At 39.7% G+C, this 131,944-nt stretch overlaps 3 protein-coding genes across 4 annotated transcripts in view; 1 reads left to right on the top strand and 2 right to left on the bottom strand.

Annotated features, from left to right (window-relative positions):
• LOC127414002 (solute carrier family 66 member 3-like) overlaps positions 1 to 3,043 on the bottom strand; it is a 4,570-nt gene extending 1,527 nt beyond the window's left edge. The window contains exons 1-6 of the mRNA XM_051651642.1: positions 2,760 to 3,043; positions 946 to 1,028; positions 780 to 849; positions 413 to 470; positions 156 to 276; positions 7 to 48 (exon numbers count right to left, since the gene is read on the bottom strand). Of these exons, the coding sequence (XP_051507602.1) occupies positions 7 to 48; positions 156 to 276; positions 413 to 470; positions 780 to 849; positions 946 to 1,028; positions 2,760 to 2,905 (520 nt within the window). The 5' untranslated portion in view covers positions 2,906 to 3,043. The remainder of the gene's footprint in view (positions 1 to 6; positions 49 to 155; positions 277 to 412; positions 471 to 779; positions 850 to 945; positions 1,029 to 2,759) is intronic.
• Positions 3,044 to 18,682: 15,639 nt separating this feature from the next.
• Positions 18,683 to 75,587, bottom strand: LOC127413979 (sine oculis-binding protein homolog A-like). The gene is made up of 8 exons (XM_051651588.1): positions 75,487 to 75,587; positions 62,521 to 62,592; positions 60,563 to 60,698; positions 59,800 to 59,997; positions 52,631 to 52,782; positions 51,968 to 51,991; positions 28,915 to 28,998; positions 18,683 to 20,747 (listed from the first exon to the last, which is right to left on the bottom strand). The coding sequence occupies exons 1-8, from the start codon at positions 75,580 to 75,582 to the stop codon at positions 18,684 to 18,686; spliced, it is 2,826 nt and encodes a 941-aa protein (XP_051507548.1). The 5' UTR covers positions 75,583 to 75,587; the 3' UTR covers position 18,683.
• A 49,737-nt stretch (positions 75,588 to 125,324) lies between these two features.
• LOC127413980 (BEN domain-containing protein 3-like) overlaps positions 125,325 to 131,944 on the top strand; it is a 24,661-nt gene continuing 18,041 nt past the window's right edge. For both annotated transcript variants that reach the window (XM_051651592.1, XM_051651589.1), the window contains exon 1: positions 125,325 to 125,427. The gene's annotated coding sequence lies outside the window, so the exon portion shown is untranslated. The remainder of the gene's footprint in view (positions 125,428 to 131,944) is intronic.

Below are 131,944 nucleotides of genomic sequence, written 5' to 3'. Positions count from 1 at the left end.
ACTGACCTTGTGTGTCTCCTGTGGTGATCATGGTAGTGAAGATCCTCGCTGACAAAAAGAACACAATTTCAGGTGTAAGAATTCCGAGTCCAAATGCTTGTTATTTAAGTCATTTATTTTTTATTTTTTACTTCATGTGTCTGTGTGTCACTTACTCAGGCATGTATATGTGGCCAGACCCCAGGTGAGAGTGCTGACCTGTCCAGAATCTTTCGAACGCCATAGACACTGAAGCTGTGCCAGCTTACTTCCTGCACTAATTAATGTACACAGACTCTGAGAGAAAACATCAAAAACAGAAACTTTTAGGTTTCTTTCCAAACACATTTCATTTGAATCAATCAACATGCAATAACATTTTTATGACACTAAACTAAGCCTAAATAGAAGCCGTAGTGGAGTGTTCTCTCACCATGGCCAGATCAATCACCCATTTTTGTACTGTCAGCAGCTGCCATCCACCAACAAACCTGACTCTTGTAGTTAAGGATAAAGACAATGATCATAAAGGCTACATATTTGTGTAGGTTAAATCGGACAGGTTTTGCTATCCTTGTGGCGACAAAATTCCTGACCATGTGTCCAGAATAGAATACATGACCACAAAGACTCCACAAAAAAGGACTCTTAAAGGGATTACATTTACGTAGATCCAAAATACAAATGTTGTCTTTGTCCATTATCATTAGCTTATATTAAGAACATTAGAATGGAAATCAACACAAAGTTATTTATATTGGCTGTTGTGTGTGTGAGAGGAGGAAGGAGTGGAAGGATACACTGCGGCATATATGAGGCTGTGCTTCATGTTCCTGTTGTAATGTAGAATCAAAAGAAGCAGGACGACATCTGTAGGAACAGGGATTAACACTCAAACCCAACTCTCGCTATGTGGAAAAAACGCCCTGTTGCTTCCTCAGAACCTCCTCTGTAAACCATACTCACCTTGTGCTATGAGGATCGGATACTCCAGGTATGTAAGGGGTGGATAATCATAGTACATCTGATAGGACATGAACACTATAAACCTGCACATACACAGAGGGAGAAGACTAGGTACAGAACTTGAAACAAAAGGACAAGATTTGCACAGGTTTTCCAAACTGTTTGCCCATCCACAGAACACATACATTTCATAAATAACACAAAAGTGAAAGCTTTCTCTGCATACATTATAAAGTACCACTCAAATCCACATCCTTAACTCTGATAATAATGCTGCATGCTATACTGTTATGCATTTGACAAATAAACTTGTATTTTATTTAATGCACTGTGAAAATTAAACTAGAGTATACTGTACTATAAGACATTTGTTTATATGCACGGCAGAACATGTCAACCACGTATACACATCCACATACAGTACATTGTGCACATCATTTTGCACCGGCAGATTAGGTGGATATCTGTGACAGACTGATGTAACCGAGTTTAGATATTAAAGACTAAAAAGCTATCAAGACTTGAAATATTTGTGAGTTTTATATTTTAGCTTTATATAAATTCTCTCATCGTTTACTCACCACAACCCAGACGTGCATATCTTTCTTCTGCTGAACACAAAGATATTTAGAAGAATATCTGAGCTCTGTAGGTCCATACAATGCAAGTGAATGGTGACCAAAATTGTGAAGCTCTAATAAGCACATTAAGGCAGCATAAAAGTAATCCATACAACTCTCGTGGTTAAATATACGTCTTCAGAAGTGATATGATAGGTGTGGGTGAGAAAAATATCAATATTCAAGTCCTTTTTACTATAAATTCTCCAACCTGCCCAGTACATGGTGATACGCACGAAGAATGAAAATCACCAAAAACAAAAGAATGCGAAAGTGACAGTGGAGATTTACAGTAAAAAATTACTTAAATATTGATCTGTTTCTGACTCACACCTGTCATATCACTTCTGAAGACATGGATTTAACCATCAGAGTCGTGTGGATTTCTTTTATGCTTCCTTTAAGTGCTTTTGGTACGTATTCACTTGCATTGTAAGGACCTACAGATCTGAGATATTCTTCTAAAAATCGTTGTTTGTGTTCAGCAGAAGATAGAAAGTCATACACATCTGGGATGTGAGTAAATGATGGGAGAATTTTCATTTTGGGGTGAACTATTCCTTTAAAAGTAAAATACAGGGGTTCCACACTTTTTGACCAATTCAATTCCATATTTCCACTGCAACAAGCCGAAAAAGATTATTTTCACTCAATCTATTTAAGAGATGTCTGATTCGCGAATGATTTGTTCTTTTGATCCAATTCTTTTAAATGACTCGATTGAACCAATTCGCAAAGCTTTGGTAGATTGTCCTGTAATGGATGACTTTGTCTAGGAGTAAAACTAAAATTAGATTATCATCATTATTATTACCATTATTACTATTAATAATAATTAATTTATTAACATTATACATATTAGCAAAACATTGTATAGTGATGTAACAATATTGTTAATAATGATGTTAGAAGAATAAACACAATTTGAAGCATGTAAGCTAATAGTGAAATATTGTGATAAACATTTAAGCAAAATTTAAACGTAAAATGTCGCGAAGTGACTTCTGAGAACACCTTGTGAATTGTTCATCATGACACGAACTGATTCACCAAAATGAATCGCACTTTCCAAAACTGTAGACAGCTTGGTCGATTAGGCACGTCGCATCGCTCGCAGTGTAATCGACGGATGTAGATATTGTGGTCTGCTGAGCTGCAGTGATGTACACACTGTCAAAGCTGTTAAGTTCTTACCCGACCAGCTCCAGCAGCAGACTGTTCAAACTGACTCCAGTGGTCGCTTTGGCCCGCATCAGTACAATTATCTGCGGGAACTTCAGCACCATGCATACGAACAGAGTGCTGAAGTTGGCGAAATGCAGCGTTAAATTACCGTCCATCTCTGGCAGCACTTCCCTGTAAACGCCTGGTCCTTTAATACCGGTGTATGATCCGATGTTGAGCTCTTGGCACGAAGCGTCTCCAGCTGTTAGGGTCTCGGATTATGCGGTACTTCCGCACACATCAGCGCAGCTAGATTTGACCCTCCACAGAGCCCGTAGCTGCACAGGTTTACAGAAGCATTTGGCTGCAATCTAGACTCACTCATTGTGGTTTTGAGTGATGCCTGATGGCATTTTTATAATGCATCTTAACTTTAGCGCCAACAGATCATCAGAGCATAGGATTATATTTCAATGTTCATTACAGCATTTATATTAATTTCAAATGCAACACTCCGAATGAACTCAATAAGCAATGAGTCTAGAATAGAAAAGAATAGGAAATTAGCCTCAGTAATTAGTTAGAAATAAATACCACTGTTAAAGGGATAGTTCACCCAAAAATGTAAATTCTCTCATGATTTCCTCACCCGCATGCCATCCCAGATGTGTATGACTTTCTTTCTTCTGCAGAACACAAATTAAGATATTTAGAAAAATATTTCAGCTCAGTCGGACCATACAATACAAGTGAATGGATGCCAAAATTTTGAAACTCCAAAATCCACATAAAGGGAGCATAAAACTAATCCATATGACTCCAGTGGTTAAATTCATGTGTTCAGACATGATATGATAGGTGTGGGTGAGAAACGGAGCAATATTTAAGTCATTTTTGTCATAAATTCTCCTCCATGCCCAGTAGGGGGCGATATGCAAGAGGGATGTGAATCACCACAAACACAAGAAGAAGAATGTGAAACTGAAAGTAAAGTGGAAAATGACTGAGCAGGAAGAAGAATTTATGGTAAAAAAGGGCTGACACATTGATCTTTTTCTCACCCACACCTATCAAAGCACTTCAGAATATATGGATTTAACAACCAGAGTCGTCCGAAGTACTTTTATTTTGCCCTTATGTGGATTTTGGAGCTTCAAAATTTTGGCATCCATTTACTTTCATTGTATGGACCTACAGAGCTGAGATATTCTTCTAAAAATCTTTGACTGTGTTCAGCAGAAGAAAGAAAGTCATACACATCCGGGATGGCATGAGGGATAAGAGAATTTTCATTTTTTTGGTGAACTAACCCTTTAAAGAAATGAGAATTGCACTGCATTTGATGCAGTTCATGAAACTGAATGAATGAAACAACCAATTAGAGTAGAATAGGAGATTAACCTCAGTACTAATTCATTAGAAATGAAAATAACTCTTTAAGACATGAGAATAGAATATGATTGAATATAATAGAATTTTGTCTCATAATTCATTACTAATGAATAATGATATCATTTGAAATCAAAATCATTCTTGAAGAAAAGAGAATTGTGTTGAATGTAAAATACAAGGTTTCCACACTTTTTGACCAATTGAATTCCATGTTTCCATGACTTTTCCATGACATATTTTTCCAATCATTCAAATTATTGGACAAGGATTTAAAAAAATCATTTTACAGAGATTGCACTCACAAAGGACTATTCGTTATTAACTGAAAAATGACTTCCATGACTTTGAATGATTTAACTAATTTCCATGACTTTTCCAGTCCTGAAAACCCCTATTTTAAAATTCCCTAATATTTCAAAGTTCTGAAAATAGAACAGAAAATATTAGCGATTATAAACTAAGCAACTTGCATTATTAAAAAAATGAAAACGACTCTTGGAGAAGTGAGAATTGGAGAGTGCCTCTATTTATTTGTTTTTACTAAGCAATTCACTGGGTTAAACAAATAGTGTTACAACACAAAATTATACATTTTAAAGCAACAAGTTTTAGAATTAATTCATAATCAAAAGACAAGTTTATATTTTCTCTTTTTCTCTTGCTGTTTCCTTTCTTAATTTAGAAAATAAAAAAACAAAATCAAACAGACATACATTTCATTGGGCAGCTTTGCTGCCTCTTGTTACCCTGTTCAAAGAACCATCGTTCTTTTATTATTTGCAAATGCAAAGGCTTGCCAGTAATAAATAATACTATAAAATGTTTTGCAAGTACACAAAAAAAAAAAAATAATAAAAAATAAAAATGGAGAAACAACAACAAGGGCAAATATACAAGGTTTTGGTGTGAAAGGGTGGGGCGAGTGAGAGGTGGACAAATATAGCAAAATCTCAGATTCATAAAGAACACAGAAAAAGCATCTATACATCCATACTAGCCAAATAACAAAGTTGATTTGTGTGTTTTTTACAAAGTGGGATTTTAAAACAAGCAGGCATTGTTAATTACAGAGCACATAAAGAATTAAGGCAGTTCTAAAAGTTTTAACATTAGAACTTTGAAAACTGCAGTTTGATTCTTTTGTTTGTTTGTTTGTTTGTAGACATAGTGCCTCTCACACAGAGTGCAGAAATAAGAATTTGTTGTTGCATAATTCTGGCTGCTGACAAAGCCATCCTTTACACTGACCACAGGAATGGTAGGAAAACATGTTTCTTACATAGCTACTACTTGACACCTTTGAAGCACGCTTTGAATCACCCCTTTGAAAATTCACGTTAAACTCGCCTCTGTTTTCCTGTTCCATTGATTTTACAGCATTACAGCAGAAGTGAGATGCAAGTGCTTTGATCTGATTATGCCTTTTTATTTCAATCTGTATAGCATTGCTTGGTGAAGGATGGTTTGAATGGTTTTGCTGGTATTTGGGTATATGGGTTTCTGTACCTCCATGCTGTTTCTGTGTGTGGCTTTGCCAAAGCAGTGCTCATGTTCCCCTCTCTGATTAAACAGAATCTCTCCAACATTTCAGACTAATTTTGGGGAATAAAAAACCTGAATGCTCTGTGTACCAAGCCTCAGGGCTGAACGACAATTTAGCCACTAAAACAGGCGCCTCTCTTCTAGATCCTTTGAAACACTCTTGGATTACAGTATTGCACTCAAGCAAACCCTCTTTGATGGTTTGTTATTTCAGTTCACTTAACTCCATGGGGCTCTTGGTTGTCCTGATTTGAGCTTGTTAACAAGATGGATTCACTCCCCTCTAGTGGGCACACTGTATGCCGCTAACTCAGTATGTCAGTATGGCAAATAAAGCGACAACTAGTGGCTACTTGGACTGCTGCTGAAAAACATCTTAAACCAGCCTACACTAGTTTGCTGGTCATAGCTGGTCTCCCAGGCTGGACAAGCTGGTCCTCAAGCTGGTTTAGCTTGCAGAATGACCAGCTGAAAAGTCCTCTAAAACCAGCCAATAAAGACACCAGACCAGCTGTAAGAGGGACAGCTAAAGAAAATGGTTGATTTTTCTCAAATTTGTCAGAAATGCTAATGGCATTGGAAACTTATGAGGGAAAATATACCTTTTTGGATATTATGCAGAACAAGAATTTGTGTCTGTTTGTAATAGTTAACAGTTTTACAGTGTTTACCATAAGTGCAATGATTATCTCTCCCCCGTAACATATACACATATATACTGTACACACACACACACACACACACACACACACTCACACACTGTCTCTCTGTGTTGTCAAGGACAGCATCAACTGCTATGTCCTCCCCGACACACACATTTTTGCTGGTGTCATTGTCTTGTCTGTGTGGGACCGCAGACACTACAACAGTGTTGAGTTTCAGGGCTATATCTGCCCCAGTCCAGTCTGTAGTGCTCTATTACAACAGCAAGGTCACACACCATGCATACACACAGACGGAAGTGTAAAAAAAAAATCATATTTCATGTCTGGCTCTTTGGTGTGACATGAGCAGCAATGGGGTGTTTGGGTGGCACGTGCAGCTTTATTAACGGTGATTTCAGTAAGTCCAATGTGAAATACACCATTTTAGTTACGTTTAAAAGCACAGTTCAACCAAATATTAATATTCTGTCATTTACTCACTGTTGTTGTTCCAAACCCGATTATTCTGTTCTTCCGTGTTACACAAGATAAAAAAAAAAAAAATTTGACATTGTTAATTTTTCCATATAATGAAAGTCAATGGTGACTGAGGCTGTCAGTACCTAACAGTCTGTCTCACATCTCCTTTTGTGTCTCACGGAAGAAAGAAAGTAAATAATGGCAGAATTTTCATTTTTGGGTGAACTATCCCTTTAAGTAATCAGTTTCTTAAGCATTACATTTCTAACATACACAGCTGCTTCTTCCAAGAGCATGTCATTATAGAGTAAGTCCATTCGTTTGAGCCAGTTGAAGATGGGAATTCAATGTTAGAAATCTGATTGAATAATTTACTATCTGTCTTGGTGAACAGATGGTTTGTTTCCCCTAGGATGTAAACTTTCATCATGTACTCTGAATGCATTTAAACTTTTCAGACTTTAATTAAACTGAAAGTTTGAACACGAGTGCGTGCCCATGAGTGTGTGTGAGTTTGTTTAGATGACAACTTAATCATATCACAGGTTTATAAATGCATCATCACATGAATGCATCATATGTTTCCTTAGCAATGTCTTCAGTAGTCACTGTGACAGATGCGGTTGCTGAGCAGAGCTAAGGCTGGGAGAGTTCAGAAAATCCACTCATATTATGCAATATTTGAAATATTACATTAAAGGGATAGTTCACCCAAAAATGAAAAATCTGTCATCATTTACTCACCCTCATGTTGTTCCAAACACATTTTTTTCTTTTATGGCTAACATGTTAGGCAGTATGTTAGTCTCAGTCACCATTTCACTTTTATTGCATTTTTTACCACACAATGAGAGTGACTTGTGACTGAGTCTGTCTTTTTGCCTAACATCTGTTCCATGGAAGAAATTCATACATGTTTTGGAACCACATGAGGGTGATTTAATAATGACATAATTTTAATTTGTGGGTGAACTATCCCTGTAATGGTAACATAAATTTAGAGAAGAGAAAACAGAGAAGAGAGCAGAAAGGGTTGAGTATGAAAGAGGAGACAGAGAGGGAGAGGAGGAGGAAATCTGAGTCAATAATGAGAGCAACATGCAGTGCTGTTGCTGGCTTCTCTCAACCAATACAGACAGGTATGTTTGGTTGCACCGCACACATAGTGTAAAGAATATCATATCCCAACACTAAGACTCTGTGTGTCCCATGCAGCCCTTGATGAGCCTCCCCCATACAAAAACACACACAGTGATTCATACACATTGTGACTAAGCATTGCTCTTTAAGTGTGTGTGTGTGTGTGTGTGTGTGTGTGTGTGTGTTTCTCTGACATTTCACCCTTTTTATCAATATGTTCTCTGTAACACCTTCATCCAGACTGAGGGTCAGCCAGCCGTATCAACACTGACTAAATAAATCTGACACAGATTTGACAGTGTGTGTGTGTGTGTGTGTGTGTGTGTGTGTGTTTAAATCTGACACTGAAATGAAACCCAGCCACATACAAACCCAAGAGAGAAATCCAGTCCTTACTCTAACCAGTCACAATTAGTCCTCTGAGCCTACTCTTAAAAAAATAAACCACTGCGAAACTGAATCCTGTAGGAAAAAGTACAGAGGGATAGGGTAGGATTTCACTTCTCTTTGTACATCGTCCAGGGGCAGAGAAAAAAAGTAAGATGGATGGAATTGGGAAAAGAGAGAGAGAAGTGGTAAAGGTAGAAGGGAAATGAGGGGAGATTCGGGTCACTGTTGGCCAGTTTGACTCATGCAATGAGCAGAGTAATCAAAGAAAAACAAAACATAAAACAAAATCTTGTTTGGTGAGGAAATTTCACTTTTAGTCATACTTCCTGTCTTCATGTACAACTGCAATTTTGGCAAAATTTTTGCCCATTTCAGAGTTTTGTAAAATCATCAGATTATTTTTTATGTTCCCAGATGGTGTATTTTTGATCCTCCCTGTGATTTTGTGCACCTTGCTTGACAAAGTTTTGACACCAGAATACCTCCAAAATAAATTGGCAAACGTCAATGTTTAACTCCGTTTTGGCTATAACTAGTTTAGAAATTTGACACACGTTCTCTCCCACACATAAATATGCTTGGCTTTAAGGTTCGTTCCTTCAGTTTAGTCAAAAAAAAAAAAAAAAAAAAAACAGATGCATATAGTTTCTAACCATGCACTCAGCTCTTTGTAACTTATCATTTGGCTCTTTGTCCACCTCGCCTACCCAGTCTTCCTTTCAGTAAAATGTTCTTGGCACCCTGTGGAAGTTAACTCTACACTGAGGCACCTTGGAGCTGGGAATGAAACCGTTTTTGTTGCAATAGCTGGAAAGGAAGTAATGTTGAATATAATTTAGCACTGATTGGGATTTGGCAAAAAATAAATATAAGTAAAAAAAAATAAAAAAATGAACCTCAGGAATGCACCCTTGACACCATCTCATTGCTGACCGAGACACTGATTGACCGCTCGACTGGGTGTGATTGTACACCGTTGATTACTCATTTAAAATGAACGGTGAAGTGTGTAATTTCTGTGCCTCAAGCAGCACCAAACAAAATTGAAATGTATTTTAACATTTAAAAAAATGACACACTTCACCTTTAATTAAGATGGATTCTGAAATAAATGATGAGAAATCAAACCCAAATGCCACTGTAGATAAATGTTTCAATCTAACCATCTGGTACATCACAACCCACCAGCAGAGTTAGACCTGCTCTTCACTGAGCGATGAAGAGTGACAGTGATTGAACTCAGCTCATATCAGCTCACTTTTTTTGCAATGTGGTGGGACATTCTCCAAGCCAGTGGCAGCAAAGCCAGCAGCCATTTCAACAGTTCACAAAGACACTCAGTGAGTTCTGTACCCTGTTATCCTCAATCAAATCAGTGAGTAAGTGAATTGAACAAAAATACGCAGATAACCCAGCAAAAAATCCATAACATTGTTCTCCAGTTGTGCTGACTACTAATATTCTACCTTCCCTGTTGTAAAGACTAGCATTGCTGGTCATCTACTATCTTGTGTTTTGGATGCTAGTCCCTGGCAGAGGATGTTTATGTGCTGGTGTCCACAACAGGATTTCTAATGAGCTTAACCAGTGAGACTTCCTCAACCAGCTTAACCTTAAAGACCATGCTGGTTGATCAGTATTTTTATGGCCAGCACCAAAACAGCACTAAGCAGCTTGGACCAGCACAGTCTAAACTGATCTTTTCAACAGGGCTGCTCCAATGGTGGATGAGTTTCCAGCTTCTTCATAACGATGAATAAAAGTTCACTCCATCCTTCTGTTTTCGTGCTCCCACTGTGATTATTTGACTCCCTCCAGAGTGTGTACTTTTCTCCCTTCCTGCCTTTTTTTAGTGTCCAGCTCTTGAAAACCTCTCCCTCAGAAAGGAGAGAAAGAGTGAAAGGAAAGAGGTTAAGAAAGAGTACGGAGTGTTTTGCTGGTGTTGCAGATAGTGATACATAGAGTCAGGGGAACAGAGAGGGACTCTCTGAAATATTTGAGCATACAAAGTATTCAGAGAGTTTTAGGTCCATCTTTAGTGCAGCTCTGGGTCTGAATTGCCTCTCTGACTGAGGGTATTAAATCACTAGCAATGGCATGTGATTTAGACCCCAAACGTCCAGATTAAACCATGCTTCTTTAAATGCACTCACAAAGCAGAAAGCTAGTTCATCCATCTGTGGCAGGATTTGACTGGCCGTGTTCCAAATCTGACAGTGTCATTATACATGAGCATGTTTGATTTGCAGTCTGGTCTACATATTCTGACCGTTTGGCTTGAGACCCACCCTCTGGGCCCTATGGCAACTCTAGGAAATCTGTTTATGTACAGTTTAGTTCTCCTCACCATTTTAACACCACCTCCACCCAGTAGGTGTAGAGTCCTCTCAATAGCAATTCATGGATGGAGGGTGTAGAGTGGAGAGGATGAGAAATCTCTTTCTTCAATAAGCAGTCTGAGACCACATTATGCCTCAAAATATCACAAGTGAAGATCAAACATCACAGCCGATCTACTCCGTAGGTTTAAACTTTGTGCCAGTCTGTAAAGGGGTGGAGATGGAGCACACAGCTACCCAATCAGAATAATCTATGCTATTTCAGAGTGTGCATGTGCAGGTTTGGAAAAGTGGAGAAAACAAAGTTGACATCTTGATTGGCTGGATTGAGGGTGGAGTCTGTGGACATCTGATGGTGTCTGCTGCAATGCTGTTCTCTTTATCCCTTCGGTGAGATGTTAACACCTCTGAGAGAGAAAGATGGGAAGAGTAAAAGATTGCATATAGCCTTGATAGTCTTTTAAATCTGTTTGTATTTAATTAGATACATTTCTTTGTAAGTTTTTAAAGTTTTAAAGGAATAGTTAAAAGAGTCATAGTGACAACGGAGCTGTCAAGCTCCAAAAGGGACACAAAGAAGCCAGAAGACTTAAATCACATGAGTTGTATGGACTACTTTTATGGTGCTTTCATGGGGTTTTTTTGTTTGTTGTTGAAAAAAAAAAAAGCACGCACATCCAACAGCAAAAAAGATCAATGCGGGTGCCTGACCAAATTGGTATCAGAAAAAGAGAGAAAAGTCGGCACACCACGTCTCCAAAATTACAAACATTTATTTTAATGTTCTCACCTAAGGTGACGTTTTAATCCCACGGCTCTTCATCAGACAATATAACTATTCAAAGGTCTGCCCTTATGTACCCCGGAACAATCAATCAATATACATCACATGATTAACCAGATAAACACTAGAAAATGTTGTGATGCCTCAACATGCACAAAGAGAATAAACAATCAAACTGAAGACCACCAAAAAATGCAAACCAGAAAAAAAAAAAAAAAAAAGATAATAGATAATAATAATAATGATAATATATACACTACCGTTCAAAAGTTTAGGGTCACTTACTCATTCTTAATTTTTTTTTTTTTTTTTTTTTCACATTTTAGAATAATAGTAAAGTCATCACAACTATGGAATAACATAAATGGGAATTATGTTGTGACAAAAAATAAAAATCCAAAATAAATTAAAACTGTGTTATATTTTAGCATCTTCAAAGTAGTCACCCTTTGCCTAGAATTCGCAGACATGTACTCTTGACATTTTCTCAACCAACTTCTTGAGGTATCACCCTGGGATGCTTTTTAAACAGTATTGAAGGAGTTCCCATCTATGTTGGGCACTTATTGGCTGCTTTTCTTTATTATTTGGTCCAAGTCATCAATTTAAAAAAAATATATATTTTTATTTTTTATTACATTTTAGTTTTATAATGAAATAAATTAATATGGTGGCACAATTATAATTTTGTATACAAAACTAATTTCAAACATTTAAGCATACGCCTTCAGATCAAAAGATTTTTAAGATCATGAGAAATATTTCAAGCAAGTGACCCCAACATTTTGAATGGAAGTGTGTGTGTATATATATATATATATATATATATATATATATATATATATATATATATATATATTAGATGTGCAAATAAAGATGTTACTGGAAAAAAAAATGAATGTTAAACCAACATAACACTAAATACAAATAGGTAAAGTATAATAACAAGTACAAATAACACAAACAAAGTCTATACAAAAACAATCAAAATCCAGAGGCAAAAAACATCAGGTTAAAATACGATCATAATACCATCAGGACATGGGGCAAAGGAAAAGTCACACTGAAATATTAACTAAAGGTGAAAACTCGATCAATGCATAAATAAACGTCCTTGTACATGGACAACCCTACTGCAGACTGCTTTTATTACAGCTAGACTATATCGCACAGAAAATAAATACTAAATATTTTAGAAATTAGATAAATGTTAGAGAAAGGGACAAACGTCAAAATCTTCCTTCAGGCCTTTAGCTACTCCAGTATCTAGAGTGTAAATCCAATAGGTTTCAACAATTATTGATTTCACCTCCCCTACAAGGACACTTCATTGATTCTATACCTATATAATGAAGAGTGGAAACGGAATGTCTTATTGCAGCAATATGCTGTGCTACCGGACTCTTAGGATCTTGATGCCTAATAGCACTTCAATGTTCGGAGATACGGGTTTTAAGAGGTCTACTGGTTCTACCAATATAACAAAGTCCACAACGACAACGCAACATGTCAGTAACATTCACAGTCTTACAAATAATAATTCTTCTAATTTTAAAAGTCTTCCCAGTATGTGGGTGTTTGAAAGTTTGTGTTTTGTAAGTAAAATTACATTGTTTACATTCACCACATCAATAGTTGCCAGAAGGCATTACTCAAAAAATGAGAAACTCTAGGAGTAGATAAATCTGCTCTGACCAACATATTGCGTAAGTTGTGTGGTCTCTTATATACCAAACGAGATGGTTTTTCAAAACATTTTTTGAGGTGGGTGTCACTGTCGACAATGTACCAATGTTTCTGAATGATGTCTTCTATTTCTTTTGCCAGCGGTGAATATTGGACATAACAATTAACTTGTTGTTCTGTTTTTCTAGATTTTTTTTTTACAAGACATTCTTGTTGTGACATGTTTTTGATTGAATCCACTCCTCAGTGTAGGCTCTTTGTCTAAACCTATTTGAAAGAATATCTGATTGATGCTGGTAGTCATCATCTCTACTACAGATCCTCCGGATACGGCTAAATTGAGAAATAGGTAAAGAACGCTTCAATGGAACAGTGTGGTAAGAAGACCAGTCACGGTATTGTTGACATATGTGTCTAGAAAATGAATTCTATCATGATGGAACTCCATAGTAAATTTTAATGCACAATTGCTATCATTAACAAGACCGTGAAATTCCAGTAACTGGGATTGTCCATATGAAAAAAATATCATCAATGTAACGTTGCCACAAAGCGTTACATTCTTGACTGTACACAAATAGTTGTTCAAATAAACCACAGTATAGAGAGGCAAAACAAGGGGCCATTTTACAACCCATGCTGACTCCAGAAACCTGTAAATAAAAATCAGATCCGAAAAGAAAATAATTATGTGACAGCACCAATTTAATCAAATCAAGTAGACATAAAGTGCTAGGCACCTTGCAATACAATTGATTTAAATAAAACTCTGCTTCTTTAAGACCTCCTTCAAATGGAACATTTGTATAAAGTGATTCCACGGCCATAGTCGCTGAAAGAACAGGTGTAGCAGGCAATTGCACAGATTGAATGATATCAATAAAGTCTATAGTATCCCTAATGTATGAAGATAAGGAAGAAACAAGAAGTTGAAGAACAAAATCAACAAAGGCAGAGAATTTCTCAGTTAACTATTGGCCTCCCAGGGGGAATGTCTGTATAAGTTTTGTGAATTTTAGGCAACTTGTACAAGACTGGTGTGAGGGTCTGATCAGGACAACTCGGCTTTAGTTATTTTGTCCAACTCCAAAAATGTTTTTAATGAGTCAAGTACAAATGTTTTAAATCGAAGCACAGGATTACTATTTAGCTTCTCATAAAAAGTTGTGTTAGAAAGATGTTTCTGAATCTCTAACTCATACGGCTGTCGATCTAGTATAACCACAGCTCCTCCTTTGTCTGCACTTTGGATACCTACGGACTTGTCTTTTTGAAGGGATTCCAGTTCGACCCGTTGCATCTCCGTAAGATTGTGAGCCAATTTATATTGTCTTTTGCATTTCAATATCAATGTGACATCACGTTCCACAATTGTACAGTAAGTGTTAAGATAATTTTTTTATTTTTAGGAGGAATAAAGGTGGAATTACCTCTAAATGGAGTCCAAGGTCGCACAGTCAAAGTGTTATCGTCCGTTAAATTGATTGATGACATTTCCTACATGTCACACGCAGAACCTCCCTGAGGAATTAAATGTCATCAATTTGTCAAGTAGGTCTATTTCAGAGGATTGTTTAACTACTTTGAATAAAGGACTTTCGTTTGCACCAACTATACTGTAAAGAGTTTAATACGTACATTGATATGCAAAAATTAAACTTATTCTGCAATTTAAGACTGAGATAATTTTTTCAGTGGGCACACCATTGTAGACTGTAGTGCCCAGAGGACATTTAACATTTCTTCACATAGGCCTATGAATTGTACAGTCCCAGGGAACTTTGGTGGAACTCTAACGGACGATAACACTTTGACTGTGCGACCTCAGACTCCATTTAGAGAAAATTCCACCTTTATTCCTCCTAAAAATAGAAACTCTTCTCTTGACACTTACTGTAGAATTGTGGAACGTGATGTCACATTGATATTGAAGCACAAAAGACAATATTAATTGGCTCACAATCTTATGGAGATGCAACTGGTTGAACTGGAATCTCTTCAAAAAGGCAAGTCCAGGGAGGGATTCCAGTTCGACCCATTGCATCTCCGTAAGATTGTGAGCCAATTAAACAATCCTCTGAAATAAACCTACTTGAGAAATTGATGACATTTAATTCCTCTGGGTGGTTCTGCGTGTGACATCAATTAAATGTCATCAATCAATTTTGGTAGAACTCTAACGGATGATAACACTTTGACTATGTGACCTCGGACTCCACTAAGAGGTAATTCCTTTATTCATCCTAAAAATAGAAACTCTTGGGCCTGGGTAGCTCAAGCGAGTAAATTTGCTGACTATCACCTCTGGAGTCGTGAGTTTGAATCCAGGGCATGCTGTGTGACTCCAGCCAGGTCTCCTAAGCAACCAAATTGGCCTGGTTGCTAGGGAGGGTAGAGTCACATGGGGTAACCTCCACGTGGTCGCTATAATGTGGTTCTCGCTCTCGGTGGGGCATGTGGTGAGTTGTGCGTGTATGCCGCAGAGAAAAGCGTGAGCCTCCACACGCGCTATGTCTCCGCAGTAACGCGCAGTTTTATCACTTGGCTCAACAAGCCAAGTGATAAAATGCATGGACTGATGATCTCAGATGCGGAGGCAACTGAGATTCATCCTCTGCCACCCGGATTGAGTCACTACGCCACCACGTGGACTAAGAGCGCATTGGGAATTGGGCATACCAAATTGGGGAGAAAAGGGGAGAAAAAATAAAATAAATAAAAAAAATAGACACTCTTCTCTTGACACTTAATGTAGAATTGTGGAACGTGGTGTCACATTGATATCGAAGTGCAAAAGACGGGTTGAACTGGAATCCTTTAAAAAGACAAGTCCGTAGTTATCCAAAGTGCAGTCAAAGGAGGAGCTGTGGTTTTACTAGATCGACAGGCATATGAGTTAGAGATTCAGAAACAACTTTCTAACACAACTTTTTATGAGAAGTTAAATAGTAATCCTGTGCTTCGATTTAAACATCTGTTCTTGACTCATTAAAACTGTTTTGGAGTTGGGCCAAATAACTAAAGCCAAGTTTGATTATATGTGTGTTGAACATCCTGTCACACCAGTCTTGTACACATTGCCTAAAATTCACAAAACTTATACAAACATTCCCCCTGGGAGGCCAATAGTTAACTGAGAAAATCTCTGCCTTTGTTGATTTTGTTCTTCAACCTCTTGTTTCTTCGTTATCTTCATACATTAGGGATACTATAGACTTTATTGATATCATTCAATCTGTGCAATTGCCTGCTACACCTGTTCTTTCAGCGACTATGGCCGTGGAATCACTTTATACAAATGTTCCATTTGAAGGAGGTCTTAAAGAAGCAGAGTTTTATTTAAATCAATTGTCTTGCAAGGTGCCTAGCACTTTATGTCTACTTGATTTGATTAAATTGGTGCTGTCACATAATTATTTTCTTTTCGGATCTGATTTTTATTTACAGGTTTCTGGAGTCAGCATGGGTTGTAAAATGGCCCCTTGTTTTGCCTCTCTATACTGTGGTTTATTTGAACAACTATTTGTGTACAGTCAAGAATGTAACGCTTTGTGGCAACGTTACATTGATGATATTTTTTTCATATGGACAATCCCAGTTACTGGAATTTCACGGTCTTGTTAATGATAGCAATTGTGCATTAAAATTTACTATGGAGTTCCATCATGATAGAATTCATTTTCTAGACACATATGTCAACAATACCGTGACTGGTCTTCTTACCACACTGTTCCATTGAAGCGTTCTTTACCTATTTCTCAATTTAGCCGTATCCGGAGGATCTGTAGTAGAGATGATGACTACCAGCATCAATCAGATATTCTTTCAAATAGGTTTAGACAAAGAGCCTACACTGAGGAGTGGATTCAATCAAAAACATGTCACAACAAGAATGTCTTGTAAAAAAAAAATCTAGAAAAACAGAACAACAAGTTAATTGTTATGTCCAATATTCACCGCTGGCAAAAGAAATAGAAGACATCATTCAAAAACATTGGTACATTGTCGAAAGTGACACCCACCTCAAATTTGTTTTTTTTGAAAAACCATCTCGTTTGGTATATAAGAGACCACACAACTTACGCAATATGTTGGTCAGAGCCGATCTATCTACTCCTAGAGTATCTAATTTTTTTGAGTAATGCCTTCTGGCAACTATTGATGTGGTGAATGTAAACAATGTAATTTTACTTACAAAACACAAACTTTCAAACACCCACATACTGGGAAGACTTTTAAAATTAGAGGAATTATTATTTGTAAGACTGTGAATGTTACTGACATGTTGCGTTGTCGTTGTGGACTTTGTTATATTGGTAGAACCAGTAGACCTCTTAAAACCCGTATCTCTGAACATTGAAGTGCTATTAGGCATCAAGATCCTAAGAGTCCGGTAGCACAGCATATTGCTGCAATAAGACATTCCGTTTCCACTCTTCATTATATAGGTATAGAATCAATGAAGTGTCCTTGTAGGGGAGGTGACATCAATAATTGTTGAAACCTATTGGATTTACACTCTAGATACTGGAGTAGCTAAAGGCCTGAAGGAAGATTTTGACGTTTGTCCCTTTCTCTAACATTTATCTAATTTCTAAAATACTTAGTATTTATTTTCTGTGTGATATAGTCTAGCTGTAATAAAAGCAGTCTGCAGTAGGGTTGTCCATGTACAAGGACGTTTATTTATGCATTGATCGAGTTTTCACCTTTAGTTAATATTTCAGTGTGACTTTTCCTTTGCCCCATGTCCTGATGGTATTATGATGGTATTTTAACCTGATGTTTTTTGCCTCTGGATTTTGATTGCTTTTGTATATACTTTGTTTGTGTTATTTGTACTTGTTTATTATACTTTACCTATTTGTATTTAGCATTATGTTGGTTTAACCTTTTTTTCCCAGTAACACTTTTATTTGCACTTCATATATATATATATATATATATATATATATATATATATATATATATATATATATATATATATACATTAATATATATTATTAATACTCTTTGTTTTTGTTATCATTTTTTTTTTTTTTCTGGTTTGCATTTTTTGGTGGTCTTCAGTTTGATTGTTTATTCTCTTTGTGCATGTTGAGGCATCACAACATTTTCTAGTGTTTATCTGGTTAACCATGTGATGTATATTGATTGATTGTTCTGGGGTACATAAGGGCAGACCTTTGAATGGTTTTATCGTCTGATGAAGAGCCGTGGGCTCGAAACATCACCTTAGGTAAGAACATTTAAATATTTTTTTCTAATTTTGGAGCCGTGGTGTGCCAACTTTTCTCTCTTTTTCATTGTCCTTTTTGGACCATTCATCTTTCAATGTGTAGAAAAAATATGCAATGAAAGTAAACTTTGTCTGAGAGTAACATGCTGCCTAACGTTTTTTGTGTTCCATGGAAAAAAGAAAGTCACACGGGTTTGGAAGAATGTGAGGGTGTATAAATGATGACAGAACTTAAATTTTTGGGTGAACTATCCCTTTAATAAGATTATTAAAAGAGCTGGTAAGAGGACAATCTGACTCACCTGTATGCACTCTGTGTCACTTGTTTTGATTGCGAATACGCAGACACCTTCTCTTCAGCGGAGGCTGCATTTCCATGGCCACCGATCCTGTTAATGGCACTGTCAAGCCACATGGCAGGATGGCAGCGGTTTTGTCAGCAGGTTTGGGCACGGGCTGAATGACACAGCCAGGTTTGGGCATCAGGGGCAGGGCATAGGCATGGTCCTCACCAGATGGGGGATCTTCAGGGCTCTGAGATTTGTCCTCCCCTGTTCCTGTTGTAATGGCAGACTGGTCACTTGAGCTTCTCTTACCTGCCGAGTCTCTTTCCGTAGCCAAGAAGCTGTTCTCTTTCAGGTCCTCTCCTTCTAAATCTGCCCCAGCAGACTCATCACAAACAGTGGCGGTCCTGCGGCAGGGGTCCACTAGGGGGCGCTGTTCTAACTGTGTTGTCCTGATCAGACCCTCTGCAGACAGCACATTACAGCTCCCATTAACGATCACATTACAGGGCGTTGCAGGCCCAGGCTCAGTTTTAGTTGTGGTGGTGTTGCTAGGAACAGTGGTAGTGCTGCATGTGATTGGCTGAGAAAGTGGCGGAGTTCCACTGCAGTAGGAAGGGTCGGCACAAGGCAGTGCCACACTAGCCAATGGGCTTTCAGCATTACTGTGTCCGTGGTTATCTTCTATTGTGCCTGTGCTTGTAATGGCCATCCCATCCAACCGAGTTTCACTAAACTGTAAGTGTCCAAGCAAAGGTGGTGGGCTTATTCCAGGTTCTGGCTTTACCTGCACACAGGTTACAGACTTCTGGATAACTAACTGTTGCCGGGAGTGACGGTTGGTTGTTAGATCAATGACTCCATCTGCTGGTTTGTCTTTGTGGGAGTTTCCAGAGCTTCCATTATCAGAGATTTCTGTTTTAACCATCAGATCAACAACGTTTGTCTTGCCCTGATCTGTCTGCTTGGAAAAGCCAGGTGAGAGTGTATCTGAGATGGGAGGTGCTTGCTGAAAGTCTCTCTCCTCCCCTCTAGAGGAGCTGGGAGAAAATGAGGGGGTTGGCCTTGGATCACTACGCTCACTTGCAGCGTTCGGAAGTGTTCCGTCATTTCCTGGTCGATCACCTGATGCTTTCGGACTGAACGGTATGGGCACAGGTATGGGTATAGGGACTGGTAATGGCACAATCACTGGATAGGGCACTAATAATATAGGTGGTGGCACTAAGGGGGCCAGAGAAGGCATGCCGAAATTCATATAGGGCGGAAGTGGGATGGGTCCAGTTCTCATCATGTTAACTGGGGGAAAAGGCAAGGCTGGCATATGAGCACCAGAGTGAGGGGGCAACATACCTGGAGGGTTCCCAGAAAGTGTTGGAGTGGAGGACGGGTGTACATGGGGAGATAGGAGCGGGCGGTGCATGGGGCTCGACGGAGGACCCAATGTCCGAGGAGGCGGTGGCGGGCCGATGCCAGGAATCATGGGATTTGAATGGGGGCTGTTGGGGCCTGGGGGACGTAGGAATGGTGTGCGAATGTGCTGCATCATTTGGTGCTCCATAAAGAGAGGGAGAGGGACCGGGCCACGGGGAGTCATGACCATTGGCGGGCTGCCAGGCGGCACACCCAGAGCTGGGTGTAAACCTGCTAAAGGAGGTGGGGGAGGGGGTGGTAATGCAGGACTCTCGTGAAGCCGCGGTGTGGGGATCTTTGTGGATGATGATGATGATGAAGAGGATGAGGATGAACACACAGTTCCAGTTTCGGACGGTGACCCCAATGTGGATCCAGAGGGCCCGGCTATATTGGTGGAGCCCCCTGGTGACGGTGCCCTGCGACAGCGGAGTTCATTTAGAGGTGCGCTCCAGGACTCAGGTGTAAGGATCTGTACACCTGATCCGCTCTCTGATTTAGTATCACTCGCAGGGAGAGGAGGGTTACATAGTCCCCCTGGCAGCGCAGCCTGAGTCTCTTTATAGAATATGTCCATCTTATATTGGTTCAGACACTTTGCACTGCAGAACTGGAGCCGCCTCTCCCCCGCACCAAAATCCAGGTATTCCTTAGTGTGGCGGATATGTTTGCACCAGTCACAGACCTGTAACACGGACAACCGCAGGGTAACAATGAACAAACTGAAAAGACAAATATACTCTGCATAATACGCTACAAATTATTATTTATTTTTTTTTATCAGAAACCTGTCTTGTTTCCAGTAAAAATATCTAAACATCCTTAAAACAAGACACATTTACTAAAAATAAAATTGTGCAACATATTAAGACTTGTTTTCAGAGAACATATCTTTACTTGTCTATTTGGTAACACTTTACAGAAAGGTTCTATTCCTTAACCGTAACAAATGCATTACACTTAACAATTATTTTTTTGCAGCATTTACTAATCTTGGGTAATGCTAATTTATCAGAATAACCATTGCTAGTTCATGTTAGTTCATGTTGCATTAACTAATGTTAACATAAACAACTTTTAATGTAAAACTGTATTATTATACGTAGAAATGAACAGTAATCAAGATGAATAAATGCTGTAAAAGTATTGTTCATTGTTAGTTTGTTAACTAATGTGGGTAACTAATGTTAACGAATACAGCTTTATTGTAAAGTGTTACAGTATATTTTGGCAATTTTCTCTTTTCTTGTTTTAAGCATAAACCTTTGTAAATTATGTTAGATTTATGCTTACTTAAATTCAAGAATCATCTCTGAAAACCTGTCTTAATATCTTTCAATAAAAACTTTGCATCACAATATCTATTGTTTTCAGAAAATTATTTGCTGGAAAACAAGACAAAAATACTATTTTAGAAAATAATTTTTTGCACATTTGTTCTACACATTTAAATACATAACCACTTTAAATCATGTACATTCTAATTCAAACACCTTCCATGGACTAAGACATCATTAAAAGAGTGTGGCTATCCTTCTTCATGACTTAAAGAGCCACGACAGAGATTTTGTAAAGAATATGTGAGTGTAATGTAAAATGTCAGATCTATTTAAAATTATAGGGTCAATCAGGCATTAATTTAACAAGCCAAACATTTAGAGTGTGAAGAGAAATGTGGTTTATGTCATAAAAATATTACATTCAACTTAAGCTTTCAAATGATCAGCTTTCTCAGCCAGACACAGAACCACTGTTTCTTCCTCACCACAGTTGTCTGTCAACTCTACGGCATCACTGTTAGTGTCCCACTTTTTTTTCTCTCTCTTTTGTATTACAGTATTGCCAAAGAATTTAAGAATTTAAATGATAATGTATAGACGTAGGAAATAAATAAAACAAGTTGAAGTAAAAATAAAGTAAAACAAACAGACTACTATTTTTCAAAACTCTTTCGCATTATGCAAACATAAATGTTTGGTGTTGAAAACATCACATTCTAAATATTGTGTACTTTATCTGATAAACATCCTACACTAAAAAAAAAAAAAAAAAGATTTACGCCTTTCAATTTCATAACAAAATTCCATCAAATTGAATTGTGTAATGTTTAACGACATTAAAATGGTCAAATTTAAATTTACATTTATTTTAAAATTAATTTTATTAAAGATTACTCAATTAAATTTTATGTAATTTTGTTATGAAACTGAAATGCGTGAAGCTTAAAATTATTTATTTTTATGTGTAAAAAGAGCTGATTCACATACATTATAAATCATAAACTTCTAACTTCCAACAAGTTGTAGGGTTCTAAAAATCTTCCAGATGATAATGTTCACACCAAACAGATATCTGTGTGATGTGCCATCAGGGATGTTACAATAAAATAATGTAAATAAATAATATCTATATGCTTTTGGGCAATGTGTTATCAAAGCAATAGGATTTTTGTTTTGTTCCATCCAGTATGAGGATGTGTAGGATGAGGATCCATTTAAAAAAAAAATATTCTTGTATTTTTCTGAGATTTTCTCCCTAACACATACAGTTGTCTCTCTGTCTTTCTAATGCATGCATCGTCACACACTACTCACAAACACTCATTACAAGATGTCAGGAGTCAGCAACCCAAGGCAAGCTGCAGGGTTAAACTCTGACAGCCACAGCTAAATGGTTTTTCCTTCAAGGGGCAATTATGCATGTGGTTTCTGAATGTGTGTTTGTTTGAGTGTATATTCAGCATGTAGAATTTCAGGTGACACAGACTGAGACAGACAGGAGGTAAGAGGCGTGAGCAAGACATAATAGACAGGGAGTAGGAACTTTGGGTAATTAAAGGATATGATGTACTCTGCTAACAGACAGACAGACAGACAGACAGATAGATAGGTAGATGGACAGAAAACTGTGTTTTGTGTGTGCAGAATACAGGAGCCATTCCCGAACTGACTGGCTGACTAAGTAATTGTCAGAGTCCTGCAACTATGGTTCAGTTTTGTTTTCTTCCTTTATGGCAGGATTCTGACATTCCCATCATTGTTTACATTTTGTTGGGTTTCTGCTGTCTTGTCTCATGTTTGTGAGTTCACGCGGCTTTGTATTGTTTATCATCGCCATGTGCACTTGTGTCTGTTGTAGTTGTGTTATGGAACCGGTCTCCTAGGACACCACGCAGGACTTAAAATTTCTAACCTGCTCTCAGGAGGGTCGGCCCATTGGTATCTACGCTAACGATGTTGCCAATGAAGTCTTCAGGTGGTGTATTGGTGAAACCTTTCTTAAACATATATTTTTGTCGGGTTTGGACAAACCACTTTGTTCACAGGAGTTGGGTGAACTTTTCTTTGGCCCTTTTGGGACCTAGTGGATCACATCTGTTGGTTCGCTGAGATGGAGGTTCTGCTCAAGATAAGGAATGCCACGCCGGACCATTCCTCACTGCCCATGACCTGTCCTTCCCCGGACTCTTCTTGGGCTTCTTGTCGCCGCAGGAGGAGGAAGCCAGGAGGCGGAGGAGCCCGCTGCTGACCGCCAGGAGGCAAAGGAGCCTGCTGCTGACCGCCAGGAGGCGGAGGAGCCCGCTGTTGACCACCAGGAGGCGGAGGAGCCCGCTGTTGACCACCAGGAGGCGGAGGAGCCCGCTGCTGACCGCCAGGAGGCGGAGGAGCCCACAAGGCCTGCCAAGAGGGGTCCAATGCCACTGGAGCTCACCAGGAGGGGTCCGAGTCTGCTGAAGCTCTCCTGGAGGCCAGCAATATTGCATATACCATCCCAGTGGCTGCTGCCCAGTCTTCTGACCCCTGTCCAGCGGCTGCCACCCAGTCTTCTGGCCCCTGACTAGCGGCCACCATCCTGTCTGACCTCATCCCTGTCCTACCTGACCTCATAGACAATCCTAGGCAGCTGACCACATCCCTGTCAAGAGGTTGCCTGAAATCTCCCCTATGGCCGCTGCCGACCCAGAACACTCCCCTGTGGCTGCTGTATAATTATGTATATTTTTAACTGTAAAAGTCAGATGGTTTTACATTGCAACTGTGCCTCAGATGCAAACTCATTGCAGCTGTGTTTGTTAAGATGGGACTGATTTAATCAAACCTGTCTACTGGTTGGGTTACCCTCAGGAGGTTTCTGTGAGACCCCATTTGTTGGGTTCTTCTCAGGAGCATCCAGTGAATGCTACCTAATGTGTTCCTCTCAGGACGTCCTGTGGGATCTCCTGTATGTTTAGTTAGCACATTTGCTATCAGCTACAAAGGTCTGTCACACAGACAGAACCTTGGGTTAAGATTCAGAAGAGCTATGCTACATGATCAACATCAATAAATTATTTTTCCCATAAGCACTTGGTCTGGCATACACTTCTTTTTGTATTAGAAGAATTCTGATACATTGGTGAGCCTGATATCTGGTAAGCCAAATACAAGAAGATCTAACACCGCTGCCTACCCTGAACTCTTCCCTGTGGCTGCCACCTACCCTTGAACTCTCCCCTGTGGTCACTGCCTATCCTGATCTCTCCCCTGCGGCCGCCATTGACCCTGACCTCTTCCCTGAGGCCGTTCCTGACCTCTCCCCAGCGGCCACAACCCTGCCTGCCCAGTCCTTAGTGCCTGCTTCCCAGTCTGACCAGTCTCTAGCGGACGGTACCCTTTCAACACTTCCCCCCTGGCCGCCGGACCCTGCTCCCTTCCTGGAGCCGCCTCCCCGGCTGCCGGACCCTGTTCCCTTCCTAGAGCCGCCTCATCGGCCGCTGGACCCTACTCCCTTCCTTAAGCCTCCCCCTTGGCTGGTTCCACCCGCACCTCCCTGGTCGGTTGCCTGCTCTCCTGTCCTGCTGGCCTTCCATTGTTTGCTCTTGAACTGTCCCACCAGTCCCATCTCAGTTGGCCTTTTTCCTGCTACCTCTTGCAATTGGGTTCTTCCCTTGAATGTTGCATGACAATAATTACATTAGCAATGTTTTGGCATCTCGTAACATGGAAACACGGCTGCCAACATTTTAACTCGCCATTTATGAACTAAATAATATAAGCGTCAGGGATGTACTATCTTCCGGCAGTTGTTAGCTAACCCCGTTTTAATTTTGTAATCTCATGCTAATTACGTCATTGCATTAACAACTAGTTTGGTAGAGTCTGCCTCTGTACATACTACACAGATTTAATGAAAACCAAATTCTGTTTATACTGAATGAGATTAAGCATTTAGAAGAGGAGACAACTGCATTTTGCTGCCATGTGTATGTGATCAAAATTAGGAAGAAACTGAATTTCACCTCTTAACCCCATGCCATAATGACCCATAAATTAGAAACATACTCTCTCCTTATTTTTCAAACCATTAAACCTGCAAACAATGGCAATCTAAAACCTACTCATACCTATTAGGCATGTTTGTTTACTGTTGTGTACTAATGCTATTTAAACCTTTGATTATTGCCAATGAAATGTCTTGAATCGCAATGTAAATATAATTGTTTTAAGGCCTGGTGAGTGGACTGCTGAGACAGAGATTTCTCTTAAGGCTGGTTAATTGACTGCCAAAGCCAGAGTTACAGTACAAGGAAGATAATGAAGGCATGTATCATATGCCACTGTTGTCAGTGATGGACATTCATCTAGGGCTGGGCGGTTTTTCCGATTTTTCTGGTTAATTCAAATTTGCATTTTGACACTATTTTTTATTTTTTTTAAATTGAGAAAGTGAGATTTTGCATACACAATATTAGGCAGGTGGTTTTAATGCTGATCGGTGTAGATTGCTAATTATTACTTTGTTCTGTGACGTATTTCAAGTGCACTGCATCTATAGTCAACACCTGGCAAGTGATCATTTTGACAAACTTTGCTAGTTATAATGGTAAATTATTTCATATTGCTGCACAGCTCAGCATGAACCGCTAGAGGGCACGTCTCTATCTGCAGGAATTACAAGAATTATTTTGCAGTTTTCTTGTTCTATTATTTCTGAACATCTGGGTTTATTAGATTTTAATTTATTTTACATTCACACTCTGTTGACAACTTCCCCCTGTCGTGCATTTGTACATTTTTCTTGCACACCTTTGTTTCCTATAATGAAAAGCACTTGGATTTCTCTAATCAAGTTGCCTTGCATTCTGATACAGAACATACAGTTTGAATCATGTTGGAGTATATTTAAAAGTTGAAAAATCTTATTGTGAATCGTCCATAAGTTTGATAAAAATTTAGATTTTATTTTTTTGCCATAACGCCCAGCCCTACATTCGTCACACGAAGAGAGAGAGAGAGAAAGAGAAAGAGAGAAGAAGAAAATTGAGGAAGGATGGAGGAAGTTCGATCATGAGGAATCACTGGCATGAATAAGACGCGCTCACACTAAACACACAGAATAGTTACAAAATAAGACACAGTAAGTCTACTTCCAAGCCCTGATCTGTTCAGCACCATAACCTCAGTTATTTAGATGCCAATGTTTTTTAACAAACCCCCCCCCCCCCCAAAAAAAAAGAAAATATATATATATATATATATATATATATATATATATTCTAAACATTACAAACTGATTCATGGCTTTTTTCAGATAAGAAGCAAAAATCTAATTTTTGTCTTTAGTCTGAACTCTAAACAGCAAAAAAACAATAACAGAATTATATATAATGTATATATCTGTGTGTGTGTGTGTATTTTTGAATATTTTTTGTAATTCAGGACGCAACATGTAACAACATGTAAAAATATTTCCACATGTACAGTAGCAAACTATCTGACATTCATTACAAAGTGAATGGTGAAAGAGTGGAAGAGTTAGCTGATTTGGACATTACACAAATGAATAAATACTTAAATTGATTTAAATAGAGTGTGTTTGTAGAGGAAAGCCTCTTGGCATTGTGCTCACACTTACATCATTTCTATAGCAACCTATGTGGATATACTGACTACACTATCTGAACAAAGAATCAGATTTCATCACTCACAATATTACAATGCGGACAGTCAGGCTTAAAAATCTAATTTGTAATGTCATCATTTCAATGCTCTACTGAGAAAGTATTGGACCAACTTATTGTGAGAGAAACAGGTCGATGCTGAATAAACTCATTCTGAATGAAATAATGCTTCTATCTATTTGCCGAGGAATGAAAATCTGACTTCAGACTGAGAACCAGCTGGAACAAATCAAGCTTGACTCCACTTAAAGCCATTTAGGAGATCAAATTGATTTGATTCATTAGAAAAATCTACAAACAAATATACATCTGATTTGGAATTAGCAATCCAATCTTTAAAGCATTACTTGAATTGGTTCGATTTGAAAGGAGCTGGCTGCGCTCCTGACGTGGAATGATGTGGAAAGAAATACGGCTGAAATGTGCCACTCATTTGTCAATCAATGTGATTTTCTAATGAAGCCTTCGCTCCATTTCAAACATGGGAGCTCTGACTGTGCCAGTTAACATGCACAGAGTCAGACCAGCTCAAGGCGTGCCTGGATATTCTCAATGATAAATTATTTTCATATTTCCTAAGTTTAAAAAGCGAGACAGATGGAGACTACTTAACGAGCCACGGCACTCTAAGAGAAATTTTACTGCACATTACCCTAATGGGCTTCTCCCCCCCCCCCCTCAATCCACTGTTTCTCTCTGTCTCTCTTACTCTTAATCTTTCACTCACCTTTATTTTGCTTTGTTCTCTCTCTCTCTCTCTCTCTCTCATGGTTGAGAGGTAATTACTGTCATTTACTTCTGCTCTGGCCATTAAGCCTATGTCCGTGACCATGCTGTGAGTAGCTCTACGCTCTTTTACTGTAATTACCTGCTAAGGTATGACTGCCAACTCAATGTTAGTGAGGAAGTTTAGGTGCTAATGCTTTTTTTCCCATCAAGCACGGAATGTGTCTGCTCTCAACCAGACTAATGCTTATTCCACAAACACATAGACACACCGCTTGACCATTCATGTGGCAAACAGTCACATTCAATGCAGATTGACAATGTTTACACAAAAGCATGAGAAATTGAATGTCAGAAATGCATAAACTTTTTCTACTGTTAATTAAGTGGATAAGTAGAACAACTTATAAACTAATTTAGGTTAAAATGCAGGTGATTTGACAAGTCTTGTGCCAAGAGCTAAGTCTTAATCAACAAAAGCTGAAACCGTTCTCCATTGGTCTATAAAATGACTTAAAGGGTGAATCACATGAAGAAATGTCCAAGTCATATTTCACCCCAAAGTCAAAAGAAAAAGAAAAAAGATAAATTATATTTTGCATTAAGAAAATGAAGACTATTTAAAAACCATTGTGATTTTTTCTTTTGCATTTCTGCACAATTAAGCACATTTCCACCAAAAATATCATTACAGTAATAGTGGGGAAAAATTGTTTATAAAAAATATTTTTAGAACTGTAATACAGTTATAAAATTCAGCCTGTACAGACACAAAAAAATCATTGTGTATGAATACTTTAGAATTTAAATAATATATCACTATTTTTTGCATTATTGTGATGATCATGGGTGGTGCCTAACTGACATAAAACAGCTGTTTCAATGCAAAAAAATCCTAATTGGTTCTAAAATAGTCTTCAATATGACCCAATATGAAATGTTCTTGATTGATTTTGAGATTCACCCCAGATGTTTTTTAACTAAGGGGGCAAAGGTCAGTTTTAGAGAGGTCTCGTTCTTGATAGCATTAGATATTAGAATTAAGACTTATGACTTTTGGATTAAGACATGACCACAATCACACCATTTCTCTAAAATCAAAACTGCAGGTTAATCATACTTAATCAATATGTGTATGTTATTTCTAATTCTCTAATTTGGGGGTGTTGAATAGTTAATATCTTACAAGCACGTCGCTGTTTGTCTTGAGGACAAGTCTGGGCGTGTCTTTGGACAAGCTGTGGTGTGGAACGCCCTCCTCCTCTCTGGCCTAAAGGAAAAACATAATGTCCCTTTTTATGCATGGCCAAAACTGAAAATAAACACACACACATAACAGATGTAGAAAAGAAAGTGGGAATGATGTGAATGAGGAAATGAAGTGAGAGAAAAAAACAACATGTGCTGTGCTGGACGGACAGAGAGAAAAGAGACGTTCTGTGTGAGTGAGTAGTGTGTGTGTATACTTCATGGTTGTGTAAGTATAGTGGACTGGAACATAGACAGCTTTCAATTGTATTAGTTACTTCAGAACCTTGAAGAACAAACAAAATTATTTATAAATTATTCAAGAAGCAAATGGACACAAGCAAACAGAAAAAAAAATAAATAAAAAAAAAACATGTACGTAAGACACCATCACTGTCAAGTAAAGATAACTACACTAAACTAAATATTCAAGCAAAATCAAATGAGCAAAAGTGGCACTGTTGTACTAAATATCAGCATGGCTGTGATTACGGCCGCAGGTAATGATTAAGCATGATTACACATGTGATTTTGCTTTTATACAACAGTTCCATAAACAAGAATTTAATAACTTACATTTTAGACATGATTTGGACAGTTATCTTGCCTACTGACCAAACACAGACAAGCGGAGTGATACAAACAGTGAAGTGTGTCCCACACAGTGCAGTTATGTTACGCATCAGCATTCGTGGAATGCCGTTTGTTGCATAACATATAATAACACTGAAATAACACAGTTAAAACCTGACCGTAAAACAATGTGGCTAACCGTATGTCATTCACATTCTAATTGGTTTCTCTCTATGAGCTGTCTAAGTATCTGAATGTCACTCTGCTTACAAATAATACTAAAGAACATCAGTGCACACATACAAACACACATTTGTGTCATCTTTATCTTCAGTCTTTATATCATGTAGCAATGTCTGTGACCCCTCTGGACGTGGGCCAGCTCATTTACATATAGCGCTAATGAAGGTGCATCAGGATTCTCTCTCTTTCTCTCTCTCTCTCTCTCTCTCTCTCTCACACACACACACAAACATGCACACACACATACTAACACACACTCAAATAGCATATCCGCAGTCTTAATGACTTGAGGCATAATGGTGCTCTAAGCAATAACTACACACACACACGCACACACACACACACGCGCACGCACACATACACACACACACACACACACACACACACAAACACACACACACACACACACACACAAATACACAGATAAATCTACATGCAGACACACAGAACTCATTGTACCTGTCTGCTTATTAAGTAATCAAAAACTGCAAAGCTAATGCCTTAGTGTATGTGTCTGTGAAGAGGATTATATACATTTTTGCAACACTATATTGTAAAAACATGCCCCAAATGGCTGTGTGTGTTATGCCTTATGCCACCTGAGGTCTGGCATTTCAACCACATTTCTGCCAACCTCCATCTGGGCATCACACAATCCAGCCCAGGTGTGTGTGTACAGTGGTGTGAAAAAGTGTTTGCCCCCTTCCTGATTTCTTATTTTTTTGCATGTTTGTCACACTTAAATGTTTCAGATTATCAAACAAGTTTAAATATTAGTCATAGATAACACAAGTAAACATAAAATGCAGTTTTTAAATGAAGGTTGTTATTATTAAGGGAAAACAAAATCCAAACCTACATGGCCCTGTGTGAAAAAGTGATTGCCCCCTAAACCTAATAACTGGTTGGGCCACCCTTAGCAGCAACAACTGCAATCAAGCGTTTGTGATAACTTGCAATGAGTCTTTTACAGCGCTGTGGAGGAATTTTGGCCCACTCATCTTTGCAGAATTGTTGTAATTCAGCCACATTGGAGGGTTTTCGAGCATGAACTGCCTTTTTAAGGTCATGCCACAGCATCTCAATAGGATTCAGGTCAGGACTTTGACTAGGCCACTCCAAAGTCTTCATTTTGTTTTTCTTCAGCCATTCAGAGGTGGATTGCTGGTGTGTTTTGGATCATTGTCCTGCTGCAGAACCCAAGTTCGCTTCAGCTTGAGGTCACGAACAGATTCGAACAGACACGAACAGACATTCTCCTTCAGGATTTTTTGGTAGACAGCAGAATTCATGGTTCCATTTATCACAGCAAGTCTTCCAGGTCCTGAAGCAGCAAAACAGCCCCAGACCATCACACTACCACCACCATATTTTAATGCTGGTATGATGTTCTTTTTCTGAAATGTGGTGTTACTTTTACGCCAGATGTAATGGGACACACACCTTCCAAAAAGTTCAACTTTTGTCTCGTCAGTCCACAGAGTATTTTCCCAAAAGTCTTGGGGATCATCAAGATGTTTTCTGGCAAAAATGAGATGAGCCTTAATGTTCTTTTTGCTCAGCAGTGGTTTTCGTCTTGGAACTCTGCCATGCAGGCCATTTTTGCCCAGTCTCTTTCTTATGGTGGAGTCATGAACACTGACCTTAACTGAGGCAAGTGAGGCCTGCAGTTCTTTGGATGTTGTTGTGGGGTCTTTTGTGACCCCTTGGATGAGTCGTCGCTGCGCTCTTGGGGTAATTTTGGTCAGCTGGCCACTCTTGGGAAGGTTCACCACTGTTCCATGTTTTTGCCATTTGTGGATAATGGCTCTCACTGTGGTTCTCTGGAGTCCCAAAGCTTTAGAAATGGCTTTATAACCTTTTCCAGACTGATAGATCTCAATTACTTTCTTTCTCATTTGTTCCTGAATTTCTTTGGATCTCGGCATGATGTCTAGCTTTTGAAGATCTTTTGGTCTACTTCACTTTGTCAGACAGGTCCTATTTAAGTGATTTCTTGATTGAGAACAGGTGTGGCAGTAAATAGGCCTGGGTGTGGCTAGAGAAATTGAACTCAGGTGTGATAAACCACAGTTAAGTTATGTTTTAACAGGTGGGGCAAACACTTTTTCACACAGGGCCATGTAGGTTTGGATTTTGTTTTCCCTTAATAATAACAACCTTCATTTAAAAACTGCATTTTGTGTTTACTTGTGTTATCTTTGACTAATATTTAAACTTGTTTGATGATCTGTAACATTTAAGTGTGACAAACATGCAAAAAAATAAGAAATCAGGAAGGGGGCAAACACTTTTTCACACCACTGTATGTGTGTGTACATGTACTATGTGAGTGTTTATAACGTTTCCAGGTAAAACGCACACACACACACACACACACACACACACACACACACCAACCATGCAAAGCACATCTACTAGACAACCACTCTCTCCCATCCAGCCATCCAATACACTGATGGAGGGACCTCTTTCTATAAGGAAGAGGTTTTGCACTATTAATAACACAAGGTCATAGGGTTAAAGAAATTAATTCAGTAATAAACTCCAATAACTCTATCCATACTCTATATCAGCATTTTTTCACTACTATGACATGTTGCCCTTTTTACGAATAAAAAATACCACGGCACGAAAAATTTTTCCAGGGATTTTTTTTTTTAAAGAATAAGCTAAAAGCACCAATTCCAGCGATTTTAGTAATTCAAGTATAGCAAATTAACTGCACAATTGTGCAGAATTAGCTGCAAAAATAAAAGGTATGTTCATGTGGCTTGCTTTTGTCACAAATTTGTTACATTTTAATAACTGATTAGTTCAGTGACCACTTCTGGAGATATCACTAGGTGGTGACAAATGAGCGTTTTGTGTGCTATGAGCGAGTCATTGAATCATTTTGAGATGTTCACAACTGAAATCTACCAAGAAACGTTATAGTGTTTAAGCATTAAAAGAACAAAGCAGATCTATAATTTTCCTTCAGTTTGATCATGATTTTTCATCTTAAAAGACAACAATAACAGTCTAATAATAGTGAGTTTCAATAATGTCCTTACCTTCTCCAACATTAAAACTTGCATGACTACAAATCTACTAACTTCAGTAGAATGTTTAAGAATTATAAGAACAAAGCAGATCTACGGTATCATTTTCCTAAAGATTTAAACTGCTGAGCACGACTTTTATCAGAAAAGATTACAATTGTAGCCTAATTATAATAGTTTTGAGTTTCATAATGTTCTTTAGTCATTGTAAAGCGCATTTCACATGAGTTGAGTCAAGGCGTCAACACTCCGTTCAATGCCAGCGTCAAGCACCGTATTGCCCTCCACACGACAAACATTGCAGAAAGCTTCATGGAGGGGTGATTTTACGAGTTTGCCATGCAAGAAAGTGGGAGATGTACACAATAAACATTGAAAACGTATTTGGAAGACAGAGAAAAAAAAAAAAACTGTCAGTTTCATTAATAGCAGAAAGTAATAAAAGGACTCGTTTATATTTAGGTCTAAGCGTTTTCTTGGTGAATTTAAATTAGTTCAATAACTGGGGTCTCTGATATTCATAAACGATAAGGTAATATTTAATTAAAAGAAATTGTGTGACATTCAATATCTCTTCACAAATTTTGACGATTTTTAAATATGTCTTGTTGCTTTGTACTCTAAGCAAAGACGTGTATGTAAAACAGTTTGGTGTAAAGTGGCGTCACTTCATAGATTTCAATGTATTATGCAGCGCCGATGCAAGTCATGTGAAAGACTCATAACGCGTATAAATATCAGTCACTTTTGCAAATTAATCATAGCTCTTCACAATCACAAAAGTGACTGATTAAAATGGCGAATTTCCTGTGTGTTTTGAGAGTGTGTGTTTTGTTCTCCTGGCTAGCAGCTATGGAATAATCACCCTGCACTGTGAGTCACAACGCCATGGCAACAAGGCCTGAGGAAGCAGGGGCCCAATAGCTTCTTTAACACTTACACACACAAAGAGAGATTGAGAGAGAGAGCGAGAGAGAGAGGACATCGCGAAAAGTGTTTGTTCTAAAGAAATTGAAGGCATGTTGATGTTCAAGGTACAAATGAATGAATAAGCTGAACATTTGTCAGGCCTGCAGGAACTAAGTTCCAGGTTATAGATGCAATTATAAACAACTCTCATTTGTTATGCATGTATTAATGATACAGTGCATCCGGAAAGTAATCGCAGTGCTTCACTTTTTCCACATTTTGTTATGTTACAGCCTTATTCCAAAATGGATTAAATTCATTATTTTCCTCAATTCTACAAACAATACCCCATAATCACAACGTGAAAGAAGTTTGTTTGAAATCTTTGCAAATGTATTAAAAATCAAAAACGAAAAAAAAAAAAAAAAAAAAATCACATGTACATAAGTATTCACAGCCTTTGCTCAATACTTTGTTGAAGCACCTTTGGCACCAGTTACAGCCTCAAGTCTTTTTGAGTATGATGCTACAAGCTTGGCACACCTATTTTTGGGCAGTTTCTCCCATTCTTCTTTGCAGGACCTCTCAAGATCCATCAGGTTGGATGGGGAGCGTCAGTGCACAGCCATTTTCAGATCTCTCCAGAGATGTTCAATCGGGTTCAAGTCTGGGCTCTGGCTGGGCCACTCAAGGACATTCACAGAGATGTCTCGGAGCCACTCCTTTGTTACCTTGGCTGTGTGCTTAGGGTCACTGTCCTGTTGGAAGATGAACCTTCACCCCAGTCTGAGGTCCAGAGCGCTCTGGAGCAGGTTTTCATCAAGGATGTCTCTGTACGTTGCTGCATTCGTCTTCCCCTCGATCCTGACTAGTCTCCCAGTTCCTGCCGTTGAAAAACATCCCCACAGCATGATGCTGCCACCACCATGCTTCACTGTAGGGATGGTATTGGCCAGGTGATGAGCGGTGCCTGGTTTCCTCCAGACGTGATGCTTGCCATTCAGGCCAAAGAGTTCAATCTTTGTTTCTTATGGTCTGAGAGTCCTTCAGGTGCCTTTTGGCAAACTCCAGGTGGGCTGTCATGTGCCTTTTACTGAGGAGTGGCTTCCGTCTGGCCACTCTACCATACAGGCCTGATTGGTGGAGTGCTGCAGAGATGGATGTTCTTCTGGAAGGTTCTCCTCTCTCCACAGAGAAATGCTGGAGCTCTGTCAGAGTGACCATCGGGTTCTTGGTCACCTCCCTGACTAAGGCCCTTCTCCCTCGATTGCTCAGTTTGGCCGGGCAGCCAGCTGTAGGAAGAGTCCTGGTGGTTCCAAACTTCTTCCATTTATGGATGATGGAGGCCACTGTGCTCATTGGGACCTTCAATGCTGCAGAAATTTTTCTGTACCCTTCCCCAGATCTGTACCTCGATACAATCCTGTCTCGGAGGTCTACAGACAATTCCTTGGACTTCATGGCTTGGTTTGTGCTCTGACATGCATTGTTAACTGTGGGACCTTATATAGACAGGTGTGTGCCTTTCCAAATCATGTCCAATCAACTGAATTTACCACAGGTGGACTCCAATCAAGTTGTAGAAACATCTCAAGGATGATCAGTGGAAACAGAATGCACCTGAGCTCAATATTGAGTGTCATGGCAAAGGCTGTGAATACTTATGTACGTGTGATTTTTTTTTTTTTTCGTTTTTTATTTTTAATAAATTTGCAAAGATTTCAAACAAACTTCTTTCACATTGTCATTATGGGGTATTGTTCGTAGAATTGTGAGGAAAATAATGAATTTAATCCATTTTGGAATAAGGCTGTAACATAACAAAATGTGGAAAAAGTGAAGCGCTGTGAATACTTTCCGGATGCACTGTATGTGTGCACATAAATCAACATGACCATTTACTGGCAGATAATTTACGCTCTGTCAGATTTTAACACTCTAATCAAATTTAACATTTAACACTAGCAGTTAATACCTATGCAACATCTGACATACACACACACTCTGCAGGAGAAACAGATAAAATAAGCAATGTTGATGATGAAAAATGGAATGAGGAACACAAGAAAGGGATGGTGCGACAGAAAAATAATAGAGGTGTCATGTGTATTTTGTTGATTCATGTCTTTTATTTTGAAAGGTTTAGTTCCTGTTCCCTTGTCATGTGATTTCATGTTTTCCCTCCATGTTCATGTGTCATGTTTTCATTGGTTTATTATTTAATTATCTTGTTAGAGTTCTGTTTGTTCATTGGTTTATGTTCTCCCATGTCTTGTATTTAAGCCCTCATGTTTTCCTTTGTCCTTCGTCAAGTATTGAATGTATGTGGATGTGTTTTGCTCCTAGCCAAGTCATGCCATGTTATGTTTATGTCAAGTTCATGTTTCACGTTTGTAGTTAGGGTTATTGGTTATCACGTTTGTAAATAAACTGCACTTGGGTTCTCATCATCATCATCTTCATCATCATCATTGCCAGTGCCAGCATCGTTACAGAACTTGACGTTACTTGACCTACTATGAACCCAGCAGTTCAGCTCATATGGCTACGTCAGGAGAATCATCCCCTGGTGGACTACGTGGAGGACTTCTGCGATTTGGCCAGCCAGGTGGATTTTAATGTGGTCGCTCTCAAGGACATTTTTAGGGTGGGGTTAAGTGAGCCGATCTCCACTTTGATGCCTGGTGGTCGCAGTTCCCTCAGCCTGGCTCAATATATCGACCTCGCCCTGCAGATCATTGGTTCCACGTTCACTGTGGGGGAGGCGGATGCCGAGCCAGAGTTCCACGTCATGGCCGCTGCCGAGCCAGAGTTCCACGACATGGCCGCCGCCGAGCCAGAGTTTCACGTCATGGCCGCCAAACCAGAGTTCCTCATCATGGTCACTGAGCTAGCGCCATCTTTTGCTCCATGCCACATCACAGCAACGCCTCAGCCTGCTCCATGCCACGTCACAGTAACGCCTCAGCCTGCTCCATGCCACGTCACAGCCACACCTGAGCAGTTGGACCTGGAGATGGTTCCCACCCTTATACCCACCCTTAGTTCTCCTGAGCAGACAAGGGGAACTTTCAGCCCTCCGACCCCGCCTGGACCCTCCGAGCCCTGGACTTTGCCATGGCCTGTCGGTCCCTCGACATCGCCTCAGCTCTGTGTTCCCTCGGCTCCACTGCGGTCTTTCAGCCTGTCGGCTTTGCCGGGGTCCCTCGTCCCTCCGGCTCCTCCTTGGTCTGTCGGTCACCTGGCTATGCTTTGGCTCTACGATCCTCTGGCTGCCCTCGTCCCTCTGATCTGTCAGCTCCACCGGGGACCTCCTTCCCTACGGCTCCACCTTGGTCCTCAGTCCCACCGGCTCCACCTCAATCTTCCAATCCCCCAGCTCCGCCTTGCTCCTCCAAGTCTCCAGCAACGCCTTGGTCCTCCCTGCCATCGGCTCCACCCTGGCCCTTTGATTCTTCGGCTACTCTCCGGGCACCAAGTTCCATGGCTCCGCCCCTCGAGCCTCTCATGGCTCCACCCCCCACTGACTCTGCCCTGGTCACACGCCCCACGCCTCAAGACCTCCCCCCCCAGCTCCCTACAGATCTTTGAATTTATGTCATGTTTTACGTGTTTTGTTTATGTGTTAGGGCGTCGGGAGCCGCCCCTTAGTGGGGGGGGATATGTCATGTGTATTTTGTTGATTCATGTCTTTTATTTTGAAAAGTTTAGTTCCTATTCCCTTGTCATGTGATTTCATGTTTTCCATCCATGTTCATGTGTCATGTTTTCATTGGTTTATTGTTTAATTATCTTGTTGGAGTTCTGTTTGTTCATTGGTTTATGTTCTCCCATGTCTTGTATTTAAGCCCTCATGTTTTTCATTGTCCTTCGTTAAGTATTGAATGTATGTGGATGTGTTTTGCTCCTAGCCAAGTCAAGCCATGTTATGTTTATGTCAAGTCAAGTTCATGTTTCACATTTGTAGTTAAGGTTATTGGTTATCACGTTTGTAAATAAACTGCACTTGGGTTCTCATCATCTTCGTCATCGTCATTGCCAGTGCCAGCATCGTTACAAGAGGTGTTGGTTGTAGATTTAGAAGTGTACTGTAAATTTGAGAAATAAACTGGGTAAGCTCCAGCACACAAACATACACACACACATCTTTCTATCTTTCATATGCTCATCATTTTGTTCCCTCCTTCTGAGCATCTGAACAACACTCTGATCACTGACATACACCAAAATACTGAAGCATGCACACACACAGCATCTGGCCACTCAGTTTACACTCATCATCTCTCTCTCGCTTGTGTTGGCAGAGCTGTATTTTATTCTGATTCATTCTGTTTTATGGCATAAAGTACAAACTGTTCTATCTCTATGTCTATGCATCCACCTGCCTACCTGTCTGTGTGTTTATAACGGGTTTGTTTTGCCCACTTGTCTGTGATGGTTTCTGTCTGCATTAAAATGACGAGAAAAGAGAACATTCATTTATATGCTTTTTACTCAATGTCTCATTTTTTTATAAAGCCCCGTTCACACCGGCAGCGACATGCAACGACAACGAGGGATGATCTCATTCATTATCAGTATGATCAGAGCAAATTCCAGTGACACACACGACAAAGTAAAGAAAAGTTTAACATTTTAATGTGTGGTAAACAGTCACTTTTATTCATGATTCATCCGGTCTCTTTTCTTGTTGAACGATATTGATGAACTGAATGAATGACGTGCTTCTTCTTCTTCTTAAACTAGAGCTCATTGGCTTCGAAAGGGACTTAAGTGAACAAGAAATATGAATCAGTTTATGGTGATGAACAATAACGATTCATTTATGAAAAAGATTTGTTCAAAAAGAGAGATTCGTTCACAAACTAAAAATAACTAATGCCCACTATTGACATACAGTACAAGAGCTAGCGTCACCAAGCAACAATATCGCTGATGATGTGAATGGGGCATAAGTCTCCTTCTTTCTTAAACACACATACATTTTGTTCAGCTGCTCAGATTCTTTGAAGCATCTCCAAAATGTTTCATTTTGGTAGATTTGAGGACAGTGGTACATTCTACACTGGAATCAGATGATAATACCATGGTATTGAATTATTACTACAATATATTCATATACAAGAATGTAACCATTGGTAGGACCAAATTTTTATGTTATCTTGGACTTACACCTAGAGGCATGGATGCAGAATCATTCAAACACAATAGTTTTCAGATTCAAATACCATTTTAGAAATTCACTATTCTCAGTCAGCCATGATTAATTTAAAATTCATGAGTTAAAATGTCCAATAACAGGGCAGTTACTGAGATTAAACAAGTAGTATTCGGCTGGTCATATGATCCTAACATGGCAGCCCCCATGGGGGGACCTACTCAATGTAGAATAAAACAGCTTTTATAAGGTTACTGATATGACTGAGTATAAATCTCATGTGAGTGATCATGGTTTTATACATACGTTTCAAAATTATAATTAATTACTTTAGGAATAAAACTTTTTATTGAGAAACAATTACTGAGTGCATCTTTAAAAATCAGCTAGCGCCCCCAAAGAGTCTATGGTGTTTACTGCACTGTTCATATACTAAAGCAATAAGCCACAAGAGCCTGTTTACAGTTGCCAAGCAATGTAACAATTTGCTGCATTAGTATAGAATTTGAGGTCAAAGGTGAGATTTTTGTAGAATTCTACAACAGCTTTGAATGTGGCTCTTCCCATCAGAATTTAAAGTACAGTCGGAACCATCCATTTTATATTATAATATATAGTTTATATGGTCCTCCAAAGAAATTCAAAAACAAAAATATACCATGTTATTACCATGGTACATGTCCAAAACAACATGGTAATACCATGGTACAGTTTTGCTACATTTTTTGTTAGTGATGGCTGACACTACAACTTTATACGGACAAGTCTTGGTATAAAAAATGTCTTTCTTCATTTGGAACTGAAGACCTCAAATAAAAAGTACTTTCCACTCATTCATACTCACAATCACACACACACAAATGCACACACACATGCGCGTGCACACACACACACACACACATGTTGGTGCGGCTACCCTTATGAGGACTCTCCATAGACATAATGATTTTTATACTGTACGAACTATAGATTCTATCCCCTAACCCTACCCATAAACAAAAAACTTTCTGCATTTTTACATTTTCAAAAAAACATTGTTTAGTATGTTTTTTAAGCGATTTGAATTATGGGGACACTAGAAATGTCCTAATAAACCACATTTATAGCATAGTACCCTTGTAATTACCAGTTTGTAACCTAAAAAAATGTCCTTGTATACCACCCAATCCCACCCACACACACACACACACAGACACACACACACACACACATATTTAAGCCCTGTTTGCCTCAGTCCAGAAACAAATCACCATATATGGTCACACTTCTCTGTATTCAAAATATTCGGTTAAGGTTTCATGAGGCTAAAAATATTTTGTCAAAAATCATTAGCTCAGCACCTACAGTACACACACACATGGCCTACACATCTGAGGATTTAACAATGTAAAATGAGCCAACCGTCTAACACAATAAACACAATACAGCAACTTGCGTGTGCGCGTGTGTGTGTGTCTGACGGAGGTTTACCACATTTCCTCAAAGGAGGGAACTTCACACCTTCAATGGGTAGGAGTTATGAACACCTAAATCAGCTGGTGTGAGAAAAAGTTTTACTGCCTGAAGTATGTGTTTGTGTGTGTGTGTGCATGTATTCTCACTCTGTCTGTTATAAGTTTCGTGTAGCAGCTGAAGGTATTTACTGCAGTAAAGCCAGAGTGCTGCCACGGCAACCAGGCCCACTCCTCAGCCTATCCCAGTGTCTTATTTCATAAACACACACATTGCTTATCATTGCAGCTGACCTAGTAGTGTGCATCAAAAAAAGTGAAAATATGTTTGTAATATAATCTTCTAATGAATTATAGAATTAAAGTTGGATTAATGCCAGAGTGATTTTCAAAGGATTGAGGTAAACAGCGTTCTGATTGGTGGAATTAAATGAACATGTTGGCAGGAACTTTCATTTGCCATTCCTCAAATATGTCTCCTCAGAGAATCACAAACTGCCAAAACGACCTCACAGTTACTGACTACACTGATCATATCCCCATATCAGAGGATGTCATGCAACAGGGATCTTCACTGTAACAATAAATTATAAAATCTACTGAAAACAAGTCCATATACAGTACACACACACACACACACACACACACACACATCATATGAAGCCATTTATTATCATGTAGCTGTTTGGCACCTTTTTAAATCATAATGATAACAGAAATCACCCAAATGGCCCTGATCAAAAGTTTACATACCCTTGAATGGGCCTTGTTACAGACACACAAGGTGACACACACAGGTTTAAATGGTAATTAAAGGTTAATTTCCCACACCTGTGGCTTTTTAAATTGCAATTAGTGTCTGTGTATAAATAGTCAATGAGTTTGTTAGCTCTCACGTGGATGCACTGAGCAGGCTAGATACTGAGCCATGGGGAGCAGAAAAGAACTGTCAAAAGACCTGCGTAACAAGGTAATGGAAATTTATAAAGATGGAAAAGGATATAAAAAGATATCCAAAGCCTTGAAAATGCCAGTCAGTACTGTTCAATCACTTATTAAGAAGTGGAAAATTCGTTTTTTTAAGGTGACGCCATGCAAAGGGCAGACGTGTGAGAGACAGCTCTGCACACTTTGCTAATTTTTAATAATCTGGTGAAATTCGATACACCCAGTTACACATTTGCTGTTTGAGGTAAACATGGCAAAGAAGTCAAAGTCCTCAGGCTCTGGAGACATTAAAAGACACTTATGGGTTCAAAATGAAAGCCCAGAAAGGCCTGTGGACCGGGGACTCGATTTGGATGGCGCGGCGGGAGAAGGAATCCAGCGTCAACTGTCCAACATGTCGTTGATGTTGACGAAGGTACTTGCGGACTTGGAGGATCTCGCTGTAATACGTCGATCGATTACAACGATGGAAAAATTTGTATCTGAGTTAGTCACAAGAGTGACAGATGTTGAGAGACGAATTGATTATTTGGAGTCATCAAAGAGGGAATTAGCCGCTAATCCGCCCGCGACCAAAGTTGATTTGGAACGTGTTCTTGAAAAGCCTGAAGATTTTGAGAATAGAAGCTGCAGGAATAACGTTTGAATTGTGGGAATTCCTGAGCATGAGGAGGGCAGAGATATGAATGAAACTCCTAGACGAGCTTTTCCCGAGTCTGCTTGACATAACAGGCCATAAACTGGAAATCGAGCGAGCTCACAGAGTCCTCGCAGATCTGCTGAGGGAGACAGGCCCCGATCAATCCTGGCCACATTTTTGAGATCATCCGATAAAGATCTCGTGTTGCGCCAGGCGAGAAGCAAAGGAATGCTTTTTTGGAAGAATCACAATATTTTCTTGTTTCCGGACTTTGCGAACTCGACAAGAGTGAAAAGCAATCGGTTCAAGGAATGCAAGAAACTCTTACATCAGCGGAACATCGCTTTTGCACTGATGTTCCCTTCCAAACTGAGAATAAACACCAAGGACGGCTGCAAAGTATTTACATGTCCCAATCAGGCAATGTCTTTTATTGAAACAATGGGTGAGTAACCATTGGGTGTTTTTCTTGTGAGTGGATTGACTCACTGTACATACTCTGGCTTTCGGAGGAAGCTGGGCGCCATTTTTGTTTCTTTTTGCGTTGGCTCCACCAAGCGGCTGGAGTTTGTTTTGTGGATTAACACTTTTCCTTAAAGAAACTTTTGCATTGACGGAAGATCACTTTTACAATGAAGTTCCCGGCCAGATTGGATGACCGCAAAATATCTACATACCCACACAAAGGATGTCTTTTATAAAATTGGCAGACTGTGTAAGTCATGGGATATACTTTTATGCGGCCTCCGAGTGAATTGACTCTTGACCATCCGAGAAACCAGGATGCGTGTTTCGTTTCCTTTTGTGCTGGTTCCGCCTAGCGGTTGGAGCTGGTTTTGTTAAATAACATTACTTCGGGACAGTTATGGATGAATCTGTCAGTTCCTTGTGCTTATGCCTCCTGCTGGCTGGAGTATGATTTGTGGAGTATTTTCGTGAGACATTGGAATGATTACATCATCTGCTGCACTCATCAGTTGGCTCACTGAAGATACATTTGTCTGACCGAGGAAACTGAACGGCTTTAAATCGGCTGGAATTTGTTTTGTGAAGGAACACACCGTCGAGACAGTTCTGTGAATGAGTCTACACATTCTCAGTGTTTATTCTGCCTATTCGCTGGGGTTTGTTTTACAAAATATTTGATGTTATGTAATTTTGCCTTACAAATTTGTGAGGCAAAATTCAATAATCTGATGGCAAAGTTGTCACGGGGGCTCTTGAAGGCATACATGGACTCTTTGAATTTAGAGGGACTGACGGCAGTTGGCGCTTTCATGCGCGGGGTTAATGCGCACGTTTTTCTTGTTTTCTGTTTGTTTTTTTCGGGGGGAAGTTCAGGGTTTTATTGTTGCATTAATGTTGAAATGTGGTCTTCATAATTTTGTTTTTGGCACACAATTAATTTTTTCTATTATATTAAATTGCCAAATGTTAATATGAGTGTACTATCTCTCTCCACACGGAATGTGAATGGGTTGGGGCACCTCATAAAAGAAGGAAAGTTATTTCTTTTCTTAAACGTAAGAAATATGATATAGTGTTTCTTCAAGAAAAGCATCTTTCCCCGCAAGCTGAAAAATTTGGGAAGATATGGGGTGGACATGTATTCTTTAGTGTTGGCTCAAGTAAGAGCAAGGGAGTCATTATATTGGTAAATAAACATTTACAATTCAAATGTCTCAAACAGATTAAAGATAAATTAGGGAGAGTCATTATTGTTTTAGCAGAAATTCAGGGGCAAAGTCTGATTTTGGCTAATATTTATGCACCTAACGCTGATGATCAGGGCTTTTTTATAGATCTTGAAGGGATGTTGCAAATTGCTGGCACCCCTCATGATATAATATTGGGAGGAGACTTTAATTTTTTGATGGACTCAGTCCTTGATCATAGTGAAGAACCCCTAGAGCAAAAATTGACGCTTCACAGGATGTGTAAAAATCTTGGTCTTACAGATATTTGGAGACTTTTGGTAGGGACTATACATTTTTTTCATCAGTCCATAAGATTTATTCTAGAATAGATTTTTTTTTTTTATATCCAAATCCCTCATTTCATCTGTTGTTGATTGGTCAGTTGGAAACATTTTAGTCTCGGATCACGCCCTAGTGAGTTTAGAGGTGGTGCCACATATAGAGAAAAAGAAATCATATAGTTGGCGCCTTAATGTATCCCTTTTGCAAAATCCTGATTTCTAACAACTATTAAAGACTGAAATCAATGTTTATATGGAGACCAACTGGTCCTCAGTATCCTCTGTGGGCGTGGCTTGGGAGGCACTTACGGCGGTTCTTAGGGGCCGGATCATACAGTATGCCTCATTCATCAAAAAATCCAAGGCACGAGAACTCGTGGAGTTGGAAGGAAATATTAAAAGTGCAGAGGCAGAGCTGAAGTGCCTTATGTCATATGATGTCCTCAGAGAATTGACCCGATTGAAATATAGATATAATACTATTTTGTCACGGAAAGTGGAGTTTTGGTTATTCAGGGCAAGACAGTCATACTTGAGTCGGGGGACAAAGCAGGGAAGCTTTTGGCTAGATATATAAAGCAGAGAGAGTCTTTTTCTACCATTCCTTCAGTGAAATTTTTCCTTGGCCATTGATATTAATAATGCCTTTAAAGAGTTCTACCTTGATCTTTATAGTTCCACGTCTTCGTCTACTGATGAAGATATTAGAAACTTTGTGGAACCATTAGATCTTCCTAAACTGACGACTGAGCAAAAGAACTCTCTTGATTCTGAGATAACCTTGGAGGAGCTTGATGAGGTAATTAAGTCCCTTCCTACTGGCAAGGCTCCGGGGCCAGACGGTTTTGCCGCAGAATTTTTTAGATCCTATGCTACAGAACTGGCTCCACTTTTGTTAGAAGTTTATACTGAATCATTAAAGAATGGAAAGCTTCCTCCAACCATGACACAATCCCGGATCAGTCTGATTCTTAAAAAGGACAAAGATCCAAGCGAGTGTAAAAGTTACCATCCAAGCGGTTGGAGCTGGTTTTGTTAAATAACATTTGTTAAATCCCTGATCCAACTAGATGTAAACATTTTGTCAAAAATTTTGGCTAACCGATTAAGTAAGGTTATGACATCTCTTATACATATAGATCAGGTGGGGTTTATTCGGGGCCGCAGCTCTTCTGAAAACATCATGTGTCTCATCAATATCATGTGGTCAGTAGCGAATGATCAGTCTCCGGTCCCTGCCATCTCACTTGACGCCGAAAAGGCGTTTGATATGGCAGAATGGGATTATCTTTTTAAGATTTTGGAAATGTATGGGTTCGGGAGTACATTTATTGGTTGGATTAAGTTACTTTATAGACACCCTGTAGCAGCGGTACACACAAATGGATTAATTTCAGATTATTTCACTCTGAATAGGGGCACTCGGCAGGGCTGCCCTCTTTCCCCATTATTGTTCTGTCTTGCCCTGGAACCATTAGCAGCCGCGATAAGAAAGGAGGATTATTTTCCATGGGTGATTGCGGGAGGTGTGGCGCATAAGCTTCTGCTTTACGCAGATGACATTTTATTATTCGTCTCCGACCCCTCTAGATCTATGCCTTGCCTCCACAGAATTATTAATTCCTTTTCCAAGTTCTCAGAATACAAATTCAACTGGTCTAAATCCAAAGCTTTGGCTTTGACAGTGTACTGTCCAGTAACGGTCTTCCAGCCACGTGCCTTCTAGTGGCCCAAACAGGGCATTAATTATTTGGGAATTTTATTCCCAGGAAATTTGTCTGATTTAGTCAGAGTTAATTTTGATCCCTTAATAAAAAGGTTTTCGAATGATGTGGACAGGTGGGCTTCATTACACTTATCGATGACTGGGAAGGTTAATGTAATTAAAATGAATTGTATTCCAAAATTCAGCTACCTGTTACAATCTCTCCCTATAGATGTCCCCCTCTCTTATTTCAAGCAATTTGATAGCATAGCGAAGTCCTTCATTTGGAATGGTAAGCGTGCTAGGTTAAATTTCAATAAATTACATAGGCCGATTGACAAAGGTGGGTTAGGCCTACCCAAGATTTTGTTTTATTATTATGCATTCAGTCTCAGATATTTGGCTCATTGGTCCCTTCCACCTGAGAGAGCCCCTCCCTGGTTTTGTATTGAAAAGTAAGCTCTTGCCCCTATCTCGCCTGTGCAAAGCCTTTCGATCAAATTAATCAGAGAAGTTAAGTCACACCCTGTTATTTTGCATTTACACTCGATATGGACAAAAGTGTCCAGAGTGTTTAATTTGGATATTTATTTAAACGTAGCCTCGAGCATATGGCAGAACCCTAAACTATGCATTAATAAGTCCCCTTTCTGTTGGTCAGATTGGATTGTGAGGGGGGTTAATACACTCGGTGACCTATATGAGAGTTGAGATTTGAGACCTTTTGAAAATTTGGTTCAAAATTTTGGGATTCCCAGATCTCAATTTTATAAGTATTTACAGCTGCGCCACCTACTCTGCACTGTTTTTGGGAGTGGCACACCCACCCCCCCCCCCCCAGTGTGGCAGATACTCTGGGAGTGGTGATTACTGTTTTGGAAAAGGTCATGAGGCATCAGTGTATTACTGAGTGTGGGCTAGGATTCTTATAAACGTCAAGTCTGCATCTAGAGATGCAAGGGTGCGCCTTATGCAATTTAAGATTCTACATAGATTTTATTGGACCCCTTCTAAATTGTATAGGCTTGGTCTTAAGGACACACCCACCTGCTGGCGATGCCAATCAGAAGATGGAGACACCGCCCATGTTTTTTGGGGGTGTCGTAAGATACAGGAGTTCTGGTTGAGGGTCCAGAATTTTATGGGCGACGTATTGGGTACTTGGATCTCCTTTTGCCCCAGGCTCTGTATTTTGGGTGACGGGGCGGTCATTGATGTAGGAGATAAGTACATGAAGAATTGGATCCTGGCTGGTGTTATGGTGGGCAGACAGGTTATCCTTAGAGGATGGAAGTCAGCTGGAGCCCCCTCGTTTTGTGAGTGGTGCGAGGAGATGGGCAGGGTGGCAGCTTGGGAAGAGTTGTCATATAGAAGGCTAGGCAACATGGATATGTTCATCAGGAGGTGGGGCAACTATTAGGCCTCTTTGGAGGGCTCTCGGGGAGGGGCAGTGGAGGGAGACGTGCTGTTTTAAATGTGTATGTTGTAGCCTTTTTGTTTTTGAACATATATTTTTCAAATGTATTTCTAAATATTTTCTTCTGTTTTGTTGTCTGTTTGTGTGTCTTTGTCAATTGTATTTGACCACTGGGGTATCTGTTTGTGTTTGGTGGTGGGGTGGTTAATGTTCGGGAGGAAGGGTTGTAAATAATATAATGTGATTCCAAATATTCTGTTATTTTTTTATTATTTATATATATATATATATATATATATATATATATATATATATATATATATATATATATGTGTTATATGGAATCAATAAAAACTTTTAATAACAAAAAAAAAAAAAAAGAAGTGGAAAGTTCAGGGATCTCTTGATACCAAGCCAAGGTCAGGCAGACCAAGAAAGATTTCAGCCACAACTGCCAGAAGAATTGTTCGGGATACAAAGAAAAACCCACAGGTAACCTCAGGAGAAATACAGGCTGCTCTGGAAAAAGACGGTGTGGTTGTTTCAAGGAGCACAATATGACGATACTTGAACAAAAATGAGCTGCATGGTCGAGTTGCCAGAAAGAAGCCTTTACTGCACCAATGCCACAAAAAAGCCCAGTTACAATATGCCTGACAACACCTTGACACGCCTCACAGCTTCTGGCACACTGTAATTTGGAGTGACGAGACCAAAATAGAGCTTTATGGACACAACCATAAGCACTATGTTTGGAGAGGGGTCAACAAGGCCTATAGTGAAAAGAATACCATCCCCACTGTGAAGCATGGTGGTGGCTCACTGATGTTTTGGGGGTGTGTGAGCTCTAAAGGCACGGGGAATCTTGTGAAAATTGATGGCAAGATGAATGCAGCATGTTATCAGAAAATACAGGCAGACAATTTGCATTCTTCTACACGAAAGCTGCGCATGGGACGCTCTTGGACTTTCCAGCATGACAATGACCCTAAGCACAAGGCCAAGTTGACCCTCCAGTGGTAACAGCAGAAAAAGGTGAAGGTTCTGGAGTGGCCATCACAGTCTCCTGACCTTAATATCATCGAGCCACTGTGGGGAGATCTCAAACATGCTGTTCATGCAAGACGACCAAAGACTTCGCATGACCTGGAGGCATTTTGCCAAGACGAATGGGCAGCTATACCACCTGCAAGAATTTGGGGCCTCATAGACAACTATTACAAAAGACTGCATGCTGTCATTGATGCTAAAGGGGGGAATACACAGTATTATGAACTAAGGGTATACAGACTTTTGAACAGGGATCATTTCGTTTTTTCTTTGTTGCCATTTTTTGTTTTATGATTGTGCCATTCTGTTATAACCTACAGTTGAATATGAATCCCATAAGAAATAAAAGAAATGTGTTTTGCCTGCTCACTCATGTTTTCTTTAAAAAATGGTACATATATTACAAATTCTCCAAGGGTATGCAAACTTTTGAGCACAACTGTCGAGCGAGATAAAGGGGAGCTGGAGGCACCAGTTTGAGAGAGAGAGAGAGAAAGACGCACGCAGCTGCGTTGCGTATTCTTATGTTTTATGTTGTTTTAAGTTCATTTATATCATTAAACCTTTATATTGACTGTTCAGCCGGTTCCCGCCTCCCCCTTGCCCATCCTTGAACTGTTACAGTGGTGCTGAAACCCGGGAGGGAGGAGGAATGTGCTGTCACAGAGTCCTCGCCGCTGCCATCCGCCAGGGGAGCAGCCACGGCCGTCTGCCTGGGGACGGAGGGGTCGCTGCAAACCGCCGAGAGCCGAAGGAACTGCTGCCAGCCACCAGAGAAGGGGAGGAGTGGTTCCGTCCGCCAGGGGCCGGAGGACTCGCTGGTGTCTGCCAGAGGGCGGAGGAGCGGTTGAGGACCGGGTGACAGAGAGTCTGGGAGCCGGCGAGCAAGTTCTTCTCTCTCTCTCCTCTCTCTCTGTGTGTCTCTGCTCGCCCAGTCCCTCTCCCTACGCCTCCCCTCGTCTCTCCCCCAGGTTCACAGGAGGCGGGTTGGACCACCAGCTGACAGAATGGCCGGAAGGGGGGGGTGGTTAGTCAGACCAGTGGCACCTCGGCCTGAATCGGGCGTGGAAGGAGTGTGATGAGGAGGGCGTGTCCGGGCCGTAATGTTGCACGGCCGGCACTGAATCAGATGATCAGCGGGAGAGCGAGATAAAGGGGAGCCGGAGGCGCCAATTCGAGAGAAAGAGAGATGCAAGTGGTCGCATTGCATGTGTGTCCTTATGTTTATGTTTGTTTTATTTTGAGTTCTGATTAAAATTTACATTGACTGTTCAGCCGGTTCCCACCTCCTCCTTGCCCGTCCTTATACTGTTACAACACACACACACACACACACACACACACACACACACACACAGATATATATATATATATATATATATATATATATATACAAAAGTTTTACATTTTTAACAGGTGAGTAAGCTTTGCTTTAAATTTTAATTTTCTACATGTGTACACCAAGATACATATAGTAAACACACCTGTGTGATGGGTTCATCATGGATAAAAACTGGTTTATGCAACAACAAAAAATAATTTTTTGAAAATATTTTTCTTGTGATTTTGGTGAAATTTGACCTGGAATGGTTTTGTGAGGCTTGCCCATTGTCATGGTATTAAATGTGTTTCTGTGTTTTTGTAAATGTTTTTATGATTGAGGGACATTTTGCTGACTGCACATCTTCAGGTAAGTTGCCCTGCACTTCATATTGACTGTCCTTTGTCTTTCTAATTAAAGTAATTAAAGCTAATTAAAGTGGCATTCCCTGGGCGCAACCACAATCATAGTATGAGCTTAGAAACACAGAATTTTCGGGAACCAACACATTTTCTGACCGTTTTATTTTTTAAGAGTGATTTTCATTACGAAAATATATGTGTTTACATGTAAATCCATATGCATCTGTAAATATCATGTATTGTATTCACCGTATTCAGATTACAAGTGGGAGCATAGAAAGTTTTTGGTGCGAGTTGATGGTGTGAGACTACACCACCCTTTTACTAATTGAAAATGCTTGTGAGGTGTTTTTTCTGTCACTCTAAATGTTAATTTTTTCCAACACCCGCAGAGGTAAATTGGACCTGGCAGATCACATTCATATAGCTATGACACACTGCACTTTTTAATGATACAAGCATTTAATTGTTATACGTGTAATTGTGCTTAATTTTTAGGTTTCAAATGGTACATAATTTGTGTTAAAATGTGTAGTTGACTTGAAATGTTCAAAAGTGACAGCTCGTATTATTACACGTGCAAGTTCATAACATTAAAGCAAATTACAAATGTACTTTTTAAAATTAATTTGTCACCCAAAATTTTTTGTGGCTTAAATTGGATTTAAAATTGTTGTAATCAGAATATACAATAAAACATACACATTCACAAGTATATGTGTGAATGTCTGTGTGTATGCATAAACAGGCCTATAGTTGCACCCCTCCAGGTTTAACGCAAAGAAAATCTGCTCACCTTAACAATAACACGATGGGTGAATAACACGAAAAGATGGCCAGGTGTCATACAGAGATATTTTTAATGATTTTGTGTTGTCTCTTGGAGTTCATGAACACAGCAGAATATCAGTATGTCCACAGCATGAAGGTAGGATCTTGTGGATATATGAATTAAGTACTCTTGTTTCAAAATCTCCCCGCTCATGTTTTGAAGTTGTTATGATATCCCCTGAACACTTTAAAATACTCATGATAGCTTCTGACAACTCTATAACCTGTAAATCCACTTCATAGCTAATTACACTTTGACATCAACACCATAGTTATCTATATAGTGACCACTAGAATGGAAGTTTTTGAGACAACATTTTCAAGATGGCTGTGCACTAGATTCTCTGGTGCATATGGTGTATACATTAGCTCTATGTAACACATACGTTTCTTATACATTTCAAGCAATGACGTAGGACTTAACATAAAGTATATGACTTTTACAGACCTTTTGACATGTGTGTGCATTCGAGTTTCATAAATTTACAGTATGTCTTCCTCATCAGTCACTACTATACCATGTATAGCATGTATACCATTATATTATGGATATAATCCTCCAAATTTTGTTAAAATATCAAATTGTCCCGATCTACACCCCTGGGAATCTACACCGCTCAACAATTTATGGGATTTATACAATCGCGTGGGTCTGTTTTGTGTATCTGCATGTTTTTGAGTGTCTAAAAGTACTGTATGTGTTTCAGTATTATATGTGTGTCCTAAGAGCAGTGGTAAAGTAAGTGAAGCTCTAGTCATAGTGTGCATGTTTTGTTGGCCTCTCCATGCTGTTCACTCGGTCCACAAACACACCACACACTGAGCGAGGGGTGGCTGTGAACAAACATGCATGCATGTGGGAGTGTGTGCGCATGCATGTGAGACTCTTGTGTGCATGTGTGTGATGGTGTGCATATGTCTGTGCATATGTAATGTATACATGTCTGTGTATGTACAGTTACAATTTAGGAAACATCTGTCCCCAGAAGTCATCTAAATCTGACAAAACATTCCTTTGGGGACATTTAAGAATGTCCTCGTTTGTAAAAATTATTCATAAATAAGTTCATGCTTTTTTATTATTCTAAAAATGCAAGAGGTTTAGGGTTAGGGATTGTGTTAAGGTCTTTACTAATTATAATTAGCTTTATACATAAAACAACAGAAATCTATGGTATGTTCTCATTTAACTAGCTAAGAAAATGTATGTGTTTGTGTGTGGGCGCATATTTTTGCATGTCTGGGAGTATGTATACAAGTGAACATGAAGATATTATGAGTCTCGTCAGAGTGTAAGTAAGTGTACAAGAGAGTCTCTAACACACAGGAGGAGAGGAGAAATCCAAACACAGTATACTTACACTGCAATTCCTCACATATCCAAGCTTAGATAGAAAAGAAAACACACAATCAATATCTGTCTCACTGACGGTTGCATGAAGTCTTTATAAAAAATCTCTCTCTTAATGGATTTCTTGTGCACTGATTATGACATCACATGGTGACACACTAGACACTGAAGGTTGAGCTTCTTTACATTTTTCAAAAAATAAATAATAGGATGCTGAGATATAAAAAACATTAAGCAGTCATCAGCATGTCTTTGTTCACCAACTACATTTAAAAGTATACATGAACTGCAAATATATTAACAGATAAAAATTAAAAAATGTATTCTTGTTTCAGTTGATCAGAATAGGAGCCTTATATAAACTCTAGACATAAAGGAAAATAACTGGAACTATCATCAGTGAATCAACTACCTGCTTATCTTTCTCATACCTGTCTCACTTTTGTGTCTCTGTGGACAGATTACTTCTGTATTATGTGCATAAGTTTCAAATCTATAGGAACAAACATAATGTCTTTAATTGTGTCAGAATAAGGAACAGAGTTATTAAAAGGTTTGGGCCAGAGAATTTAGTAACACTGAAAAAGGTAAGTCAGAAAAAAAGTGATGTCAGACGGAGAAAGCCTGATTGGCTGAGAGGACAGGAGATGGCACAGACTGGGCGAATTTTTACCTTGTTGCGTTTGAAGTATGCACGTCGGCAGGCGGCGAAGCATTTCTCACTACAGAAACTCTTCAGCTCTGAGCCCATACTGAGAGAATAACGCTTCACTCCCACTTTCTGACACCACGCACACATTATCTGAACATTAGAGGTGTCCTCCTCTGAAAGAAAGAAAGAAAGAAAGAAAGAGACAGAGAGAGAGAGAGAGAGAGAGAGAGAGAGAGAGAGAGAGAGAGATGGACATGAGATGAAATGCCCCTTAAAATCAATTCCTGTAGGCTAATATTGCCCCTTAATAAAATAATTTTAATTTAAAAAGACATTTTTTCAAATGAATACAGTCTGTTAAATATAAATATAGAAAATTCAGATTTAAGTGGCATGGTGATAACAAGCCAAAGCATTAGTAACATTGTGTACACATACAAAGACATGTACACACATATACAGTAATCCATACAGATCTCCCATTTGATCTCAGTTACAACATGAAACCAACATCTCTATCAAACACATACACACACATCATTGACAAAAGAATGGATGTGGATGTGAGTGTGTAAGCACTTAAATTTGGCAGTAACTCAGTGGCAGATACATAATTTGCTCCTCAGGGGACGTAAATATGCTCTACCTCTCCTTGTCTATACTCTTTATTTTTCCCCTCTCTCTCTCTGTGTACACACACATATAATATGCCCACACATATATAACAATGGCTTTCCATATCTTCATTTCTGTGATATGTGCAAACAGACTGTGAGATTAATGTGTATCATAGGGAATATTATGGCCTGTTGCAGATCCATTGAGTCCACTGAGCCCAGAGAGGTGGACGCAGTACTGCAGAATAGAGTGACATCATAAACCAGATAATCTCCAAGACATTCACTGATATTTACACTTGAGGAGTGTGACATCATAGTGCATAAAGAAGTGTGACATTATAATAAAACTAACATTGTACTGCAAAATGGAGTGTGATATCATAAACCAGACCTTCAACATATTCTTTCATTGATATAATTTATACCTGAGAAGTGTGACATCATAGTGCAGAAAGAAGTTAGGGTAAAGGGAAATAGGGATATAATAATGCTAATTATCTCAAACATCACCATTTGTACTGCACAGATTAGTGTGACATCATCATCTCTAGCACTTAAATTCATATTTACACTCAAAGACTGTGACATTGTAAACCAGATAATCTCCAACAATAATTCATAATTCCACACTTCACTCCATACACACAAAATTTTACTGGTCGAATAAATGTTTCATAAACATTTTACAAGGGCTGTCAATTTAACACTTAACTATAATTAATTACATAACAAATATAGCTGAAAGCCGCAATTACAGGGCCAAGCACACCAATGGCAAACATTTGGACTGAATATAGAATTCTGGTGATGATTTTAAGCATTTTAGGAGAAGTTCGAAAAAGTAGGTTTTCAATTAAATTCAAAATAGCAGGCAGGAAATATGGCCGACCATGGCAAATTTGGTATCAAAACACGTACTCGCCGTGACCCAAGAAAGCCAACGACATAAGTCTCATGACAATAGACCAATCATTTAGCAATGTCACTGCTTACGTCAAACACAGAAGGGGTGACAAAAACCGTGCGCAAACAGTAAACTTTTATTGAATTCCTTTATTGACAAATTATTTCGACAGCTCTCGTAGACGGCTGTGGCTTCAAGCATTCAACAGAGCTGACTGTACTGAGGAGATCATTTCAACTCACGACTTTACAGCAAACATTTATAGCGAACATTATTACATGTTTGTTATTAACTCATATCATTATAATAATTGTTTAGCTAAGAATATGTCTGTATTTATGATTGTTTTGTGTAATACTTTTGTTTAGTCATCTAATCTGTCAAATCTAACACAACAATCTATCGGCTTTCTGCCACCACTTACTGTGTATGCGCTGAAATTTGTAAACAAGGTGATTGGTCTATAGGCCAAACAAATCAAAAGTTATGAGCATTTCTTTGTATCTTTTGTACCACTAGATGGTACTGTCCCCAAACTTTCTGAATAGCTCCAGGACAGGACCCAAATGACACATAGCGCATTTCGTAAAGAAATTTTGCGATGTGTTTTTGTAACAAAGTAATTTAAGACAAAATTCGAATTGGCCGATCCCCAATATGGCCAACATAAAAAAATTGGGTATCATTTGACTCTGTATTACCATGGAAACAAAAGAGACCAGTCTCATGATTTTAGGCCAAACTATTCAGAAGTTATAAGCAAAAATAGCTATTTTCATATTTCCTGACCACTTGGTGACGCTGTGCCGAAACTGTGCAGGTACCCTCAGGTCATGCTTGTGATGACACATACCAGGTTTTGTGTCAATACGCTACAGCGTTGCGAAGATACAGCATCACACCCATTTTGTCGTGTTCGTCGTCAAATTCATTGAGGAGGTATACCAGAACGATTTGGTCTATCATCATGAATTCCAAACTTTTTGTCATGAGTATCTCAAGATATGTGCAAATTTCATGCAAATTGGACATACAGTCTAGGAGGATTTCAAAAAAGTAGATTTTTTGAAAAATAATAACATTAAAACCATGATATGCATTCGACTCACCATGAGCCAAGGTATTAGAGGAAAAATAATCATGATTCTAGGACTTAGGTTCCAAAAGTTATGAGCATAAACATAAGTGCAAATTTGAACAGTTGATGGTGCTAAAGGGTTTGAGTTAGAGACCCCAAATTCGGGTCAGTTACATTTGAGAGTGTGCTCTATCAGTGTACCAAATTTAATAACTTTCATATGTACAGTTCAGTGGGCGGCCATAGACATCAAGAGAGGAAGAATAATAAGAGGAAAACTAAAAGATACAATAGGTGCCTACGCACTTTGGGTGCTTGGCCCCTAATATCTAAAAACATTATGCATTTAAAAATTTATGCAGTGACTGAAGCATGTCCCCAACCTGCCAAACCAATTTTACCAAGAGCTTGTAGAACAGAATAAGTAAGGGGCTGTTCACACAGAGCAGTTCTTAATTTCAAAAAGAGCAATGGGTCTCGAGACTCATCTGAACAGCCCATAAATTTACATATTTACATACTAACACACCAGATTGCAAAAGGATTTATTGACTTCTAAAGCACCTTTTTGTAATGTCTTTTCAATGTTTTACTTATCTACCACAATAATGTCATGTCTTCAAATGATCTTCATTTTCATGAGCAAATATTGATAGGATTTTTTGCGACAAATGATATAAATCATAGTATCACGTAATTAGTTTGATAAAATTTTGCAATCAATTGACAGCCCTAATTTGTATATATTAAAGACAGTTTATAACGCACTTAAAGACCACCGGCAACCTCCCCTCCACCTATGCACAAGGGATTAAGAGAAACCTGTCATCATGCATCACCCCACACATATCAAGACTATACACATCTGTATATTTCTTGGTGTGCATGTGTGTGTGTGTGTCAGTCAATCTGCCTACATCACAGTGCATGCCACAAGATATTAGATCTTTCCCATCATGCTCCACTAACAACCAGAGGCTTGCAGGCATGAATGTTCAGTTTTGGATGCTTGAATTGTGTTGTGTGTGCACACGTATGTGTGTTGGGGAATGGGGGTGGGGTGCACTTTTAGGAGCCACAAAGACATACACATTCATACACACACACACACACACACGGAGCCAACTGATTCAAATATAAGTGACAGCCACAGAGGAAAACTGTTCATTACAGTGATTATAAGACAGCACTGTATTGATATTTCTCAAGCATTCTGGCCAGGCTTTTTTCTACATTCTTCTTTGCATATATTTAACCATTTATAGCCACTTTACAGTGGACTGAGACTGTGCTGATTTTCATACAGAGGCAGTGGCGGATTTAAGCATGGGTGACATGGGCAGTTGCCCAGGGCGGCATCTTGCGGGGGGACGGCAGGAGACCCCCCCCACATCCCCGGTCAACAACTTTGGGGGCGTGTTGACGCGGGTTTCGTCCAAGGCGCCATAAAATGTTCATAATGTCTTGTTAAATGCTTATTTTATTTTATATTGTATAGTGTATATTGTTATTATAGTTTTCGTTTTATTCATTACCTGGCACCTTATTTTAATTCTATTTTTATTGTTATTTGTTACTGTTTTATTATTATTATTTGTCTTGTCATTATCTGTTTTGTGTATTAATGCTTTGGCAATATTGTATGTAAACACAATCATGCTAATACAGTACTTCGAATTGAAAATTGAATAGAAAATTGATATTTTACACTCTCACCCTCCAGCAGCTCATTAATGATCAAACAAATGTGAGTGTGTGGAGAGAAAATGTCTGCCCATTAGATTTAACCTTTCCTCTCACTTCTCTCTCTCTCTCTCTCTCTCTCTGTTTTGTAATAACTTGAGCAAGTTATTTTAAGGAAGAAATGACTTCATAATTACATTAAACATCTATCCATAGGCTGAAATATGAACATAAAACATATTTCATTACTCTGAGCCACTTCTGACCAACCAAATGAAGCTAATCAGTAAGAGGTGAGGAAAGTCCTTAAGGTGTCTAATTTCTGTGCCACTAGAAGAATCAAACATAATTTGAATCTGTTTGAGGAGCCCAACTGGCCGTGACAAGAACATTGGCCCAATTAAAGGGATGAGTTTAGGATGGAACAACCTGTTTGTCCTAACGATGGAAGATGGAGGGAGTGTTTGGAACTTGTTTGAAAACAGCAATTGCTGGCGTTTGTTTTAGCAAAGTGTCAGTATTACAGTTTCTCTGACCTGCGTTTAGGGATTCTGCAAAATCCCTAAATCAGTTTTTCAAAGATCGGTACCTACTTGTCTCACACTGTTTGTCCATCATACACCCATGAGGTGTCAAATCAACTGGCTTGTAGACATGTGTTATGACTTTTATAAGCCATCGAGCCTACAATGTTCGCCCAGCAGGCGTATGATTTTCACCCAGCCGGCGAAAAGCCAAATAAAAAATCTCATTGACTTAACATTGACTGGAAATCTGATGGATCATATCTCTGGATCATAATGCCATTGAGATATGGGGTTGGGCAATTTTGACATGAACTAGCAAGCAGTATTTGAGTATCACCTTGGAGCTGCCTAATAATGCCCTAGCAACCCTCCAGAGCACCCTAGCAACCGAGTACCATAGACTTCCATTGAAATCTTTGGATATCTTTAGATGAGAATTTCTTAGAGATATAGGGGTTGGCTTGCATCACTCGAGCTATCAAGTGACATGTATCCATTAGGAATTACTCTGGAAACGGTCTAGCCATACCCTTGCAACCATTCAGAACACCTAGCAACCGTATAGCAACATCTCTATCTGTGCACCAATACATCATGGAGACATGGGTGTGGGTTCTATTGACTCGGGCTAACAAACAGATTTAAGCTATCACCCTGGCAAATGCCTAGCTACCATCCAAAGCACCCTAGCAACTGTATAGCAACACCCATATCTCTGCATTAGAACATCACAGAAATGTGGGGTGGGCTCCCTTGACTTAGGGCAGACTACTGAGGCCTTTGGTAGGACATAGCGCCATCTAGTGCTCTGCCCGTGCGTCAAGCACTAGGTAGTGTAATCGAGCTTGAAATCATGATCGTGCCTAGATTGCAATGCCAAGATGTACAGTGAAAAAATTATATTTTGGTCTGTTCTCACCCAAAAGCGATTGGATCGCTTCAGAAGACATTGATTAAACTACTGAAGTAGAATGGATTACTTTAATGTTGCCTTTATCTGATTACTGGAGCTTTAAATGTCTGGCCACCATTCACTTGCACTGAAATAACCTACAGAGCTGATATATTCTTTTAAAAATCTTTGTTTGTGTTCAGCAGAGAGTTATACACATCTAGGATGGCATGACAGTGAGTAAATGATAAGAGAATTTTCAGTTTTGGGTGAACTATTCCATAATTATTATTATGAAATGAAAATGACATAATTTCAAACACATATGATTTTCTTTTTTTCTGTGGAACACAAAATTAGTTATTTTGCATAACTTGAACCTTATCTTAATTCACCCTACTTTTATGGTGCATTTTTGTAGCTTGACAGCAAAATAACTTTTTTCTGTTCCACAAAGAAAGAAAGTCATAAGGGCTTGGAACAACGTAAGGGTGAAAGAACTTATAGTAAATGTGCAATGTATTGATATGTGGTATTGTGAAAACAGATTCAAACAACTACATTTTTGTTCTCAGGCCTTCAGAACACTCAAAGAACACTCAATACAGCCATTAAAATACAATCATTCTAATATTAAAAATGGTTAGCATGGCAATAATGTTTGTTTTCCCGGAGTACAGCCTCTCTAAGCCTCACTGCTCCATCCGAGTCCCATCTTTAAGAAAAAGATCTAGCAGGAGTGTGTATGTGTGTGTTTGGGGAACATCCGGTGGTGGAGTAGCACATACCTGTACTTCAAAAGCCCTCTGTCACTATGCGCATGCTCATGAATTATTCAACAGGGCCACAGGCAAAGGGCGGGGATGGGGAAGGGGGGAACTTGGCTTCTGTTGCTGTGGTAATTAGTGAGTCTACACCATCTGTTTCTCACCACATCACTCACATTACACATTCACACACAAATACATGCACACATACACACCAATGCAGCAGTGCCCACTAATTTGAGGATGCACCTCACCATGGTGCCATCCCTTTGGACACCATGAGTTTGGCCAGCTGCCCTAAACATTACACTCTGGGCTGCTAGGACAGGTCTATACCCTGCGATGAGAGCGGACTCTCAAAACATCAGCAAAACTAAAAAATTATAAATTATGCTGTTCTTTACTATTTACTAACTTTCTTTGTATGGAAAAAAGATGCAAAAAAGATACAGTGTGCAAAAGTGGCACAACTGTTTAGTGAATGCATCCCATCGGCTATGATAAAGTCTTGCACAAATAGGCACATAAAGGACAATAAGAGTTTTGTATGCAAACATATAGTGTAAGCCATCACATCATACATATGCTATCAGGAATAAATGCAATGCATGTACAATTGTATGTGTGTGTGTGTGTGTGTGTGTGTGTGTGTGTGTGTGTGTGTGTAAGTGTGTGGGTTGTGAGTCTCAGATAATGTATGTGCCGCTCATGTCTCTTACCTGACGGTGCTTTGATCAGAGGGGGCGGGATTAAGGGCACTATGATTGGCAGGCCTCCATGCTCCTTAGAGGAGGAGGGGTTTGCAGACACCTCAGCTGTCACTCCATTCCATGATGTGGGAGTAGAACCAGAGCTGTTGGCATGCGGAGGAGAACCAGTGCTGTTCTCCAATGTAGATGCTTTTAGCGAAGAGTTCTCTAGATAGGACAGAGGGACAGGGACGAGTCATTCTGAAACATAATCAAAGATTTCTAATGTCTCGCACACCAGTTACAGTGTGAAATCCAAGAGGTTAACAGGATCTATATTTAAAAAAGTTGAAAAATGTCATCTGCATTTTTGACAGTTAACTAATTTAAATGATCACTCAAAATTAGTACATTTTTTAAAATTAATTATTACTGTTAATCACCGACAAATACAAGCATGAAAAAAACAAAAGTTTCCATCAAGTGAAAAAGTGTACCTTTATTGTGTGTGTGTGTGTGTGTGTGTGTGTGTGTGTTTGGGGGGGTATGGGAACATGCTCTGCAGGAAGAATTTTTAAAGACAAGGAGAAACGTGTCGAAATTCATTTTTGTGGTAATCAATATTATGCCACAAATGCTGTCGATTGAGCTTAATTTGTATTGAATCCGAAACATTCCTTTAATGTCTTTGAATCTCTTTGAGACAGATTAAACTGAGAACTACAATTATGCGTAAATGTTATTTATGTTCTGTCTGGCAGGAGTAAAGTTCTGTATCTGTGTCAGATCTCACCTTTCAGGACAGAGATGTGTTGCCGCATTTCTCCATCAGGGTAGTTACGGATGTCAATGTCGTCTGAATCTCGTAACTCCACTTTGTCATATCCATACCAGCCAAGTAACTCATTCATTGTGTTTTCGGCAAAACTCTACAAAAGATAGAGAGAACCATTTAAAATGTAAAATAATTTTTTATTTTGTTTGTATCTTAAAGCAATTGTTGACTTGTAACATTTCAGAGTGTGCTTTTTGTACCACAGGCCAAATCTTTACTTAAACATATTTTGGTATACTAAAGATCTGATTTCATAATGCATTCTTATGCCTACACACACACATACAGAGAGAGAGAGAGAGATAGATAGAGAGAGAGAGAGAGAGAGAGAGAGAGAGAGAGAGAAATATCTGCTTTAGAGGTGTACTGAACTGAGACAGTCAATATAAAAACCTTTTGAGTGGCACATTTTGCAATGTGGATATACAAAACTGTCCACAGGAAATCTTATGTTTGCATCACTATTGAGAACCAAGTCCAAAGGCAATTTAGTCTAAGAAATCCACTAGCTCATTGATAGACAAACTCTGAAAATAGCGGCAAACGTTTCAGCCCTATATCCCTTTAAGAATGCGTTCTAGACATGCTATAGATTGAAAAAAGACATCAAACAAGTATCTTGAACACGTCCCTGCCAGAGAGCAGAAGAGGAAGAAGACTTCTCAGAGAAAATCAGTGATGACCTGAGACGAGAGCAATCCATGCATCTCTAACCTACTAAAAGAAACATGGGCCATCCTAGAGTTTTGATATCCATACAGTCCCAACAACCATGCAACCAGCAACCAAATTGAGCTGATCAAATTTAAAGCATCACTTTAAAACCTTTTTATTTAAGACAGAAAGCAGTTATGCATTCTTTGTCAATGCTTACTTAATAAATAAAAACCTGCTCATATTCTGTAATGACAGCACACTTTTGAATGATAAAACTGCAAAGAAAAACCACTGTAAAAAATAGACAACTGTCTATATTTGTTTGTGATTGTCATATCTACACTACAACAAAATGCCTTTTAAATATGTTTGATCATTCCCAGTAATCCTTAACCTCCACCTTCATAAATTTATCATGGTCTGCCAGTTAATTCTCTGTACAGTTTCTTCTGAATATGTAAAGTCTTATGCTCACAATGCAAGAATCAAAATGCTTTTATTGTTTACTTTCTTTTAATTTTTTTTAGAGAAAGTATAGATCACAGTACCACAAAAATTACACCTGCTGCCCCGTACTACCTAAAATACACCTTTATCTTATCATTTTAATACATTTGATAATTTATTTTATTTAAACATACTCTCTGTATTTCTCTTGTTCTCTGTTATAACTATAATTATCTATAATTATAAATTAAAATGTAATTAATGTAAATAAATAAATTATTATTTATTAATTTACCAGCACTCAAAAATATTTTAGCTTATTTTTAGGATTTACATATTTTCATTTCATAACAAAATTATTAACAAAAAATAAAAACAATTCAACTAAATTAAATTAACAAAAACTTTTTATTTATTTGTTTATTTATTTATTTTTAAAGATTACTCATTTTTTACTCAAATATTACTTATTAAATTGAAATATGTACATCTTAAAATAATATTTTGGGTGTAGCCATGTTAAATTCTGATTAATTTTATTTATTTAAATTTTGTTTATAAATATTATTTATTTATTTATTACGTTTCCCATGTTTTAAAATCCAATTTAGTTTACTGTATAGTTTATGAGTATATCTGACATGGCTGTAGGTTTGTCATGACTCTGATTTATTTTATTGTGCTTTCATTGTAAAATAAAGAGCATCTAAAATGTGTTTTCATGTGAATTTTTCCCCCTTTGCTTCTATTTAAGTATTGTTTATTACTGTCACTTTTTCTCTTTATTTCAGTCAATCTGAGGAGGCTCTCACCATCAAGTAGGGCGAGTTGCCATGGAGATTGCCTGCCTGCCCCGCCTCTGGGAGGGGCCGATTGGCCGGGACCTGATGAGACATGAGTCAACAACTGTCAATCAAACATAGAAATTGTCAGTCAATCGCATTAACTGTCAAGCAGCAAGGTATTGTTCTGTGTAGTGTGAGACAGATACAAAACAAGTTCAATAGTTAATGTCAAGGTGTAGCTATTTATTACATTTACTACAGTAAATAACATAGAACATCCAATAACAAGTCTTTTCTCCAGCATTAAATCTACTATAGTTCTAAATTATTAAATATGCATAGGGCTGTAATTTTAAAAACAGGCTAAAAAGGCCTTCCATTGTTATTAAGACATAACAAATAAATAAATAAATAAATAAAAAGAAATCGTTAATTATACTTGGAATGTTGTACAATGTATTTTAAAAGCACATGTACAGCCCATTCCCCTTCTCCACTCAGCCTGCTTCTCTGCACTTTCCCTGCATGTCCACCAGGTGTCTGTCCTCCCTCTGGTCTGTAAGGTGAAGCGTCTGTTTTAGGATCAAGTTCACAAGGTCAGTCAAAATGCAGTAATCACACCCTGTCCACAGGAAACCTTACTGGACCTTATCAGCGCAGCCCGGATCAATCTAAATCACCTGAGCTCTGTTCTAAAGTGGTTTTGGGGGGAATTTTAGAGGTCTGCTTGTCAAGGAATTCAAGAACAGCAGCAGACCAGCATTTCCCTGGTGTTCTGACTTAACTTACACTGATAACAACGAGTCATAAATACTCATCACAGGGTCAAAGGTGAGGTCACATTAGGTTTGAGTTGATTTCATACCAATAGACATGAAACACTAGGGAAATTATGTTTGTCTAGCTTAAGTGTACATGCACTTTACAAAAAATGTGTATGTTTCGAAAGGAGTTTAAACTGTTCAAACAACTGATTACAAAACTGTTAAAGTCCCCTTGAGCACGCTAAGCAGTAGGCTGATCCAGTCTTGGTGCAACAGGGACGGAGTGCTACAGAAGGTCCTTCTTACCTACTGCCATAAGACTTAACAATGCATCCAGCATGTGCATAGGTGCCAATGACTTTTGGTGGACCAGGACATCTTCCTTAATTGCAAATACAATGCAATACACGTGTGCAATATAAAACATGTACAATAGGTGTTTTTTGTGCACAATGTGTAAAACCTGTAAAATTTTATGTGTCAGGTGTCATTCTTATAATTTTGTCTATATATTGTAACAATCTGATTCCCCCTTTTGTCCCACTTTTCCCTATCATATTTCTTGACTCTTAATATTCCTTTAATACTACTTATAATAATAAATATAAAGGTCGATTTCCTCGCAGTGATTTGGTCATGGTGAAGGCCGGGGAGTTGAGAGAAAGGTTTGATCTGGGTAAAATTAACCATGGTTTTACTATAGTAATATTAAGTGCTGGGCAGATTACTTGTGAATTGTAATCAGGTACTTATTACAAATTAAATGACAAAAAATGCAATCAGTAATGTAATCTCGTAGATTACATTTTTTGGGGTAATCTAATATGATTACTATTGGATTACTTCTTAATCATTTGAGTGGTGCTTATGTCCACAAATTCAAAAAGATTAGCGCAAATATGAAGGAAGTTTTCATATTTTCATGTTTTCAACTGTGATGCTGATAGAGATAGGCCCTCCATCAATGACAGAATCAAATATGTTTGAGTTTAACAGGCATTTCATATTGGAGTTTCTAAAATTATGGACAGGTTCTCGGTGTACGTTAACACAAATGTTGTCAGAGATCAGACCAGTTATATTTGTGAATCAGTGTCACACAAACATCTCAAAGTTATTGCTACACCAAAAGTGCATTCATATACATTTTTGAAGCTGACTACAAAAGCAATTTAAGAAACTAAAAGTAACTTTATGGCGCTAATCCAGTTGAATATGAAATTACGTGTATTTGTGCATTTTGATGCTTTGATGGACAAAACCCTTCGAAAGACATTGCGACACATGGTTATATTACACACAGAGTGATAATTAAATTAATAATTGAACAAAATGTGTTTGAGTTGGTTAGATTTGCCATGTAAAGTTAAAAAACATGCAAACACACCTCCAAATGCTTCTTTAGATTTGACGTAGAATCCTTCGCAGTTGGCAGCTGATATTAACTTTCAGAAGCACAGTGATGTTTTTGCCTGTGTCTCCTTAAAAATTAAATGATCTCTATAGATCGAGTGGTTAAATGTAAAAGATTGAAAAAAGAGTGTTGTTAGGGTGATTAATAAATTATTTACAATTTACTGCCATTGCCTTGTTAATATGTAATCATGTAATCCATAAAAAAGTAACTGTAGTCCAATTATGAGTATTTTAAATCTGATTACGTAATCCATATTACATGTTATTCATTTCTACCCAGCACTGGTAATATTCTTGTAATAACCATGTTTTTTGGTGGAAGCCATAGATTTAATGCAATTGACCATGGTGTTCCTACAGTAATATGGTATTTACTAGATCTATCTATCTATCTATCTATCTATCTATCTATCTATCTATCTATCTATCTATCTAACTATCTGTCTGTCTGTCTGTCTGTCTATCATATTCCTGTGTGCTGGATTCCAACATGTTTTGTGAATCAGATACAGATCTGAACATATTACATGGATTTTGCACAATGGTGTGCATTAAATATTACTCCAAATAAATAACTGCAATCTGAAATTTTCCACACTTCTCTCATTTGAAGGCCGCCCAATAATTACACAAGCTCTGATAAACCAAAAGAATCACTATGAAATATTTCTGTCCTTATAGAGACAAAATCAAATAGGAAATGTTCTAAAAGAATGATTTTACAATGCAGAATGAAATATAGGCAAGAAAAGTTACAAGATACGAAGCAACAAATCTCATTCCCTCTCTGCCTCCTACTCTCTGTTTGCTGTGATTGTGACGGTGGGGGGAATCGGACACCCTGCATGCAGTAACACGAGTAGGTCACTGTACACCATTATAAAATTCCCTCCTCCCTTTGCCAACTTTCCTTCTGACCAACCTCTCTTTCCCCAGCTCTCACTCTCCTCCCAGCCCACACTTTTCCATTTTCTTCTTGCTTTTTTCTCTTGTCCCTCTCTCATACTGAATAATATCACTTTCTTTTTCTCTTCCATACTCTAAATCCCCCCCCCCCCAACTGCTATGCTCTGCTTTCATTTCCATCTACTTTCCTTGATATCCGATCCTGCCTGTATTCTCAGCTTTCAGTTTTTACAGCTTAGGCTTCCTATTGCTGTATACATTCCTTTCTCCTTCTCTCCCTCTCTCTCATCCCCCTCTCGGTTGGGGCAATCACCAGCATGGGCTTATTTTACCATGCTGCACATGAAAGCAGACAGAGATGAAGGCAATACTCTCAGATGCTGTGACGTGCACAGAATGGGGGCAGCAGGGGCGCAAGCATTCACAAATTTAAAGGTGCCCTTCTGGTGGTCTAGAAAAAAAGTAGAAATTTTAATAATTAAATTAAAATGGTTAAATAAAACAAAATTAAAATCTTGTAATAGTCTCACAATAACAGTAATGTGTTATTATGAGGTTTCTTTGTAAATAGCGGGCGTATTAAAGAAATTAAGAGGAAGTGTCATTAATAGTGCACGCTACAGCAGATCGGGGGCAGATTCCAATCGCAAGTGTTCCTCCTATGCCCTACTCACTCCAAAGTGCAGAGCCCTTGAAGTGGGTACTCTGAAGGGAACAGCTGTTTTTTATTCTGTTTGTGTTTCACGAAGTTACAAGCGAAACACGACAGAAGATATCTGTTTGCAGCATACTGTATACACTCTAAAAGCTTTTTTTAAAATTAATTTGATATGTGAGTGAAATAATGTGTTGTTTTCTATTTGTGAACTTTCCAATCGGCACGAAGATTTGATGGTATGTTTGACAATTTGTGTAGAGTAAATAATCATATTTCATAAGTTATGGAAACGGAACACTTCTAATTTGTCAGCAAATTAAAAAGGACCTGGCAAGGGGGCCTGGGTAGCTCAGCGAGTAAAGACGCTGACTGACACCCCTGGAGTTCGCGAGGTAGAATCCCAGGGCGTGCTGAGTGACTCCAGCCAGGTCTTCTAAGCAACCAAATTGGCCTGGTTGCTAGGGAGGGTAGAGTCACATGGGGTAACCTCCTCGTGGTCGCTATAATGTGGTTCGCTCTTGGAGGATGGCGTGAAGCCTCCACATGCGCTATGTCTCTGCGGTAATGCACTCAACAAGCCACATGATAAGATGCACGGGTTGACGGTCTCAGAGGCGGAGGCAACTGAGATTCGTCCTCCGCCACCCAGATTGAGGCGGGTTACTACGCCACCACAAGGACTTAAGAGTGCATTGGGAATTGGGCATTCCAAATTAGGGGAGAAAAGGGTTGAAAAAAGAAGAAAAAAAGAATCCAGATATTACATTGCTTGCATTGCTTTTGCTTATTTATGAAACATATAGTTAGCATTTTGGCAGTGTACTCACAGAACGATGCTGACACACCACAGCAGAATTATAAATGCAAACCAACACAGGTGTCCACTCTATGTATTACGTTGTAAGTTCCTCAACAGATTAATACTCTATTGCTACCGCATTTCCGACATCACATGGCACACCTGCAGTGTAGACAGCTTTATTAATTATAATGGGAGTGGTAGTGTCATTTTCAGTGATTGAAATGTAATACGTCTTTTATAGAATACTGCCATTAACTTAAGGAGCGTTCTGATTCAGGCAAACCCAGTTTGGTTTTTGTTTAAACTAGTAGACTAATCACTTTCAGAAAAATTCCATGGTATTATTATTATATTCATATTTTATGATACTGTCATAGTACTCAAAGATACTTGAAAAAAATACCATGGTTTTACTATGACAGATGTCAAAATCATTGGATTATCAAAGACCATGTCAGAAAAAAAAAAAAAAGTGTTTATAATACAAGAAAAATGCTTTAATACTCAAAAAGCAAAGGTTTAGTTAGGTAAGTGCTACTCTTAGAAAAACAAAAAACAAACAGTGCCATTTTTTATCCTTTCGCCCCTGTCCCTGCTGAGGTCTGTGCACGCCACTGGTCAGACGTCTCTCTATCTCGCTCTCCCTCCTTCTTCTTCTCTCTCTCTCTGAGGTATAATCCTTTACAAGGCCACATTGTGTACAGTCTATCTTGTGTTTTCTTCTACTTTTTCTTTTGTCTCATTTCTTAAATGTAAGAGAAAAATTAAACAAAGAATTGTTTTAAACAGCACCAAAGCGAGGTAATCCTCATAGGCAGGGTGTGTGTATGTGTGTTGGAGGAAATCTGATACCTGAGAGGGAGAAATTCATAATGCTCAGGTCTCAAGTTCTCACTGAGGCAATAAGAGAGAACTGCACAGCAAAACACAGAACACATATTGTTTTTGTACATACACTTTATGAGTTATAGTATGTTTACGGGTTACACCGATACATGCAACGTTTGTGTTGGGGGTTATTTACATAGGTACTGGGAATCAGACAGGCAAAAACAGCGAGAAAACAGATCCTTTGCATCTGAATTAGAGCTGAACTCTTTTCCTTCATTTATAAATAATATCCAACTCAAAAGCTGGACTTGGTGTTGTTAACAAGTATAGCCCACAGTGGAAAACTTGAATTCGATAAAGAGCAGAGAGAGAGAGAGAGAGAGAGAGAGAGAGAGAGAGAGAGAGAGAGAGAGAGTGAGAGAGAGAGAGAGTGAAAGAAAGAGAGAGAGAAAGGATAAAGAGAAAGTTTCCTGTGAGTAAATCAAAAGCCCAGGAGACACATTTCAGTAATAACAGTCGGGATGGAAGTATTCAGCCTTGCTGTGATTTTCCCCGTTACCGACACCTGTTGATGCATGTATCTCAGACCCCTCAAACAGACCCTAGCTCTAAACCCTCCTCTGGTTACTCTACACTGCATATAAAATTTAGCTTTGATTCCACAGAACCTGATCTGCGTCTACTGATGCAAATGTTTGGGGAAAAGTTTTGTTTCGTCTCCATGGCTTTGCCGTTTCCTCTTTTCATTGTTAAATGTCTGTGAAGAACATACATTGTCAGCCTTGTGTGGGATGTAAATATGTGTGGGATCACTGCCCACAGCTGAAGGGTCTTTGTGGTATATCTGGGGCACCTACAGTATAAGGGGAACTATCTATAACCCAGAACTATAAAAACAAATGACTTGGGCCAGAGACAATTTAGCAGAGACAGACCACTTCTATTAAAATGGATGGGAGAAATACGGAACACCCAACCAAGAGGCTCTAGTGCCCAATGGTCAACGAATATGGAAAGGAAGTCCTGCCTTACAGGTAAAAGAGCCAATCACCTTTTAGATACAGACATTGCCTGTCAATCATCGTGAGAACGCGCATGTACATTAGCTAAACAAGCCAGGAAAATGTTGTTTTTTAGTGTAATCTGAAGTAAAAAAAAAAAAAAAAAGCACAATTTATGATACCGCCGTTGTCAGATTCTACTGCTGATTTGAAATATGTTCTTTGATCGTAATCCTGACCAACCCTTTTTGAGAATTCTGTGTTCCCCCATTCAAGTAGATAGGATCTGTACTGGCATGACTGGAAATAGTCTCCCAGGAGCATTCCAAAGATGGCCGACAGTGGATTGGCGTACTTTTAGAGTCTAGCTAAAACAGAACAAACGAGATATGTGCAAACACCGAAATAAACAATGAGGTGTCATTACTGGATTCTTTAAAATAAGACTATAAGAAACCAATTTTCTCAAAGAACATCAAACGTTTACCTCAAGTGACGTATCCATGTGTTGTTTATACTGAGTGCATCTATGCGAGAGAGGAGACGAAAGTGTATCATAGTTTAGATGCTCACAATTATTACCTCAGATGCAAGGTCGGGGACATTGGATCGAACCTATTATAATCAGCAAAACCGTTAACACTGTAAGCGTGTGACTTGCAGACAAGATAAAAATTATAAAATTATAAAAAAAACTTCCTTTGTGTGTCTCTTTCTTCTGCGCTAGCTTTTATACTACTCCAGCTACTCTGAGATCTTGACAGTGCAATACTGCAAATATTGTTTTCTTTTGAGTAACAAATTACTTATGTTCCTCATTTTTAAGTCGTTTTTGATAAAAGCATATGCTAAATGACTAAATTTAAATGACTTGCACTGCTTCATACATTATGGGAGCGATCTATAGCACAGACTGTTTAGCAGAGATGGGTAACTTCTATTAAAATTAATGGGAGGAATTGGTATGCCCAACGGTCAACGGATCTTGTGGAAAGGAATTCCCACCCTAAAGGTAAAAGAGCCAATCACCTTTTAGATACAGACATTGCATGTCAATCAACTCGCATGCACATTAGCTATACAAGCTGGGGAAAAAATTTTTTTTAGCGTGATCTGAGGTAAAGCAGCACAATTTATGATACCAGTGTTGTCAGATTTTACTGTGGATGTGAAAAATGTTCTTTGATCGTAAACTTGACCAACCGTTTTGGAGATTTCGGTCTTGCCCCATTCAATTAGATAGGGGCTGCACTGCAATGCGCTTGTTTACATAGAAAATAGCTGCCTGTGACCTGACTTACTAAAAAACTTTGTCTATAGTCACTTTAGAGCCCATAAAGAAATACTCTAACTTAACTAGCCAGCTAAACTCTACGTATCAAACTTACTATTAGTTGGAAAAAAATTATTTCGCCTACCGGAGATGTGTGCTACAGTTGTTACTAAACCTATCCAGCTGTCTTTCTTCATTGCAGCGGTTCATGAGTCCATTTGTGGTTGTTTTTCGTTAATCTATACACTTTAATTTCCGTTAGTTCCAGGCATCCAGCCACCGAACAAAATGGTCCACATTTTAATAATGATATTCTTTTATGTATTTACGTTATTAAATGAAAAAAAAATTTTTGAATGAGTTTGACAACTAGCAGGAAATGTTCAAGGAATGAAGACATCACTTCCTTAAACGACAAAGAGTTCTTGAAATGCTCTCTAAGATCAGATGCAATATCAAACTTCATCAGTCTTATAACTGCTTTAAAAAATTGCTCTTCATTACCCTTTTCTTTTGGCAGAGAGGCATGCTGCAACCTATTACAGAGACCACAGGGTGAAAACTCATCATATCAGGATAGGCGTCACAGAAAACAGTGTTTCAGATTGAGTGAAATAATTGTGAGTAAACTTTTCCCAATCCCTTGGGCCATGCCAATGATGAGGAGACTTTATTTTTAAGGGCAAAGTGAGTTTGTCTTGTGAATCAGTCTTCACTTCTAGTCACGTTAAAATCCTCTCATGTTCTCCATATATAAACTGAAATGTAATTTCAAATCCTTCTGATTTATTAAAGAATATTTGTGTGTCTGCTCAATAGGATCCCAAAAAATCAGTCTGTGTTTACCGAAATTCAAAACACTGCCCCCAGTTTCCAAAGCGGTAAGTGTTGTTAGGTGTATGGGCACGTGAGCTCCATTTTCCCGGTGTAATGTCCATGGAGGGGTGCCAAAAAACAAGCTGTGACGCGAGTTGTTTTCAGCTAGACATGCAGTAATACAGTGAAGAGAAATGCATGTTTTTTTAAACTGTACCTCCCAACCCATATCCCAAACCTAAACCCAACCATAAGTGGAGTAAAAATGTTATGTTAATAGGAAACATTTAAACTCCGAATCGCACTTGTCACTGATAATGCGAATTTGATTACTTCCTGGTTTCAACACAGTATCCGAAACCAGGTCTGACACAATGCTCTTCTGCTTGCGCCACAGGAGAAGGTAAACATTCTGGAGCCAATACAAAAATGTGTGATATGATGCCACTTGTCAGTGAGTCGGCATAATGTGGCCGATCCTAGGGTACAGGAAGTATCAGAAATAACATGCTGACCTCCCGTGTGATCATGCTGAATGTTGCCTTAAAAGTGTTTAAATCAAAATTAAAAATTCAGCCCATAATCGTTTAAAATATACACCGATCAGCCATAACATTAAAACCACCTGCCTAATACTTTTCACTGAACATTATTTTTTTTTCCCGCCATCCGGTTCCTCGCACCATCACACGCACAGATGGGCTCTCCGCTTCTATCAATCCGCATCAGTTCGGTATTGTACTCCCGCATTAAATGCTGTAACCGTTCGCCCCTCTTGTTCAAAATAAACTGTCCTAGCGGGTAACACTCTCGCTCACGGTGCTGTACTGTACTTCCCTGCCCTGTGCTGCTGTTTATCTGTCTGAAAAGCCTCATCCGCTAGAGGCCACAAGTGCGCAAGGGATGGATGATATATAAAGAAGGTATGAGATGATATATAAAGAAGATATGAGAAATCACAACACATAATGAAACCAAATGCTACAATTTACTTAATAATAATATCTTAATATGTTAAATAACCATAATGTTAATTAAGACTTTATTATTAAAACTGTAATACAATAATACATAAACAGAACAGACACTTTTAGTGTTTGAATCAATCATATCTCTCACTAAACACTGTGTGAAATGTTTATTTTTGCATTATTTTATTCAGTTGGCATGCAGGAGTTTGCTTAATAATCTCATTCCATATCTGGATAATTGCTGCAGTATCATAGAGGATAAATTTCCTCCGCTACGATATTGCATTTTATTAGTTTTGTACAGTATGTTAACTTAATAGCCAAAATACTTGGATATACATGAATAAGAATAAACCTAAATAGGAATGTGTTTCAGTCACAATGCACATTATGTAGTTTAGAGATGATTTAGAGACATTAAGAATGTTACAAATGGCTATTTCTACTTAAATAAATGTTGTATTCTTAAAATGTTCTGTTTGTCCAAGAATCCTCTTGCAGCAATGCAGGTCTTTGGCATTTAGAAGCTGCTAGTTTAGGACCTGTGAGGAGTCTGTTTCTCAAACTAGAGACTTTGATTTACTTGTATTTTTGTTGTGCATCTGGCCATCCACTTCCCTCTCTATCCTGGTTAGAGATTATTTTTTCAAAACAGTAATGCATGGAACAGACTTCATCTCTCTAAAACAACAGACTTTAGGAGAAAATAGAATTTCAGGAGAAATGTGTTTCTTTTTGCCTATTTTTAAAACCAAAATTTGACTTGCAAGTGTAAAATAATTTGTAAGAACTCAATACCTCAGTAAATGGGGAAAAAAACACTGTATTGTGATTTCCGCATGGTAGCGCAACCATTTTCAGTTGTTCTAATAATAAGAACATTTTAATAATAAGAATATTAATAAGAATAATAAGAACATTTTCTTGAGTACCAAATTAGCACTTTAGAATGCTTTTGTAAGGAATAGGTGACACAGTATATGTTTGCCATCATGGGTAAAGAAAAAATGGAATAAATACCACTTAAAACAATTATTTCAAACTGTAATAATAATTTGCAATTAATAATTTTGACAGTATTTTTGATCAATTTAATGCATCCTTGGTGAAATGAAGCATCAATTTCTTTCAAGAACAAAAATGTCTTTGTGTTCTAAAAATGGAAGCGTATATACCATATGTAATATATTTTTTCTAAAGTAACTTGTAACGTAATTACTTGAGTAGTTTTTCGGCAAACTACTTATTTACTCTTACTTGAGTCATAATATTTCTCAGTACTTCTACTTGTACTCAAATAAATTATTTCTTCAGTAGCAGTACTTTTAAGTAAAAAAAAAATAAAAAATCAGTACTCTTTCCACCACTGCTTCAGACTCTCTACAAAGAATTTGACCTAAAATAGTTTGGTGGGATGAAATGTGGTCTAATGTTCCTCTCTATGTCAGAATTGAGACAGAGAGCTTCATCCACAGCTCGGTGGTAAAATGACAAATATATGGATGAAATGACAGACATGTGCCTGACTCTTACACCCAAACACCCCTGACAAGGCCAAAATTTACCACAGAGCTTTGGAGATGCATTTAATGATTTGAAAATAAAATAAAAAATAAAGGTGGACACATACACGATCATTTCCTGATACTTTTTCAGGATCAGAAGAAATCAATGAACCCAGTTTTGCACTATAGATTACAGACCAGTGCACAAGGTCACCAGGATTCGTAATGTGCACACCACAGTCTTTAAACCAGAGTAAATATATAACAATGCTTTCTGTGGTGGGCACACAATTGTTTTTCACTGCTTTAGTACGAATGCACATTAAATAAATGGAACATTCTCACCATTTGTTCTGGACATCATACGATCATGTCATGTTGGAAATTATCTTTTTTGAATATTTGACTGGATATTTGGCTACTATGTATTTTGTTTTATCATCTACATGATTTATTTTATCATTTCCTTTTTTTTTTGTTTTTTTTTTTTTGTTTTGTTATTTATCATTGTGTCTTTGCTGCCTTCTTGGCCAGGTCACTCTTGCAAAAGAGATTTGATCTGAATGAGTTTTTATTCCTGATTAAATAAGTTACTGAACTGAACTGATCGTATTTGTTCCAATGCATGCTTGTTACCAGACAGCAAGGTATGTAGGCCTACACCAAAATTCATTGATAATACAAGCAGGGGGGCCGAAAAAAAATCTTTAGACAATAATCAAAGCAAAGTACTTAAACTTAGCACTCACAAAGTAAAAAAAAATAAATCTATTACATAAATAATTTTCGACTCCAAAATAAGCCCATTTCTGCAAAGGCATGCGCTACATCGTGCGCGCGCGTGTGTGTGTCAAACTAAAACATCGGCGGCGTTTAAGGAGATCGGGGAGACGCACGCGTGTATCTCCGCTCTGTCGATCAATATCTGTCAAATTTAGAGCCCCGGTGGACCGGAGCTCCTCGCGCAGGTCCCGTCAAATCATCAGTCTGACAAGAAAGAAAGCGCACAGGTCTCAAAGCAATTCACCAAAGCCCCTAACACATCCTCATAGACCAAAAGACATTATCAAATTAATAATAATAAAATGCATCCCGTATACTATTACGGTACAATAAGAATGAATTTAGTTTTATCTGATAAAGTGCACAGAGGCGTTTCCAAAACATTAGGCTGCATGGCTAGGCAGCTGATGCAAACGCTTCAGACAATGATCATCAGAGGAGCAGGAGACAAAGCGCCTGTGTGCGTCCTCCAAATATACAGCTCTCCTCAAACAGTACAATAAAAGTGAAAAATCTCAGAGCGCTTAAATATACGGATTTATGATTACATGTACCAAACAACCCCAAATGGGCTTTTAAAATGTGCATTTGTGATGAGAAGGCGCTCAGTCAGACGCACATCTGGAGTGACCCCAGCGCTTCCCATCACAACAGCTGGAGAGATGCACCCATCTAACCTGCTTTCCATTTCATTTGTATAAGTTTTTTTCTGTATTCTGATGATTATATGCCGCGAGGCCCCGTTGTATGCAGTGTGATGAAGGCGGTAGTATTCGTAGTAGTTGTAACAGGCAGCAGTCTGACGCGGAGACTGACGCACTGGATTTTCCATCAACTACAGTGGAGCTGTGAAAGGAGAGAAATTCTCTCTAAACCATCTTCCAAATATAAGTTATGACTGTATCAGATTTGGGTTATTATAAAGCATATTTTACATGCACATGACTGAAAAAGCATAAATAAATATGTTCAAATAAAGTATATATTCATAATGCAATGTGCACTAGAGAACCTAAAGCACTGGAGATGGAGACTGAAGGTCTGTGAATTAACCTTAAAAAGAAAACGAGAGAAAAAATAATGCCGACCTGTTCTGCAACCCCCTCAAAAATCAAAGTTAGCTGATTAACCCCAAACACAGCGCCTGAATGAATCGGTTCTCTATATCCAGTCCGAGGGCGGAGCGGCGGTGAGCTAAACGCACGCAAATGACAAGCCTTTATGGGCGCCTGAGTCGCGCGCCAAAGAGAGCGAGCGCACAACCTACCTTCATCTCCGCATTAATTTCCCTCTTCACTGGGTGAGCTGGTTTTCTGCTCCTCTTGTTTTCCGGGGGTCTCCCTTCTTTCTCCATCTCAGCCATGTTTTCTAAAAAATCTCTCGGAGCGGCACGGAGCGAGGCGGGGCCGTTTCAGAGTTGCAGAGAGGCAGCGAATGGCAGGCGCGCGAGAAGCCCCGGTGAAGTTGATGCTGCTGCTGGTGCTGTTGCGGGCTCGTCGTGCCCGGTCGAGTCAGCCATCTTCTGCCTGCTATTTCTCAACGGTCTGAGCGTAAGCTGGTCCGAGCACTCTCGGAAAGCCAACCGAGTGGTTGAGAAAAAAGAGCGAGCCAGACAGGGGGAGGGGCCTCCGCCGTAACTCTATACGGCCATGCTGATCCAAGGAAGGCTATTTCCTCCCCAATTTTCCACAGATCAGTTTTCACTCAGGACTCCACGCGTGGCGGAGGTTGTCGCGCGATAGGAGTGAATAGGTTCCGTTGTCTGATGTGTTATCGTTCGCCCCCCGCGCGTTATCAGCGCTCCGCAGGGGTGCTTAATATTTTTAAACGAGACAATTAATGGGGGAAAAAATGTGAAAAGGTCTGAACACTTTCCTATTAATTAAACACCTTTGTATGGGCTGCATTTTCATAATGGGAGTCATTGTATATGAGCTCGAAATCTGCAGGTAATTAAAGGAATAGTTCACCTAAAAATTACAATTCAGTCATTTACTCACCCTCTTCTGCTGAACACAAACGAAGATTTTTAGAAGAATATCTCAGCTCTGTAGGTCCATACAATATAAGTGACTGGTGATCAGACCTTTGTAGCTCCAAAAATCACAAAGAAAACATAAAAGTAATCCATAAGACTCCAGTGGTTTAATCCATATCTTCTGAAGCTATATGACAGGTGTGGGTGAGAAACAGATCAAGTTCTTTTTTACTCTATGGGTGCTTTCACACTGGCAGTTTAGTTCGAAACAGAGCACGGTTCACATGAAAAATTGGTAATGTGAAAGCTGTCATGCGGACCGGGGAGCACACCGCGGTACCGAACCCGAGACTAACTGTTGGAGGTGGTCTGAGTTCGGTTGCAATGGAACTGTAGCGCGATTCGCTTGAATGTGAAAGCAACTCGGACTCGGGTGCGCACTCGTTCAGGAAGTAAAGTAACCTGCGCATGCGTATTAGCCGATGATGACATCATTAGTTTCGACTAATAAATATAGGGTATAATAGGAGATGACAGTGGCGATAACTTCACCTTGGACACGAGCGTGAGTAAGAATGCAGTGTAAACAAAGATGCAAATGAATTCCTTGCAATCAGCTGTCTCCTCAAAAAACGCCATATGCGAGCAGCAGCAAGCCGCCTTCCCCTGGGCATCTGATGAGTTACACCATGAAGCGCACATATACGCAGTTGTCATTCACTCTGCTGCGTATAATGGCACCAAAATAACAAAAAAATAAAAAGTATGATGAGTTGCATTGTGTTCTCCATGCGTGTTTGTGATGACGTAAGATGAATCAAGTCAGTGTTAAACCAGACCAACGCTGTGGGGGGCACAGGGAACAATCGCACTCGGAATCGGACCGCAGCAAACATGCCCAGTGTGAAAGCCCTCTAAATCTCCACTTTCAATTTTACATCTGAAAGTCACATGTGGTGCCTGTTTAGTTAAGTGGACATTTAAAAAAATGTCTTAAATATTGCAAGTAAATGGGTGCCAACATTTTGAAGCTCCAAAAATCATAAAAGTTAGCATAAAAATAATCCAAAAGACTCAAGTGGTTAAAATCAATGTCTTCAGAGGCTATGCAAGATGTGTCACGTGACTAAGTTCACCTTTATGCATTACAGGACGCTTGCCAGATTTGGTTGTATTTTTCAAATTGACGGAAGAAAAGTCTGGAGCAATGTCTTACATGCCAATTATATGTACTTTTTGATTATGAACCGATCCAAAATCATGCATTATTAATAGGGATGTGCATGGTATTCAAATACTGAAATCACTATTCAGTTATTCTGCATGAGTCTGACGGTACCTGACAAACATACAAGTTTTAGGCCAGGTTCGGGTCAGTTTTTCAAGTATGCTATAGAGCGAGTTACGGGCTGTACCTGCTCTGTTTTTGGAGAGTTTTTCGAGAACATGTAAACACACACTGGACAGGCGTCTTTGATCGTTGTGCCACAACTCACTTTTTTCAGCGTACCGCGCAGGACCATCAAATTGTTTAGACACATATTTATAAACACATCTCAAGACACCTCTGTTCTGTTTTACAATTTTACAATTGTGCAGGGCTGTCACATTTTGTTAGACACTGTTAACTTAAAAAGAATTTCAATATGTATTAACGCATCTCAAGACACCTGTATTCTGTTTCACCATTTGTTCCGCTGCATCAAGCTTTTTCATCACTGGTGTCACAAATCGATATTCTGTTGAAGTTCAGGTTGCAAAAATGACTTAATGTGACTGTTAAACATAATTCCAGATAGTTTTTCACCTGGCCAAGTTTCAACGCTTGATAAACGGTGAGCCACTGGTTATTTACCCCTTTTGCTTTGGTGTGTAGACAATAATTACACAAGTTAAATTCTGAATCAGTTAAAAATCAAAGCATCCCGAAGAAGTCCTGTAATCCATAGCGTTCGCTCATGGACAGTGAACGTGCCCGGGCAGAATTACGCATTTTGTCTATGTCAACACAAGATCTATGTGTTGTGCTATTTAGGCTCATAGCTCACTGTGCACTTTATTCCCTGCTATCTGAGATTGTGTTTGACGCATCCATGGCAATAAACATTCTTTATTTCCGACTCCCAATAAATAACAGAATAAGCGTTAGTGAACTCTCACGGTTAACCAAATATTACAAAAGGTTACCATGCACATATTGTATTTAGGGTATTAAGGCATCTTTTGCTTTATCACACTGCTGTCGTCCAGCACGCATTCGGCCAAACAAATGGTATTTCACATAAGGCTGACATTTACGTGGATTTATAATAGATATCTCAAAATAAATAAATAATTGATTTAAAGCTCGGGGTCCTTCGGGTTAAGAGGCCCCTAGGCAATGGCCCAATCGGCCCGGTGGTTAATCCGTCCCTGGCTATATGATAGGTGTGGGTGAGAAACACATATATATCTGTACGTAGATACCTCGCTAGCAGCTGTTCCCATGGGCCGCGATAATTCGGCGCGTCCGCCATATTGGAACGGTCAAGAGTCATCCGTCAACACATGAAAGTAAATTGACAGATACGGTCTGTAACAGTCTGGAGTCTTTTCAAGTCAATTTTTAGATTATCCGATTTTCCATAAACACTGGGCAATATTTTAGATGATCAAAAAATTCCTGATTTCACTTCTAAAACAGAGTTATTTTTCGTAGCAAACTGCAAATAAGTCCTCTTCAAATGAATATATCTTGGCAAACATACTGAAAATTAGCACCCAGTCTGTCATTTTTTTTTTTTTCACCACAAACGACATTGTTGCTTGGTGTCGTTAGACTCTGCAATCTGTGTTGCTGGTGGGCGTTTTTCTGCTGTCTCTTAATGTTATTGGTGGACTGCATGTCTGGCCATAGTACCTTTGGAAATATTGATTACAGTAAAGGATTTTATTGCCAGTAAAACTAAGATATCATTGTAATTTGACAAGGAATCAGTTCTATTTCTACTAAAATTGAACATTTTGCACGTATATTTGTTTTTATATAACCTGCAGCAGTGCTCATTGAATCATATCATGAATAAGTTTAACAATATATCAGTGTAAGTCAATGTATCAAACTCACTCGGAATGCCGACATGGTTTTCCACATATCATTTTTATTAGGCTATATCCATGTATGTGGCAACAGACAAATTATATAGAACAGTGAAATCGCTCACAGAAAGTTTTAACTTCTCCATCTTGCTGCACTCGACTCCAGTATCTCACATTTACTGCCTGGAGACGGATGACATGAGCTCCACTGTCTTTACTCTCATTGGTAGTCGCTCGTGAATGTCACTCGTCATTTGCATAAAGTTTAAATTTTCTTAACTTTGTCTTGTCGCTCGCCGCGGCAATCTCTGTCGCCAGCAGTCACTGCAGCTCATGTTGCTGGAAGTCACTCTGCTCACATTGTAAATAAATGGGATCGTGTCTTTTTGTCACACAGTGTCTACGGCGGTGTGAACAGGGCTTTCGGAGAAAAGAACGCTTAAGATGGCTGTTTGAAAGTGGAGATTTATAGAAAAAAGACTTAAATATTTATCTTTTTCTCACCCACACCAATTATATCGCTTCTGAAGACATGGATTTAATCTGAGTCATATAGATTACCTTTATGCTGCCTTTAAGTGATTTTTGAGCTTCAAAGTTCTGGATCCTGTTTACTTGCATTGTGAGGGCCTACAGAGCTGAAATATTAATCTAAAAATCTTTGTTTGTGTTCAGCAGAAGAAAGTTATACCCAAATTTCTTTTTTTGGGTGAACTAAAACCTACTCTAGGTTATGGTAAGAGGGGCCAAATGTGTCTTACAACAAATGTGTTACAATTATTAGAGTCAGATAATGTAACATATTTAGACTTAAATGGTAAAAGAGTTGTTCATTGAGCATGTCTGGTGTATTTTAGAAAGAAAATGATGCACACATATTTAGTGTCATCAATCATCACACAAATCATCGGTCAAAAAGTGTCATAAAACTTCTTTCAAGCCTAAGTGTGAGTCATTCTGCTCTATGAAGATGACAGAACATGTACACTGTGCACTGCCAGATGTAAAGTCTCATTAGGTTTTAGCAAGATCAGTTTTGTGACAGATACTCACACTAGGTGTCATAATTTTGGAGCACACAGAAAGGTCCATTTGCAACAATCCAATCACACCATCAATCTCTTCATCACCTTTATTTCAGTAACTTTAGATAAGGATGCCATGGATGGAACCTGAGGTTCTTGTAGATAAATGAAGCCTAAACTCTCTTCTAAAACAGCTTAAACCAGTCTAAGATGATTTGCTTAGCTGGTTTAAACTGGTCTAGCTGGTCTCCCATCCTGACCAGCTGAGAAGTGCCCAAAATCCCTCTAAAACCAGCCTACCAGACCACCCTGACCAGGCTGGGAGACCAGCTCAAACCAGTCAAGTTCAAAGTTCAAAGTTTATTTGTATAGCTGGTTAAAGCTGGTCTAGCTGGTCTCCCAGCCTGACCGGCTAACAAGTGTCCAAAATCCCTCTTAAACTAGCCTACCAGACAAGGATGTGAGACCAGCTAACACCAGAAAACTTAGGAAAGGAAAAAAAAGACTGTGGCCAAGAAGATGAAGGCCATGTAGACTGGCTTTGTGTCTATTGGTGTAAGTTTTTTGTTTGTATGTATAGAAGAATCTGTAAACCCTGAATACATATCTTTCTCTGTCTCTTTCTTTCTCTTTTTTTCATCTCCAGTCTATTGGTGTATGCACAATCCACTCTCAGGCATGGCACATGAAGGGCATGGTGGCACGAGACCTCCTCTGTCCTCTGGCTTGGACCAAAGGCCGTCGTCCCATCCCAGATCACTAGCAGATGCGCGGCTGCCTGAATGAGTGCATTGTTTAGCACACACAGCTCTGGCAGCCCCTGCCGAACATTAGCCCATGATAAACAGTTACATCCTAGAAGGGATACTGTTACCCCTCTTGATACCAGAGGAGGTGCTTCAGCCTGTTTCTAACAGGCCAAACTGTGTTTTCTCCAGCAGGGATTGGCTTTCACTCCGATTCGATTCCATAGCTCTTAGCATTGTGTATCAAGTGCAGAGGAATATGGTTTGTAAACACAAGTAAGGCCCTAATATGCAATGACAAATAAGATTAGAGGATGGAATTTACGTCTCTTGGAAATTGCCTGGTGGAAAAAGTGTGGTCATGAGACAGCATCAGCTTTTTCTGTTCTCATTGTAATTCCCGCTTGTTTATATTTTGTGTGTATTGTCTCTGTGTACGTATGCCTATGTGTGTATGTGAGTTTGTGTCTCCATTTCAAAAAGAAACTTATGGGATTTCTATAAGAGGGAAGTATTACAACTGAGTTAAAAGTAGATGCAAAACAGCTGGGTGCAGAATCCGTCACCGGTTATAGCGAAAAATAAACATCCATTTTACAATCACAGGGACAAGTGAAGCTTTGTAAAATGAAATATGATTTGCATTTGTGTGTTTGCTTACAGTGTGTGTATGTGTGTGTCACAGTCTCTTCTGGCGGAGCATATTTCTTGTATACACCATAAATGAGTCTTTTCACAAATGCCTACCATGTTTTAAAAGCAGGAACTCACCTCATATGATCTTTAGATATGTGACTCAGATCACCTTTTGATTACACTCACCTGCCCTCCATCTTCCACAGCTGTTCCCTGTTCCCTCATCATTCATCTGTGTATAAATACCCTCTGGTTTCCTTCACTCATGGTCGGTTCTTGTTTGTTTGTTCGTTCGTTCGTTCGTTCGTTCGTTCGTGAGCACATTAGTGTTTGAATGTTACATACATATTTAACCAGCAAACTGCTGTTACGTTTGATTTCCCTTTATCTCAAGTGTTTTATTTTCATCATTATTTCTTCATCTGAGTAGCATAATAAATAATTCTGCGTTTGTATCCACACTCTCTCATCTTGTCCTTCCCATCGGCGTAACAGAAGAACTGACCACATTATGGATCCAGCAGAATTGATTGAGAGATTGTCCCAAAGGTTCACTTCTGCAGCTGAGTACTGCCTTAAATTCTGGAGTCTGGCCACCCAATTGAACTGGTGTGAGAGATCCCTCAGAACTATGTTCTGGTTGGGACTCAATGAACATGTGAGGAGACTGGTCCCTTTGGACTGTGATTGTCTGTCTCTTCAGGATTTTATCTCAGAAATTGTAAGGACAGATCTTTTGCTCTCAGCTCCTGCCTCCAGACCTGCCACGGCCAATGCCCACACCTGCCACGGCCAACGAGCCAGCGTTGCAAGCCTCGTCCGTCCCAGAGCCAGCTTTCATGCCAGCTCCAGCCCTAGAGGAATTTTCGGGGGTGGGGGGGCACTATGGCTCCAGTGGTCTCCGAGCTCCCTTCAACAGAGACCACTTTCTCCCCAGCCTCGGTGGTCCTGGAGACTTCCTTCATCGAGACTCCCACGGCTCCGCCTTCCGATTCTCCCACAGCTGTGCTCATGGCCGTCCGGAACCGGAAGAGAAGGGCTCCTACTCCCCAGGCACTGCCCATGCTCACGACCACGGAGGTCGTTCCCCTGTCTTTACCAGTGTTCATGACCACGGAGGTCGTTCCCCTATTACTGCCCATGCTCACGAACACGGAGGTCGTTCCCCAGTCGCAGCCAGTGCTCACGACCATGGAGGTCGTTCCTCTGTCACTGCCAGTGTTCACGGTCACGGAGGTCATTCCCCAATCACTGCCCATGCTCACAACCACAGAGGTCGTTCCCCAGTCGCAGCCAGTGCTCATGACCATGGAGGTCATTCCCCTGTCACTGCCAGTACTCGCAGACACAAAGGCTGTTTCCCAGTAGCTACCAGTGCTCCTGACCACAGTGACTCCGCCCTCAGAGTCTTTCACGACTCTGCCCGCTCCCCCAGAGACTCCTCCTCCAGCGGTCCCGTCCACTCCCCCTATGATTCCTCTTCCAGCAGCTCTGCCCGCTCCTTTTGGGACTTCTCCAGGGACTCCTCCCACTCCGACTCAAATCTCTGGTCTTCCTGCAGCTCCGCCCGCTCCACCTACAGCTCCTCCTGAGTCTTAAATCCCTGATTCTCCAGCGGCTCTGCCCGCTCCATCTCCAGATCCTCCTCCTGGAATTCAATTCCCTGCTCCTGTGGCTCCGCCTCCTGAGACTCAACACCCTGAACCAACTGACCCTGTCCCGACCCTGTGGCCGCCTCCCAGGCCTCCTGACCCTGTCCTGACCCTGTGGCCGCCTCCCAGGCCTCCTGACCCTGTCCTTGCCCTGTGGTCACTTCCCTGGCCTTCTGATCATCCACAAACTCCTCCTTAGCCTCTTAATCATCCTCCGGATCCTTCCTGGTCTGCTTGTCCCTGCCTTCCTTCCCATCCATCTTTGGGCACCAGGAGTCGCCCCTTGGGGGGACCCCGGCTTATCAAAGCGGTTCTCTTTGTGAGAAACTCTGAGGTCTACCATTATACCACAAACTAGACACTATGGTTGAACAGGAAGCTTTGAGCATACCACAGAGGAAATAATCTGTTGTCTAGGTTGCTCCCGGTCCTATTAAAGATGTCTACAAGTCTCTAAAAAGACTTGATTATAATTGCATGTGTTGTTTCAACTTCTGAAGTTTTGGTTCTATTAAATTACTCCACGGGGCACAACAGACCTCTTAATTACATTATGATTATAGTCTTAATTTGTTAATTAATAACACGTGACAGAAAAGAAACGATGACAAGGTTTAGATGAACGTGCTTACATTACGCAAGAGGCAGCTTGAACTGGGTCCTCTCATGAACGCACACTGGAGAGCGACCGGAAGTAAACAATTATAGTGAAAAGGATGATGTTGATCTGTTCTTCACCCAAAGTGATCGTATCGCTTTAGAAGACATTCATTTAACCACTGGTGTTGTATGGATTACTTTTACTATGACTGTCTGTGCTTTTTGGAGCTTTAAAGTGCTGATCACCATCCACTTGCTTTGTATGGGCCTATATTTATTTGTGTTCTGCTGAAGAAAGAAAGCCATACAAATCTGGGATGGCATGAGGGTGAGGAAATGATGGGAGAATTTTCAATTTTAGGTGAACTATACCTTTAATAATATTGAGCAAACCAATTTCTGAGGTTGGACTGACTTTGGTTTCTTTCTGTTTCTGCAATGTACAGGTCACAGTTACTGGTTCTGGATCAGTGTAGAAGAGCAGCTGCCACCTGGAGTCTCTGCCACAGCTGATTCAGCTTTGGTCAGATATCTAAAACCCAGAGGCAGCGTGACGTGGGTGTGGTAGTGGAATGATTTTGAAATTCTCTAGAAGTGCAAACAAAAGAAGGCTGAATGGTTAGGATTGTCATTATTCCATTATGCCACATCATCGATGAGGCCATCGGTTAGCGTAACTATACAGTGTAACACTGTATTCTATTGGTAAAAACTTCTGTGTCAGTTCGCTGTAAAATAGGTGCGTGGGGAATCTGAGATTCAAGGTCAAATTTATTGAATTTCAAAAGGAGAGGATAATCGAGAGGCCTTATTTTATTTTTATTAATTTTTTTGTCTTTTTTTTTGTTGTCAGTCTTTCTCACATACACACACACTTTTATGCCCACATTACCAAGTATGAATGTGTAATCACATGAGTGTGTAATATTGTCCTCTTCTATGCCAGTTCTAAGCATTTCCCTGCTTTCAAACATGACATCAGTAATATTTACATATTGGTTATTCTCAGACCTATAGTATAGGATCTCTATGACTGTAGAATTGGGTGATATGGCATTGTGGTTTACATTCAGTGTTGGTTACCAGAAAATTGCCAGTTTTATACCTGTAATGAGCAAGAATCAGAATCAGAATGAGCTTTATTGCCAAGTGTTCTCATGTACACAAGTATTTTTTTTTTCAAGCCATGAGCTCTTAAAATAATTAGATGTTCTTAACATCAGGAAGCTCCAGAGGAATTATTATCTGTGTACCTTTGTATTCAGCTTTAAAGGAATATTCCCGGGTTCAATACAAGTTAAGCTCAATCAACAGCATTTGTGGTATAATGTTGATTACCACAAGAACAATTTTCGACTCTTCCATTTTCTTTAAAAAAACAAAAATCTGGGTTACAGTGAGGCACTTACAATGCAAGTGAATAGGGCCAATCCATAAATGTTAAAATAATCACTGTTTCCAAAGTGTAGCCATAAGATGTAAACAATATGCATGTTAACATGATTTTAGTGTGATAAAATCACATTCTAACCTTTTCTGTGTAAAGTTATATACAGTTTTACAAGTTTGTTACCATGGCGACATAACGCTGTAAACCATGTAATCCTAGTAATTTAGTAGTCGACTGCAAAAATGGTGATTCAAACAACTTTACAGCTAAAATAGTCAAATACTCAAATTTTAACAGAAGAATTAATGTAAGTACTTTTATAAAATTATAAGCTTCACATTTCTGCCTTTAAACCCTCCAAAAATTGGTACCATTCACTTCCATTGCAATTGCCTAGCCCAGATTTTTGCAGTTTTTAAAGAAAAGGAGGGACGAGTTGAAATATTATTGTTAATATTTTTTGTAATTAACATTATACCACAAATTCTGTCGACTAAGCTAAACTTGTTTTGAACCCTGAATATTCCTTTAAAAGACTTAATGAAAGATGCACTGCAATACAGATTTAAGTCAGATTGGATTTACACAGTTTACCCGTTCATCTATTAATTTAACTTGTCCCTGGACATCAGTTTACCTAAAAGAACAGGGCAATTTTTGTAATCTGTTAACCACATTATCTGTCATATAACCATGAAAACACACATGAGAATTGTGGCAAGAAAATATAGTATGCAAGGCTATGGTGGGTGGTCTAAAGTAAGTTTAATTGGGAGAATCTGAAGTAAACTATAATCTTCAAATGTATCTGTAAAAAAATTATAATAGAAGAATAACTCAGTAAGTCAACTGAACCAACTGATCCTTTCTGCTTTAATTACCACTCAGAAAACGTACTTTTCTGAGTGGTAACATTGTGACAAACGATTGTCACCATCTGTGACAGGTTTTAAGCAAAACATGAATCTTCCAACAAAGGCTGCTGTGTCTAAATAAATATAGTGTCCTGTAAAATAACTTTTGACATCATTTTATTTTCTCCCCAATTTGGAATGCCCAATTCCCAATGCGCTCTAAGTCCTCGTGGTGGCGTAGTGACTCGCCTCAATCCGGGTGGCGGAGGACAAATCTCAGTTGCCTCCGCATCTGAGACCATCAATCCACGCAGCGAGTTACAACGGAAACAAGCGGGTGGAGGCCCACTCTATTCTCCGCAGCATCCACGCACAACTCACCACGTGCCCCGCCGAGAGCGAGAACCACACATTATAGAGACCACAAGGAGGTTACCCCATGTGACTCTACCCTCCCTAGCAACTGGGCCAATTTGGTTGCTTAGGAGACCTAGCTGGAGTCACTCAGCACGCCTTGGATTCGAACTCATGACTCCAGGGGTGGTAACTAGCGTCAATACTCGCTGAGCTACCCAGGCCCCCAACTTCTGACATCATTAAGGTTCTTGCTCTTCAGTGAAATTCCCTCTTGGCTTTTTAACAGTTTATACAGCTGAAGTCAACTCTGTGATCCCATGGGATTGTTTTACTCTTGACTGGCATGATCTCAACATTGAGATTAGCACAAATTCAGAATAATCACTCATGGCATGCAATAGAGGAAATATGCTGTTCCAGTCGACTTAGAAAAAAGGTTTTGAACCAGATGAAAGTAACAGGATTGGTAAATAATTCCTATTAAAACATATTCCCATTAAACCAATTAGTCTATTGCAGTTTGGCAGTGAGACCCACAGTTACTTTCATGTCTTGAAGAACCTGCAGAAACTTCAGAAAGTTTCAGTGACGAAGGGGTTAACCGCGGACTCTTCACGACAGCTGTAAACTGCTTCGCGGAAGATGGCGACACGGTGCGGCTGTCGAAACGTGTGAGTTTAATTCTGTTGAACCGGACATTCTGTTATCAACACGGACTCTCGGTTTCAATCAGTATGCTTGTAATAACTTGAGACCATTGCTCGATAAGTGGAGACGACGTCTGTGTGGAGGGAGACGATGTTTTCTTCAGCATGGAGGTGAATTGGAGAGGACAGAGGCTGCATCTTACAGTATTTATAGGTGAAGGAGTTTCAGGGATCCCTCATGTGAACTGGTCTGAAAATACCAATGCACATTAACGAATTTAATGAACTGGTTACTTTTAGTTTTTATTTGTTTTATAATGGCTTTGAGGTCACGGCTCTCTTGCATTGGACGAAGGAATCTGAATATTTTCTCCAACCCGTCTCCATCGAACTGGATTAAAGTGGTGTCTGACGCGGAGAAGGTCGTAGGATATCCCACTTCATTCATGAGTTTACGGTGTTTACTCAGTGATGAGCTCAGTAATGTGGCCATGCATGTGAGGAAGCTGGTCAGAACGAAACATCCTCTGCTTAACATCGCCAGGTACATTCATGACTTTTTTCCCCCTCACAGTTGAGCAGCGAATAAACGAATTCTATAATGGCGAAGGACAAGTTCATAATTATTAATAAGGCCAAACTGACGTTGCTTGAAACCTTCATAATGTTTCTGGAATGGTTAGTCAGGTCCAACAAGATGCAGGCTATTACATGAATAGCTCTTGGCTCCCCAAGGACACGTTTAAAGATCACACAGATCTTAAGAGGCCTCTTTAGATTTGAACCCCTCCAGGGACGGAGTGGGATTCATATTCAGCCCGGGATGTCATGTCCAAGTTAGCCCACACCCAAAAGGGGGGATGGAGGTGAAGATGATAACAATAAAACAAGATCACAGCAAAAATATGCAATATATGTAATTACTTGAAAATTATTTAAGCTCTCCATGTCATTATACCACATACGGCATTCACTAAGATTTTCACTTTGTCATAAGACATCATTGTATGTGTTGTTAAAATAAGTGAATGTTAAAGGGATATTTGATCATTTCCTCACCCTCATGCCATCCCAGAAGTGTATGACTTTCTTTTGCAGAACATGAATGAAGATGTTTAGAAGAACTGTTGGTCCATTCAATGCAAGTAAATGAGAAGCGGTGAGAAACAGATCAATAATTAAGTCATTTTTTTACTATAAAACTCCACTTTCACTTTCATAAGCACTCTTCTCTCTTAAGAGTTCTTCTTCTGTTTTTGGTGATTTACATAAGCATATCGCCCCCTACTGGGCAGGGAGGAGAATTTATAGTTAAAAAAAAAAAAAAACTTAAATATTTATCTGTTTCTCACCCACACCTATCATATTGCTTCTGAAGACATAGATTAAACCACTGGATTTGTATGGATTACTTTTATGCTGCATTTGTGATTTTTGTACCTTCTGAGTTCTGATCACCATTCACTTGCATTGAAAGGACCAACAGAACTGAGAAATTCTTCTAAAAAGCTTAATTTGTGTTCAGCAGAAGTCAGAAAGTCATACACATCTGGGATGGCATGAGGGTGAGTAAATGATGAGAGAAATTTCATTTTTGGGTAAAGTAAGTTTATTTTAAAGACTATCTAGGCACATAACAACACTGTAGAACCGTAACTGTTTATAATTCTTTCAAGATGTACAGGCTCAATTTAAATGGTCAGTGCTTTGTATTTTAGATAATTTAAATAGCAACAGATCCATTGAAACAATTAAGGTTGAGTGATTATTTTTACAATTTTACATGCCATTCAAAAATGTGCCATTTTACAATGATAAGAGTGCAATAAAAGACTAAAAATAACACATTTGTACTTTTCTTTTACTTGGAATGTAAGTACATAAAAAGTCATTTTGAAGTGTCTTCAAAGTAGCCATGACCAAAAGTTGGGATAGTTCACCCAAAAATGACAATTCTCTCATTATTTACTCGTCCTTATGCCATCCCAGATGTGTCTGACTTTCTTCAGCAGAACACAAATGAAGCTTTTGTTTTAAAATATCTCAGCTCTGTAGGGCCATACAATGCAAGTGAATGGTAATCAGACATTTGTAGCTCCAAAAATCACTTAAAGGAAACATAAAAGTAAGCCATATGACTCCAGTGTTTAAGTTCATATTTTCAGAAGCAATATAATAGTTGTGGGTGAGAAACAGAACAATATGTAAGACCTTTTTTACTCTAAATGTCCACTTAACTAAAAAGGCACCAAATGTGACTTTCAGATGTAAAAGTGAAAGTGGAGATGTAGAGTTAAAAAAAAGAACTTGATATGTTTCTCACCCACACCTATCATATCGCTTCAGAAGAAATGGATTAAACCACTGGAGTCTTATGGATTACCTTCATGTTTCCTTTATGTAATTTTTGGAGCTACAAATGTCTGATCACCAGTCACTTACATTGTATGGACCTACAGAGCTGATATTTTCTTCTAAAAATCTTTGTGTTCTGCTGAAGAAAGAAAGTGATACACATCTGGGATGGCATGAGGGTGAGTAAATGATGAGAATTTTCATTTTTTGGGGAACTATCCCTTTAATGCTGGCTCCCCCCTGTGGCTGCCATTTGCAGTTCCAATCTGATATCATACGGGCAGCTCTGAGACGGAAAAGGATAGAGTTCAGGTTCATCTCTGAATTTTTCTGTAGCATAGCAGTCTGTATTCTTGAGGGTCTACATTTACACTGCTGTGAGCTTTATTTTTCTCAACTCACAATATCCCATTGACTATGTAGAGGTGATCAGTGCCACAGTTTCAAGTGTGGTAAATAAAGTCTTTTAACTCTCTGAACTCAAGAGGAATAACTGGAATTTTTAAAGTAATTTTCCATAAAATTTTGTCTCCCTTTACTTTTTTCACATTTGTACGTTATCTTGCCCATACATTCTTGCTGAGAGCATTATTGCACTTATGGACATACAGAAAGTTTAAGAGGGAATAAGGACTGTGCGTTTGTGTGTGCATTTGGTTGGGAAAGAGAGAGTGAGAGAGTTCTGGAACCCAATCCGGCCCATCCAGACGACAGTGCTGGAAACCGTAGCCCAAGGGTGTAATAACCTATACACCTAAATCTGATATGACAATCCATTTGGTAGGGGTGGGGAGAGGACCCTGTCTTCTCCCCTCAGCCTCAGTGCAGATTCAGCCGTCTTTAAGACGCACCAAAGATATTTATATGCACAATGGCAGGCTGGCGAGCCGGGCTGTGCCAGCTCACGTTCCAGTTTGGCTTTCTGTTCATTCTCAAAAAAAGAAAAAACACACACCTCAGCGAAGTAGGGTTGAGATAACCGAGGATGGGAGAGAGTCAGGGAGGAAGACAGACAAGAGTACTTTGCGGTTGCGTCAAGCTTGCGGAGATGTCCAAGGCGCTTCAGGAGAAGACCTTGACAAAAACACTCTAAAACACAGATCCCCACACAGGCGTATTTTCCCGAAGACACACCTACACACACTTGATCTTACGAACAAACAAGTTTTACTTTCACTTTCCCAATGACCTCATCTGCTGTGGTGTTTTGATTGATAATTACAGCAGTTACCTTCTTTATTGACAGACGTTTCACATAAACGTACTGAGTGCACCTTTAACGGGGTCATATCATCAGCAATAAAAATTTTCCTTGACATTTTAGTCCATTTTGAAAATGTAGCATTTTAAAACTCAAAACAACCTCACCTTTCAGATGTCATGAAATTATCTGAACGTGACCATCCACATTTACCGGTACAAGTGAATAGCTGCGTTTCCATCCATGTAGATTTATGCATATTTTGGAATATCGCATAAAAAATAGCTGGATTGAAGCACCAAGATGCAAATAAAATCATCAAAATGCGAAAAAAAAAAAAAAAAAAAAAATTATGAGCTCGTGTGAGGTGGTTGCATTTTTTTTATTAAATAAGAAGAAATACTTATAAACTATGATTGAAACACATTCACCAAATGAACTCCTAATGAATTTATTAGAAATACAAGATGCATATCAAAAAAGTTATGTGACTGAATATCTCGTTCATAACTGGACTAACCAGTGGACCAATCATTGCATCTGAAATGTTGCTCTTGTCATCCTGAAATATCTGTGTCTAGAAAAAACAGAAACTGTATCGAGTTTGTAGAGCAAATAAGAAGTATACAAACTCCAACTCTGCCAAAGAAAAGGTTCAATGACACTTTTGGAAAACATCCACATGACAAAGACCTAAGGAAGGAGGAATGCACACACACAGCGCTCCCAGAACTGAGTGACACACTGTCGCTCATAGACATGACACAAAGTTCTTTACAAGTGCTTTTTCTGTGTGCTCTGAACGACGAGAATTTTATTAATAAAAGAGTCACATGGAAAGATGGAAACATGGCTTTATACACACACTGTTTGTGCAATTTTATGGTGTTTCGCATAAATTACATTTGCAACTTGGATGGAAACATAGCTAATGATTTGGTATTCAGAAACTTGGCCCATCCTGTCACAGTTTTGTAATGTGGAAGTAAGATACTGTTATGTCTAAAAACAAAAGAAATATAGGTAAGAGTAAAATGCGTGAAAGTCTGTCAAAACTTCATGCTGTTCCTGGCTGTGTAGCACCTACTCTGCATATCTTTCTAATGGATCCCAATGTTAGAAATGAGTAACTGATTTTTTTTAATTTTTTTAAACAATATCGCCTATGTCAGTCCAACCATAAGTTTAGCGACACATTTCAACATTCTTCAACCTGTCACAGCAGACATTGAAATGAGGCTGCTATTGAAGTATGGGGCAGTTAAAAATGTATTGGACTTGACATAGCAACCCATAGCTTGTGAGGAATTGCTGCAAAGCACTGTTTCTCATTTCACATATGGTGTGAGAGAAGCTGGTAAATGGTCAAATTATGGCTCTTTTTAGCACTAGATAACTTAAGTAACATATTTAAAAAATAGGGAAAAACAATGTATGATATGACCCTTTAAACCCCTCCCAGCTGAGGTTTAATGTTCCATCACTCTTTCTTTCCTTCATTCCCTCTTTTCTTCATTTCTTATCACCACTCGTATTTTTTAATGACTCCCTACTCCTCCCTTTGCAGTAGAGTCGGAGTGAGTTTCTGATTTAATGACGCACGTGTTTGTGTGCGCGTATGATTTTGAGATGCAGTCTCTGTCCGATTGAGTGATGGTGTGTATGCTTCGGGGTGGTGGATGTGACCAGATTATTTTAGGCTGCTCTAGTCTGACCTTTCTGTCATAATATGTTTTAAAAACATTAACTGAAGCCGTCAGGGCTGCTGAACAGGAGAATGTTAACCTGTGGGTGTTCAGTTGGATCACTGGATGGTCTCTCTTTAGATTGTGGTAGTGGCCTAATGTATACAAGAGCCACTTGTTTGCCTCTACTGTTATCAGCCCCCTGTCTATCCCCTTTTCTTTTTCTATATTCCTCTTTTTCTACATTTAATCCCCTAAATCCCAGTCTCTTTTATGCTTTCACTCTATCACTATATATCCTGCCCACCTTTCTCTCTTACTCTGTCTGTCTGTCTCTATCTCTCTTTCTCTCTGGGCTGTGTGGTAGTGGGCGTGACTGGGTGTCATCTCATCTCGATTACCACGGTTGTGATTCATGACAAGTGCCTCTCTGCCTGGAGACGGGATTACAGCCACTTTTGTCACGGGAACGGCATTGTTTCTCATTGCTCAGCAACCATAGGTCATTGTAGTACAGTGCCTTAGAACTTGGTGATCTATTTTCTGATCAGCACATCCAAATGTACAAACTATATTTCAGACCCTTTGATTTTGACACTTTAGTCCATCTCTAAGCAGATGGCCTGTATAACCAGTTAAATTAATTTTAAGGCCTTTAACACAGTCTTTTAAGGAGGTTTTCAACTCTTTTTAGCCATGTGGTAAAAGTTCTTAACAAATTAACTCATTTACAACACTACTTCGGTATGCCACTGCAATCACCACCAAGTTATTGCACCTAGAACCAGCAGACCCATTATCTCCCTCTTTCAGAGTGCTGTCTGCACATCTCTGATTATCAATTCTCTCTGTAATTTACCCTTTGCTAAGCTCCGCCCCTCATGGTAATAAATACTCACTCAGGCAGGCTTTACAGGAAGTCCCATAGAGATAAATTGGAAATTTGCGTGAACAGCATCCTCATAAAGTGTTAACAGTTGAATGGATTAGTCTTAGAAAATTCATATGGTACTGCAAGCTAGTAGTTTGTATCACCTCTATTAGTCCATACATGGGGGCTAATTTTAGTGGAAAAAAAGTTTTTTGTACAAAGAATATTTGAAATTATGGAGAGATTACACGTGTTATAGTTGTTTTCTCACAATTTTCACTTTAAAAGGAACTGCACAATTGGAAAAAGCAGTTCTTTATTCGAGAGAGCTGTGGGTGAAAATGAGACATTTATTAATAAGAGTCTCAAAAATGATAAAACGCAAAGTCTTCGTCTCAGAGGAAAGTGCCCTTTCGTGCTGTTTTAGTTTTAGGAGGCAATTAGAAGAATGAGTTATTTGTATTATAGGCTCTGTATATTTTTAACAGATAATAGAGCATGGTAAAGGGTCATTGGGGTTGAATGCCTGTGCGCGGAACCAGCCACCAACTGTCTCACAGATGCAAATTAATCATGATGTTGAAAGGCAGACCAGCTCATAACAGAGATGACCTCTGCCTCTGAGACCCCCTTGTGGAGCTGTGATTAACAAGCCTGAGAGTGTCTTTGTGTGTGTGTGTGTGTGTGTGTGTGTGTGTGTGTGTGTGTGTGTGTGTGACCTGTTTCCTCCACTGTAACGAGAGGGAGAAAGATGGAGAGATGGGAGGTGAAAATAGGGTGAGAATGTATTGGAACGGCATGCGTGCTCATTATTTGGACACTGTGCATTTCATTTGAGCACAATTAGAATATTACTAGGCCTGGTGGTCTCACACAAACACTCGATCACACACTCACATACTCAAAGCTTTCATAATGTTGTTGGATGACAATATTGATAAGCATTATTTTATTTTTTTTACATTTTATGAAGAAAATGTGAATGGTGATTGCACATGCAAAAGTTGCTGCCTCAATGCTAGGATGTTGTATGTGGTTGCCAGGGTTTTGCAATATTTTTAAGGTGTTCTGAATGTTTTTTTTTGTTTGTTTTTTTTTTAGCACATTGTTATTCGGTTGCAAGGGAGTTCTGGGTGGTCTCTTGGTGTTTGCTTTCTTCCCAAAGTCATGAGACGAGCCCATCCTCAAGTCTTTTTAATTATTCTGGTGTGTGTAGATATGGTTTGCATCCCTCCTTCTATTTAAGTGAAACAGGTTGATGTTGCAGTTGCAGATGCAAAGCTCAGAGAACTGACTTTAACAAGTGGAGTGCAAATTGCAGGATGAGATGATGGTGATTCCTGAGGCAGATCATTCAACATTGGGGTCACTGTAAACAGACTTCTGTTGATTTCTGTGAAGAGATCTATCATCAATCTCTGTGAAGAAATCTAGAATCTGTCGACCTTTGTGAAGAGAGCTAGACTCTGTCAACCAGCTAGACTCTGTCGACCTCTGTGAAGAGAGCTAGACTCTGTCGACCAGCTAGACTCTGTTGACCTCCGTGAAGAGAGCTAGGCTCTGTCGAGCTCCGTGAAGAGAGCTAGATTCATGTTGACCTCTGTGAAGAGATCTAGATTCATGTTGACCTCCATGAATAGATCTAGACTCCTTCAGTATCTGTGAAGAGATCTAGAATCTGTCGATATTTGTGAAGAGATCTTATTCTTGACTCAGTCGACCTCTGTGGAGAATTGTAGACTCATGTTTACTAACATGAAGAAATTTAGAATCTCTCGATCTCTGAAAAGAGCTAGACTCTGTCGACCTCTATGAAGAGATCTAGATTCATGTTGACCTCTGTGAAGAGATCTAGACTCTGTCAATCTCTGAAGAGATCTAGATTCATGTTGACCTCTGTGAAGAGATCTAGACTCTGTCAATCTCTGAAGAGATCTAGATTCATGTTGACCTAATGCAGAAATCTAGACTCTTGGCGTCTGTGAAGACATGTAAAATCTGATGACATCCATGAAAAAATCTGGATTTCAAATGGAGTTTTCTTGCTATTTTTTAAAATTTTTGGACAGTTTTAAAGGACAAGATGCATTATATTTAGATAAATTTGATGAATCCCATTTCTGCTCCTCATAGTGCTACAGCCATCAACACAGAGCACTGACCAATAGCCTGACTCATTAATGGATTTAGACTAATGTGCACAATTAATTTGGCAAAACATGAAATACAGAAATCAAGTAAAAAAAAAAAAAAAATGTATTAGTCCTTTTGAAGAGCTAACAAAAAGTACCATATTTATAATACTACTATTGTAAAACCGGAAGCAAGTTTTATTATATTTTACTTAAAATAAAAGAAAAACCTGATTCAGATACATTTATTTTTGCAAAAATTACCTCAACCTGGCCTGAAACTCAACAGTTTGTCAGGTCCCATCAGGCTTGGCTTGGGTACCAAACCCCTATGGAGCATGAATCTATGTTTGAGTTTCAGTGGGGTCCGTACAGGGTTTGTGGCTGTTTTTAGTGATGCGTCATATGTACTTATTTGGATTTGTGTTTTTTCTTTAGAGGATTTGTGTATGACAGCCGCAATAATCTACAGATGTGAGAGCTAGTGGTGCTGCTCATGTCAAAAGCAGCCAGTCCCAGTACCAGCACCAGTAACCCCATACAAGACACAATGATCAGCGGCATCTACCCAAGGTAAAGACACCTTTTCTTTCTCTTTCTTTCTTTCTCTTCATCTCATTTTTGCTTTCTTTTCTCTGTCAGGGTCATGGGGCTTTAACAGCTTGTTGCTCTAGTCATTAGTGAGAAATGATTGCCACCACACACAGACCAGACATCTTTCTCAGAGAAAGAGTGGAAATAATGTATTTGGGATGGATGGAGTGATGCAAGAGAAAATATGTTTGAATATAATGAAAGACAGCAAGAGAGAAGATGGAGATGGGGAAAAGTGTTTGTGTGTTTTGCCACACATGTGTTTGGATACTTTTGGACACTTGAGGCACACTTTAAAATGTCAAAAGTCATTGCATTAGATAACAAAATATTAAACCAAGTAATGCTAGACCTTTTTGAAGAACTTCGAAGAGCTAACTTAGAACTAATTAACCATGGACATGTTCCACTAACGTTTGAGTCGCTGTGATAGTTAAGAGGTTTTTTAAAATTCATCAGCTTTGAAAATGTCACCTTAAGCCAGCAAAAGTTTTTTTCAGTATGACTGACTTCTGTGGAACACAAAAGGAGATGTTAAGCGGATTGTAAGCCTCAGTCACCATTCACTTTCATTGAAAGTCATTTAATCTTTTTTACATACAATGAAAGTGAATGAGGCTAACATTCTGCCTAACATTTCCTTGTTGGTTCTACAATGTTTTTTTTAAATGGGATTGTAGCGACATGTGTGCCAGTAAATGATGATGGAATTTTTTTATTTTTTTGGGGTTATCTATCCTTATCTATCTAAGATTGCTCTCTCTCTAGAAGCAAAAGTGAAATAAATGTATATTAAATTTGCTTTAAAGCAGCACTGATTTAGGAGAGAACAAGGTTTATGGGAAAACATCTCTGGGAACCACAGTTTTACATGCCTTTGTGTGTGTGATGTGTGTAACACAAAGATTATTGGAAACAGGATATGAAAGTGTGTAGGCTAAATTATGTCCAGTTAGAAACACAAAATTGACACACATTACACACACTCGTGCAACCACTTCCACTGCTGCGTCTCTGAAGTACTCTTGCTATAAACAGGCCAATGTGTGTGTGTGGATCCTTTGGCTGCAGTACCAGGGAGTTACCAGAAGCGGCTGTTGTACTTGGCAGCGTGTTTGTATGTGTGTGTGTCAGCTGTTGAATGAACTCTTTCTCTCTCTCTGAGTGGGGAAAGAAAGTGTCAAAGCAAGTGAGAGGACGGACCAGCACTCATCGCCACACTCTATTTTCTCCCTCGTTTTCTTGCTTGTGCAACCCATAGCCGTTATTGTAGCTTGAACAGGAAGTGACCTCATAGTTCCACAGCTGGAAGTTGGGTGTCATGGAAACAGGGTGGTGATGTGGTTGTCCTAAGACTTGTTAGACTCTAGGCTGACCCTTTGTGGGTGTGTGTTGGTGAAACCGACACACATTTAAACTCAAACATGTCTGCGTTAGTTACTACTTTAACAAATGAACAGTTGTAACTCTAATTTTCAATTCGATGAGCCTGTTCGAAGCAATTCTAACTAAGGCCACGTCCACACTAATCCGTTTTTGTTTAAAAACGCAGTGATTTTGCTTTTGAAAACTCTCTCCATAACTGCATACTTTAGAAAATGAGGATGTTTGGATGCTGAACACTGAGTTTTCAAATGAAAACTAATTAGTCTGATTAGTGAAAATGTAGTCTTTTGAAAATGCTCTCCATAACAGTTTATACTTTGGGAGGGAAAATTACGCTAGGAAACTGAAAATGGAGATTTCCGGGTTCAATACAAGTTAAGCTCAGTCGACAGCATTTGTGGCATAATATTGATTACCACAAAAATTAATGTCGACTTATTCACCCTTTTCTTTAAAAAAAGCTAAAATCTGGGTTACAGTGACGCACTCACAATGGAAGTGAATCAGGCCAATCTGTAAACGTTAACAAATTCACTGTTTCAAAAGTGTAGCCACAAGATGTAAACAATATGCTTGTTAACATAATTTTAGTGTGATAAAACTTACCTTTACTGTTTAAAGGAATATCCAATTTTACAACTTTGTTTTAATGACAACAAAACGCCATAAAACCTAAAACCCTAAAAACATATGTAGAAATGATTATTTAGACAACTTTATAGCTTACATGATCAGTACATGAGTTTTAACAGACGAATTAATTTAAGTGTTTTTTAAAATTATAAGCTTCACATTTCTGCCTTTATACCCTCTAAAAATTGACCCCCATTCACTTCCATTCGAAGTGCCTCACTGTAACCTCGATTTTTGCTCTTTTTAAAGAACAGGGATGATTTGAAGAAAAACATTTTGTGGTAATCAATATTATGCCATAAAGTCAAAAATTGGAGGGGGCATGTGCCATTTGAACAGGCATCCCAAACGTGAATAACTTTATTTTATCTGCTGAACTCAAATGAAGATTTTTAGAAGAATTTCTCAGCTCTTTTGGTCCATACAATGAATGGGTGCCAAAATTTTGAAGTCGGCATAAAAGTAACCCATACGACTTCAGTGGTTAAATCAATGTCTTCAGAAGTGATATGATAGGTGTGGGTAAGAAAGAGATCAATATTGAAGTCCTATATTACTATAAATTCTCCTTCCTGCTTAGTCAATCTCCACTTTAACTTTCACTTAAACAATCTTCTTGTGTTTTTGGTGATTCACATTCTTCATGCATATCGCCCCCTACTGGGCAGCGAGAAGAATTTCTAGCAAAAAAGGACTTAAATATTGATCTGTTTCTCACCCTCACCTAAAATATCACTTCTGAAGTCATGGATTTAAACACTGGAATCTTGTGGATTAATTTCATGATGGCTTTATGTGCTTCAGGGACCGCCAAACTTTTGGCACCAATTCACTTACATTGTATGGACCTAAAGAGCTGAAATATTCTTCTAAAAATCATAATTTGTGTTCTGCTGAAGAAAGAAAGTCATACACATCTGGTATGGCATGAGGGTGAGTAAATGATGATAATTTTCATTTTTGGGTGAACTGTCACTTTAAGAGGGTTTAAAGAGATTAAATCACTGTAAAGCAGAATTGCTTTTTTCTTACATACAGTACTCAAATCTCTACTTCTCTTGAATTCTTTTTCTTGTCCCCCTGTCACTTTTTTTGTCACTAGTCTATTTTGTCATTTTTCTCTCCCCCCCCACCCCCCCTTTTCCTCCCTCCTTTGACACCTTTCTCTCGTTCCTGGTTAGAGGTGTGTTTGATGGTGGTGATGGATGAATTGCTGTGCTGCTCTCCTCCTCCTTGACATGCAGCATTTGTAAAATGTCCCTTTCTTCAGTCACTCTCACAAACAAGCACACACTTGGATGGTGTCTGCTTTTGACGTGTGTGTGTGTGTGTGTGTGTGTGTGTGTGTGAGTACATGCACAAGTGCATCAAAGAGAGTTGTCTGTTTGAATAATTGCTCCACACATTTTTAATGGGACAGTGTGGAACACGAGAATGACATTGAGCAGACTTGATTACAACCCAATGAGCTACACCAGTTTGCTGTGTTTTTGGAGAGCATACAGTTGGTTGATTCTGAGGATGTTTCACTGAAAATGTCATGCATAAAACCCTGTGTGTGATAAAATAATACAATTTAATGCAGCAAAATAATACAAAGACATAGGACTGTGCGATTTGGCAAAAAAATAAAATCTCTGTTTTTATCAAACATTCAATTTAATTTTTACACAAACCTATCGATTTGCTTCAGAATACATTCACTGATTGACTGGAGTCGTGTCGATTACATTTATGCTGCCTAAATATGCCTTTTGGACCTTCAAACAGCCAGCAGCCTGATGGAATCCATTCACTTGTATTTTATGGACAAACTGAGCTGAAATGGACTTAAAGGTAATTAAATCATGAGAGAATTTTGATTTTTGGGTGAATTAACCCTTTAAGGCTTGTGAGACTGAAAGCAATGTTATTGCTGAGTGATTGTTCAGATGACAATATATAGTTAAAAGATACATATTCACAACAGAGTTTTGTTGTGACAAAGGTTACTTTAATATAACAAGAAATAATATTGTTTATTAAAAAGTGCTCAAAAGCACTAATATTATCGTTGATTAAAGTTTTTAATGGAATTGGAATCAGAACCAAAATTGTTAGATTCCATTTGATTTCCATACCTAATGAATATATGCCATATATGCTGAACACAGAGTTGGTTGCTGCCGGTCATACAAGTGATCTTTTTTGTGTGTGTTTGTGCCTTTTGTGATGAGCTGCGCTCTGTTCATAAAGAGCTTAGAAGCAAAACCATTGTTGATCTGGCTGACATACTGTCACACACTAAACACATGCATCACACATTTAGTGATGCTTTTGGTCGACTGACGTCTTGACCTTTAAGGTGATCTGCTGTGAGCATGCAGACACATGCTTAACTGAGCTCTAGGGTTAAATTGGCAGAGAAAATGGAACAGACAGAGAAAGGGGGCGTGTCAAGGGGCAGATCCCCTCTGCACCATGGCATCGGTTGCTATGCAACTGAGTTCTGAAGCTATTTATACTCCCTGTGCTGCCCCTCCCACTGACTTGGAAAAAAAATACGGCATAGATGCAGATTTGGGGGAAAATTAGATTTTGATTTAGCTCAGTCTGTTTGCACAAAGCCAAAACACTGCAACGATTCAGAATCAGAATGAGCTTTATTGCCAAGTATGCTTGCACATACAAGGAATTTGTCTTGGTGACAGGATCTTCCAGTACACAACATATATATATATATATATATATACAGGTGCATCTCAATAAATTAGAATGTCGTGGAAAAGTTCATTTATTTCAGTAATTCAACTCAAATTGTGAAACTCGTGTATTAAATAAATTCAATGCACACAGACTGAAGTAGTTTAAGTCTTTGGTTCTTTTAATTGTGATGATTTTGGCTCACATTTAACAAAAACCCACCAATTCACTATCTCAAAAAATTAGAATACATCATAAGACCAATAAAAAAAAACATTTTTAGTGAATTGTTGGCCTTCTGGAAAGTATGTTCATTTACTGTATATGTACTCAATACTTGGTAGGGGCTCCTTTTGCTTTAATTACTGCCTCAATTCGGTGTGGCATGGAGGTGATCAGTTTGTGGCACTGCTGAGGTGGTATGGAAGCCCAGGTTTCTTTGACAGTGGCCTTCAGCTCATCTGCATTTTTTGGTCTCTTGTTTCTCATTTTCCTCTTGACAATACCCCATAGATTCTCTATGGGGTTCAGGTCTGGTGAGTTTGTTGGCCAGTCAAGCACACCAACACCATGGTCATTTAACCAACTCTTGGTGCTTTTGGCAGTGTGGGCAAGTGCCAAATCCTGCTGGAAAATGAAATCAGCATCTTTAAAAAGCTGGTCAGCAGAAGGAAGCATGAAGTGCTTCAAAATTTCTTGGTAAACAGGTGCAGTGACTTTGGTTTTCAAAAAACACAATGGACCAACACCAGCAGATGACATTGCACCCCAAATCATCACAGACTGTGGAAACTTAACATTGGACTTCAAGCAACTTGGGCTATGAGCTTCTCCACCCTTCCTCCAGACTCTAGGACCTTGGTTTCCAAATGAAATACAAAACTTGCTCTCATCTGAAAAGAGGACTTTGGAACACTGGGCAACAGTCCAGTTCTTCTTCTCCTTAGCCCAGGTAAGACGCCTCTGACGTTGTCTGTGGTTCAGGAGTGGCTTAACAAGAGGAATATGACAACTGTAGCCAAATTCCTTGACATGTCTGTGTGTGGTGGCTCTTGATGCCTTGACCCCAGCCTCAGTCCATTCCTTGTGAAGTTCACCCAAATTCTTGAATCGATTTTGCTTGACAATCATAAGGCTGCGGTTCTCTCGGTTGGTTGTGCATCTTTTTCTTCCAAACTTTTTCCTTCCACTCAACTTTCTGTTAACATGCTTGGATACAGCACTCTGTGAACAGCCAGCTTCTTTGGCAATGAATGTTTGTGGCTTACCCTCCTTGTGAAGGGTGTCAATGATTGTCTTCTGGACAACTGTCAGATCAGCAGTCTTCCCCATGATTGTGTAGCCTAGTGAACCAAACTGAGAGACCATTTTGAAGGCTCAGGAAACCTTTGCAGGTGTTTTGAGTTGATTAGCTGATTGGCATGTCACCATATTCTAATTTGTTGAGATAGTGAATTGGTGGGTTTTTGTTAAATGTGAGCCAAAATCATCACAATTAAAAGAACCAAAGACTTAAACTACTTCAGTCTGTGTGCATTGAATTTATTTAATACACGAGTTTCACAATTTGAGTTGAATTACTGAAATAAATGAACTTTTCCACGACATTCTAATTTATTGAGATGCACCTGTATATATATATATATACACCAACACACATACATACATACATACATACATACACACACACATACTACAAATCTAAATACAAATCGGTTGTACAGTGCAAGGGAATGTAATGGCAGAAGAGGTAGGATGTGTTGGATAATATAAGAAGACTAAGCTGTGTATAGCACATTAATTATTGCTCAAAGGGACAGTTTTAACTGTTCGTGAGATGGATAGCCTGGGGGAAAAAACTGTTCCTGTGCCTGACGGTTCTGGTGCTCAGAGCTCTGAAGCGTCGGCCAGAAGGCAATAGTTCAAATAGGTAGTGGGCAGGGTGAGTGGGGTCCAGAGTGATTTTTCCAGCCTTTTTACTCACTCTGGAAGTGTATATTTCTTGAAGGGGGGGCAGGGGGCAACCAATAATCCTCTCAGCAGTCCGAACTGTCCTTTGTAGTCTTCTGATGTCTGATTTAGTAGCTGAACCAAACTAGACAGTTATTGAAGTGCAGAGGACAGACTCAATGACCGCTGAGTAGAACTGTATCAGCAGCGCCTGTGGCAGGTTGAACTTCCTCAACTGGCAAAGGAATGATTCCACTGCTGCCACAGTGCTGTTTAGAATGGTGGTGGGGGGGGGGTGTCAGTGTTGGGGTGTTCCTCCTAAAGTCCACTATCTTCTCCAATGTTTTGAGCGTGTTCAGCTCAAGTTTGTTTTGACTGCACCAGACAGCCAGCTGTTTAACCTCCCTTCTGTATGCAGACTCATCGTCATCTCAGATGAGGCCGATGACAGTAGTGTCGTCTGCAAACTTCAGGAGCTTGACAGAGGGGTCCTTGGCCATGCTGTTGTTGGTGTAGAGGGAGAAGAGTAGTGGGGAGAGCACACATCCCTGGGGGGCACCAGTGCTGATTGTACAGGTGCTGGAAGTGAATTTCCCCTGTCTCACAAGCTGCTGCCTGTCTGTCAGAAAGCTGGTAATGCATTGACAGATAGACATGGGAACAGAGAGTTGGTGTAATTTAGTCCGGAGAATAGCTGGGATGATGGTGTTGAAAGCCGAACTGAAGTCCACAAAAAGGATCCTTGCATATGTCCCTGGTCTGTCCAGATGTTGCAGGATATGTTGCAATCCCATGTTGACTGCATCATCCACAGACCTGTTTGCTCGATAAGCAAATTGAAGGGGATCTAAAAAGGGTCCAGTGATGTCCTTCAGGTGGGCCAACACCAGTCTCTCAAATGACTTCATGACAGCAGACATCAGGGCGACAGGTCTGTAGTCATTAAGTCCTGTGATTTTTGGTTTCTTTGGGATGTGGATGATAGTGGAACATTTGAAGCAGCATGGGACTTCACACTGCTCCAGTGATCTATTGAAGATCTGTGTGAAGTTGGGGGCCAGCTGGTTAGCACAGGAAGACATGCAGGTGAAATGCCATCTGGGCCCTTTACTTTCCTTATCCTTTGTTTTTGAAAGACGCGGATCACATCATCTTCACAGATCTTAAGTGCAGGTTGAGTAGCAGGAGGGTGGAGGAGGAGGGTTGCAGGAGGTGTTGGTGTTTGTGTGAAGTGAATTGAAGGTCAGAGTGGGTGTGGGGTGTGAGATTGGGCCTTTCAAATCTGCAGTAGAACACATTTAGGTTGTCAGCCAGTTGTTGGTTCCCTACGGGGTTGGGGGTAGGAGTCCTGTAATTCGTAAGTTGTTTCATACCACTCCACACTGATGCAGGGTTGTTAGCTGAAAACTTGTTTTTCAGCTTCTCAGAGTATCTTCTTTTAGCCACTCTGATAACCTTATTCAGTGTGTTCCTGTCCTGATTGTACAAGACTTTATCCCCAACTCTGTAAGCATCCTCTTTGGCCTGACGAAGCTGCCTGAGTTCTGCTGTAAACCATATTTGTCATTGTTAAATGTTAAATAAGTCCTAGTAGGAATGCACATATCCTCACAGAAACTGATATATGATGTAACAGTATCTGTGAGCTCGTCCAGGTCTGTGGCTGCAGCCTCAAAAACACTCCAATTAGTGCAGTCAAGCAGGCTTGTAGTTCCAGCTCTGCTTCGTTGGTCCATATCTTTATAGTCCTTACTACAGGCTTAGCAGATTTTAATTTCTGTCTGTAGGTTGGAAGAAGATGAACCAGACAGTGATCAGAGAGTCCCAAAGCTGCTCTAGGAACAGAGCGATATGCATCCTTTATTGTTGTGTAGCAGTGATCCAGTATAATTCTGTCTCTGGTTGGGCATGTAATGTGCTGTTTGTATTTGGGAAGTTCACGTGTGAGGTTTGCTTTGTTAAAATCCCCAAGAATAATAATAACTGAGTCCGGGTATTGTTGTTCTGTGTCTGTGATTTGATCAGTCAGCTGTTGCAGTGCTGTGTTCACACACGCGTTTGGCGCGATATACACACTCACTAGAATAAACGAGGAAAACTCCCGCGGCGAGTAGAACGGCTTACAGTTAATAAAGAGTGCTTCCAATTTAGGACAGCACATATTCTTTAACGTTGTTACATCTGTACACCAACTTTCACTGATGTAAAAGCATGTTCCACCGCCTCTCATTTTCCTTGTTAACTCCGCGATGCCATCCGCTCTGAACAGCTGAAAGCCCGGCAGATGTAACGCGCTGTCCAGAATGGCTTCACTCAGCCAGGTTTCTGTGAAGCACAAGGCAGCAGAGGTTGTAAAGTCCTTGTTTGTGCGGGTGAGGAGATGTAGTTCGTCCGTTCTGTTAGGGAGAGAGCGGAGATTCACAAGATGAATGCTCGGCAGCGTTGTTCAAAAGCCCCGCCGATGGAGCCTGACCAGCGCGCCTGCTCGTCACCCTCGCCTGCGTTTCATAGCGTGTTTAAACAGCACAGCCGCGCCTCTGGCTAAAATGTCAAACAAAACATCCGAATATTCAAAATCCAGGAAAAGATTGACTGGTATATGCTGTCGAATGTTCAGCAGTTTACTAAAGTTTAAAAGATTACTAAACACAGGACAAACAAACAAAAACAACAAAACAATAGAAGCGCTCCAAACCGAGGTGGCCATCCACGGCGCCATCATGAATGAGCTTTATTGCCAAGTGTTCTCACGTACACAAGGAGAAACAAGTGCACACTGAACATTACAGTGAGACACAGAATATAAAACAAGGTAAGAGTATAAATAGACATACAAATAATAGGACATATAACTGAATGGCATATGTACATGTGCAAGTGGTAATGTATCTGCAAGGTAGGGGTATGTACAGTTGTTGAATTAAATATGTGAATTTACATATGTACATGAGATAAGTATTTACATTATTACACAATGGGGGAGTCCTGAGGCAGTTTAATTGTTCATGAGGAAAAAATTGTTCTTGTGTCTTGATGTCCTGGCGCTCAGTGCTCTGTAGCGCCGGCCATCCATACTACTAATGACCCATAGACTTTCATTATAAGTGCATTTTTGTTGTTGTTTACTTTTACAAACTGAGACTTTTGTTTATTTAACTTGGGGAATTCCTTTTATAATGTTTTAAATGTAAGATTGCCAACTGTATCTTAAATGAACTCTTCTGTTCACTTAAGCATTCATCAAGATAAAAAAGAAAAGTCAAATCCTACAGCTCTTGACCTGAGACAATGGTTCTTCAAAGCATGTCTGCATTTCCTCGGTCATCCTCATCCATTGTAAACCACATCCTTAGACCTGATCTCAGATCAGCATTCAACAGCTTGTCCTGTGCTCATGTCAACCAAATTGAAACTGACCGGGATCAGTGGCCCTGCTTTAATAGGATGCAGAGAGGAGAGTTCTGCACAATAGGGATGATTGAGTCCAGGAGATGCTCCATTAAAGAACAGCCTTTAATGACAACAAGAATTATTGGAGTGCTTGCTTTGTAATTACCCAATCATTGACCAGCACGTGTGCATGTCTGTGTAGAAATGACCACTGTAATCCTCTCACACCAAATGAAGAGAATCTATTAATCAAAGATGCATTTTCTTCATTCTCTCACCCTTTCTCTGTCGCTCTGAAGGAGGGGTAAGTGGTCATCAGCACTAATGTCTCTCTTGTGTCTGGAAGGTGGTTATCGCTGGCACCTCAATGGCCAAGCTGATTATGGTCCTGAACTCTGCATATCAACATTTGATTGTAACTTCCGTGTGATAGTGTCTTGATAATCTGGCTTGTCTGATAATCAGTGGCACTTGGTATTTTGTGAAGTGCATTATGGTCACCAGGACACTTGACACTCTCTCAGGGTTATTTGTTTTTGCAGAAGAACATTTGGGTTAAAATCACTCTCTTTCCTGTACAGTGTCCTGCCTCTAGTATTTGGACTGTTTATAGATCTAATGCACTCTTTAAATTGTAATGGCTGTGATGAAGAGCAGTTATTCCCTGACAAACTACATTTTGGACTGATTTATCCGGACATACTACATTTGACCCCTATGTTCTTTGTCATGACATACTAATAACAACCATGAAAACAGTTTGGATAGGTGTTGTTAAACTTTTTTGATACTAATTGTACTTGCACTTGAAAATATACGGCCAGCTTGGAGTTTGCTGCATGTGTGTGTGTGTGTTTTAATCTGATGGCTCCTCTTGTGGCCTTATGCAATAAAAGTGTCCACTGTTTGCACGCTTCAGAATCTCAGCAGATGCAGCATGTCCTTTGGATATTGTTTGCCAACTCTAATAAATATTGAGTATTCTGACAGCCTACTTATTTGACATACTTTTTTTGCATTCTGCATATCAGGGAAGTATGTCTATTCAGGCGCAGAGGATATTTAAATCTTTTTCTCTTATTTTTCTTTTTTTTAGTTAGCGTAACTTGGCTGAGATCACAGAGCTGATCCACATGGCATTCCTGGCACATCGTGGCATTGTCAGTCTGAAGGAGTGGACGAAATCTGACGGCCCCCTCAAAGACATGCAGTTCGGCAACAAGATGTCCGTCCTGGGTGGCGATTTCCTGCTGGCTAATGCCTGCACTGGATTGGCCCAGCTCAACACCACCAAGGTACTGCATGCTGTTTAAGAGTTCAGAGAGAAAAACTTATGCAGCATTAGTTATATCTCAAGGAGGATTTTTTCCCTTTGAATTAAAGTTGATGTGTATAATAGTTTTTTGATGTTAAGATACTTTCTTATAAATATATGCAGAGAAAACGTTAAGTAAGGCTGATTTCCGAAAAGTATTAACTCTGTGGCTCTGTGGCGCTATCAAAACATTGCTGTGTTTGATTCTGTTGTCCAACTAAGCAATATTGACTAAACCAATGGTGTGATTTGGGGTGGGCTACCTATTTGTTGAACAACGGTAGACACTAGACAGAGTGTTTAGGGAAACATATACTGTATTTTCAGAACTTAAAACTGCACCTTGAAGAATATTTGATGTTTAAAGGAAAATTCTTGGTTCAATGCAAATTAATCTCAATCTAGGGCTGCAACTAACGATTATTTTGATAATCGACTAATCTAATGATTATTAGAATGATTATTTGACTACCCAGGTGATTATTGTAACTATTAATCACTAGCTCTTAACCAACTATTCAGCTTGTGCTCCGAGTTAAGAGGTTGTATTAAACGTGCTTACTAACAATAAAGAGGACAAAATCATATTTTAAAAACACCTCTAAATGATATTCACTGAATTAAAGGAATAAAAGTGTTTTGTTTTGTTTTCTATTATTTTAAAATTGTCTAAAAATCCTTAAAACAAGATTAATTTGCCTGAGAAGCAACATATCAGTTATTTAGACTTGTTTTCAGAGAATGTAGCTTTGAACAGGGACTAAAAAATTAAAGTTTTTCATTTCGGTTTGTTCTGAGCAAAAACTGTATTTTTTTCATTCTGGTTTAGAAGTTCTGCAGCCTCCTTTCCATAAAGTTACCGGTTAGAACAAAATAAAAGAACGGTTAATAACGTTCTTTTTAAAATGACAATACTCTGTGGTAAGGGGTGGGTGAACTATCAATTGCAGTGTTGCCAGATCTTGTAAGAGAAGCAAACAACCTTGTCTGGAAAAACAAGCCAAAAATAAGCCACTTGCCTCACCAAAATAAGCAAAAATAAGCTATTTAAAAATTTAAAATCACTTTGTTCTGGTTTTCACTTGCGTTCTGCTAAAAATTTAGTTTTTCTTTTTTTATTTTCGTTTCTTGAACCGTTTTTAGTCCCTGATCTTGAATATAAGATGTTAACGTAAGAATATAACATTGTTTTAAGAGTTTTAGGTATTTATATTGGAAAACAAGCCAAAATAAAAACAAATCAAAAACTTATTTTGTTGCAGTGTACAATGGGCGAAGACTAACAACCCTCGCTCACCTTTTTGTTCACTTCGAAACATTTTTAACTCACAAAATGAACTCCCTTCTTAATAGAGCTGTGTATCGCCAATTTTCATCACGATAAGATACACACCACAACATATATGCATTATGATTCTCTACGTCGCAAGCCATCCCGTTATAATCTAGCTGCAAGCGCGTACCCGCCCCAGAGTATGCATCAGCCGGGTGCAGTTTCAATCTCTTCCCCTTAGATTGGGTCACTTTACGTGACTCGCAGAAGCGCTGCTGACCATGCAGAGAAATGGCAGTTTCAGAGTTTGTACTTATTTACATGACCTGCTTACTTATTATTTTAACTTTAATAAATGATGCATTAAAGATATAACGCTGGGGTGTTTCCTTTAAATCATTGGAGTTTAATGTGATCTCTTGTTTTGTTAAATGAGATCAAATGACTATTTGGCAACAAAAAATTTTCTAGAAATCTTTATTGTTGATAATGTCGACGAAACGATAATCGATAAACGTAATTGTCACAGATGTTATTTTGTCATGGCAATGAAGTTGTAAAATTGGTTATAACTTTACACAGAAAAGGTTAGTGTTGTAAGTATTTTAACATTTATAGACTGGCCCCATTCTTTTCCATTGTAAATGCTTCACTGTAACCTATTGCGGCAGACCAACCTTTCTGCTGCGTGCGTCTCTCACTCTCTGGTCCACGGAGGTGTATATATATATATATATATATATATATATATATATATATATATATATATATATATATATATATATATATATATATAGTGTGTGTGTGTGTGTGTGTGTGTGTGTAACAGATTCACACGATGGGCGAGGAGGCGGCGGGAACCGGCTGAGCAGTCAATGTGAACTTTGAATAAACAAATGAACAAAAAAAACATAAAACTGCTTTCCAGCATAGCACAACACACACACAAGACTGCTGCATGCATCTCTCTTTCTCTCAAACTGGCGTCCCTGGCTCCTCTTTATCCCTCTCCCGGCTGATTCAGCACCGGGCGTCCATCGTTATGGCCTGGCCAAGCCCTCTTTGTCATATACCCCCAGTGCCCGATTCAGGCCGGGGAAACCTCCGGCCTGACTTACTCCCCAACCCCCCCTTTTGGCTGTCCTTTTGGCTGTCCTTCAGCCGACTGGCCTCCTGGGAATCTGAGTATGGAGAGGGGAGAGGGAAAGAGCAAGTGGGAGAGAGAGAGAAAAAAATCTGGCTCGCCGGTCCCCGAACACGCTGTCGATTGTGCCAGCTGTGCAGCGGTCCTCCGCAATGCCAGCCGATGGCACTGGACCTCGCCTCTTGGCAGACGGCAGCGGCTCCTTCGTCTCCTGGCGGACAGCAGCGGCTCCTTCGTCTCCTGGCGGACAGCAGCGGCTCCTTCGTCTCCTGGCGGACGGCAGCGGGCTCCATCACCTTCTGGCGAACCGCTCCAGCACCATCGGACTGTATCTTCTCAGCGTCGCAACCCTCCATCAGCGGCGAGGGCTCTCAGACAACGCATCCATCCTCCTTCCCGGGTTTCGGCACCAATGTAACGGATTCACACAATGGGCAAGGAGGAGCAGTCAACATAAACTTTTAATAAATGAACAAAACGCAACAGAAAACTGCTTTCCAGCATAACACTAACACACACACACACAAGACTGCTGCGTGTGTCTCTCTCTCTCTTGAACTGGCGTCCCCGGCTTCTCTTTATCCCTTTCCCGGCTGATTGGGCTGATTCAGCACCGGGCGTCCATCGTTACAGTCCGGCCACGCCCTCCTCATCACATTACATTTTTTTTTTTTTTTTAAAGAAAAGGAGAGACAAGTCTAAATTAATCTTCGTGGTTATCAACATTGTCACATATGCTGTTGATTGAGCTTTAAGTTGTATTGAACCAGGAATATTTCTTTAAAGGGACAGTTGACCCAAAAAGAAAAAAATCTCTCATCACCCTCATGCCATTCCAGATAAGAATGACTTTATTCTTCTGCAGAACACAAATTAAGATTTTTAGAAGAATGTCTTAGCTCTGTAGATCCATACAATGCAAGTGAATGGTGGCCAGAAATTTTAATCTCCAAAAAGCATAAAGCAGAATAAAAGTAATCCATAAGACTCCAGTAGTTAAATCTATATCTTCTGAAGCGATATGGTAGGTGTGGAAAAGAAACAGATAAATATGTGAGTCATTTTTACTCTAACTCTCCACCTCCTACTTCCACATTCTTCTTATTTTGTTTTTTGGCAATTCACATTCTTCGTGCATATCGCAACCTACTGGTTGGGGCTGGTCAAAGGTGGAGATTCATAGTCAAAAAGGACTTAAATATCGATCTCTTTCTCACTCACACATATCTTATCGCTTCTGAAGACATGGATTTAACCATTGGAGTCTAATGGATTACTGTTATGCTGGCTTTGTGATTTTTGGAGATTCAAATTTCTGGTCACCAGTCACTTGCATTGAATGGACCTACAGAGCTGAGATATTCTTTTAAAAAAACTTTATTTGTATTCTGCAGCAGAATGAAATTCTTACACATCTGGTATGTCATGAGGGTGAGTACATGATGAGAGAATTTTCATTTTAGGGTCAACTATCCCTTTAAATGATTAAATAGCATTTACACGAAATGTCAGTGTGGCATCAATACGCATACACACATACTTACACATTCTAAATGAGGACAGACCATGGACTTGTATTGTTTTTATACAGCTAACTATAAATACTAATGACTATCCCAAATCCCAACTCTACCCCTAAAAGAAAAATTATATATATATTATTTATTTTAAATTTTCAGTTGAAGACATCCCTATATGTCCCATATGTAAAGGAGATTTTGCTTACTTCTGGGGATAAATTTGTACTCAAAGTATATCCAGGTAAACCCACGCACACACTCTATTCATGCTAGAGCCAGTTTGTTATCCATCACATTTGTATTTTTATTGTGTAAAACAGCAAGTAAAGAACATTAAGCATATGAGAACATGGTCTCACCGGCTTCTAGCTTCCTGCTCAAAGACCTTGTTTGTGTGTGTGTCCTCTCCTGCTAATTTCCATACACTTGCATACTCCTCATTCTCTCTAGCTCTTTGTGCATGTATATGTGTGTGTGTGTGTGTGTGTGTGAGCATATGTCTTCTACACCCCTCATTAAGTGTCAGTGTTCTCCTCCAGCTCTAATTAGAGTCGCAGTCAAAGCATGTTTAACTGCATGCGGCCAGCGGCCAGCAGCCAGACTGCCTCTTTCTGACGCAGTGTTAGAGCATGTTTCTGCATATCATATAGCTTTATGAATGGTCAATACAGAGTTAAGAATTAAAACAGCAGGAAATTTTAGAGCAGTGGTGCTTGACTGGTAGGCTGCAGGTCTGTTCTGACAAGGTTGTGGACAGAAGGGAAAAAACAATGCTAAATGTGGATAATAAATTGCAACTAATCGTATAATTGTGCATAGTTAGGATAACAAAATGTATGGGCTTATCTTTTAAAAGGTAGGAGAAAAGGCTTTCAATATCTTTTGCTATTGACGTCAAAAGCTGGTATTTTGGCTCAAATTCATCTGTCACTTGGTAGAAGCAAGCCAAATTTGGCAGATACCAACAGGGACCGGTTGTGTGCCATGCCCTCATCATTGAAAACCATGAACAAAACTACTGGTATTTAAGTGAAAAGAAAATATGCGACAGACTACATTAAATACAGGTTTAAACGCATTGAGGGTAAACTTGTTTTGTCCTGATCGTTTGTTTTATGTATTATTATTAGTTTTAATATATTTAAATGTATTATTCTAGGACATTTTTGTTTAGCTTTGTACAATATTTATAAAATATGTCTTATTTTATTCTGATATCTTTTTATATTTTATTAAATTTATTATGCATGTATTATATTTGGGTCGCTGTATTTTATCCTGATATCATTTTATATTAATTATATTTTTTAATATTTTTTTTTAATTTTAATTATTAGTTATATTTGGTTCACCACTTGATATCCAAAGTAAAATTCAATGCAATGGGTCCTGAAGCAAAACCAGTTGATAAAGACTGACTTAAAGGATATATTGCTTGTCATGTCATTAAAAAAACTAAATAAAAAGGGTAAATTTGAACTTAGAAACTAACATTGAATGTCAAGTTCTCCTTTCTCTCTCTCTCTCTCTCTCTCTCTCTCTCTCTCTCTCTTTCTCTCTCTGAAACACACACACACTCAGATGCACTAAGAGGCTGTATGCTGACAGGATCTGTCACCAAGTGTAGCGCTAGAATGCAGCTCTCACCATGGAGGAAAACAAACACTTTTCCTTCTGCGTACAGCCTCAGACACATACGCATACAAAGCTCACTTTAATGTGTATAGGCGGACATGGAAATGACTGCAGGGGATTTAGATGATCAGCAGATTGTCAAGACTGATGTATTGGGGGGCCTGTGTAGCTCAGTGGTAAAGACGCTGGCTGCCACCCCTGGAGTTCGCTAGTTCGAGTCCCAGGGCGTGCTGAGTGACTCCAGCCAGGTCTCCTAAGCAACCAAAATTGTCCCAGTTGCTAGAGAGGGTAGAGTCACATGGGATAACCTCCTCGTAGTCGCTATAATGTGGTTCGGTGGGGCGCGTGGTGAGTTGAGCGTGGTTGCCGCGGTGGATGGCGTGAAGCCTCCACACGTGTTATGTCTCCGTGGCAACGCACTCAACAAGCCATGTGATAAGATGCGCGGGTTGACAGTCTCGGATTCGCCCTCCGCCACCCGGACTGAGGCGAATCACTACGTGACCACGAGGACTTAAAAAGCACATTGGGAATTGGGCATTCGAAAAAAAAAAAAAAGACTAATGTATTGAACAGATTCTACGTTTTTATTTATTTTTTTATTTTATTTTTTCTTCTCAATAGAAGCTCAGCGTTCAGACATCAAGACCTCACTACAGTCAAAACTGCACACCTGATTAGACCATACCCCTGATGGTGTGTGTGTCTGTGTGTCTGTTAATACACGCCATCTGTAGGGAGTGGGCAACACCTGGTGGCAGAAAGGGGAAATTCCTCATCTGTTTAGAGGTCAAGGAAGTATTTTTTTTTCTCCCAATTTGTAATGTCCAGTTCCCAATGTGCTTTTAAGTCCTCGTGGTCGTGTAGTGATTCACCTCAGTCCGGGTGGCCTCCGCATCTGAGATCATCAACCCGCGCATCTTATCACATGGCTTGTTGAGCGCATTGCCATGGAGACATAGCTCCACATGGATGCTTCACGTCATCTACTGCGGCAACCACGCTCAACTCACCATGCGCCCCACTGAGAACGAACCACATTATAGCGATCCCGAGGAGGTTACCCTGTGTGACTCTACCCTCCCTAGCAACCGGGCCTATTTGGTTGCTTAGGAGACCTGACTGGAGTCATTCAGCATGCCCTGGGATTCGAACTAGCGAACTCCAGGGGTGGTAGCCAGCATCTTTACCACTGAGCTACCCAGGCCCCACAAGTCAAGGAAGTTTTGATGCCTTGGTGCATGTAAAGTTTTGATGCCTTGGTGCATGTAAAAGTGGCCCCCCCGCAAAGTGCAGCTTTAACCTGTGTAAATGCCTGTTGGCACTGCTCCGTCCACTTGACTAGGTCTGGAGCTCCCTTTTTAGTGAGATCAGTCATCGGGCTGGTGACGTCCGAATAGTTAGGCACAAATCTCCTATAATAGCCAGCCAGCCAGCCAGCCCCAGGAACTGTCTCGCCCTCTTTTTTTGTCTTGGGTCCCAAGTGGAACCCCAGATACCGTACCTCCATCCGCCCAGTCGCGCACTTCTTAGGGTTTTCTGTGAGCCCCGCCCGTCGCAGCGACCTCAGAACTGCCCTCAGATGCTGCATATGCCGCTGCCAATCATTGCTATAAATGATGATGTCATCCAGATAGGCAGCGGCGTAAGCCAAATGCGTTCTGAGGATTCGGTCTATGAGGCGCTGAAATGTGGCCGGAGCCCCAAACAAACCGAACGGAAGTGTCACAAATTGGTGTAATTCGAACAGAGTGGAGAAAGCCGTTTTTTCACGGGAAATTGGTGCCAAGGGGATCTGACAATAACCCTTTGTCAAATCCAGTGTCGAGTTAAAATGAGCAGTGCCCAACCGATCGAGCAACTCATCAATAGAGGCATTGGGTAGGCATCAAATTTAGATACCGCGTTGACTTTTCTATAATCCACACAGAACCGTACAGCCCCTTCGCACTTAGGCACCAGAACAACTGGGCTGGATCAGTCACTGTGGGATTCCTCTATTACTCCCATATCAAGCATTGCATCCAATTCTTCCCGAACTATTTATTTATTTTTTTTATGTTTGGGCAATCGGTAGGGACGGGTACGTACTACCACCCCCGGCTCGGTCTCAATGTGGTGTTGGATGAGGTTCATGCGCCCCGGTAGAGGGGAAAACACATCTGCGAATTCTTGTTGTAGTTTGGCAACCTCTGCGAGCTGGTACGGTGAGAGGTGGTCTCCACATGTGACCGGGGTGACGTGATTGTGTTTTGTGTTTACCTCCGGACCGAGCTCCGCCCTCTCCGGAACTACCATAGCCAACATCACAGGGGCCGCATCCCTCCACAATTTCAGGAGGTTAAGGTGATAAATTTGACATGTGCCCCCTCTATCGGTTCGCTTTACCTCATAATCGAGATCCCCCACTCGTCGCGTGACCTCAAAGGGTCCTTGCCACTTGGCAAGTAATTTGGAGCACGGTGCAAATTTCCTGAGCCGAGTTCCCCTGTTGTACAGTCGGCTGTCGATCTTGAGCTTGGAGCAAATTCTCCTGTGTTAGTTGCCCCAAGGTGTGGAGATTTGCTCTAAGATCAAGAACGTATTGAATTTCATTCTTACTGTTTGAAGGTCCCTCCTCCCAAACTTCTCGTATGACATCAAGCACGCCGCACGGGTGCCGCCCATATAGCAGCTCGAATGGGGAAAACCCTGTGGAGGCCTGCGGGACCTCTCGAACCGCAAATAACAGAGGATCGAGCCATTTGTCCCAATTCCTATCATCCTCGTGCACAAACTTACGAATCATATTCTTAAGGGTTTTATTAAATCGCTCCATCTCTCTGTGGATGGTAAACGCTGGTGCGAATTGACTTAATGCCCAATAATTCATAAAGCTTGCATAGTGTCCATGACATAAAGGTTGTGCCCTGATTGGTGAGGATTTCTTTCGGAATCCCCGAAAGAATTCCTTTCATGCTGAGATGTTGCACAGGGGCACTTCTTCCGGATATCGCATTGCATAGTCCACTAGGACAAATACAAAGCCATGTGTGCGTGCTGACCACTCTAATGGCCCGCCGAGGTCCATGGCAATTCTCTCGAAGGGGACCTCAATCAGTGGAAGGGGGCACAATGGCGCTTTTGGGGTGGCCGGTGGGTTCACCAGCTGACATTCACGGCATGCCATACACCACCTGCGAACATCGCCGCCAATGCCCGGCCAATAAAAACAGGCTATTAATCAGTTCAGTGTTTTTCTTTCCCCTAGATGCCCTGCCATGGGATTATAATGAGCCGCCTGGAACACCATTTGAAAGTGCGATATTCAGCTGGAGTTGTTGACCATCAATCACTCTCACTTGGTCGAAGGCGTGCTTGAGGGTTTTGTCTCGTGACTGTTCCAAAGGGAAATCCCCTTCGGGAAATCTCCCGAGGATGGGGGGGCTGCAGTCTCTCCCCCCTCACATCATCCTGACGTGGAGCTGACGAAGATGGCCCCGGCTCCGCCTCCCCTGCCAGAGCATCGCACTTTTCACATCTCGTCACTTTTGTGCAGGACCCATCTGCGCATATTCCAATTAACACATTTCTGAAATCAGGCCAATTAGTCCCCAAAATCAGCGGACGGTTGAGGCGGGAACTAACCACGGCCTCCACTCTATGCTTTGATCCCCGAAATGTAATAACGAGGGTCACCACAGGGTAGTTATGAATATCCCCATGTACACATTTCACCCTCACACTTTTAGTTGTGCCCAAAGCCTCGTGTTGAACCAAGCATTGGTGGATAGTGGTCTGGTTACAACCCGTGTCCACCAAGGCTTGGTGGGTACTCCCCTTGATTCTTACCGGTATCCTGTACCCTCCAGCCAAATCGGGGTCAGCCTGTGGTGCGTCGGGGATCCGGACTACAGTTCCCAGCTCCATCACAGGACACTGATCCCTGCAATGCCAGCTGGCCGGCCCAGGCGCTACACTCGCACTTGTTGGGGCGGGTACATCCACCTGAGGGGGAGAGTGGGTAGACCCTGAAGTCACCGGGAAAGGGATAAACCGGCACAAGCAAGGAGCCGGCTACGGCGGTGGGTTTCCATGTCTCCGGGGTGCAGGAACAGGGCCTGGAGAGGGGACAGAGAGAGAGGGTAGAGGGGAGTGGAAAGAGCCGGGAGGGGAGAGAGGGCGAGAGAGGGCTCCTCCACACTTGGGCATGGCGCCATATGGTCCTCTGGCAACTGGACCGCTTCCTCCAGCGACGCCGGGCGATGGCACTGGACCCACTCTGCCGTCCCTTCTGGAAGCCGGCGGATCAGCTGTTCCAGCACCACTTGGTCGACCACTCATTCGACGTCGCGGTTCCCCGCCCGCAGCCATTTCCGGCAGGCATCACGGAGCCGCTGAGAAAAGGCAAACGGGTGACCGGCTCCTTCCAACTTCATCGAGCGGAACAGTTGACAGTATTGCTCTGCAGGATGGGTCTTCTTCAGATCGCTGTAGACCAGGAGATTAGCCACCGGCAGTTGTTGTGCTGCAAGCTGGGCTTCCCCGGACAGCAGAGGGATGAGCCGGGCCACCCACTGAGCATGCGGCCAGCCTCAGATTTCAGTGGTATGCTCAAATATGTTAAGGAAGGCTTCAGGATTGTCTTCTGCCCCCATCTTCAACAGCATGGGCGGGGCCAGGGGGCTGCTGTTGTCCGGGGTAGCTGCCGGGGCTTTCTCCAGGGTGAGGAGGCTCCGAATGCCTGCCTGAACTCTAGGGACCTCATGGAAGCGGCGTTCTTTATCTTGGAGTTCAAGCAGAGCCTGTTGGTGGGTGTGATGTAGGTCGGCGAGGGACTTGATGTCGGTCAGCGGGAAGGACTCCATGGGGCGTGCAGTCTTCAAATCAGATCCCGGGTTTCAGCACCAGAGTAACAAGGAAGGACACCGGGAACTGGATTCTTCAAACACAGGTAGGGAACTTTTAATTGACAAGCTTCACAATAACTCATCTTAGTTAGTCATAATTTGGCTCAGGTGTATGCACCCTTACCGCTCGCTCTCTCTCGACGGACGCTCAACCATGCCCCCGCTTCCACAATCACATTGTTGTTTCCAATGTTTATAAAAGAAATAAGGCACTCGAAGCTCTGTGTTGCAGTGATTTTTACCAGTCACGATGTCAACCTTATTCACGCTAGCGCCATCTTTGATTTTTTTATGGGAATGACAATGAGGCTGTGCGGGATAGACCTGCAGTCTCTTCAATGGGCTGTACAGCAGTTTAAAGTGTTTTTGGATCATTCCATGGACAAAACATTGAGAAAATATCTGTCCAAGAACATTCAGTATACAAAGAATTCCAGACAACATGTGTTGTGGAAAATCTAATCTAGGAGCTTTATACAGCTTTATACCGTTTGTGCCATTGAAGAGATAGTAAGTCTATCCCTCACAGCCTCGTTGTCATTCCTACTAAAAATCAAAGATGGCGGTAGCGTGAATAAGGTCTATTGCTGTAATTAAGTCTCAACATGTCTCACAACACAGAATAAACCCATTTAGGATATTTTCTATCATGTTGTTCCAAACCCATATGACTTTCTTGTTTCCCGTGGAATACAAAAGGAGATGTATGGCGGAATGACATGTCTCAATCACCATTCTCTTTCATTGCAACTTTTTTCCATACTATGAAAGTGAATGGTGACTGAGGATAACATTCCGTCTAACATCTCCTTTTGTTTTCCACAGAAGAAAGTCATACTGGTTTGTAAACAACTATCCCTTTAATGTCTAACTTAAGTATTTTCTTCACAAATAAATATATAATATATAATTTAAATAAAGTGATGTCGATGTTTTCCGTAGAACACTTTACCTCATTGGTCACTTTGAATCTGCCTCAGTTTCTGCAAAATATGTGATTTAAATATATTATTAAAATCGTTCAATAGAATAATTGAGCTTTAGCTTCTTGTGCACACACACACACACGCACACACTGAAGAGAGTGAGAGTAAGAGTAAAGTCCTTTTTCCTGTGAAACTGAACCTGTTGTGCAGTGAAGCATCATCAAAGCCACAGGCTCTGTTCTGAACCACTGAGCTAGTGATTGACAGATGGTCCAGCCAATCAGATTTTAGACTCTTTTTAAGTGAGGCTTTAAAACTTTCAGAGGTGATATTTTGAATTTACACTTTTTGAAAGTTATTTAAATGTCTTAAAAGACATTTTTAATAGTAAAAGTTTAAAGTTTTACATAGTGGTGCACCGATCAGGAAATTTGAGGCTAATACCGATCACCGATATTTATTTTATTTATCTTTTTATTTGTATTTTTTTATTATTATTTTTTAGTGCCCTAAGCCACACTTTTGCAAGTTATATTTATGCCCCACACAATAAATTATATTAATTGTGAATTGCTCACATTTATTTGTATTGAAAACAGATATGAATAGTTCTGTTGTCAGTATCAAAGGTCATTGTGATACTGGCAACCAATGAAATGAGGGCATCACACACAGAGATACGTTCCTTAAAAAGTTGTCTATTACTAGCTCCAAAACTGCTCCTGTGAGGAATCATTAGTATTTATGATTTGTTTACCGCCTTTGGCATTTTGTTGCAATACAAATTATAAACACTAATTATTAAGCAAATGCGTGAAGACGCTGTGCCGTTATTTAAGGATAAACAGTTATATCTGTTATTAGTGGCATTGCGACAAACATTAATCTGACTTAAATTGGGATCCTGGGAATAGCGCTGAGATGAGTGACATGATATATTGAGAGCACCTGGAGAGTGCGCTTGTTTAATTGACAACGATAGTGCTCGTGTTGAAGGGGGAGAAACTAATAGCGCACATGATCGCTCAAACAGTCTCTATCAATCCACATCTTCTGATTGTCACAACTCAAGTTATATCACATATACTCAGATTTGTATTTGCATGTTTATTTGTTAATTTGTTTTTATGCCTGTTTGCGGTCTCTTTATCCTCTCTGTGCTCACAGGGCAGCGAGTCAGAATTACTACCGTATTGACTCTAGAAAATGGGCAGAATAATATTTATACACATGTTATTCTTACACGTTTTAAAACAAACTGGCATATTCATCTAAATTACAGAATGTCTGAAAGTTTAAATTCGTGAATGCTTAGAATTGCCACCAACTCACCCTCCAGCGGCCACACTGTATGCTTCAAGGGCTGAGCAAGTGCTCATTCATTGGAGTAGCTGTGTATGCATTCTGCAAAAAAGATCGGCCCTGGATCTAAGTACGATTGGACGATCGCCAATCATGTATTTAAGATGAAAATTGGCCAATTTAGATCAATCGGTGCACCCCTAGTTTTACACTGTTTCTTGATGGTACTGGCATTTACCTAGCCAGAACCAAGCGAGTGCACCTTTGTCGTAAAGCTACCGTCTATGTAAATGAGGGCGAAGCCTTGTTGCATTAGTGCAGCTAGCAGTTCAGTTTGTTTGAGAGCATTAGTGGTGGAAATCAGACGTGCTCTCTCCGTGGCAGAGCGCTTTTCCCCCCTGATTGATCTGTATTATGTATCGTGGCCTTGAGTAGGACCCTGACTTAGTAGACTGTGTGTGTTTTTGTGAGTGAGAGAGTGGGATTCTGGCTCGCCACTAGTATAAACGGTAAAGGGATCCGCGAGTGGCTGTCTCCTCTTTCTTCTCCTCACAGACCTGTCGGCGAAACACGACTCCTGCTGGATTTGGGAATGAGACGAGACGAAGGGAGGGCAGCTTATTTGATACTTTCCAAAAAAAGCCCCCCCAGTTCAAATACACACGGACACATTCACACACAAACTCATGCGAAAGACACAGACATACACAAACACACAGATTAAATACACATGCACTCTCTCACACACACACACAGTTTAATGTCTCCCAGTGTGGAGTGTGTGAAGCCGCACATCTGGCTGCGCAATAGGGGCTCTCTGTCCTCTCTGGGCTCTGGGTAGAGGAGTCAAGTTCCCGCACTGTTTCCTCAAAGATCTAGTTACTCAGAAGGCAGAGAGAAAGAGAGAGGGAAGAGTGGGAAAAACAAAGTTTAAGAGAGAAACTTTAGGGGAATGGAGAAGAGTAACATAATATAAATATGAGGAAAAGTTGAGTGTTTAGACCATAAGGCCTCTGCTATTTTAGTTCCCCGGAGATTCCGCCTGTGGTCTTGTGATTCAACGGGCAGGTCTTTCGGGAAATGAGAATAAGAACAACGGAGGGTGAAAAAGAGGTGGAGAATGCAGCCGTGGTCAAATGATGGAAGGGATGGGGAAGTGATTAGATGAAAGAGGGAGTTGTCGGTGATTTACCCCAATCAAGTGCTGTGGAGTAGCTGTAACAGAGTGGCACCCCCTTCAGGGGCACTATGGTTATCGCATGATCCAGATTGGGCACTGGGCTTCCCGATGACCAAAGTAAACTCTTCATAGCCAGGAACCAAAATCAACACTCGCCAAGTGCCAAATGAGAGTAAAAACTGGCTTTGGCAAGTAAATAAATTGGAGTTGTTTGCTAGTCGGATGGTAACTTCATTATGAACTGCAACGTTACATGGTTTAAATTGTAAGGGGCTGTTTGTGGGGCTGAAACACCCAGTTTCCTACAGATTATTTGAGATTTGGGCATATTAGCATGTGTATTCATTAATTTATTACATGTCCAACATAATCACACTTGGCCTGTTGAGAAAAAAAAAAAAAAAATTGTCACTAGTTCAGAAAGAACCTACATGCGTATATTGCTTCACTATAAACCATAGATATCCCTTTTTAATGACTTTTAACAAACATTATTAGATTATATAATGCTTAAAAGATGATTAAAACTGCAGTGCTGCTCATATTGAAAAATACAGTTGCCTGCAGTGTGACGTCACAATCTTTTGCGCACCCACGTATTTCTGCTGTCTTTGTTCCAGAAGTATTTTTCCCATTCACTTTTTCAATAGGGATTTCATAAAGAACTTTAGAAAAGTGTTCTAAGCCTTGAACCAATCCAACTCAGCTCTGAATCACAACATTACAAACTTTGATTTGAAGAAAAAACTGATTTGAAAAATCATACAAAAAGGTGACAACAAGACGTACAAGACGACGACGTACTAAGCGTCTTTAACGAGGGAACAAACTACAATCCCATGAAGGATTGTGAATGATATAATAAAAATAAAAATGATGGAAATATAAAACTTTTGATTTTAGGTTATTTAAAAGTATAGAATCAATATATTTTAAGTATATTGCAAGATATTCTGATATATACAAATATGTAAGTTGTTTGTAAGTATATGGAGACCGAATCGATTTGGGTCATTCACAGTGGGAAGTGGGCGGTCGCTGCTGGGCACATTTGTTGCGGTTTGTTTGCCATGATTCTCTGATTGGTGGTTCTTTCTCATCAGGATCATGGGTAGTGTAGTTCTTTACAAGTGATTTTGCTATTAAACACAGTTTTTTAAAAATGTATTAGTTGTATCGGGAAATATGTGTTGTAAAATATCTTGTTTTCATTTGTTATGTTGGAAGAAAATTCCCATTAGGAATATCTTTAGGATTGGTTCCAAAATATGATTATTTAATTCACAAAGCAGACCTGTATAAATTTCATGACTAGGTTTGTAAACTGCTGTATGTGCTTGTGTGCGTTTGCTTGCGTGCGTGCATGCGTTGCATGTCACATACATATTTCCAGTTCAAGAGTACAACCAAATCAACACTCTGATTGTAGGAGTTCATTAATTTTTTGGGGTGCTTGTGTGTATTGAAGAATAAGAGAGAAACTGAATCAATAAGCTTGTGCACATGTTAGAGTCCTCATTAAGCTCTGTATCCTCTGAACGTTGCACTATTTTGACTGGCCATCTGTTTAATAACTGAAGTTCTGGTTGTTCTATCTGTCCCTCTGATGCTCTTTAGACCACTAGAGTCCTCTGGAAAAATTCTTCCCATATTCCCAAACAGCTCGTGTTCCATGAATATGTATAAATACTAATTTCAGAACAGATAGAGGTGATCCTGTATCAACACTCTTATTCTGAGAGACTTCATTTATGTGGTACTAATGTTATCAACATAAGTTTTCTGTAAATATTGTTGTTGTAGGTGGTGGAGCTGATCTCCAGTGCTATCGGAGATGTGGTTCAGGGAATCTATCACGAGAACTCCAGTTCTGCAGAGGTACAACTATCGTCTCATTGCACTTACCATATGTAGCAACTTGGGGTGCCCTGTAGAACACAAACTATCTAATTCTATATTAATGTGCTAAGTTGATATGTATTTTAGCAAAAGACTTGTTTTTTCTGATTATTAATATAAATTAATTTAACTATTTATTAAACATTTGTGTCTTTTATCATATTGCTGTTGCTGCTGTTTTATAATGAGCAATAAGACATTTGAGGTTATGCATTACATTGATTTTAACACAGTTAAGGGAGAACTCTTGGCTTATTTTTTTAAATAAACATTAGTAAATATCTGTGAGATTTATGGAATGTAATATCTATCACTGATATGATTGTTTTATTTTCCTCAGTCATAAATTCATTTGAGACGAGCACCTTAGTGACGAGTACCTTAGTTTCAGTGTTTAATATTCAGACTTTCCAAAACTGAACTAACGACTGAACAAGCCAAAACATCTTCAAACAGACTGACTTTAAACATCTGCAAATTGCACATGTTGAATAATAAATGTCAAAGTTTTGTGTGTGAGGTAAGGAGAGAAAGTGATGGAGAGAGAGAAGAGCTCCATGTGTATGTGAGAGGAGGGAGAGTGAGAGATTCAGGTTTCTTTTACCCTTTTTAGAGGAGAGATTTCCAAGCAGACATTTGCATCAACTTCCCTGCTCCAGTTACACGACCCCACCTCCCCTTCTACCCCCATTCTGCCATTTTTTGTTTACTCTCTCATTCTTCTGTGAGAGTAGAAGATCTATTCTTCATTCTTAAAGGTTCATTCACATTCAGAGGTTTTCTGATATTCTTTTGGGGTTTTTTTTTTTTTTTTTTTTATATTTTCTTGTCCCTAATAGGCCTACAATTAATGGCTAGTTTGATAAGCGATCAATCTGTTGAATATTTCTTTCATAGATTAAGCAGATAAAAATGGTAAATTTAATTTTCTGTATTTTATTGCCAACATGTTATTTCACATCTTGTCCTATTTTGTCCTCCTAACAATGTGCAAATTGAAGACCGTTAAAAACAAATATAAGTATTGAATGAATTAAGGTATGCTGGATAATGTGTGGAAAAAAAAAGGTTTAAAATAAGAACATTACAATATAAATTGCATGTAGCTTATAACATTATCAAAGCTAAAGTAAAAGACAACAGTTTGAAATCAGGACAGATTATGAATTAACTAAGTTATAAATCATATTAACGAAAAACAGGTAACACTTTACAATCAGGTAGTAATCGTTGACATTAACTACGTTAGGTAACACAAAATAACAATGAAGAATACTTTTTCAGCACTTACTAATTTTGGTTTATGATTACTTCAATATATATTAATACATTTTTAAAACTGAAAGTTGTATATGATAATGCTTAGAGTGTAAGTTATTGCATTATGAACTAACAAGAATTAAAACTGATCAATTTGATTCGTATAACTTAATATTAACCAAGATTAATAAATGCTGTAAAATAACGTTGTACATTGTTACAGTAGTTTATGATACGGTCAACAAATATAGTTGAAACTTATTATAAAGTGTTACTGGAAAACAAAGTTCCTGAGTCAGTCATGTTTTTTGCTCTTTATTTTGTAGATGAGCATTTGGTTTATACACTTCTCAAGATCAGGTCTCTGAATCATCAAGTAACCAGAGGTGCAAACATTCAACATGCCATTTACAACAACATATGTTCCGTTTACGCATCTCATTAGATTCTGTGCTCTCATTTTCAAACTCATGTAAAGTGATTTTTTTTTTTTTTACTTTTACAGTCATCTCTTTCTGTGACACCTTTTGACATACATCACAGTATCTGTAAAACATTGATGCTTGTTTTAATTACATTTTTTTTTCTTTTTTTTTTTCTGTATTCTGAAGGAGGAGAGTCTAACAATGGTATCATGGGAAGACCAGACATTCCTGTCCTATGGTGCTTTGCTTGCCAAGAGTTGTAAGGCAGCAATGGAGCTGGCCAAACACAGTCCCGAAGCTCAGAATTTGGCTTTTCAGTATGGAAAACATCTCGCTCTGGGACACAAGGTGTGTACACACCTGCATTGTGGGCTGAAGCTGTCTACCTATAGTCTACCTATGCCTGCTGTCTCAGTCTTGGCATGTATCTCCTGGAGTTGATTTATTCTTTCCTGTGTGTGTTTTGTAGGTAAACTCTGATCTGCAGCCGTTTATGAACAGTGGGTCAGAACCAGCTGTGTTTAGTTTGGACTCAGCACCTGTAGTATTCCACAGACAGATCATAGGACCTGAAAGATGGCAGCACCAGCTACAAAAGGTACCACACACAGAGATAATTTAATACATCTACACACATACATGAAAAAATACAGACAGTAGACGCACATTTGTACAGAGATATCAAGGCTGTTAAAGCAGGTGTGATACTTCATAGTCTCTCTTAAAATTAAACTGGTGAAACTTACAAAAGCATGTGCAGGTCAAATTTAGAATCTAAAGAAAAATACAATATTTTTCATAAAGACAATAAAGCCCTTTTAAAACTATTAAAGGAATATAACAGGTTCAATGCAAGTTAAAGCTCAAATAACAGAATTTTTGGCATAATGGTGATTACCACCAAAAATAATAATAATAAAATACAAACAAAATTCGACTTGTCCCTTCTTAATTTTTATTTTTATTTTTTATTTTAATCTGGGTTACAGTGAGGCACTTACAATGGAAGTAAATGGGGCCAATCCATAAATGTTAAAATACTCAACAATATGCATGCTAACTTGATTTTAGTGTGATAATTTAATAACCTTTTCTGTGTAGTTATATTAAATTTTACAACTTCATTGCCATGGCGACATGACGCCAATGACTGTAAAAACAAAGATTTTAACAGTTTTACAGCTCAAATAGTACACAAGTTTTAGCAGAAGTGCTTTTTTGCATTGTGACATGTTTTTCCTGACAATCAAGCAAATTTCAAATAATGCATACAGTAAGGATATTTTACTTAAGAGGGTTTTTTGTGTAATTCTCATTATTCTCAGGGGTGATACTCAACAGCTAATTGCCATATTACAGTAATTTTGTACTGAATTGTAGTACAAAAAATATGTTATACATTGATTTTTCATTTAACTCAGCATAAATGGGCTATAAAATACTACCAGTATACAGAAATTCTCATTCGAGAGAGGTCACGTGACGCCATGCAAGAAGCAGACATGTGAACGACGAGCTCTGCGCACTTTGCTACATTTTTTATTATCCTCGTTATAATTTGGTGAAATGTGATACACCCAGTTACACATTTGCTCTTTGAGGTAAAACATGGCAAAGAAGTCAAAATCATCGGGCTCTGGAGACATTAAAAGACACTTACGTGTTCAGGATGAAAACCCCGACAGACCTACAGACCGGGGACTCGATTTGGATGGCGCGGCAGGAGAGGAGATCCAGCATCAGTTGTCCAACATGTCGGTGATGTTGACGAAGGTTCTTGCTGACTTGGAGGATCTCGCTGTAATACGTCGATCGATTACGGCGATGGAAATAAAATTTTCTGAGTTAGTTACAAGAGTGTCGGATGCTGAGAAACGAATAGATTATTTGGAGTCTTTGGAGAGGGAATTAACCGCTAATCCGCCCGCGACCAAAGTTGATCTGGAACGTATTCTTGAAAAGCTTGAAGATCTTGAGAATAGAAACTGCAGGAATAACGTCAGAATTGTTGGAATTCCTGAGCATGAGGAGGGCAGAGATATGGTGAAATTCCTAGACGAGCTCTTCCCGAGTCTGCTCGACATAACAGGCCACAAGCTGGAAATCGAGCGAGTTCACAGAGTCCCAGCTCACAGATCTGCTGAGGGAGACAGGCCCCGATCGATTCTGGCCAAATTTCTGAGGTCATCCGATAAAGATCTCGTGTTGCGCCAGGCGAAGAGCAAAGGGAAGCTTTCTTGGAGGAATCATAATATTTTCTTGTTCCCGGACTTTGCGAGTTCGACAAGAGAGAAACGCAATCGGTTCAAGGAATGCAAGAAGCTCTTAAGTCGGCGAAAGATCTAGTTTGCTCTAACGTTTCCGGCCAAACTAAGAATAGAAACGAAGAACAGTCGCAAAATATTTACATGCCCCAATCAGGCAATGTCTTTTATTGAATCAATGGGTGAGTAAACCATTGGATGTTTCTCATATGAGTGGGTCTGACTCGCTGTACTTACTCTGGCTTTTGAGAAAGCTGGGCGTCATTTTTGTTTCTTTTTGCGTTGGCTCCGCCTAGCAGCTGGAGTTTTTTTTGTGAATAACACTTTCCTTAAAGAAGTTTTTGCATTGATGAAAGATTACATTTGCATTGAAGTTCCCGGAGAGTTTGAGAGTGGACACTACGGATGACCGCAAAATATCTACATGCTCACACAAAGGATGTCTTTTATAAAGTTGACGGATTGAGTAAGTCATGGTATATACTTTTATGCAGCCTCCTAATGAATTGACTTGACCATCTGGGGAACCGGGATGTCGGTTTTGTTTCTTTTTGTGTTGGCTCCGCCTTAGTGGCTGGAACTTGTGCTGTTTACGGGACACTGGAATGATTACGTCATCCGCTGAACTCATAATAGCTGGCTCACTGAACATTTGTTTGTCTGTCTGTGAAACTGAATGGTTTTATATCAGCTGAAATTTGTTTTGTGGAAGATCACACCTTTAAAACAATTCTGTGAATTAATCTACATGTTCTGTGTTCATTCTTCCTTTTGGCTGGGGGTTATTTTACAAAGTATTTTCTGTTATGTAATTTTGCTCAACAAATTTGTGAGGCAAAATTGAGCAATCCGATGGCAAAGTTGTCGCGGGGGCTCGTGGGCGTTCATGGACCTTTTGAGTTTAGAGGGATTGTCACCGGTTGGCGCTCTCGTGCGCAGGGTTAATGCGCACGTTTTTCTTTTTTCTATTTGTTTTGTTCGGGGGGAAGTTCGGGGTTTGATTGTTTCACTAATGGGGAATGTGGTCTGTATATTTTTGTTTTTGACAGTTTTTTTTTTAATTTTTTTTTATTATATCAATATGTCAGTTGTTAATATGAGTGTACTATCTCTCTCCACATGGAATGTGAATGGGTTGGGGCACCCCATAAAAAGAAGGAAGGTTATTACTTTTCTTAAACGTAAGAAATATGATATAGTGTTTCTTCAAGAAATGCATCTTTCCCTGAAGGAAGCTGAAAAATGTGGGAAGATATGGGGTGGACATGTTTTCCTTTAGTGTTGGCTCAAGTAAGAGCAAGGTAGTCATTATATTGGTAAATAAACATTTACAGTTAAAATTTCTCAAACAGATTAAAGATAAATTAGGAAGAGTCATTATTGTTTTAGCTGCAATTCAAGAGCAAAGGTTGATTTTGGCTAATATTTATGCACCTAACGCTGATGATCAGGGCTTTTTTTATAGATCTTGAAGGGATGTTGCAAACAGCTGGCACCCCTCATGATATAATATTGGAGGGAGACTTTAATCTTTTGATGGATTCAGTCCTTGATCACAGTGAAGCAAAAGTGTGTAAGCCCCCTAGAGCAACTTTGACGCTTCACAGGATGTGTAAAAATCTTGGTCTTACAGATATTTTGAGACTTTTGAACCCATCTGGTAGGGACTATACATTTTTTTCATCAGTCCATAAAATTTATTCTAGAATAGATTTGTTTTTGATATCCAAGACCCTCATTTCATCTGTTGTTGATTGCTCAATTGGAAACATCTTAGTCTCAGATCATGCCCTGGTGAGTTTAGAGGTGGTGCCACATACGGAGAAAAAGAAATCATATAGTTGGCGCCTTGATGTGTCCCTTTTGCAAAATCCTGATTTCCAACAAATGCTAAAGGCTGAAATCAGTGTTTATATGGAGACCAGTTGGTCCTCAGTATCCAATGTGGGCGTGGCTTGGGAGGCACTTAAGGCGGTTCTTAGGGGTCGGATCATACAGTATGCCTCATTCATCAAAAAATCCAAAGCACGAGAACTCGTGGAGTTGGAAGGAAATATTAAAAATGCCGAAGCAGAGCTGAAGCACCGTTTGTCATCCGATGGCCTCAGAGAATTGAGTTTTGGTTATTCAGGGCAAGACAGTCATACTTTGAGTCGGGGGACAAAGCATGAAAACTTTTGGCTAGATATATAAAGCAGAGAGAGTCTTTTTCTACCATTCCCTCAGTGAAATCTGCTGGTGGTGAAATATTTACCTCGGCCATTGATATTAATAATGCTTTTAAAGAATTCTATCTTGATCTCTTTAGTTCCACGTCTTCGTCTACTGATTAAAATATTAGAAACTTTGTGGAACCATTAGATCTCCCTAAACTGACGACTGAGCAAAAAAATTCTCTTGATTCTGAGATAACCTTGGAGGAGCTTGGCGAGGTTATTAAGGCCTTACCTACAGGCAAGGCTCTGGGGCCTGACGGCTTTGCTGCTGAGTTTTTCAAATCTTATGCTACAGAACTGGCTCCACTTTTGTTAGAAGTTTATACTGAATCATTAAAGAATGGAAAGCTTCCGCCAACCATGACACAAGCCCGGATCAGTCTGATTCTTAAAAAGGACAAAGATCCAAGCGAGTGTAAAAGTTACCATCCAATTTCCCTGATCCAGTTAGATGTAAAAATTTTGTCAAAAATTCTGGCTAATCGATTAAGTAAAGTTATGACATCACTTATACATATAGATCAGATGGGGTTTATTCGGGGCCATAGCTCTTCTGATAACATTAGGTGTCTCATCAATATCATGTGATCAGTAGCGAATGAACAATCTCCGGTCACTGCCATCTCACTTGACGCCGAAAAGGCATTTGATATGGTAGAATGGGATTATCTTTTTAAGGTTTTGGAAATATACGGGTTCGGGAGTACGTTTATTGGATGGATTAAGTTACTTTATAGACACCCAGTAGCGGCGGTACAAACAAATGGACTAATTTCAGATTATTTTACTTTGGATAGGGGCACCTGGCAGGGTTGCCCTCTTTCCCCATTATTGTTCTGTCTTGCCCTGGAACCATTAGCAACTGTGATAAGAGAGGAGGATTTTCCAGGGGTGGTGGCGGAAGGTATGGCGCATAAACTCTTGCTTTACGCCGATGATATTTTATTATTTGTCTCTGACCCCAGTAGATCTATGCCTTGCCTCCACAGAATTATTAATTCCTTTTCTAAGTTTTCAGGATATAGAGTCAATTGGTCTAAATCCGAAGCTTTGGCTCTGACAGCGTACTGCCCAGAAACGGCTTTCCAGCCAGGTGCTTTCCAGTGGCCCACACAGGGCATTAAGTATTTGGGTATTTTATTTCCAGCAAATTTGTGTGATTTAGTTAGTTAATTTTGACCCCTTAATAGGTGGGCTTCATTACATTTATCTATGCTTGGGAAGGTTAATGTTATTAAAATGAATTGTATTCCAAAATTCAATTACTTACTGCAGTCTCTCCCTGTAGATGTCCCCCTTTCTTATTTCAAGCAATTTGATAGCATAGCAAAGTCTTTCATTTGGAATGGTAAGCGTCCCAAATTACATTTCAATAAGTTACATAGGCCGATTGACAAAGGTGGGCTAGGCCTACCCAAGATTTTATTGTATTATTATGCATTCAGTCTCAGACATTTGGCTTATTGGTCGCTTCCACCTGAGGGAGCCCCTCCCTGGTTCTGTATAGAACAGGAAGTTCTTGCCCCTATTTCGCCACTGCAGAGCCTTTCTATCAAATTATTCGGAGAAGCAAAGTTACATCCCGTTATCTCGCACTTGAACTCGGTATGGACTCAAGTGTCCAGACTGTTTAATGGGAGTGGATTGGGAGGGGGGGTTACTACACTCGGTGACCTGTATGAGAATGGAGTGTTGAGATCCTTTCAAAATTTGGTTCAACTTTTTGGGATTCCTAGATCTCAGTTCTATAAGTATTTACAGCTGCGCCACCTGCTCTGTACTGTTTTTGGGAGTGGTTTACACCCTCCTAAAGCAGCAGACACTCTGGGAGAGGTGATTACTGCTTTTGGAAAAGGTCATGAGGCATCGGTGTATTACTCCCTACTAATTCAGAGTCTGGGAGACGGAACTTCAACTTCTCAAGAGATTATGGGAGAAAGATCTAAATTTGGTATTGGAGGAAGGAGAGTGGGCTGGGATTCTAAAAAATGTCAAATCTGCATCCAGATACGCAAGGGTTTGCCTCATGCAATTTAAGATTTTACATAGAGTCTATTGGACCCCCTCTAGATTGCATAGGCTTGGTCTTAAAGACACACCCACCTGCTGGCGATGTCAATTAGAAGATGGAGACACAACCCATGTCTTTTGGGGATGTGTTAAGATGCAGGAATTTTGGATGAGGATTCAGAGTGTTTTTATGTGCAAGGTTTTGGCCTCTCAGATTTTATTTTGCCCCAGACTCTGTATCTTGGGAGATGGGGCAGTCATTAATTTGGAGAATAAGCACATGAAAAACTGGGTCCTATCTAGTGTTATGATCACCAGACAGATCACTTTGAGGAGTTGGAAGTCGGCTGGAGCGCCCCCTTTTCAGGAGTGGTGTTCAGAGATGGCCAGAGTGGCAGCTCTTGAGGAGGGGGTATCCAGAAGACTGTGGAGTCTGGACATGTTTGCGAAGAAGTGGGGCAGATATCTGTCTTTTTTGGAGGGCTCTCGGGGAGGGACAGTGGAGAGAGAGGTGTAGGGGTTTTTTGTGTGTGATTGTTTTATTTTTTTATTTTTTTTATTATTATTTATTTATTTATTTTTGTTGTGTGTCTGTGGTTGTGTGACCACTGGGGGGGGTGTTGGG

Source organism: Myxocyprinus asiaticus, chromosome 23, assembly GCF_019703515.2.
Source record: "Myxocyprinus asiaticus isolate MX2 ecotype Aquarium Trade chromosome 23, UBuf_Myxa_2, whole genome shotgun sequence".
Classification (NCBI taxonomy): Eukaryota; Metazoa; Chordata; class Actinopteri; order Cypriniformes; family Catostomidae; genus Myxocyprinus; species Myxocyprinus asiaticus.
This window is presented reverse-complemented; position numbering and strand designations above follow the sequence as displayed.

What these genes read in the sequence shown, in the direction of transcription:
- LOC127413979 (XM_051651588.1), bottom strand. Translation starts at nt 75,582, where the DNA reads ATGGCTGAGATGGAGAAAGAAGGGAGACCCCCGGAAAACAAGAGGAGC. An exon ending in AAATTAATGCGGAGATGAAG is followed by an intron (nt 62,593 to 75,486) that starts GTAGGTTGTGCG and finishes ATGTCTCATCAG; the next exon opens with GTCCCGGCCAATCGGCCCCT. An exon ending in CATACTTCAAACGCAACAAG is followed by an intron (nt 51,992 to 52,630) that starts GTAAAAATTCGC and finishes TTTCTATCTAAG; the next exon opens with CTTGGATATGTGAGGAATTG.